Below are 144,179 nucleotides of genomic sequence, written 5' to 3'. Positions count from 1 at the left end.
GGGCTCCTGGAGGCACCGGGGCTTCCTTCATGCGCTAGAAATGTCACAAGTGCAGGGGTGCCGCAGTCATATGCCAGGGCTCCTGGAGGCACCGGGGCTGCCTTCATGCGCTAAAAATGTCACAAGTGCAGGGGTGCCGCAGTCATATGCCAGGGCTCCTGGAGGCACCGGGGCTGCCTTCATGCGCTAGAAATGTCACAAGTGCAGGGGTGCCGCAGTCATATGCCAGGGCTCCTGGAGGCACCAGGGCTGCCTTCATGCGCTAGAAATGTCACAAGTGCAGGGGTGCCGCAGTCATATGCCAGGGCTCCTGGAGACACCGGGGCTTCCTTCAGGCACTAAAAATATCACAAGTGCAGGGGTGCCGCAGTCATATGCCAGGGCTCCTGGAGGCGCCGGGGCTGCCCGCATGCGCTAGAAATGTCACAAGTACAGGGGTGCTGCGGTCATATGCCAGGGCTCCTGGAGTCGCCGGGGCTGCCCGCATGCGTTAGAAATGTCACAAGTGCAGGGGTGCCGCAGTCATATGCCAGGGCTCTGGGAGGCGCCGGGGCTGCCCGCATGTGCTAGAAATGTCACAAGTGCAGGGGTGCCCCAGTCATATGCCAGGGCTCCTGGAGGCACCGGGGCTGCCTTCATGCGCTAGAAATGTCACAAGTGCACCGGTGCCGCAGTCATATGCCAGGGCTCCTGGAGGCTCCGGGGCTGCCTTCATGGTCTAGAAATGCCACAAGTGCAGGGGTGCCGCAGTCATATGCCAGGGCTCCTGGAGGCGCCGTGGCTGCCCACATGCGCTAGAAATGTCACAAGTGCAGGGGTGCCGCAGTCATATGCCAGGGCTCCTGGATGCGCTGTGGCTGCCTTCATGCACTAGAAATGTCACAAGTGCAGGGGTGCTGGAGTCATATGCCAGGGCTCCTGGAGGCACCGGGGCTGCCTTCATGTGCTAGAAATGTCACAAGTGCTGGGGTGCCGCAGTCATATGCCAGGGCTCTGGGAGGCGCCGGGGCTGCCTTCATGCGCTAGAAATGTCATAAGTGCAGGGGTGCCGCAGTCATATGCCAGGGCTCCTGGAGGCACCGGGGCTGCCTTCATGCGCTAGAAATGTCACAAGTGCAGGGGTGCCGCAGTCATATGCCAGGGCTCCTGGAGGCACCGGGGCTGCCTTCATGCGCTAGAAATGTCACAAGTGCAGGGGTGCCGCAGTCATATGCCAGGGCTCCTGGAGGCGCCGGGGCTGCCCGCATGCGCTAGAAATGTCACAAGTACAGGGGTGCTGCGGTCATATGCCAGGGCTCCTGGAGTCGCTGGGGCTGCCCGCATGCGTTAGAAATGTCACAAGTGCAGGGGTGCCGCAGTTATATGCCAGGGCTCTGGGAGGCGCCGGGGCTGCCCGCATGCGCTAGAAATGTCACAAGTGCAGGGGTACCCCCGTCATATGCCAGGGCTCCTGGAGGCACCGGGGCTGCCTTCATGCGCTAGAAATGTCACAAGTGCACGGGTGCCGCAGTCATATGCCAGGGCTCCTGGAGGCTCCGGGGCTGCCTTCATGGTCTAGAAATGCCACAAGTGCAGGGGTGCCGCAGTCATATGCCAGGGCTCCTGGAGGCGCCAGGGCTACCCACATGCGCTAGAAATGTCACAAGTGCAGGAGTGCCGCAGTTATATGCCAGGGCTCCTGGATGCGCCGTGGCTGCCTTCATGCACTAGAAATGTCACAAGTGCAGGGGTGCCGGAGTAATATGCCAGGGCTCCTGGAGGCACCGGTGCTGCCTTCATGCGCTAGAAATGTCACAAGTGCAGGGGTGCCGCAGTCATATGCCAGGGCTCCTGGAGGTGCCGGGGCTGCCCGCCTGTGCTATAAATGTCACAAGTTCAGGGGTGTCGCAGTCATATGCCAGGGCTCCTGGATGCGCCGTGGCTGCCTTCATGCACTAGAAATGTCACAAGTACAGGGGTGCCGCGGTCATATGCCAGGGCTCATGGAGGCACCGGGGCTGCCTCATGCTCTAGAAATGTCAGAAGTGCAGGGGTGCCTCAGTCATATACCAGGGCTCCTGGAGGCGCCCGGGCTGCCCGCATGCGCTAGAAATGTCACAAGTGCAGGGGTGCCGCAGTCATATGCCAGGGCTCCTGGAGGCGACGGGGCTGACTCATGCTCTAGAAATATCACAAGTACAGGGGTGCCGCAGTCATATGCCAGGGCTCCTGGAGGTGCCGGGGCTGCCCGCATGCGCTAGAAATGTCACAAGTGCAGAGGTGCCGCAGTCATATGCCAGGGCACCTGGAGGTGCCGGGGCTGCCCGCATGTGCTAGAAATGTCACAAGTGCAGGAGTGCCGCAGTCATATGCCAGGGCTCCTGGAGGCGCCGGGGCTGCCTTCATGCGCTAGAAATGTCACAAGTGCAGGGGTGCCTTAGTCATATGCCAGGACTCCTGGAGGCGCCGGGGCTGCCTTCATGGTCTAGAAATGCCACAAGTGCAGGGGTGCCGCAGTCATATGCCAGGGCTCCTGGAGGCGCCCGGGCTGCCCACATGCGCTAGAAATGTCACAAGTGCAGGGGTGCCGCAGTCATATGCCAGGGCTCCTGGATGCGCCGTGGCTGCCTTCATGCACTAGAAATGTCACAAGTGCAGGGGTGCTGGAGTCATATGCCAGGGCTCCTGGAGGCACCGGGACTGCCTTCATGCGCTAGAAATGTCACAAGTGCAGGGGTGCCGCAGTCATATGCCAGTGCTCTGGGAGGCGCCGGGGCTGCCCGCATGCACTAACAATATCACTAGTGCAGGGGTGCCGCAGTCATATGCCAGGGCTCCTGGAGGCACCGGGGCTCCCTTCATGCGCTAGAAATGTCACAAGTGCAGGGGTGCCGCAGTCATATGCCAGAGCTCCTGGAGGCACCGGGGCTGCCTTCATGCACTAGAAATGTCACAAGTGCAGGGGTGCCGCAGTCATATGCCAGGGCTCCTGGAGGCACTGGGGCTGCCTTCATGCGCTAGAAATGTCACAAGTGCAGGGGTGCCGCAGTCATATGCCAGGGCTCCTGGAGGCGTCGGGGCTGCCCGCATGCGCTAGAAATGTCACAAGTGCAGGGGTGCCGCAGTCATATGCCAGGGCTCCTGGAGTCGCCGGAGCTGCCCGCATGCGTTAAAAATGTCACAAGTGCAGGGGTGCCGCAGTCATATGCCAGGGCTCTGGGAGGCGCCAGGGCTGCCCGCATGCGCTAGAAATGTCACAAGTGCAGGGGTGCCCCCGTCATATGCCAGGGCTCCTGGATGTGCCGTGGCTGCCTTCATGCACTAGAAATGTCACAAGTGCAGGGGTGCCGGAGTCATATGCCAGGGCTCCTGGAGGCACCGGGGATGCCTTCATGCGCTAGAAATGTCACAAGTGCAGGGGTGCCGCAGTCATATGCCAGGGCTCCTGGAGGTGCCGGGGCTGCCCGCCTGTGCTAGAAATGTCACAAGTGCAGGGGTGTCACAGTCATATGCCAGGGCTCCTGGATGCGCCGTGGCTGCCTTCATGCTCTGGAAATGTCACAAGTACAGGGGTGCCGCGGTCATATGCCAGGGCTCATGGAGGCACCGGGGCTGCCTCATGCTCTAGAAATGTCAAAAGTGCAGGGGTTCCTCAGTCATATGCCAGGGCTCCTGGAGGCGCCGGGGCTGCCCGCATGCGCTAGAAATGTCACAAGAGCAGGGGTGCTGCAGTCATATGCCAGGGCTCCTGGAGGCGACGGGGCTGCCTCATGCTCTAGAAATATCACAAGTACAGGGGTGCCGCAGTCATATGCCAGGGCTCCTGGAGGTGCCAGGGCTGCCCGCATGCGCTAGAAATGTCACAAGTGCAGGGGTGCCGCAGTCATATGCCAGGGCTCCTGGAGGTGCTGGGGCTGCCCGCATGCGATAGAAGTGTCACAAGTGCAGAGGTGCCGCAGTCATATGCCAGGGCTACTGGAGGTGCCGGGGCTGCCCGCATGTGCTAGAAATGTCACAAGTGCAGGAGTGCCGCAGTCACATGCCAGGGCTCCTGGAGGCGCCGGGGCTGCCCGCATGCGCTAGAAATGTCACAAGTGCAGGGGTGCCGCAGTCATATGCCAGGGCTCTGGGAGGCGCCGGGGCTGCCCGCATGCGCTAGAAATGTCACTAGTGCAGAGCTGCCGCAGTCATATGCCAGGGCTCCTGGAGGCACCGGGGCTGCCTTCATGCGCTAGAAATGTCACAAGTGCAGGGGTGCCGCAGTCATATGGCAGGGCTCCTGGAGGCACCGGGGCTGCCTTCATGCGTTAGAAATGTCACAAGTGCAGGGGTGCCGCAGTCATATGCCAGGGCTCCTGGAGGCACCGGGGCTGCCCGCATGCGCTAGAAATGTCACAAGTACAGGGGTGCTGCGGTCATATGCCAGGGCTCCTAGAGTCGCCGGGGCTGCCCGCATGCGTTAGAAATGTCACAAGTGCAGGGGTGCCGCAGTCATATGCCAGGGCTCTGGGAGGCGCCGGGGCTGCCCGCATGCGCTAGAAATGTCACAAGTGCAGGGGTGCCCCAGTCATATGCCAGGGCTCCTGGAGGACCGGGGCTGCCTACATGCGCTAGAAATGTCACAAGTGCACCGGTGCAGCAGTCATATGCCAGGGCTCCTGGAGGCTCCGGGGCTGCCCGCATGCGCTAGAAATTTCACTAGTGCAGAGCTGCCGCAGTCATATGCCAGGGCTCCTGGAGGCACCGGGGCTGCCTTCATGCGCTAGAAATGTCACAAGTGCAGGGGTGCCGCAGTCATATGGCAGGGCTCCTGGAGGCACCGGGGCTGCCTTCATGCGTTAGAAATGTCACAAGTGCAGGGGTGCCGCAGTCATATGCCAGGGCTCCTGGAGGCACCGGGGCTGCCCGCATGCGCTAGAAATGTCACAAGTACAGGGGTGCTGCGGTCATATGCCAGGGCTCCTAGAGTCGCCGGGGCTGCCCGCATGCGTTAGAAATGTCACAAGTGCAGGGGTGCCGCAGTCATATGCCAGGGCTCTGGGAGGCGCCGGGGCTGCCCGCATGCGCTAGAAATGTCACAAGTGCAGGGGTGCCGCAGTCATATGCCAGGGCTCCTGGAGGCACCGGGGCTGCCTTCATGCACTAGAAATGTCACAAGTGCAGGGGTGTAAATGTAAATGTAAATGTAAATGTATTTGAGCTTATATAGCGCACAGCTACCCACAAAGGGTTTCCCGGCGCTTGCTTAGGGAACCCGTCCTGGTATTCCCCTGTGAGATAACCCCGGCAGGGTATCCACAAGGTGAAAGCCAGGCATCCCGCCGCGAGGGGCCATTGTGGAGATTAAGCAAGCTATTGCCCAGAGTCGCAGAGTGTGAACCCGTGAGTTGAGAAGGCACCGGAGCGAGAATTATCGAGTCCGTGGAATTTTTGAGCCCAAGACCCGCCGAGGCGGGGAATTGAACCGTGGTCCAGGGCCGATCTCAGCTTCCGGGTCTGCCGCCTCTAACCCCTGAGCCACACTTCTCCACATACTACTCCACATACTACTCCAGGAGCCCCGGTCATATGCCAGGGCTCCTGGAGTCGCCGGGGCTGCCCGCATGCGTTAAAAATGTCACAAGTGCAGGGGTGCAGCAGTCATATGCCAGGGCTCTGGGAGGCACCGGGGCTGCCCGCATGCGCTAGAAATGTCACAAGTGCCGGGGTGCCGCAGTCAGATGCCAGGGCTCCTGGAGGCGCCGGGGCTGCCCGCATGCACTAGAAATGTCACAAGTACAGGGGTGCTGCGGTCATATGCCAGGGCTCCTGGAGGCGCCGGGGCTGCCCGCATGCGCTAGAAATGTCACAAGTGCAGGGGTGCCGCAGTCATATGCCAGGGCTCCTGGAGGCGCCGGGGCTGCCCGCATGCACTAGAAATGTCATAAGTACAGGGGTGCTGCGGTCATATGCCAGGGCTCCTGGAGTCGCCGGGGCTGCCCGCATGCGTTAAAAATGTCACAAGTGCAGGGGTGCAGCAGTCATATGCCAGGGCTCTGGGAGGCACCGGGGCTGCCCGCATGTGCTAGAAATGTCACAAGTGCAGGGGTGCCCCCGTCATATGCCAGGGCTCCTGGAGGCACCGGGGCTGCCTTCATGCGCTAGAAATGTCACAAGTGCAGGGGTGCCGCAGTCATATGCCAGGGCTCCTGGAGGCTCCGGGGCTACCTTCATGGTCTAGAAATGCCACAAGTGCAGGGGTGCCGCAGTCATATGCCAGGGCTCCTGGAGGCTCTGCGGCTACCCGCATGCGCTAGAAATGTCACAAGTGCAGGAGTGCCGCAGTTATATGCCAGGGCTCCTGGAGGCGCCGGGGCTGCCCACATGCGCTAGAAATGTCACAAGTGCAGGGGTGTCGCAGTCACATGCCAGGGCTCCTGGATGCGCCGTGGCTGCCTTCATGCACTAGAAATGTCACAAGTGCAGGGGTGCCGGAGTCATATGCCAGGGCTCCTGGAGGCACCGGGGCTGCCTTCATGCGCTAGAAATGTCACAAGTGCAGGGGTGCCGCAGTCATATGCCAGGGCTCCTGGAGGTGCCGGGGCTGCCCGCCTGTGCTAGAAATGTCACAAGTGCAGGGGTGTCGCAGTCATATGCCAGGGCTCCTGGATGCGCCGTGGCTACCTTCATGCTCTAGAAATGTCACAAGTACAGGGGTGCCGCGGTCAGATGCCAGGGCTCATGGAGGCAACGGGGCTGCCTAATGCTCTAGAAATGTCAGAAGTGCAGGGGTTCCTCAGTCATATGCCAGGGCTCCTGGAGGCGCTGGGGCTGCCCGCATGCGCTAGAAATGTCACAAGAGCAGGGGTGCCGCAGTCATATGCCAGGGCTCCTGGAGGCGACGGGGCTGCCTCATGCTCTAGAAATATCACAAGTACAGGGGTGCCGCAGTCATATGCCAGGGCTCCTGGAGGTGCCGGGGCTGCCCGCATGCGCTAGAAATGTCACAAGTGCAGGGGTGCCGCAGTCATATGCCAGGGCTCCTGGAGGTGCTGGGGCTGCCCGCATGCGATAGAAGTGTCACTAGTGCAGAGGTGCCTCAGTCATATGCCAGGGCTCCTGGAGGCACCGGGGCTGCCTTCATGCGCTTGAAATGTCACAAGTGCAGGGGTGCCGCAGTCGTATGCCAGGGCTCCTGGAGGCACCGGGGCTGCCTTCATGCGCTAGAAATGTCACAAGTGCAGGGGTGCCGCAGTCATATGCCAGGGCTCCTGGAGGCAACGGGGCTGCCTTCATGCGCTAAAAATGTCACAAGTGCAGGGGTGCCGCAGTCATATGCCAGGGCTCCTGGAGGCGCCGGGGCTGCCCGCATGCGCTAGAAATGTCACAAGTGCAGGGGTGCCGCAGTCATATGCCAGGGCTCCTGGAGGCGCCGGGGCTGCCCTCATGCGTAGAAATGTCACAAGTACAGGGGTGCTGCGGTCATATGCCAGGGCTCCTAGAGTCGCCGGGGCTGCCCGCATGCGTTAGAAATGTCACAAGTGCAGGGGTGCCGCAGTCATATGACAGGGTTCTGGGAGGCGCCGGGGCTGCCCGCATGCGCTAGAAATGTCACAAGTGCAGGGGTGCCCCAGTCATATGCCAGGGCTCCTGGAGGCACCGGGGCTGCCTACATGCGCTAGAAATGTCACAAGTGCACCGGTGCAGCAGTCATATGCCAGGGCTCCTGGAGGCTCCGGGGCTGCCTTCATGGTCTAGAAATGCCACAAGTGCAGGGGTGCCGCAGTCATATGCCAGGGCTCCTGGAGGCGCCGGGGCTGCCCACATGCGCTAGAAATGTCACAAGTGCAGGGGTGCCACAGTCATATGCCAGGGCTCCTGGATGCGCTGTGGCTGCCTTCATGCACTAGAAATGTCACAAGTGCAGGGGTGCTGGAGTCGTATGCCAGGGCTCCTGTAGGCACCGGGGCTGCCTTCATGCGCTAGAAATGTCACAAGTGCAGGGGTGCCGCAGTCATATGCCAGGGCTCTGGGAGGCGCCGGGGCTGCCCGCATGCGCTAGAAATGTCACTAGTGCAGGGGTGCCGCAGTCATATGCCAGGGCTCCTGGAGGCACCGGGGCTCCCTTCATGCGCTAGAAATGTCAAAAGTGCAGGGGTGCCGCAGTCATATGCCAGGGCTCCTGGAGGCACCGGGGCTGCCTTCATGCTCTAGAAATGTCACAAGTGCAGGGGTGCCGCAGTCATATGCCAGGGCTCCTGGAGGCACCGGGGCTGCCTTCATGCGCTAGAAATGTCACAAGTGCAGGGGTGCCGCAGTCATATGCCAGGGCTCCTGGAGGCGCCGGGGCTGCCCGCATGCGCTAGAAATGTCACAAGTAGAGGGGTGCTGAGGTCATATGTCAGGGCTCCTGGAGTCGCCGGGGCTGCCCGCATGCATTAGAAATGTCACAAGTGCAGGGGTGCCGCAGTCATATGCCAGGGCTCTGGGAGGCGCAGGGGCTGCCCGCATGCGCTAGAAATGTCACAAGTGCAGGGGTGCCCCCGTCATATGCCAGGGCTCCTGGAGGCACCGGGGCTGCCTTCATGCGCTAGAAATGTCACAAGTGCACGGGTGCCGCAGTCATATGCCAGGGCTCCTGGAGGCTCCGGGGCTGCCTTCATGGTCTAGAAATGCCACAAGTGCAGGGGTGCCGCAGTCATATGCCAGGGCTCCTGGAGGCGCCAGGGCTACCCGCATGCGCTAGAAATGTCACAAGTGCAGGAGTGCCGCAGTTATATGCCAGGGCTCCTGGATGCGCCGTGGCTGCCTTCATGCACTAGAAATGTCACAAGTGCAGGGGTGCCGGAGTAATATGCCAGGGCTCCTGGAGGCACCGGGCTGCCTTCATGCGCTAGAAATGTCACAAGTGCAGGGGTGCCGCAGTCATATGCCAGGGCTCCTGGAGGTGCCGGGGCTGCCCGCCTGTGCTAGAAATGTCACAAGTGCAGGGGTGTCGCAGTCATATGCCAGGGCTCCTGGATGCGCCGTGGCTGCCTTCATGCACTAGAAATGTCACAAGTACAGGGGTGCCGCGGTCATATGCCAGGGCTCATGGAGGCACCGGGGCTGCCTCATGCTCTAGAAATGTCAGAAGTGCAGGGGTGCCTCAGTCATATGCCAGGGCTCCTGGAGGCGCCCGGGCTGCCCGCATGCGCTAGAAATGTCACAAGTGCAGGGGTGCCGCAGTCATATGCCAGGGCTCCTGGAGGCGACTGGGCTGACTCATGCTCTAGAAATATCACTAGTACAGGGGTGCCGCAGTCATATGCCAGGGCTCCTGGAGGTGCCGGGGCTGCCCTCATGCGCTAGAAATGTCAAAAGTGCAGAGGTGCCGCAGTCAAATGCCAGGGCTCCTGGAGGTGCCGGGGCTGCCCGCATGTGCTAGAAATGTCACAAGTGCAGGAGTGCTGCAGTCATATGCCAGGGCTCCTGGAGGCGCCGGGGCTGCCTTCATGCGCGAGAAATGTCACAAGTGCAGGGGTGCCGTAGTCATATGCCAGGACTCCTGGAGGCGCCGGGGCTGCCTTCATGGTCTAGAAATGCCACAAGTGCAGGGGTGCCGCAGTCATATGCCAGGGCTCCTGGAGGCGCCGCGGCTGCCCACATGCGCTAGAAATGTCACAAGTGCATGGGTGCCGCAGTCATATACCAGGGCTCCTGGATGCGCCGTGGCTGCCTTCATGCACTAGAAATGTCACAAGTGCAGGGGTGCCGGAGTCATATGCCAGGGCTCCTGGAGGCACCGGGGCTGCCTTCATGCGCTAGAAATGTCACCAGTGCAGGGGTGCCACAGTCATATGCCAGGGCTCCTGGATGCGCTGTGGCTGCCTTCATGCACTAGAAATGTCACAAGTGCAGGGGTGCTGGAGTCGTATGCCAGGGCTCCTGTAGGCACTGGGGCTGCCTACATGCGCTAGAAATGTCACAAGTGCAGGGGTGCCGCAGTCATATGCCAGGGCTCTGGGAGGCGCCGGGGCTGCCCGCATGCGCTAGAAATGTCACTAGTGCAGGGGTGCCGCAGTCATATGCCAGGGCTCCTGGAGGCACCGGGGCTCCCTTCATGCGCTAGAAATGTCACAAGTGCAGGGGTGCCGCAGTCATATGCCAGGGCTCCTGGAGGCACCGGGGCTGCCTTCATGCTCTAGAAATGTCACAAGTGCAGGGGTGCCGCAGTCATATGCCAGGGCTCCTGGAGGCACCGGGGCTGCCTTCATGCGCTAGAAATGTCACAAGTGCAGGGGTGCCGCAGTCATATGCCAGGGCTCCTGGAGGCGCCGGGGCTGCCCGCATGCGCTAGAAATGTCACAAGTACAGGGGTGCTGAGGTCATATGTCAGGGCTCCTGGAGTCGCCGGGGCTGCCCGCATGCATTAGAAATGTCACAAGTGCAGGGGTGCCGCAGTCATATGCCAGGGCTCTGGGAGGCGCAGGGGCTGCCCGCATGCGCTAGAAATGTCACAAGTGCAGGGGTGCCCCCGTCATATGCCAGGGCTCCTGGAGGCACCGGGGCTGCCTTCATGCGCTAGAAATGTCACAAGTGCACGGGTGCCGCAGTCATATGCCAGGGCTCCTGGAGGCTCCGGGGCTGCCTTCATGGTCTAGAAATGCCACAAGTGCAGGGGTGCCGCAGTCATATGCCAGGGCTCCTGGAGGCGCCAGGGCTACCCGCATGCGCTAGAAATGTCACAAGTGCAGGAGTGCCGCAGTTATATGCCAGGGCTCCTGGATGCGCCGTGGCTGCCTTCATGCACTAGAAATGTCACAAGTGCAGGGGTGCCGGAGTAATATGCCAGGGCTCCTGGAGGCACCGGGCTGCCTTCATGCGCTAGAAATGTCACAAGTGCAGGGGTGCCGCAGTCATATGCCAGGGCTCCTGGAGGTGCCGGGGCTGCCCGCCTGTGCTAGAAATGTCACAAGTGCAGGGGTGTCGCAGTCATATGCTAGGGCTCCTGGATGCGCCGTGGCTGCCTTCATGCACTAGAAATGTCACAAGTACAGGGGTGCCGCGGTCATATGCCAGGGCTCATGGAGGCACCGGGGCTGCCTCATGCTCTAGAAATGTCAGAAGTGCAGGGGTGCCTCAGTCATATGCCAGGGCTCCTGGAGGCGCCCGGGCTGCCCGCATGCGCTAGAAATGTCACAAGTGCAGGGGTGCCGCAGTCATATGCCAGGGCTCCTGGAGGCGACTGGGCTGACTCATGCTCTAGAAATATCACTAGTACAGGTGTGCCGCAGTCATATGCCAGGGCTCCTGGAGGTGCCGGGGCTGCCCTCATGCGCTAGAAATGTCAAAAGTGCAGAGGTGCCGCAGTCAAATGCCAGGGCTCCTGGAGGTGCCGGGGCTGCCCGCATGTGCTAGAAATGTCACAAGTGCAGGAGTGCTGCAGTCATATGCCAGGGCTCCTGGAGGCGCCGGGGCTGCCTTCATGCGCTAGAAATGTCACAAGTGCAGGGGTGCCGTAGTCATATGCCAGGACTCCTGGAGGCGCCGGGGCTGCCTTCATGGTCTAGAAATGCCACAAGTGCAGGGGTGCCGCAGTCATATGCCAGGGCTCCTGGAGGCGCCGCGGCTGCCCACATGCGCTAGAAATGTCACAAGTGCATGGGTGCCGCAGTCATATACCAGGGCTCCTGGATGCGCCGTGGCTGCCTTCATGCACTAGAAATGTCACAAGTGCAGGGGTGCCGGAGTCATATGCCAGGGCTCCTGGAGGCACCGGGGCTGCCTTCATGCGCTAGAAATGTCACCAGTGCAGGGGTGCCGCAGTCATATGCCAGGGCTCTGGGAGGCGCCGGGGCTGCCCGCATGTGCTAGAAATGTCACTAGTGCAGGGGTGCCGCAGTCATATGCCAGGGCTCCTGGAGGCACCGGGGCTCCCTTCATGCACTATAAATGTCACAAGTGCAGGTGTGCCGCAGTCATATGCCAGGGCTCCTGGAGGCACCGGGGCTGCCTTCATGCTCTAGAAATGTCACAAGTGCAGGGGTGCCGCAGTCATATGCCAGGGCTCCTGGAGGCGCCGGGGCTGCCCGCATGCGCTAGAAATGTCACAAGTGCAGGGGTGCCGCAGTAATATGCCAGGGCTCCTGGAGGCGCCGGGGCTGCCCGCATGCGCTAGAAATGTCACAAGTACAGGGGTGCTGCGGTCATATGCCAGGGCTCCTGGAGTCGCCGGGGCTGCCCGCATGCGTTAAAAATGTCACAAGTGCAGGGGTGCAGCAGTCATATGCCAGGGCTCTGGGATGCGCCGGGGCTGCCCGCATGCGCTAGAAATGTCACAAGTGCAGGGGTGCCCCCGTCATATGCCAGGGCTCCTGGAGGCACCGGGGCTGCCTTCATGCGCTAGAAATGTCACAAGTGCACGGGTGCCGCAGTCATATGCCAGGGCTCCTGGAGGCTCCGGGGCTGCCTTCATGGTCTAGAAATGCCACAAGTGCAGGGGTGCCGCAGTCATATGCCAGGGCTCCTGGAGGCGCCGCGGCTACCCGCATGCGCTAGAAATGTCACAAGTGCAGGAGTGCTGCAGTTATATGCCAGGGCTCCTGGAGGCGCCGGGGCTGCCCACATGCGCTAGAAATGTCACAAGTGCAGGGGTGTCACAGTCATATGCCAGGGCTCCTGGATGCGCCGTGGCTGCCTTCATGCACTAGAAATGTCACAAGTGCAGGGGTGCCGGAGTCATATGCCAGGGCTCCTGGAGGCACCGGGGCTGCCTTCATGCGCTAGAAATGTCACAAGTGCAGGGGTGCCGCAGTCATATGCCAGGGCTCCTGGAGGTGCCGGGGCTGCCCGCCTGTGCTAGAAATGTCACAAGTGCAGGGGTGTCGCAGTCATATGCCAGGGCTCCTTGATGCGCCGTGGCTGCCTTCATGCTCTAGAAATGTCACAAGTACAGGGGTGCCGCGGTCATATGCCAGGGCTCATGGAGGCACCGGGGCTGCCTCATGCTCTAGAAATGTCAGAAGTGCAGGGGTTCCTCAGTCATATGCCAGGGCTCCTGGAGGCGCTGGGGCTGCCCGCATGCGCTAGAAATGTCACAAGAGCAGGGGTGCCGCAGTCATATGCCAGGGCTCCTGGAGGCGACGGGGCTGCCTCATGCTCTAGAAATATCACAAGTACAGGGGTGCCGCAGTCATATGCCAGGGCTCCTGGAGGTGCCGGGGCTACCCGCATGCGCTAGAAATGTCACAAGTGCAGGGGTGCCGCAGTCATATGCCAGGGCTCCTGGAGGTGCTGGGGCTGCCCGCATGCGATAGAAGTGTCACAAGTGCAGAGGTGCCTCAGTCATATGTCAGGGCTCCTGGAGGCACCGGGGCTGCCTTCATGCGCTAGAAATGTCACAAGTGCAGGGGTGCCGCAGTCATATGCCAGGGCTCCTGGAGGCGCCGGGGCTGCCCGCATGCGCTAGAAATGTCACAAGTACAGGGGTGCTGCGGTCATATGTCAGGGCTCCTGGAGTCGCCGGGGCTGCCCGCATGCATTAGAAATGTCACAAGTGCAGGGGTGCCGCAGTCATATGCCAGGGCTCTGGGAGGCGCCGGGGCTGCCCGCATGCGCTAGAAATGTCACAAGTGCAGGGGTGCCCCAATCATATGCCAGGGCTCCTGGAGGCACTGGGGCTGCCTTCATGCGCTAGAAATGTCACAAGTGCACGGGTGCCGCAGTCATATGCCAGGGCTCCTGGAGGCTCCGGGGCTGCCTTCATGGTCTAGAAATGCCACAAGTGCAGGGGTGCCGCAGTCATATGCCAGGGCTCCTTGAGGCGCCAGGGCTACCCGCATGCGCTAGAAATGTCACAAGTGCAGGAGTGCCGCAGTTATATGCCAGGGCTCCTGGAGGCGCCGGGGCTGCCCGCATGCGTTAAAAATGTCACAAGTGCAGGGGTGCAGCAGTCATATGCCAGGGCTCTGGGATGCGCCGGGGCTGCCCGCATGCGCTAGAAATGTCACAAGTGCAGGGGTGCCCCCGTCATATGCCAGGGCTCCTGGAGGCACCGGGGCTGCCTTCATGCGCTAGAAATGTCACAAGTGCACGGGTGCCGCAGTCATATGCCAGGGCTCCTGGAGGCTCCGGGGCTGCCTTCATGGTCTAGAAATGCCACAAGTGCAGGGGTGCCGCAGTCATATGCCAGGGCTCCTGGAGGCGCCGCGGCTACCCGCATGCGCTAGAAATGTCACAAGTGCAGGAGTGCTGCAGTTATATGCCAGGGCTCCTGGAGGCGCCGGGGCTGCCCACATGCGCTAGAAATGTCACAAGTGCAGGGGTGTCACAGTCATATGCCAGGGCTCCTGGATGCGCCGTGGCTGCCTTCATGCACTAGAAATGTCACAAGTGCAGGGGTGCCGGAGTCATATGCCAGGGCTCCTGGAGGCACCGGGGCTGCCTTCATGCGCTAGAAATGTCACAAGTGCAGGGGTGCCGCAGTCATATGCCAGGGCTCCTGGAGGTGCCGGGGCTGCCCGCCTGTGCTAGAAATGTCACAAGTGCAGGGGTGTCGCAGTCATATGCCAGGGCTCCTTGATGCGCCGTGGCTGCCTTCATGCTCTAGAAATGTCACAAGTACAGGGGTGCCGCGGTCATATGCCAGGGCTCATGGAGGCACCGGGGCTGCCTCATGCTCTAGAAATGTCAGAAGTGCAGGGGTTCCTCAGTCATATGCCAGGGCTCCTGGAGGCGCTGGGGCTGCCCGCATGCGCTAGAAATGTCACAAGAGCAGGGGTGCCGCAGTCATATGCCAGGGCTCCTGGAGGCGACGGGGCTGCCTCATGCTCTAGAAATATCACAAGTACAGGGGTGCCGCAGTCATATGCCAGGGCTCCTGGAGGTGCCGGGGCTACCCGCATGCGCTAGAAATGTCACAAGTGCAGGGGTGCCGCAGTCATATGCCAGGGCTCCTGGAGGTGCTGGGGCTGCCCGCATGCGATAGAAGTGTCACAAGTGCAGAGGTGCCTCAGTCATATGTCAGGGCTCCTGGAGGCACCGGGGCTGCCTTCATGCGCTAGAAATGTCACAAGTGCAGGGGTGCCGCAGTCATATGCCAGGGCTCCTGGAGGCGCCGGGGCTGCCCGCATGCGCTAGAAATGTCACAAGTACAGGGGTGCTGCGGTCATATGTCAGGGCTCCTGGAGTCGCCGGGGCTGCCCGCATGCATTAGAAATGTCACAAGTGCAGGGGTGCCGCAGTCATATGCCAGGGCTCTGGGAGGCGCCGGGGCTGCCCGCATGCGCTAGAAATGTCACAAGTGCAGGGGTGCCCCAATCATATGCCAGGGCTCCTGGAGGCACTGGGGCTGCCTTCATGCGCTAGAAATGTCACAAGTGCACGGGTGCCGCAGTCATATGCCAGGGCTCCTGGAGGCTCCGGGGCTGCCTTCATGGTCTAGAAATGCCACAAGTGCAGGGGTGCCGCAGTCATATGCCAGGGCTCCTTGAGGCGCCAGGGCTACCCGCATGCGCTAGAAATGTCACAAGTGCAGGAGTGCCGCAGTTATATGCCAGGGCTCCTGGATGCGCCGTGGCTGCCTTCATGCACTAGAAATGTCTCAAGTGCAGGGGTGCCGGAGTAATATGCCAGGGCTCCTGGAGGCACCGGGCTGCCTTCATGCGCTAGAAATGTCACAAGTGCAGGGGTGCCGCAGTCATATGCCAGGGCTCCTGGAGGTGCCGGGGCTGCCCGCCTGTGCTAGAAATGTCACAAGTGCAGGGGTGTTGCAGTCATATGCCAGGGCTCCTGGATTCGCCGTGGCTGCCTTCATGCACTAGAAATGTCACAAGTACAGGGGTGCCGCGGTCATATGCCAGGGCGCATGGAGGCACCGGGGCTGCCTCATGCTCTAGAAATGTCAGAAGTGCAGGGGTGCCTCAGTCATATGCCAGGGCTCCTGGAGGCGCCCGGGCTGCCCGCATGCGCTAGAAATGTCACAAGTGCAGGGGTGCCGCAGTCATATGCCAGGGCTCCTGGAGTCGCCGGGGCTGCCCGCATGCGCTAGAAATGTCACAAGTGCAGGGGTGCCCCAGTCATATGCCAGGGCTCCTGGAGGCACCGGGGCTGCCTTCATGCGCTAGAAATGTCACAAGTGCAGGGGTGCCGCAGTCATATGCCAGGGCTCCTGGAGGCACCGGGGCTGCCTTCGTGTGCTAGAAATACCACAAGTGCAGGGGTACCGCAGTCATATGCCAGGGATCCTGAAGGCGCTGGGGCTGCCTTCGTGCGCTAGAAATATCACAAGTACAGCGGTGCCGCAGTCATATGCCAGGGCTCCTGGAGGCGCCGGGGCTGCCCACATCGCTAGAAATGGCACAAGTGCAGAGGTGCTGCAGTCATATGCCAGGGCTCCTGGAGTCGCCGGGGCTGCCCGCATGCACTAGAAATGTCACAAGTGCAGGGGTGCCGGAGTCATATGCCAGGGCTCCTGGAGGCACCGGGGCTGCCTTCATGCGCTAGAAATGTCACAAGTGCAGGGGTGCCGCAGTCATATGCCAGGGCTCCTGGAGGTGCCGGGGCTGCCCGCCTGTGCTAGAAATGTCACAAGTGCAGGGGTGTCGCAGTCATATGCCAGGGCTCCTGGATGCGCCGTGGCTGCCTTCATGCTCTAGAAATGTCACAAGTACAGGGGTGCCGCGGTCAGATGCCAGGGCTCATGGAGGCAACGGGGCTGCCTAATGCTCTAGAAATGTCAGAAGTGCAGGGGTTCCTCAGTCATATGCCAGGGCTCCTGGAGGCGCTGGGGCTGCCCGCATGCGCTAGAAATGTCACAAGAGCAGGGGTGCCGCAGTCATATGCCAGGGCTCCTGGAGGCGACGGGGCTGCCTCATGCTCTAGAAATATCACAAGTACAGGGGTGCCGCAGTCATATGCCAGGGCTCCTGGAGGTGCCGGGGCTGCCCGCATGCGCTAGAAATGTCACAAGTGCAGGGGTGCCGCAGTCATATGCCAGGGCTCCCGGAGGTGCTGGGGCTGCCCGCATGCGATAGAAGTGTCACTAGTGCAGAGGTGCCTCAGTCATATGCCAGGGCTCCTGGAGGCACCGGGGCTGCCTTCATGCGCTTGAAATGTCACAAGTGCAGGGGTGCCGCAGTCGTATGCCAGGGCTCCTGGAGGCACCGGGGCTGCCTTCATGCGCTAGAAATGTCACAAGTGCAGGGGTGCCGCAGTCATATGTCAGGGCTCCTGGAGGCACCGGGGCTGCCTTCATGCGCTAAAAATGTCACAAGTGCAGGGGTGCCGCAGCCATATGCCAGGGCTCCTGGAGGCGCCGGGGCTGCCCGCATGCGCTAGAAATGTCACAAGTGCAGGGGTGCCGCAGTCATATGCCAGGGCTCCTGGAGGCGCCGGGGCTGCCCTCATGCGCTAGAAATGTCACAAGTACAGGGGTGCTGCGGTCATATGCCAGGGCTCCTAGAGTCGCCGGGGCTGCCCGCATGCGTTAGAAATGTCACAAGTGCAGGGGTGCCGCAGTCATATGACAGGGCTCTGGGAGGCGCCGGGGCTGCCCGCATGCGCTAGAAATGTCACAAGTGCAGGGGTGCCCCAGTCATATGCCAGGGCTCCTGGAGGCACCGGGGCTGCCTACATGCGCTAGAAATGTCACAAGTGCACCGGTGCAGCAGTCATATGCCAGGGCTCCTGGAGGCTCCGGGGCTGCCTTCATGGTCTAGAAATGCCACAAGTGCAGGGGTGCCGCAGTCATATGCCAGGGCTCCTGGAGGCGCTGGGGCTGCCCGCATGCGCTAGAAATGTCACAAGAGCAGGGGTGCCGCAGTCATATGCCAGGGCTCCTGGAGGCGACGGGGCTGCCTCATGCTCTAGAAATATCACAAGTACAGGGGTGCCGCAGTCATATGCCAGGGCTCCTGGAGGTGCCGGGGCTGCCCGCATGCGCTAGAAATGTCACAAGTGCAGGGGTGCCGCAGTCATATGCCAGGGCTCCTGGAGGTGCTGGGGCTGCCCGCATGCGATAGAAGTGTCACTAGTGCAGAGGTGCCTCAGTCATATGCCAGGGCTCCTGGAGGCACCGGGGCTGCCTTCATGCGCTTGAAATGTCACAAGTGCAGGGGTGCCGCAGTCGTATGCCAGGGCTCCTGGAGGCACCGGGGCTGCCTTCATGCGCTAGAAATGTCACAAGTGCAGGGGTGCCGCAGTCATATGCCAGGGCTCCTGGAGGCACCGGGGCTGCCTTCATGCGCTAAAAATGTCACAAGTGCAGGGGTGCCGCAGTCATATGCCAGGGCTCCTGGAGGCGCCGGGGCTGCCCGCATGCGCTAGAAATGTCACAAGTGCAGGGGTGCCGCAGTCATATGCCAGGGCTCCTGGAGGCGCCGGGGCTGCCCTCATGCGCTAGAAATGTCACAAGTACAGGGGTGCTGCGGTCATATGCCAGGGCTCCTAGAGTCGCCGGGGCTGCCCGCATGCGTTAGAAATGTCACAAGTGCAGAGGTGCCGCAGTCATATGACAGGGCTCTGGGAGGCGCCGGGGCTGCCCGCATGCGCTAGAAATGTCACAAGTGCAGGGGTGCCCCAGTCATATGCCAGGGCTCCTGGAGGCACCGGGGCTGCCTACATGCGCTAGAAATGTCACAAGTGCACCGGTGCAGTAGTCATATGCCAGGGCTCCTGGAGGCTCCGGGGCTGCCTTCATGGTCTAGAAATGCCACAAGTGCAGGGGTGCCGCAGTCATATGCCAGGGCTCCTGGAGGCGCCGGGGCTGCCCCCATGCGCTAGAAATGTCACAAGTGCAGGGGTGCCACAGTCATATGCCAGGGCTCCTGGATGCGCTGTGGCTGCCTTCATGCACTAGAAATGTCACTAGTGCAGGGGTGCCGCAGTCATATGCCAGGGCTCCTGGAGGCACCGGGGCTCCCTTCATGCGCTAGAAATGTCACAAGTGCAGGGGTGCCGCAGTCATATGCCAGGGCTCCTGGAGGCACCGGGGCTGCCTTCATGCTCTAGAAATGTCACAAGTGCAGGGGTGCCGCAGTCATATGCCAGGGCTCCTGGAGGCACCGGGGCTGCCTTCATGCGCTAGAAATGTCACAAGTGCAGGGGTGCCGCAGTCATATGCCAGGGCTCCTGGAGGCGCCGGGGCTGCCCGCATGCGCTAGAAATGTCACAAGTACAGGGGTGCTGAGGTCATATGTCAGGGCTCCTGGAGTCGCCGGGGCTGCCCGCATGCATTAGAAATGTCACAAGTGCAGGGGTGCCGCAGTCATATGCCAGGGCTCTGGGAGGCGCAGGGGCTGCCCGCATGCGCTAGAAATGTCACAAGTGCAGGGGTGCCCCCGTCATATGCCAGGGCTCCTGGAGGCACCGGGGCTGCCTTCATGCGCTAGAAATGTCACAAGTGCACGGGTGCCGCAGTCATATGCCAGGGCTCCTGGAGGCTCCGGGGCTGCCTTCATGGTCTAGAAATGCCACAAGTGCAGGGGTGCCACAGTCATATGCCAGGGCTCCTGGAGGCGCCAGGGCTACCCGCATGCGCTAGAAATGTCACAAGTGCAGGAGTGCCGCAGTTATATGCCAGGGCTCCTGGATGCGCCGTGGCTGCCTTCATTCACTAGAAATGTCACAAGTGCAGGGGTGCCGGAGTAATATGCCAGGGCTCCTGGAGGCACCGGGCTGCCTTCATGCGCTAGAAATGTCACAAGTGCAGGGGTGCCGCAGTCATATGCCAGGGCTCCTGGAGGTGCCGGGGCTGCCCGCCTGTGCTAGAAATGTCACAAGTGCAGGGGTGTCGCAGTCATATGCCAGGGCTCCTGGATGCGCCGTGGCTGCCTTCATGCACTAGAAATGTCACAAGTACAGGGGTGCCGCGGTCATATGCCAGGGCTCATGGAGGCACCGGGGCTGCCTCATGCTCTAGAAATGTCAGAAGTGCAGGGGTGCCTCAGTCATATGCCAGGGCTCCTGGAGGCGCCCGGGCTGCCTGCATGCGCTAGAAATGTCACAAGTGCAGGGGTGCCGCAGTCATATGCCAGGGCTCCTGGAGGCGACTGGGCTGACTCATGCTCTAGAAATATCACTAGTACAGGGGTGCCGCAGTCATATGCCAGGGCTCCTGGAGGTGCCGGGGCTGCCCTCATGCGCTAGAAATGTCAAAAGTGCAGAGGTGCCGCAGTCAAATGCCAGGGCTCCTGGAGGTGCCGGGGCTGCCCGCATGTGCTAGAAATGTCACAAGTGCAGGAGTGCTGCAGTCATATGCCAGGGCTCCTGGAGGCGCCGGGGCTGCCTTCATGCGCTAGAAATGTCACAAGTGCAGGGGTGCCGTAGTCATATGCCAGGACTCCTGGAGGCGCCGGGGCTGCCTTCATGGTCTAGAAATGCCACAAGTGCAGGGGTGCCGCAGTCATATGCCAGGGCTCCTGGAGGCGCCGCGGCTGCCCACATGCGCTAGAAATGTCACAAGTGCAGGGGTGCCGCAGTCATATACCAGGGCTCCTGGATGCGCCATGGCTGCCTTCATGCACTAGAAATGTCACAAGTGCAGGGGTGCCGGAGTAATATGCCAGGGCTCCTGGAGGCACCGGGCTGCCTTCATGCGCTAGAAATGTCACAAGTGCAGGGGTGCCGCAGTCATATGCCAGGGCTCCTGGAGGTGCCGGGGCTGCCCGCCTGTGCTAGAAATGTCACAAGTGCAGGGGTGTCGCAGTCATATGCCAGGGCTCCTGGATGCGCCGTGGCTGCCTTCATGCACTAGAAATGTCACAAGTACAGGGGTGCCGCGGTCATATGCCAGGGCTCATGGAGGCACCGGGGCTGCCTCATGCTCTAGAAATGTCAGAAGTGCAGGGGTGCCTCAGTCATATGCCAGGGCTCCTGGAGGCGCCCGGGCTGCCTGCATGCGCTAGAAATGTCACAAGTGCAGGGGTGCCGCAGTCATATGCCAGGGCTCCTGGAGGCGACTGGGCTGACTCATGCTCTAGAAATATCACTAGTACAGGGGTGCCGCAGTCATATGCCAGGGCTCCTGAAGGTGCCGGGGCTGCCCTCATGCGCTAGCAATGTCAAAAGTGCAGAGGTGCCGCAGTCAAATGCCAGGGCTCCTGGAGGTGCCGGGGCTGCCCGCATGTGCTAGAAATGTCACAAGTGCAGGAGTGCTGCAGTCATATGCCAGGGCTCCTGGAGGCGCCGGGGCTGCCTTCATGCGCTAGAAATGTCACAAGTGCAGGGGTGCCGTAGTCATATGCCAGGACTCCTGGAGGCGCCGGGGCTGCCTTCATGGTCTAGAAATGCCACAAGTGCAGGGGTGCCGCAGTCATATGCCAGGGCTCCTGGAGGCGCCGCGGCTGCCCACATGCGCTAGAAATGTCACAAGTGCAGGGGTGCCGCAGTCATATACCAGGGCTCCTGGAGGCTCCGGGGCTGCCTTCATGGTCTAGAAATGCCACAAGTGCAGGGGTGCCGCAGTCATATGCCAGGGCTCCTGGAGGCGCCGCGGCTACCCGCATGCGCTAGAAATGTCACAAGTGCAGGAGTGCTGCAGTTATATGCCAGGGCTCCTGGAGGCGCCGGGGCTGCCCACATGCGCTAGAAATGTCACAAGTGCAGGGGTGTCGCAGTCATATGCCAGGGCTCCTGGAGGCACCGGGGCTGCCTTCATGCGCTAGAAATGTCACAAGTGCAGGGGTGCCGCAGTCATATGCCAGGGCTCCTGGAGGTGCCGGGGCTGCCCGCCTGTGCTAGAAATGTCACAAGTGCAGGGGTGTCGCAGTCATATGCCAGGGCTCCTTGATGCGCCGTGGCTGCCTTCATGCTCTAGAAATGTCACAAGTACAGGGGTGCCGCGGTCATATGCCAGGGCTCATGGAGGCACCGGGGCTGCCTCATGCTCTAGAAATGTCAGAAGTGCAGGGGTTCCTCAGTCATATGCCAGGGCTCCTGGAGGCGCTGGGGCTGCCCGCATGCGCTAGAAATGTCACAAGAGCAGGGGTGCCGCAGTCATATGCCAGGGCTCCTGGAGGTGCCGGGGCTACCCGCATGCGCTAGAAATGTCACAAGTGCAGGGGTGCCGCAGTCATATGCCAGGGCTCCTGGAGGTGCTGGGGCTGCCCGCATGCGATAGAAGTGTCACAAGTGCAGAGGTGCCTCAGTCATATGCCAGGGCTCCTGGAGGCACCGGGGCTGCCTTCATGCGCTAGAAATGTCACAAGTGCAGGGGTGCCGCAGTCATATGCCAGGGCTCCTGGAGGCGCCGGGGCTGCCTGCATGCGCTAGAAATGTCACAAGTACAGGGGTGCTGCGGTCATATGTCAGGGCTCCTGGAGTTGCCGGGGCTGCCCGCATGCATTAGAAATGTCACAAGTGCAGGGGTGCCGCAGTCATATGCCAGGGCTCTGGGAGGCGCCGGGGCTGCCCGCATGCGCTAGAAATGTCACAAGTGCAGGGGTGCCCCAATCATATGCCAGGGCTCCTGGAGGCACTGGGGCTGCCTTCATGCGCTAGAAATGTCACAAGTGCACGGGTGCCGCAGTCACATGCCAGGGCTCCTGGAGGCTCCGGGGCTGCCTTCATGGTCTAGAAATGCCACAAGTGCACGGGTGCCGCAGTCATATGCCAGGGCTCCTGGAGGCGCCAGGGCTACCCGCATGCGCTAGAAATGTCACAAGTGCAGGAGTGCCGCAGTTATATGCCAGGGCTCCTGGATGCGCCGTGGCTGCCTTCATGCACTAGAAATGTCTCAAGTGCAGGGGTGCCGGAGTAATATGCCAGGGCTCCTGGAGGCACCGGGCTGCCTTCATGCGCTAGAAATGTCACAAGTGCAGGGGTGCCGCAGTCATATGCCAGGGCTCCTGGAGGTGCCGGGGCTGCCCGCCTGTGCTAGAAAAGTCACAAGTGCAGGGGTGTTGCAGTCATATGCCAGGGCTCCTGGATTCGCCGTGGCTGCCTTCATGCACTAGAAATGTCACAAGTACAGGGGTGCCGCGGTCATATGCCAGGGCGCATGGAGGCACCGGGGCTGCCTCATGCTCTAGAAATGTCAGAAGTGCAGGGGTGCCTCAGTCATATGCCAGGGCTCCTGGAGGCGCCCGGGCTGCCCGCATGCGCTAGAAATGTCACAAGTGCAGGGGTGCCGCAGTCATATGCCAGGGCTCCTGGAGTCGCCGGGGCTGCCCGCATGCGCTAGAAATGTCACAAGTGCAGGGGTGCCCCAGTCATATGCCAGGGCTCCTGGAGGCACCGGGGCTGCCTTCATGCGCTAGAAATGTCACAAGTGCAGGGGTGCCGCAGTCATATGCCAGGGCTCCTGGAGGCACCGGGGCTGCCTTCATGTGCTAGAAATACCACAAGTGCAGGGGTACCGCAGTCATATGCCAGGGATCCTGAAGGCGCTGGGGCTGCCTTTGTGCGCTAGAAATATCACAAGTACAGCGGTGCCGCAGTCATATGCCAGGGCTCCTGGAGGCGCCGGGGCTGCCCACATGCGCTAGAAATGGCACAAGTGCAGAGGTGCTGCAGTCAAATGCCAGGGCTCCTGGAGTCGCCGGGGCTGCCCGCATGCACTAGAAATGTCACAAGTGCAGGGGTGCCGGAGTCATATGCCAGGGCTCCTGGAGGCACCGGGGCTGCCTTCATGCGCTAGAAATGTCACAAGTGCAGGGGTGCCGCAGTCATATGCCAGGGCTCCTGGAGGTGCCGGGGCTGCCCGCCTGTGCTAGAAATGTCACAAGTGCAGGGGTGTCGCAGTCATATGCCAGGGCTCCTGGATGCGCCGTGGCTGCCTTCATGCTCTAGAAATGTCACAAGTACAGGGGTGCCGCGGTCAGATGCCAGGGCTCATGGAGGCAACGGGGCTGCCTAATGCTCTAGAAATGTCATAAGTGCAGGGGTTCCTCAGTCATATGCCAGGGCTCCTGGAGGCGCTGGGGCTGCCCGCATGCGCTAGAAATGTCACAAGAGCAGGGGTGCCGCAGTCATATGCCAGGGCTCCTGGAGGCGACGGGGCTGCCTCATGCTCTAGAAATATCACAAGTACAGGGGTGCCGCAGTCATATGCCAGGGCTCCTGGAGGTGCCGGGGCTGCCCGTATGCGCTAGAAATGTCACAAGTGCAGGGGTGCCGCAGTCATATGCCAGGGCTCCTGGAGGTGCTGGGGCTGCCCGCATGCGATAGAAGTGTCACTAGTGCAGAGGTGCCTCAGTCATATGCCAGGGCTCCTGGAGGCACCGGGGCTGCCTTCATGCGCTTGAAATGTCACAAGTGCAGAGGTGCCGCAGTCGTATGCCAGGGCTCCTGGAGGCACCGGGGCCTGCCTTCATGCGCTAGAAATGTCACAAGTGCAGGGGTGCCGCAGTCATATGCCAGGGCTCCTGGAGGCACCGGGGCTGCCTTCATGCGCTAAAAATGTCACAAGTGCAGGGGTGCCGCAGTCATATGCCAGGGCTCCTGGAGGCGCCGGGGCTGCCCGCATGCGCTAGAAATGTCACAAGTGCAGGGGTGCCGCAGTCATATGCCAGGGCTCCTGGAGGCGCCGGGGCTGCCCTCATGCGCTAGAAATGTCACAAGTACAGGGGTGCTGCGGTCATATGCCAGGGCTCCTAGAGTCGCCGGGGCTGCCCGCATGCGTTAGAAATGTCACAAGTGCAGGGGTGCCGCAGTCATATGACAGGGCTCTGGGAGGCGCCGGGGCTGCCCGCATGTGCTAGAAATGTCACAAGTGCAGGGGTGCCCCAGTCATATGCCAGGGCTCCTGGAGGCACCGGGGCTGCCTACATGCGCTAGAAATGTCACAAGTGCACCGGTGCAGCAGTCATATGCCAGGGCTCCTGGAGGCTCCGGGGCTGCCTTCATGGTCTAGAAATGCCACAAGTGCAGGGGTGCCGCAGTCATATGCCAGGGCTCCTGGAGGCGCCGGGGCTGCCCACATGCGCTAGAAATGTCAGAAGTGCAGGGGTGCCACAGTCATATGCCAGGGCTCCTGGATGCGCTGTGGCTGCCTTCATGCACTAGAAATGTCACTAGTGCAGGGGTGCCGCAGTCATATGCCAGGGCTCCTGGAGGCACCGGGGCTCCCTTCATGCGCTAGAAATGTCACAAGTGCAGGGGTGCCGCAGTCATATGCCAGGGCTCCTGGAGGCACCGGGGCTGCCTTCATGCTCTAGAAATGTCACAAGTGCAGGGGTGCCGCAGTCATATGCCAGGGCTCCTGGAGGCACCGGGGCTGCCTTCATGCGCTAGAAATGTCACAAGTGCAGGGGTGCCGCAGTCATATGCCAGGGCTCCTGGAGGCGCCGGGGCTGCCCGCATGCGCTAGAAATGTCACAAGTACAGGGGTGCTGAGGTCATATGTCAGGGCTCCTGGAGTCGCCGGGGCTGCCCGCATGCATTAGAAATGTCACAAGTGCAGGGGTGCCGCAGTCATATGCCAGGGCTCTGGGAGGCGCAGGGGCTGCCCGCATGCACTAGAAATGTCACAAGTGCAGGGGTGCCCCCGTCATATGCCAGGGCTCCTGGAGGCACCGGGGCTGCCTTCATGCGCTAGAAATGTCACAAGTGCACGGGTGCCGCAGTCATATGCCAGGGCTCCTGGAGGCTCCGGGGCTGCCTTCATGGTCTAGAAATGCCACAAGTGCAGGGGTGCCGCAGTCATATGCCAGGGCTCCTGGAGGCGCCAGGGCTACCCGCATGCGCTAGAAATGTCACAAGTGCAGGAGTGCCGCAGTTATATGCCAGGGCTCCTGGATGCGCCGTGGCTGCCTTCATGCACTAGAAATGTCACAAGTGCAGGGGTGCCGGAGTAATATGCCAGGGCTCCTGGAGGCACCGGGCTGCCTTCATGCGCTAGAAATGTCACAAGTGCAGGGGTGCCGCAGTCATATGCCAGGGCTCCTGGAGGTGCCGGGGCTGCCCGCCTGTGCTAGAAATGTCACAAGTGCAGGGGTGTCGCAGTCATATGCCAGGGCTCCTGGATGCGCCGTGGCTGCCTTCATGCACTAGAAATGTCACAAGTACAGGGGTGCCGCGGTCATATGCCAGGGCTCATGGAGGCACCGGGGCTGCCTCATGCTCTAGAAATGTCAGAAGTGCAGGGGTGCCTCAGTCATATGCCAGGGCTCCTGGAGGCGCCCGGGCTGCCCGCATGCGCTAGAAATGTCACAAGTGCAGGGGTGCCGCAGTCATATGCCAGGGCTCCTGGAGGCGACTGGGCTGACTCATGCTCTAGAAATATCACTAGTACAGGGGTGCCGCAGTCATATGCCAGGGCTCCTGGAGGTGCCGGGGCTGCCCTCATGCGCTAGAAATGTCAAAAGTGCAGAGGTGCCGCAGTCAAATGCCAGGGCTCCTGGAGGTGCCGGGGCTGCCCGCATGTGCTAGAAATGTCACAAGTGCAGGAGTGCTGCAGTCATATGCCAGGGCTCCTGGAGGCGCCGGGGCTGCCTTCATGCGCTAGAAATGTCACAAGTGCAGGGGTGCCGTAGTCATATGCCAGGACTCCTGGAGGCGCCGGGGCTGCCTTCATGGTCTAGAAATGCCACAAGTGCAGGGGTGCCGCAGTCATATGCCAGGGCTCCTGGAGGCGCCGCGGCTGCCCACATGCGCTAGAAATGCCACAAGTGCAGGGGTGCCGCAGTCATATGCCAGGGCTCCTGGAGGCGCCAGGGCTACCCGCATGCGCTAGAAATGTCACAAGTGCAGGAGTGCCGCAGTTATATGCCAGGGCTCCTGGATGCGCCGTGGCTGCCTTCATGCACTAGAAATGTCACAAGTGCAGGGGTGCCGGAGTAATATGCCAGGGCTCCTGGAGGCACCGGGCTGCCTTCATGCGCTAGAAATGTCACAAGTGCAGGGGTGCCGCAGTCATATGCCAGGGCTCCTGGAGGTGCCGGGGCTGCCCGCCTGTGCTAGAAATGTCACAAGTGCAGGGGTGTCGCAGTCATATGCCAGGGCTCCTGGATGCGCCGTGGCTGCCTTCATGCACTAGAAATGTCACAAGTACAGGGGTGCCGCGGTCATATGCCAGGGCTCATGGAGGCACCGGGGCTGCCTCATGCTCTAGAAATGTCAGAAGTGCAGGGGTGCCTCAGTCATATGCCAGGGCTCCTGGAGGCGCCCGGGCTGCCCGCATGCGCTAGAAATGTCACAAGTGCAGGGGTGCCGCAGTCATATGCCAGGGCTCCTGGAGGCGACTGGGCTGACTCATGCTCTAGAAATATCACTAGTACAGGGGTGCCGCAGTCATATGCCAGGGCTCCTGGAGGTGCCGGGGCTGCCCTCATGCGCTAGAAATGTCAAAAGTGCAGAGGTGCCGCAGTCAAATGCCAGGGCTCCTGGAGGTGCCGGGGCTGCCCGCATGTGCTAGAAATGTCACAAGTGCAGGAGTGCTGCAGTCATATGCCAGGGCTCCTGGAGGCGCCGGGGCTGCCTTCATGCGCTAGAAATGTCACAAGTGCAGGGGTGCCGTAGTCATATGCCAGGACTCCTGGAGGCGCCGGGGCTGCCTTCATGGTCTAGAAATGCCACAAGTGCAGGGGTGCCGCAGTCATATGCCAGGGCTCATGGAGGCGCCGCGGCTGCCCACATGCGCTAGAAATGTCACAAGTGCAGGGGTGCCGCAGTCATATACCAGGGCTCCTGGATGCGCCGTGGCTGCCTTCATGCACTAGAAATGTCACAAGTGCAGGGGTGCCGGAGTCATATGCCAGGGCTCCTGGAGGCACCGGGGCTGCCTTCATGCGCTAGAAATGTCACAAGTGCAGGGGTGCCGCAGTCATATGCCAGGGCTCTGGGAGGCGCCGGGGCTGCCCGCATGTGCTAGAAATGTCACTAGTGCAGGGGTGCCGCAGTCATATGCCAGGGCTCCTGGAGGCACCGGGGCTCCCTTCATGCACTATAAATGTCACAAGTGCAGGGGTGCCGCAGTCATATGCCAGGGCTCCTGGAGGCACCGGGGCTGCCTTCATGCGCTAGAAATGTCACAAGTGCAGGGGTGCCGCAGTCATATGCCAGGGCTCCTGGAGGCGCCGGGGCTGCCCGCATGCGCTAGAAATGTCACAAGTGCAGAGGTGCCGCAGTCATATGCCAGGGCTCCTGGAGGCGCCGGGGCTGCCCGCATGCGCTAGAAATGTCACGAGTACAGGGGTGCTGCGGTCATATGCCAGGGCTCCTGGAGTCGCCGGGGCTGCCCGCATGCGTTAAAAATGTCACAAGTGCAGGGGTGCAGCAGTCATATGCCAGGGCTCTGGGAGGCGCCGGGGCTGCCCGCATGCGCTAGAAATGTCACAAGTGCAGGGGTGCCCCCGTCATATGCCAGGGCTCCTGGAGGCACCGGGGCTGCCTTCATGCGCTAGAAATGTCACAAGTGCACGGGTGCCGCAGTCATATGCCAGGGCTCCTGGAGGCTCCGGGGCTGCCTTCATGGTCTAGAAATGCCACAAGTGCAGGGGTGCCGCAGCCATATGCCAGGGCTCCTGGAGGCGCCGCGGCTACCCGCATGCGCTAGAAATGTCACAAGTGCAGGAGTGCTGCAGTTATATGCCAGGGCTCCTGGAGGCGCCGGGGCTGCCCACATGCGCTAGAAATGTCACAAGTGCAGGGGTGTCGCAGTCATATGCCAGGGCTCCTGGATGCGCCGTGGCTGCCTTCATGCACTAAAAATGTCACAAGTGCAGGGGTGCCGGAGTCATATGCCAGGGCTCCTGGAGGCACCGGGGCTGCCTTCATGCGCTAGAAATGTCACAAGTGCAGGGGTGCCGCAGTCATATGCCAGGGCTCCTGGAGGTGCCGGGGCTGCCCGCCTGTGCTAGAAATGTCACAAGTGCAGGGGTGTCGCAGTCATATGCCAGGGCTCCTTGATGCGCCGTGGCTGCCTTCATGCTCTAGAAATGTCACAAGTACAGGGGTGCCGCTGTCATATGCCAGGGCTCATGGAGGCACCGGGGCTGCCTCATGCTCTAGAAAGGTCAGAAGTGCAGGGGTTCCTCAGTCATATGCCAGGGCTCCTGGAGGCGCTGGGGCTGCCCGCATGCACTAGAAATGTCACAAGAGCAGGGGTGCCGCAGTCATATGCCAGGGCTCCTGGAGGCGACGGGGCTGCCTCATGCTCTAGAAATATCACAAGTACAGGGGTGCCGCAGTCATATGCCAGGGCTCCTGGAGGTGCTGGGGCTACCCGCATGCGCTAGAAATGTCACAAGTGCAGGGGTGCCGCAGTCATATGCCAGGGCTCCTGGAGGTGCTGGGGCTGCCCGCATGCGATAGAAGTGTCACAAGTGCAGAGGTGCCTCAGTCATATGCCAGGGCTCCTGGAGGCACCGGGGCTGCCTTCATGCGCTAGAAATGTCACAAGTGCAGGGGTGCCGCAGTCATATGCCAGGGCTCCTGGAGGCGCCGGGGCTGCCCGCATGCGCTAGAAATGTCACAAGTACAGGGGTGCTGCGGTCATATGTCAGGGCTCCTGGAGTCGCCGGGGCTGCCCGCATGCATTAGAAATGTCACAAGTGCAGGGGTGCCGCAGTCATATGCCAGGGCTCTGGGAGGCGCCGGGGCTGCCCGCATGCGCTAGAAATGTCACAAGTGCAGGGGTGCCCCAATCATATGCCAGGGCTCCTGGAGGCACTGGGGCTACCTTCATGCGCTAGAAATGTCACAAGTGCACGGGTGCCGCAGTCATATGCCAGGGCTCCTGGAGGCTCCGGGGCTGCCTTCATGGTCTAGAAATGCCACAAGTGCAGGGGTGCCGCAGTCATATGCCAGGGCTCCTTGAGGCGCCAGGGCTACCCGCATGCGCTAGAAATGTCACAAGTGCAGGAGTGCCGCAGTTATATGCCAGGGCTCCTGGATGCGCCGTGGCTGCCTTCATGCACTAGAAATGTCTCAAGTGCAGGGGTGCCGGAGTAATATGCCAGGGCTCCTGGAGGCACCGGGCTGCCTTCATGCGCTAGAAATGTCACAAGTGCAGGGGTGCCGCAGTCATATGCCAGGGCTCCTGGAGGTGCCGGGGCTGCCCGCCTGTGCTAGAAATGTCACAAGTGCAGGGGTGTTGCAGTCATATGCCAGGGCTCCTGGATTCGCCGTGGCTGCCTTCATGCACTAGAAATGTCACAAGTACAGGGGTGCCGCAGTCATATGCCAGGGCGCAGGGAGGCACCGGGGCTGCCTCATGCTCTAGAAATGTCAGAAGTGCAGGGGTGCCTCAGTCATATGCCAGGGCTCCTGGAGGCGCCCGGGCTGCCTGCATGCGCTAGAAATGTCACAAGTGCAGGGGTGCCGCAGTCATATGCCAGGGCTCCTGGAGGCGACTGGGCTGACTCATGCTCTAGAAATATCACAAGTACAGGGGTGCCGCAGTCATATGCCAGGGCTCCTGGAGGTGCCGGGGCTGCCCGCATGCGCTAGAAATGTCACAAGTGCAGAGGTGCCGCAGTCAAATGCCAGGGCTCCTGGAGGTGCCGGGGCTGCCCGCATGTGCTAGAAATGTCACAAGTGCAGGAGTGCCGCAGTCATATGCCAGGGCTCCTGGAGGCGCCGGGGCTGCCTTCATGCGCTAGAAATGTCACAAGTGCAGGGGTGCCGTAGTCATATGCCAGGACTCCTGGAGGCGCCGGGGCTGCCTTCATGGTCTAGAAATGCCACAAGTGCAGGGGTGCCGCAGTCATATGCCAGGGCTCCTGGAGGCGCCCCGGCTGCCCACATGCGCTAGAAATGTCCCAAGTGCAGGGGTGCCGCAGTCATATGCCAGGGCTCCTGGATGCGCCGTGGCTGCCTTCATGCACTAGAAATGTCACAAGTGCAGGGGTGCCGGAGTCATATCCCAGGGCTCCTGGAGGCACCGGGGCTGCCTTCATGCGCTAAAAATGTCACAAGTGCAGGGGTGCCGCAGTCATATGCCAGGGCTCTGGGAGGCGCCGGGGCTGCCCGCATGCGCTAGAAATGTCACTAGTGCAGGGGTGCCGCAGTCATATGCCAGGGCTCCTGGAGGCACCGGGGCTCCCTTCATGCACTATAAATGTCACAAGTGCAGGGGTGCCGCAGTCATATGCCAGGGCTCCTGGAGGCACCGGGGCTGCCTTCATGCGCTAGAAATGTCACAAGTGCAGGGGTGCCGCAGTCATATGCCAGGGCTCCTGGAGGCACCGGGGCTGCCTTCATGCACTAGAAATGTCACAAGTGCAGGGGTGCCGCAGTCATATGCCAGGGCTCCTGGAGGCACCGGGGCTGCCCGCATGCGCTAGAAATGTCACAAGTGCAGGGGTGCCGCAGTCATATGCCAGGGCTCCTGGAGGCGCCGGGGCTGCCCGCATGCACTAGAAATGTCACAAGTACAGTGGTGCTGCGGTCATATGCCAGGGCTCCTGGAGTCGCCGGGGCTGCCCGCATGCGTTAAAAATGTCACAAGTGCAGGGGTGCAGCAGTCATATGCCAGGGCTCTGGGAGGCGCCGGGGCTGCCCGCATGCGCTAGAAATGTCACAAGTGCAGGGGTGCCCCCGTCATATGCCATGGCTCCTGGAGGCACCGGGGCTGCCTTCATGCACTAGAAATGTCACAAGTGCACGGGTGCCGCAGTCATATGCCAGGGCTCCTGGAGGCTCTGGGGCTGCCTTCATGGTCTAGAAATGCCACAAGTGCAGGGGTGCCGCAGTCATATGCCAGGGCTCCTGGAGGCGCCGCGGCTACCCGCATGCGCTAGAAATGTCACAAGTGCAGGAGTGCTGCAGTTATATGCCAGGGCACCTGGAGGCGCCAGGGCTGCCCACATGCGCTAGAAATGTCACAAGTGCAGGGGTGTCGCAGTCATATGCCAGGGCTCCTGGATGCGCCGTGGCTGCCTTCATGCACTAGAAATGTTACAAGTGCAGGGGTGCCGGAGTCATATGCCAGGGCTCCTGGAGGCACCGGGGCTGCCTTCATGCGCTAGAAATGTCACAAGTGCAGGGGTGCCTCAGTCATATGCCAGGGCTCCTGGAGGTGCCGGGGCTGCCCGCCTGTGCTAGAAATGTCACAAGTGCAGGGGTGTCGCAGTCATATGCCAGGGCTCCTGGATGCGCCGTGGCTGCCTTCATGCTCTAGAAATGTCACAAGTACAGGGGTGCCGCGGTCATTTGCCAGGGCTCATGGAGGCACCGGGGCTGCCTCATGCTCTAGAAATGTCAGAAGTGCATGGGTTCCTCAGTCATATGCCAGGGCTCCTGGAGGCGCTGGGGCTGCCCGCATGCGCTAGAAATGTCACAAGAGCAGGGGTGCCGAAGTCATATGCCAGGGCTCCTGGAGGCGACGGGGCTGCCCTCATGCTCTAGAAATATCACAAGTACAGGGGTGCCGCAGTCATATGCCAGGGCTCCTGGAGGTGCTGGGGCTGCCCGCATGCGATAGAAGTGTCACAAGTGCAGAGGTGCCGCAGTCATATGCCAGGGCTCCTGGAGGTGCCGGGGCTGCCCGCATGTGCTAGAAATGTCACAAGTGCAGGCGTGCCGTAGTCATATGCCAGGACTCCTGGAGGCGCCGGGGCTGCCTTCATGGTCTAGAAATGCCACAAGTGCAGTGGTGCCGCAGTCATATGCCAGGGCTCCTGGAGGCGCTGGGGCTGCCTTCATGCGCTAGAAATGTCACAAGTACAGGGGTGCTGCGGTCATATGCCAAGGCTCATGGAGGCACCGGGGCTGCCTCATGCTCTAGAAATGTCAGAAGTGCAGGGGTGCCGCAGTCACATGCCAGGGCTCATGGAGGCACCAGGGCTGCCTCATGCTCTAGAAATGTCACAAGTACAGGGGTGCCGCGGTCATATGCCAGGGCTCCTGGATGCTCCGTGGCTGCCTTCATGGTCTAGAAATGCCACAAGTGCAGTGGTGCCGCAGTCATATGCCAGGGCTCCTAGAGGCACCGGGGCTGCCTCATGCTCTAGAAATGTCACAAGTACAGGGGTGCTGCGGTCATATGCCAGGGCTCATGGAGGCACCGGGGCTGCCTCATGCTCTAGAAATGTCAGAAGTACAGGGGTGCCGCAGTCATATGCCAGGGCTCATGGAGGCACCGGGGCTGCCTCATGCTCTAGAAATGTCAGAAGTACAGGGGTGCCGCAGTCACATGCCAGGGCTCATGGAGGCACCAGGGCTGCCTCATGCTCTAGAAATGTCACAAGTGCAGGGGTGCAGCAGTCATATGCCAGGGCTCATGGAGGCACCGGGGCTGCCTCATGCTCTAGAAATGTCATAAGTACAGGGGTGCCGCAGTCACATGCCAGGGCTCATGGAGGCACCAGGGCTGCCTCATGCTCTAGAAATGTCACAAGTACAGGGGTGCCGCAGTCATATGCCAGGGCTCCTGGAGGCATCGGGGCTGCCTCATGCTCTAGAAATGTCACAAGTACAGGGGTGCCGCAGTCATATGCCAGGGCTCCTGGAGGCATCGGGGCTGCCCGCATGCGCTAGAAATGTCACAAGATTTATGGGTGTACAGGGTTGGAAGTTATTTAATTGTAATTGTGTGTTAATTATTATGGGTTATTTAATTAAGTTAATTGTATTAGTAATTTTGTTTTATTTTTGGTATGGGTTGTGGGCTGTTGGTTACAGGGGTGACTCGAGTGGGAATAGTACATTTTAACCCTTTGCAATGTAACACTTTTATTACCTTTGCACTGACTGGAGTGCAAATAGTACATTTTACCCTTCCGCAATCCAGCACTTTCCCTACTGTTCACTGACTGGAGTGGGAATAGTAAATCTTACCCCTCCGTAATCCAACACTATCCTTACTGTTACACTGAGTGGAGTGGGAATATAAATTCTTTATAAATTATATTTTTTATTGTTGTGTTAATTAAAGTGGGAATAGTAAATTGAATTAGACAATGTTTTCATGTAAATGTGTAAGTGATTCATTTCATGAAAATATGTTGTGCTTTTATGGATATTGTATATCCAAATAAAGATTACTGAAACAAAATAATATCAATATTTATAATTGTAAATATTTTTTGTTTGTATAATATTTTTTATTAAATTGTAAAACAATTGTGGTGTTTGATTTTTCTTTTAAATTCAATTGTTTTTCTTTTTTAGGTCGCTGACCGAAGGCTGCGCTTGGGCAGTCTCAGGGAGGAGATTACGGGGCAGCCGTTGCGTCACTTTTGTAACTCAGCGGCGGCGCAAAAGATGTGCCATGGTGCGGGGTATTTACAACTTGACGCATCTGGGAGATGCGTCACGTTGTAAAGCTCTGAGCCAGAAGGAGGCGTTCCTACGCAGGGGGGGGCGTTCCAACGCAAGAACGCCTCCTGAAAGTGGCTGAGTGAAATTAACAAGATTTCACTCAGTCATTTTGGGGCCCATGCTGCGTCAAATCCCTGCGCCTGCTTGAAGCAGATGTAAGGATTGACGCAGCATAGGAAGAATAGGGCGTCCCGAGCATTGCTGGAGCTGCGTCGTGCTTGCGACGCAACTCCAGCAATGCAACACTTACGGCACAGATGCGTGACACACCTGTGCGGTTTTTGCCCCATGGTGCACCGCATTGTAATTGCAGCGCAAACATGTTGGTGCAGGCATGGTGCACAATAAGTGGTACATCCCTGCTGATATGCAGGGATGCGCCACTTTAAATATGCCTCTTAATGTTTTGGAGTATGGGGGCTTGAACCTGCCTCTCTCCTCCATTGGCTTGCTTCCTAAACGGAGGCCAGCCATTGGAGGAGACTGGCGTCACTCCTTTAAAGCCCCGTCTCTTTCGGATTCGGTGGCGTGTTTTTTTGCGTTCTTTCGTCTGCGATGTCACCAGTCACTCAGAACGCCAAAAGACGCCCCGATTCCGACATTTTCAGAGCTTTGTGGCCATTTTGCTGCTCGTGTTGTTTGTAAGTTATTGCATTTTCTAAATTTGCAAAGAAAACAATTGGATTCCAGAACACTTAAGGTAATTGGGGAAGTCCTAGCAACACATGGGGCCGTGGGAAGTTCCCTGCAATGTAATTATAGCTTTCTGTGCTCAGGACTGCTGAAACAGGCTTTGTGTTAGAAATAAAAGGGCTCTTGGAATCCCTGCGCTTGACAGCAACCATCCCAGTGTTGTTAGTGTTCCATGTACGGTGCTGCAGCCAGTAGTGGGTCCTCGGTGCCAATCAAACCAATTGATGATGGACCGAAATAGAATGTTCTCGAATGCTGGAGCAGATGCCGAGTTGTTTGTTTATTCTGCCCTTTCAGTGCATGTCCTGGGCACACGGCTCCCGGGGGCTGCAGCTCTGCCCTTCCTATATCCGGCGACGCGTACGTACCCAGGGCCTCTGCATTCACTGGCTGTTTTTGTTTCCACCTACCCCCCACACCCTCACCCGCGGGCCTGCTCCGTGCATTCACTCCTCTTCCAGCGGTGCACATGTGTGAATGTTCCTACACCCGCAGACCTCGCCCTCTTTGTGTGCATGGCGCCTCGAGGCGCTTCATATTTACAGCCTGTGAGTCGTGGAAAGCGTTCGAGGGAGCAGGTAAACATTCTTAAACAAAGGGTAGGAATACACTGCATTTGGAAAGGAAGCGATGCTGTGGAAACAGGGGGCAGGAAGGCGTGAGAGGTGTGCTCAAAAATAACTTGTGAGTGTAAATTATGCATTTGGATGCTCCAGCAGAACAGACGCTAGTAGGCAGGGGTCCACATAATAAGATGGCAGAGGTCTGGGTATGAGACAGGCAGGGGTCTGTGTCTGAGGCTGGCAGGGGTCCGCATAATGAGATGGCAGGGGTCTGGGTATGAGGCTGGCAGGGGTCTGGATATGAGGCTGGCAGGGGTCTGGATATGAGGCTGGCAGGGGTCTGGGTATGAGGCTGGCAGGGGTCTGGGTATGAGGCTGGCAGGGGTCTGCATAAGGGGCTGGCAGGGGTCTGTCTGGGTATGAGGCTGGCAGGGGTCAGGATATGAGGACGACAGGGGTCTGCATAGTGAGATGGCAGGGGTCTGGATATGAGGCTGGCAGGGGTCTGGATATGATGCTGGCAGGGGTCTGGGTATATCGCTGGTAGGGGTCTGGATATGAGGCTGGCAGGGGTCTGGGAATGAGGCTGCCATGGGTCTGGATACGAGGCTGGCAGGGGTCTGGATACGAGGCTGGCAGGGGTCTGGGTATGTTGCTGGCAAGGGTCTGGGTATGAGGCTCGCAGGGCTCTGGGTATTAGGCTGGCAGGGGTCTGGATACGAGGCTGTCAGGGGTCTGTATACGAGGCTGGCAGGGGTCTGGGTATGAGGCTGGCAGGGGTTTGTGTGTGTTGGGGGCTCTGTGTGTGTGGGGGGGCTGTGTGTGTGTGGGGGGCTCTGTGTGTGTGGGGCTCTGTGTGTGGGGGGCTCTGTGTGGGGAGACTCTGTGTGTGTGGGGCTCTGTGTGTGTGTGAGGGGCTCTGTGTGTGTGGGAGGGGCTCTGTGTGTGTGTGTGGCTCTGTGTGTGTGTCTGTGGCTCTGTGTGGGTGCCTCTGTATGTGTGTGTGGGTGGCTTTGTGTGTGTGGCTCTGTGTGGGTGTAAATGCAATAGGTCATGCATTTGCGAGCTATTAAGCTATTGGGATTGTAAATGACAATGCCCTTTATATAACGATTAAGCTATTGGCAATGTAAATGACAATGCCATTTATTTATGATTTTTTTTAAAAATGTCATGAGCAATGCCAATAGCTCTACCTTTAATAATGCGGAGACCATTACATTGTAAATGCTTGTTACTATTTAGGGGCCGATTCCGATTCGGTAAAATCCCTTACGAATAGCCGTATGGAGCATATTTCCCGTACGAATCGTACCCTTAAAGGTCCCCATACGTACGATAAAGTACGATTCGGACCCAAAGCAGATCTCCATACGAATCATACGAAAGACAATACGACTTAAAAATCCGTACGAATCGCATTCAGAACACGCAGTATGCGACGTCCATACGGATCGAAGCAGCATTTTCTGACCCAGCAAGTACGATTTGTCTCGTCAACACTCCGTAAGACTCTTTTTCTATGGGAGCTCAAAACGTCTGGAAAAGCAGATTTAGACAAGAACCTCGTACGAAACGGACTCCCCGGGTATGGTGCGTACACCCCATGAATGCAGGGATACGGTGCGTACACCCGATGATTGCAGGTGTACGGTGCGTACACCCCATGATTGCAGGGGTAGGGTGCGTATGTAATTGTGTGGCTCTCCGTATGAATCGCTCATACGTGACGTTTTCCGTACGAATCGCATTCTCATTCCCCGGTCCGGATCGTAATTGGCGGGTCGTACAGCATGTTTATGATTCGTACGGTTTACTGTGAGGGTCCGTGTCGTACGGATTTTCCCTTGCTTTTCGTACAGTTCGCAACGATTCGGTCGTATATTTTTCAAACGAATCTTACTACGTGAGTCGGACGGAATTGTACGAGTCGTACGGAAAGGGCTATGGATTTGATTCAGTCGTACGATTGGTTTACTGAATCGGAATCGCCCCCTTAATGTTTTTGGTATATTTAAATATATATTCATATATTTTTGATAATATATGTTTTTCAATTTTCAAAATATTACTTTTTTTTGTATTTATATACATGTATGTGAATATATGTATATGTGTGTGTTTGTGTATTTACATTTCTTTTTTTTTAAATGTATTTTTATTGCAAAATCAAATAGCATCATCATCAACGTACACATATATGCCTACAACCATGAGGCCAGCTTGTAGTATGGATAAAATGTAAACAGTGCGGAGGTTTCGGAACCTCGTCCGGTTGTAGAGGTAGTATCAGTTATCAAAATGATCAAATATGTGGAGCGAATGAGTTCACAGTAAAAATACAATTTGCTTTTTTGTGTTTTTTTCTGTTTTCATATTGAACGTAAACTAAAAGAAACTGCACACATGAGTCAGCACAACAGTAGGTTAGTCTTAGCGTGTTATCTAGCATCATAGTTGTCATATGAGGGACCAGTTGTGCAAATCTCCCAGGACCCCGTCCCGCCCGCATCTCCCCCCGTCAGTTCCCTCCGCTACATGACCAGCCCCGTTCCCTCCATGCAAATAGCCCACCATTGGCCTCGGCCCCTATTCAGTGTTCTTCTTCATCATCAGTACCTTCAAGATCCTCTTCCGTCAACGGCTCACAGATATCCCCCCTATAGGAATTCCACGGTTGCCAGACCCCATTCCATTTGCGCGGGTTATCTCCTAATTTGTAGACTGCTCTTTCTGTCAACATAAGCATGTCCATGTTTCTGATCCACTGTGCCAGTGTGGGGAGGTCTGCCGGCCCGATCCCCATTTCTGTGTGATATCTCGTTTGGCCGTGACAAGCCCTATCGTGGTCCACACCCTTTCATAGAGGGTAAGATCTGTAGGCCCCCACACATTCAATAAACATACCCGCGGGTCCAGTGTGAGTGAGGTGTGGAGTGTCTGTGCAATGGTACGTAGAACCCGCTGCCAGTAACTAACAATACATGGGCACTCCCACAGCGTGTGTATAAACGTGCCCTCTGCCCCGCAGCCCCTAAGACAATAGGGGTGGTCCGCTCTTTGCAGTTTGTGTAGTGTCGTTCGGGTGTAATAAATCCTATGTAGAATTTTTAACTGCACCAAACGGAATTTGGACGAAATACCTGCCTCACATGGAGACGCCATGGCTGCGTTCCAGTCGGACTCGTCTAGATCTCCGACATCAGTCATCCACTTGTCTTTTAGCTTCTCTAGTGGGTCAGGTAAATTATTGATTAATTTGCGGTATGTGAGTGAGGTTGCACCTTCCTGTATGAAATCTGTGAGCAGACGGTCCTCCAGTGGGGAGGATTCCGGTGGTGACCTGTCTGGTGGGATTGCTGCCTGTAGGGCATGTCTGATCTGTATGTATCTGTACAGCTCGTTATCCCCCAATTCATACTGTTCCTGAAGTGTTGCGAACGAAACCACTCCCTCTCTAGTCCACATGTCTCCCACAGTTGATATTCCAATATTGTCCCATTGGGTAAAGCCCTTAGTGCGTCGTAGATGACCCAGTGCCTTGGTGTCCCACAAAGGTGTAAGTTTTGTGATGGTCCCATCCCAATGTAACTTCGCTTGTGCTTTGTACCACAGTTGAACGGTATGTTTAGTGGGCCCTATGAGTTTTGCCGCAGTGCCTCGATGATATAGTGGTGCCAGCAAACTATTCGTACCCAGTTGTGTCCTGTCTGCTTTGAATGCTGGATCGTCCTGCGGGGCGTGCACCCACTGATTAGGAATCTTGAGTTGGGCCGCCCAATAATACAGTTGATAATTGGGTAGTGCAATGCCTCCATCGTACCAGCTCCTATTGAGCTTTGTGTGCGAAATCCGAGCTGGCCGGTTTCCCCAGAGCAGACTCGTGATCTGTGCCGTTATTCTTTGTAGGAAGCTGTCCGGTATCAAGCATGGGGCGTTTCTTAAGAACGTATAAAAAGCGCGGCAGGGCCATCATTTTAAATAATGCTGCCCTGCCCAACAATGTCAGTGGGAGTTCTTTCCAGTGTTGCACATCGTTACGGAGTCGGAGCAGGGGAGGCTGCAAATTAAGCCGCGCGAACTCCGCCTCATCACGGGTGATATGGATTCCCAGATATTTAAAGGAAGAAGGAGCTATCTCCAGCGGACAGGAATCTGGCAGTGGCGGGAGTGGTCCCCTAAGCTCAAAAAGTATCGATTTCGCCCAATTGATGGTATAACCTGATACTCGCCCGTGGGAATTACAAAGTGCTAGGGGGTTGGGAAGGCTGTTTTCTAGGTCAGTAAGGTATATTAACATATCGTCCGCGTAGAGGGACACTCTGTCTTCCCATTGTGGGTCCCATTGGATCCCTTTCAGGAGCTGCGTAGTACGGATAGTGACTGCTAGTGGTTCCAAAACCAGAGCAAAGTGGAAGGGCGAGAGTGGGCACCCCTGTCGTGTGCCACGTCCTAAACGTATGGCTTGAGAAATGTGGCCATTAGCTACTACCCTGGCCATGGGATCTTTATAAAGCATCCGTATCCAGGAAATAAATACTAGACCAAAGCCCATACGTGTGAGCACCGCGAAGAGGTAGTTCCACTCCACTAAGTCGAACGCCATCTTGGCGTCTAACGATAGGATCGCTGCCGGTTCCTGCAACACTGAGAGTCTCGCCACAACTCCGTGTACCCTGCGAAGGTTTAGGGCCGTGCTTCGATGCGGCATAAAACCGGATTGATCCTGGTGAATCAGTTGATTTAAGCACGGCATAAGTCTGTTTGCCAGCACTTTAGCTATTATTTTGGCCTCCGGGTTCAGGAGGGAAATAGGCCTATACGATTTACAGTCGCTGGGCGGTTTACCCGGTTTCGGGATAGCAACGATAGTCGCCATCCGTTGATCCGGTGGCAATGTTCCCTTCAACCTACTCTCCTCATACATCTGAAGAAGGGGCGTACTTAGCGATTCAGACATAATTTTAAACCACTCAATGGGCACCCCATTGGGGCCCAGAGCCTTACCCGAATGAAGGGAGTTAATGGCCAATTGAATCTCATCGATAGTCAAGGGGGCATCGATATCCTTCGCTGCCTCGTCCGTCAGTTTTGGCAGAGGCACACATTCGCGGGCGTTCCAGGCCTCATCTTCTGTCACCACTATCGTTGGAGTGTATACGTCATGAAAGTGATCAGCCAGGACTTCTACTATGTCACCCGGTTGGGTGTGGACAGTGCCACATGAGTCTGTAATTTGTAATATGTTCCTACCCCCCCCCCCTTGTTTCCTATCCAGCCACGCCAAGAGTTTGCTAGCTTTGTCCCCTATATCATAGACCCTGTGTTTAGTCGCGGCGATATCCGCCAACGTCACACGTCTCAAATGGTCGTTGAGGCGGCGCTGATGTATCTGTAGGTCATGAAGCGTGGCCTCCGATGGGTCTGCCATATGGGCAGTGTTGGCCCTCTCAAGGCCCAACTCCAATTCCAATGATTCCTTCCTGTGTGCTTTCTTGTGGTTCGTTATTGATGCGATAGCCTGACCCTTGAACACAGTTTTGTAGGCTTCCCACAGTATGGAAGGGGAGTCCACCGAGGACTGGTTCTCCTCAAAGTAAAGCCGGGTCACTTTCTTCAGATCTTTACCTATCTGTGGGGCTTTAAGATACCCTGGAAAAATCGAATATACCCTCTTGCGTTTGGTACCTGCGCTAGTGACGGTCAGGGTGACCGGTGAGTGGTCCGAGACGCCTCTCGGCTGTATCTTTGCCTCGCCGATGTTAAGGAGACCGTTACCCAGTGTGAAAAAGTAATCTATCCTTGAAAGACTATTGTGGGTTGCTGAGTAATAGGAGTATTGTTGCTGATCTGGGTGCAGTGTACGCCATACATCCACTAAACCCTGTGCGTCCAAAAAGGTCTGCAACCTGCTGGGGCCATCAGTATGTGTTTGTGCGGGGAATCGGTCGAGGGTGTCTGTGAGTGTCATATTGAAGTCCCCACCTATAAGCAAATCCCCTTCAGGGAGATCCAGCATGAATTTGCCGAGGTCCGGCAAAGCTACTGTTTGTAATGCCGGCGGAATATATACGGAGACCACATTTTACAGTTTACCCTCCCACTGTCCATGCACTGCCGCGAAGCGGCCTTGATCATCAACTATTGTGGATTTCACTATGAATTGGGAGGATTTTCTTAGCAAAATACCTGTGCCACGTGACCCTGAAGTAAACTCAGCGTGTGCTATCATATGGTATCCCTTTCTATCCAGAGCCCGTGTGGCCGCCCCCAACAAGTGTGTCTCCTGCAGAAGAACTAGGGCGGGTCCCTGTCTCTTAATGCCCTGCAATACCAGGCCCCTCTTGATCTTGTCTCCTAGGCCCCTAACGTTCCACGACATGACGTGCAACGGGGCCGGTGTGGTATGGTTTTCTATCCTAGCCATAGGTACGACTGGTGGGCAGTCGTGAGGCCTTCTAGCCATGAGTGAGACGGTGTACGGAGACGAGTGCAGGGCAGATGTGACTCCTTCCAGCCGCTCGTCAACTGACTGTCCCCACGACATATGATGCTTCCAAAAAACTGAAACATACTAAGAAACATGTGTGCGTACAAAACAAAAACTCGTAGGACCAAGTGGTCCTGAATTGTAAACAGTCCCGAACCCCTACCCACCCCCCTCCATGCCCCCCTGCTACACGGACTCCAAACTGCCCGCCCCCCCAACTGAGCAGAGTGCATATACCATCCCCAAAACAGTGTACTTGCGCGTTGGGGTGAGGGACTCTCCGCTGCCGGCAGTCTCTCATTCACACCCTCGGAGGTCCATCACCCAGTGTCCAATGGCGGGAAGTGCATGTACAGCACTATATGTCTAATAAAGCACACAAGTCTGGAGATTACTGGTCCTCATTGTCCTCTTGGCCGCCATCTGCTCCCAAGGATTCGCTGTTCTCTGGGCCCCCTCCCGAAGCCTGGGAGTCCGGATGTTGTCCCGTATTTCGGCCCTTCTTGGGTCGGTTGGTTCGCCGCGGGTGTTGTCCCGGTCTCCATCCCTCCAGCCAGTCCTGCACTGCCTCTGGGTTGTCGAAGAACCAAGTTTTGTTTTCCGCTACTACCCTAAGCCTCGCAAGGAAGAGCATGGAGTACGGTAGTTCTCGTGTCCTCAGCTCCTTTTTAACCTCGAAGAAGGTTCTTCGCCTACGTGCGACATCCGCCGTATAATCGGGGAAGAAAGCAATGGTGGAGTTCTGAAGTTTAATAAGAGGAGATGTCCTGGCCGCCTGCAAGATGGCGTCCCGGTCGCGGAAATTGAACAAGCGGGCTACTATGGGCCGCGGAGTCGCGCCTGGTTTCGGCTGGCCTCCCGGCACGCGGTGGGCTCTTTCCACGGAGAAAAAGGTGGACAGTCCCTTTGGTTTAAGTTCATCCGTGATTAGGCTCTCCACAAACAAGTCCATAGCTCTTATTCCTTCCGACTCCGGCACCCCAATAATACGGATGTTGTTCCGCCTAGAACGCCCTTCTTGCTCATCAAGCTTCTCACGTAGCATTTTATTGTCCTGCGCCATCTTCCCCATTGCCTGTTGAAGTTCGGAGACATCCTCCACTAGGGATTTTGTAACCACCTCCATGTCTTTTACCTTCTCCGACATTTTGTGGAGATCTGCTCTAAGTAAGGTGACATCCGTGGAGATCGAACCCACTGCCGTTTGTAGTTGAGCCAACGCATGCATCACATCATCCAACGTCGTCTTCTTTCCTCCCGGGGTATCTGCAGTTTTGCCCCCCGTATCTTTCCCCATCACTGGGGAGGCAGTAGGTTTGTCGGAGGTATATCGTTCAATGCGGGTCTGTGTGGCGCCGCCCTTGGGACCTTTCCCCGCCATACTTTTAGGTTTCGTGCTTTTCGTGCCTCTCCGCTCCAGGTTGTCCTGAGTGGCGTACTCACTCTCCCGAACCAGATGAATTTGTGTGCTGTGTTCAGGCCCTGGTAGGGTGTTCCGTAGGGCGAGCAGTGCCAGCAGTCACTAAGTGCGCAGTGGCTTCTTCGGCTTGGAAAATGGCGGCTGCCCTCCACCTTCTTAGGATCCCCCACACTTATGGCCGCTGATCCGACTTCAAGTAGGGCTGGGGCACCGGCGATAGTGCTATAGTCTGTCACACTTCTTTGATCCGTAGGCAGCGCCCAATCTGGCTACGCGAAGGTCGCGTGTTCGGCCGTCCTGTGCGGCTTGCGGGCACTTCCGGTCCTGATCCCCCGGGTCTACCGCACTTCCTGCCGGGCCACTCGCCCAGGGAAAGACCCCGGCTCAGGAGGTCGAAGTAGGCCAGATCGCAGCCGCGACGTAACTCGGTCTCCAGACGTCGGATTTGAACGCCGCTTCTCGCTGCTTACACCGCCCGGTCCTGGGCTCCGGTACCCTCCTGTAGAGCTTGAAAATTGTGACGGATTATGTGTCGGATAGACAAAGAGGCCGCTTCAGCTGCGGAGCTCGTCCCTTATGCTGCCGCCATGATCGGCTGCTAGCCACGCCCCCCGTATTTACATTTTTTAAAGTAAGATAATTTGTTATATCTGTTAAAATAGAAATTTAAATATATTTTCTTTTTTATAAACTAATGTTAGTATTTAATATATGTTAATTTTAATATTTTAATTTACATATATTTAAAAATTAACATTTAATACAACTATACTATTGTAAACAATATTTGTTTTCAATATTTTTGTACTTAACTTTTTAGGCATAGGCAGTCGATATTTTGGTATTTATATTTTTGCCTCTATATTTTTTTCTAATATATTTTTGTGATAGGTATTCTGTCAGTGAACCCTTCTGAACTCCAGGAGGATCTGGTTAGAATAAAGAAGCTTGCAGTAATGTGATCTGGTCTATGGTATCGGATACTAACCAAACAGGGGCATTATGGGTTACCTTTAAAGGAACCACATGGATTCTGTGAATTCTTCCCATCAGGGTATTCCTGTAGTTGTGCCTGAAAAGCACTGAGGATTGCACCACTCTTTTGAAAACTTCTGCTGGGATCAGTGATTTGATTCCTCGATGATTCTTATCTGGTACTGTGGTTGGCTACAGCATTAATGTGGATGTGACCATTCAGGAACTTGTTCACATAGGGCCTCCCGACTTGTGGCAGAGGCCCCACAGACATAGGGGAGTCTCTGCACTCAGGATGATATCTCTGCAATGAGAATTGAGGTTCCGTGACGATTTGAACCCGTGTTTTCAACATTGTCGTAAATACATAATTTTGGTATCAGCGAACCACAAATGGTCCATTTAGTATATCCTGGTGTTTTCGCTATGCTACGAGCAAGAGTACTCCTGTTACAAACACATTTCTGATCTACCCATGGCATCCATTTTAGATTATGGCAGCCATCTTGTGTTTCTTGCCCTCACATAGACAATGAACACGCAGCGACCTCTGATCACTTCATTTCGATTAAAGACACGTAGGCTTGGCCGGCGATTCACCTCTCTAGTGACACGTGCACCTTGGAACAGAACACGCCATGGCTGCATGACTCGACAGAAATTGCCTCCTCTGCCCGAGGCCAGTCCTGCTATACTGGTTCTCGTGTTCGTTGGCCTGATCATGATTAGGCGGCCGAAGCTGGTAGCCTTGCCCATTTACGACCCACAAACATCTCTTATCCTGCTTTTCTATCTTCTGCACCTGGCTCTGTTCTTTTCCTTCTGGGCCTTTATTAGGGGGAGGTAACGAAATTTACGATGAGGCGGTCCGGGTCTTGAATGAAAAGTTGACATGGGATTATGATGGAACAGTGGGAACCCCTCGTTCGTAATGTTTTGACATCAGATATTGCCGACGATTCCTGTGCAACGCCAAATATTTATTTTTTAGGACACAAAGGTTTGGGAATGTACTAACATGTAAAGAATTTGCCCTAAGCTCAATTTTTAGTATATAAGGAGCAACCCTCTTTGTACAAATCGAACAGGCTCCTAGATACTGCCCGTGTGTAGTTTCTGTGACTTCTGTGTCCCTGCAGTAATAAACCTTTGGTCTTTGACGCCACCATCGAGAAGCCTGTGTTTCTGTTTGATTGTGCACCGAGACAGGTGGAACTCCGGGGTCTTCGGGTGTTATCCCTGACACCTCTGGACGGAACCAAAAAGTCCAGAACTCCAATTGGCGCCCCACGTGGGGCGACGTCATTCGGTACCGGTCCAAAAGCCTGAAGAGTTCGAGAAGCTTCGTGTGAAGATTCCAGAGGGAGGCGCCCCACTTCATCGATCCCGGCATATCGCAAAAGTGGCCCGACGTTCTCTTCCACGAGGGTTCCCGTTCGGACGGCTGCAGTGGTCCGTTGCCTTGACCGTCGCCCTGTCTTGGACCCGAGGTGCAGTCCTTAGTACGGCGAGACAAGACGGGTTTCTCCTTGGTGACGTCTTCAGTACCTCAGTTAAGTATTAAGTGGTTGCTAGTTGGTTCCGTAAGGGTTGCTCCTGTTTGGATAATCCTTTTAGTTCTTGGTTTGGTTTGGTTTCGTAAGATTATCACTGGTTGCTCTAGTTACGATAATCTATTGGTTTTAGTTTGGGTATCGATACATTGGTTTGTTTTGGTAGGCCTAAGTTCTTGGTTCGAGTGCACATTTCTGTTTGTGTTTTTGTCTGTTCTGTGTTCCGGATTATAAAATGGTAAGTCGGAAAAATTGTATGTTGTCGTGTTTTGGTTGCAACAGTGATTCCCGGTTGGAGGACTCATGTCTGGTTCCTCCGATCGGAACTCCTCTTTATGATTTATATTGTAAGTTTGGTGTGGGTCCGATATCTTATAATGAGGTATGGATCCGTTATACCGAAAAAGACGGTGTCCTTAGTTGGCCACTGCATGGTAGTTTTGAACCCGAAGTCCTTGATAATTTGGAAGTGAAATTATTTAAGAAGAAAGCCCGGCCGGCAATGTTTGATTCTTTCCGTTATTGGCGAAAAGAATCTAAACAGAGAGAAACTAAAAGATTGAAGAAAGAACAGAAAGAGCAAGAGTTGACTTTAGAACAGGCGGCTAAGCAGCTGCAACTCAATGAGTCTGAAAAAGCAATAGAGGTGGCTACTAGAGAGCATAATTTAGCGATGGACAAGTGCTACCCTGCCTTGCCATCGAGTACAACTAAGGCGGTAGAGGACTCCGAGAATGATCCTCTGCTGTCTTATCTGTTAAGGTCACCCCCACCGTATGCACAGGGTGCTACGGCTCCACCTGTACCGAATGTTCAATTGCCGGTTGCTGGACAACCTGGTATTCCTGCTCCTGCCCCTCTGAATCAAGCTCCTGTACCTCCTGTGGTGAATGTAAATGTTCCTTCGGCACCCCCTCTTCCAGGGTTGCCGACTTTTTCCCCTATACCTGCATCACTTACACCTGTTGTCTCACAAGCTACTTTGCCCGATACTCCTACTGCTCCTGTTCTATCTGTTCCAACTGCTACTGTATTTTCTACTTCTGCTAGTATTATGACTCCACTTTCTGTTCGTCGGAGAATCACTGATTCCGTCTCCAACATTCTGTCTCCCTTCTATAAAACTTTAATTAAGACTCCTGCCTCTGACTCTGTACAAAGACGTAGTCAGCTTCCCAGTACTGAAGAACGGGGAATATTAGATTCCACCGCTCTTAGATGGATTTCGAAAAGTAGAAGATATAGTACTAGAGATGTATTAGATACATTTATGCAATGGAAAGAACCGACACAACGATATGTGTTCGACGAGATGTGCTCCCTTTTGCGTGACGAATTAGAAGAAGATGATTCTGAATCAAATCTAGAAGAATTAATTAATGTTCAGAAAGAATTTGCTGCGGGTATGATAGTTGGTGAGGATATAAAGGAAGCGATGGAACTAATTTTAAGCTATAGGAATGATCCATCTCTTCGCTCACCGAGAGAGTTAGAGAAACATAGTACGAAGCAGAATCGCCAATATCCAATGAGGGAGGTTCCTCCAATTTGGCGCGAAGCCGTTCCAGCTGATGTGAACCGTGGTATTGCAGCCGCTCCGGCGCAATTCCAGAGAGTGTGGATACACATTCCGTGGAAGCGAGCCGAAGTGTTAGCAGTGAAACAGGCCTTACCAGATCCGCGTAAGAATCCCGCCGGATACTATAAAGAGTTAGCACAGACAGTTGAGGCTTGTGTGATGAATTTAGCGGACATTGACATGTTATTTGGGAATGTAGTTCCGCAACCAATATGGGCTAAAATCCGTAAGGAGAATCATCCCGTTGCCCTAGGTGGTGATTGGGCAGCTATTATTGCGGCAGATGGTCAGCAAATAGGTGGTTCCAAACCCGAACCTCTAATTGCTAATCTTCCAGGTAGAATAATTGAATTAATGAAGACTCTGATGCCAGCATTGCGCGTTAACTGGGACAAGTTGTCCGCATGCAGGCAGAAGAAAGACGAGAGTGTCTCCGACTTTTTCACAAGGTTCGAAGAGACTTTTGTAGATCACAGTGGCCAGGATATGAGTACAGAAGGAGGACAGAGACTGTTTGTCGATAAATTTGTACACAATCTACTGTCAGAGCTCAGTAATAAATTGAAAGATTCCGAGAGTGCGTGGGCCGTCTCTACTACTGCGCATATACTTGCAACTGCACAGTATTATGAAAATAGGGATAAAGAGGAGAAAGAGAAATCAGATAAGAAAACGAAAGATTTAAAAACTAAAGTTCTTTTACAGCAGGCATATCCGCCTCGTATGAATCAGACTAATACACAGCAAGGGTCATACCAAAGGACAGATTATAGTTCACCGAGGCCGCAATATCAGTGGAACCAGTGTGCGTACTGTAAGAAAGAGGGTCATTATAAGAATGAGTGTCCAGTCTTAGCGCAAAATAATGCTGCAGCAGCTCAGAGAGGTCGTGGTGGTTGTATGCAAAATTCTAGAGGTCGAGGACGAGGTGCTATGCCTCCACAAACGAATGATCGCCCTTCTAATCATTTTGATCAGCGGAATGGACAGTCTGCCCAACAAAATAGATCTCAACAGTATCATGTTGAAGACTATTGTGAGGTTGATGAGGGATTTCAGCAAACTGAGTACTAGGACAGCCATGGACAGAGAGAGGGAGTAGTATCAGTTCCAGTGGATCAGAGTGGGCCTTATGTCGCAGTAGCAACATCAGGTGTAGTCGAACCGTTTCTGTTGGATACTGGTGCCGCAAAAAGTTCTATCATTCATGCGAAACTGCCTGGCGCACCTTTGTCTGGCTTAACAAATGTTTCTGTAGGTTTTTCAGGCGCCCCTGTTTACAACCCTGTATCTGGTCCTTTGCCTATCTCTGTTGGACCGTGTCAATTGAAAGCACCCTTGATTTTGACGACAGGTTGTAATGAAAATCTGCTTGGTTTAGACTTGTTAAAACGCCTATATGCGACATTGTACTGTTCTCCATCAGGAGTACAGCTTACATTGGGTAAAAGAATCACCTCTCCGATGTACTTGTCAATGGATGCGCTCCCACCAGAGCTGCGTTCTCTCCCTGATACTCTTTGGGCGACTGGTCCTAACGATGTAGGCCTTTTGGAAATTCCACCATATGTAGTCACTTTGAAAGCAAATGTCAAATTTCCACGAATTCCTCAATACAAGATTTCTAGTGAAAGTGAACGTGCACTTTTATTGATTGTGCAAGTTTGATTAAGAAAGGTGTGGTTGAGGAAACTAGAGGAAATGTCTGTAACAGTCCTGTATTGCCAATTTTGAAACGTACTGATCCTTCAAAGCCTCCAGTGTATAGATTTGTTATCGATCTCAGAGAGGTTAATAAAATTGTGGTTCCGCAGTTTCCTGTGGTTCCAGACATTACTGCATTGTTAACGTTGATTCCTGCTACAGCTACATGGTTTTCAGTCATCGACTTGAAGAATGCCTTTTTCAGCATTCCGATAGCCGAGGAAAGCAGAGATATTTTCGGCTTCTCTCTAGGAGGTCGAAGCTTCAGGTTTAAACGTGCTCCACAAGGCTATTATGAGAGTCCATCCATTTACAGTCAGGCATTAAAAAGTCAGTTAGATTCCTTTGTACTTCCTCCTGGTTTTGCCTTAGTACAGTATGTAGACGATCTTCTAGTGGCTGCCGATGACAAGGAAACTTGCAAAACAGCTACAATTTCCTTATTGCATCATTTGTCTAGTTTGAACCATAAGGTGTCACCTTCGAAAATGCAATACTGCTGCCAAGAAGTGACCTACCTAGGTCATCTCTTGTCAAAGGAGGGAAGGAAGTTGACCCCAGAGAGAATAAAAGCAATTACGCAGATGAGTGTTCCCCGCACACAGAGAGAAGTACGTGCCTTTTTAGGTATTACCTCATACTGTAGGCAGTGGATCCCAAATTTTTCTCTTTTGGCAAAACCATTAGTAGCTTTGACTGGGAAAAATGTTCCGAGTCCAGTGCCATGGTCTGCTGAATGTCAGGAGAGTTTTTCTGAGTTACGTAATGCACTATGTTCAGCTCCTGTGTTGGGTACACCCAATTACAGTAAACCATTCACGCTCTATGTTCACGAAAGAGAAGGTTGCGCATTGAGTGTTCTGACACAGAGATTTGGTGATAAACAACGCCCTTGCGCGTATTTTTCATCAACATTAGATCCGGTAGCTAGAGCGTTGCCTAGTTGTTTGAGAGCTACAGCGGCAGCTGCAGCTTCCATTCGACAATCTGCTGGTTTGGTGATGAATAACATGCTAGTAGTCATGGTTCCTCATGCTGTGGATACACCCATGAACCGAACCAAGACGCAGCATTTTACCAGTGCTAGATTATCAGGATACGAGTTGACACTGTTAGCGAGTCATATTCAGATCAAAAGATGCAATGTATTGAATCCAGCAACATTGTTGCCGACTAATCAGGAGTCGAGTGATTCTGAACCCCATGATTGTTGTTTCAGAACCGAGGAGGAGACAAAAGGACAAATTGATCTTAAAGACACTCCGTTGTCAGATCCAGATGGCACGTTGTATGTTGATGGGTCGTGCTTTTAACTGGAAAATGGTGATGTCACTGCTGCTTTCGCAGTAACGACTTTGAGTACGATTGTGGAGACTGCGAGAGTGAGTCAGAATTCTGCCCAAGCTGCAGAATTGATAGCACTAACGAGAGCGTGTGTTTTAGCTAAGGGAAAGAGAGTGAATGTGTTCACAGATAGTCAGTATGCGTTTGGCGTGGCCCATAGTTTTGGCCGTTTGTGGAAAGAAAGAGGTTTCATTACGTCCCATGGGACTAAGAGTCAACATGGTCAGCGAGTTAACGACTTGTTGGAATCTCTAACCTTGCCGACTGAAGTTGCAATTGTGAAATGCAGTGCTCATAAAGCAATCACGGACGATGTTGGTCGTGGGAATGCTTTTGCTGATGAAACCGCTAAACAGACAGCTAGAAATATGATGAGTAGAATGTATGTTGCAACATCTGCAAGATGGATTTCGGAGTCTGGAATGTGTGAGGACACAGTGGAAAGTGTGAAAGAAATTCAGAAAGAGGCGACTGAGGAGGAAAAGCTTGCATGGAAAGAGAGTACGGGTAAATTGGACTCGAGTGGATGTTGGATTGATCTGACGGAACAACAGCGTTGGATGTTGCCTGATGCGTACGTGCTTGCAGTAGTAACGATGGCGCATGGAGCAGTGCACATCAGCTCTAAAGGGATTTGCAAGACGTTGGCTCCAGTCTGGAAGAATGATGGGATTAGTAAGTGTGCAGAGAGAGTGGAGAAAAATTGTATGGTATGCCTGATGCATGATCCTGGCAAGGGAGTCCCCACACCTGCTGGTCACTTCGCTCCTCCTTCCTGCCCCTTTGAAGTGATTCAGTTAGACTTCATTCACATGGATCGTTGCAACAATCTAAAATACGTCCTAGTGGTAGTTTGTGCTTTCTCCAGATGGATCGAAGCATATCCACTGAAGGACAACACTGCCCTATCAACTGCAAAAATTCTTCTCAAAGAATACTTCCCTAGGTATGGTATGCCACGGATTGTATGGTCAGATAACGGAAGTGAGTTTGTAGGGAAAGTTATGCAGAGTGTGTGTGCCGGTTTAGGGATCAAGCAGAAATTTCACAGTGTAAACCATCCACAGTCTGCTGGTTTAGTTGAGGGTTACAATGGCACCCTCAAGCTGAAACTCGCTAAAATACAGGCATCCACGGGTTTACCCTGGCCAGATGCACTGCCTTTGGCTCTGTTATCCACAAGAGCGACTGTACATTCTCGAGTAGGGCTTAACCCTTATGAGATTATATTCGGTCGTCCTGCCAATATTTGGGGGGTACCTAGGCCAAAAGAGTTTAAACAGCTGGAATATCCAATGTTGATTGATTACCTTTAGGACTTGACTGCTAAATTGAGTCTTATTCACCAACAGGTTTTCGACGCATTGCCAAAGCCACCGGAGAGTCCAGGTCATCAGCTGAAACCTGGCGACCAGGTTGTCGTGCGCAATTTTGCAAGGACGAAAAATCTTCAACCCAGATTCGTCGGCCCCTACCAAGTACTGCTAACAACGAGAACTGCTATTCGTGTGGCTGGCCGCAAGAACTGGATCCACACGACACACGTCAAACGTGTGCCCCTGCCACTTCCTTACGATAACTGGGTGAAGAAGGGAATTGGTGCCTCTGAGTTTGAACGAACACCCAGGTTTATCCCTTTCAGTGATGCCGAACTAATCACTGACACATCGAACTCTGGCTCTTCTCCTGAAACTGCTCCTTTGAACTCTGAACATTTGTCTTCCACATCAGAAGAACATTTGCCAACTGCGAACCTGAACATTGCAACACCTGCTGATAATACACTGTTTCCAGATCAAACAGTTCCTGCAAAACTGAGATACAATTTACGATCTCGCAATATGGACAAATAAAGCAGGAAACTGCCTATTTTACACATTTGAATTTTGACACTTTTGCCTCCAGCCAGGAAGTTTGCTATTGTTTTGTTGTTTTAAAAATTGCCTTGTCGTCTGGGCAGCCGTAGGGTCGTGGCTGTGTGCCTAGTTGAATCTGCAGGGGTCCGACACAAGGTCGACCTTTCTGTTAGTTCTGGGAACTCCCAGAGCTGATAGAGGCATTTTCATCTACGTACACATCATCAGTGGTCGCGAGCGGATTGTAGAAGATGAAGCTTCCTGAGCTGCAACGAGAAAATGTAATTTATGTTCGCAGAAATAGACTTTACAGAATTCTTCACAGCAAATGTTTTCTAATACAATGTGCCATTACATTTTTGATTGTTTTGATAACATTGGTGGGTGGAATCGTCTTTGGTGTGAATTTAATTTTTATGCCAGTAACAACAGTACCTCCCCTTGATCCTGCTACTTCTACTATTTCTCCTATGCATTCTTTTCACTCATTTCCTGAACATGAGCAAGCTCGACGCTCAGAATTCATTAATAACACATTTGTACAGCTCTTGCATCAACACCAACTGGTAGTTAACACAACAGACTGCTGGGTGTGTGGCTTGATACCCCACACCATGGATAAAGGCATTCCCTATCTAGTTTTGCCTTTTAGCTATAATGGATCATTTCAGGCCTTCCAGACCATTTTTGCCTATGCCCTTGAGACCTATCCTCCGCGTCCACCACGTTCCACTAAATACAACTCTGTCAACAAAGCTTTAGTCCAAGGAATTATTGACATGATTAGAGACGTCAATAATACTCCATCTTACCCTTGAGATGAATTACGGGTGTATTTGAGTTGGAACTCTACAGAGTATCGCCTTAGCTTGGGAGAAAGCAAGCGTAAAAGCTCAACTCCAGTCTGGGTCGTACCTCACCGGGGTCAAGTCTGTTTGCAAGGAAATGGGAGGAATCCGAGAGCTCAGCTAGGGAGGAGTGAGTGCGTTGAGACCTACGTGTTTCCGTCTAACTCTTCTCCTGCCTTTCTTACTGCTAGGGGTACCTACTTCATCTGTCAGGACAGAGCGTATACATGGTTGCCTGCTGACTTTTCAGGATCATGTTATATTGCTCGATTGTTGCCTCCAACATACCTACTTCTTCTGATTATCACAAAACCAGAGTAGCAAGAGGTGTCTTCAGCAAGGAAGATACCGCTGGTCAGGAAGCTGGAGACTTCTTCAAAGGTTTCCTTCCGTTCTGGGGGCCTATGGCCAATAGTAGAAACATACGTCAGCTAACACGGGTAGTTGAATCTACTATTACCGAAACTGCTGGTGCCCTTAGCAACTTGACAGCTGAGCTTCAGGCGGATCGTCTCATGACGTTGCAGAACCGTATGGTTCTAGACGTGATACTTGCAGATCGAGGTGGGGTATGCAGAATGATCCAATCGAGCTGCTGTGTCTTTATTCCCAATAATGCTCCAACTGTTTATGAGGCGATCTCTAAGCTACACAAGATTTCCAACTCTATACATGTAGACAAGGGAAACTGGTCCTTCATGGAGTGGTTTTGGACTCTGATATCAGCGTGGGGATGGAAGGTTCTGATGGTCATTGGTGTCATCTTAGTATTCCTATTCTCATGTTGTCTGATTATCCAGTGTGGTCCAGCTTTGTGTAGTCTCTGTGCTGCAACCTGTTTCAGAAAACCACCTGCGTTTGGAGAAAAGGCGCGAGAAAGGATGATGATACAGCAACATGTCACTGACCTGATGAGCATAGAATTAGACTCTGACATAGACTGAGTAATTGCCTATGTAAGGGCAAAAGGAGGGTCTGAGGTTCCGTGACGATTTGAACCCGTGTTTTCAACATTGTCGTAAATACATAATTTTGGTATCAGCGTACCGCAAATGGTCCATTTAGTATATCCTGGTGTTTTCGCTATGCTACGAGCAAGAGTACTCCTGTTACAAACACATTTCTGATCTACCCATGGCATCCATTTTAGATTATGGCAGCCATCTTCTGTTTCTTGCCCTCACATAGACAATGAACACGCAGCGACCTCTGATCACTTCATTTCGATTAAAGACACGTAGGCTTGGCCGGCGATTCACCTCTCTAGTGACACGTGCACCTTGGAACAGAACACGCCATGGCTGCATGACTCAACAGAAATTGCCTCCTCTGCCCGAGGCCAGTCCTGCTATACTGGTTCTCGTGTTCGTTGGCCTGATCATGATTAGGCGGCCGAAGCTGGTAGCCTTGCCCATTTACGACCCACAAACATCTCTTATCCTGCTTTTCTATCTTCTGCACCTGGCTCTGTTCTTTTCCTTCTGGGCCTTTATTAGGGGGAGGTAACGAAATTTACGATGAGGCGGTCCGGGTCTTGAATGAAAAGTTGACATGGGATTATGATGGAACAGTGGGAACCCCTCGTTCGTAATGTTTTTACATCAGATATTGCCGACGATTCCTGTGCAACGCCAAATATTTATTGTTTAGGACACAAAGGTTTGGGAATGTACTAACATGTAAAGAATTTGCCCTAAGCTCAATTTTTAGTATATAAGGAGCAACCCTCTTTGTACAAATCGAACAGGCTCCTAGATACTGCCCGTGTGTAGTTTCTGTGACTTCTGTGTCCCTGCAGTAATAAACCTTTGGTCTTTGACGCCACCATCGAGAAGCCTGTGTTTCTGTTTGATTGTGCACCGAGACAGGTGGAACTCCGGGGTCTTCGGGTGTTATCCCTGACACCTCTGGACGGAACCAAAAAGTCCAGAACTCCAGAATTCTCATTGCGGAGATATCGCCCAGAGTGCGGAGATTCTCCCTCAACTGCGGGATCTCTGCCATGAGTGTGGAGGCTCTTTATGAATTGGACCTTCTGTGTTTTTTGTTGAGGATAAATCTCAGGGCTTAGCACATTTAGCAGTGAATGCTCTGCATTCGAGTACATTTGTGACCTCCAGCCAGACCTGTACTGGTGTGGTCCTGTGTCTAGGGAATATCAAAAGGAAATCCGGTTTTTGGGAGTTTAGTTTGAGATATTGTCATGAAATCAGGGCCTTAAGTTCCCCTCTTATTATCCTTGTCTTTAGCCAAGGAGACTTATGCATATGGATGTGTGAAATCACAGTGTAAATGAAAAGAGATATTAGATTGTCTCAATCAATCAAGCGTCTGTTATGCACGACTACTCACCCGTAAGGGTCACAAGGCGCTGGGGGGGGGGTGGTGGGTGAGGGGGTTAGCAGGCTCCAGTCCATCAAGGGGGGTCGGTCTGTCGAAGAGCCAGGTTTTGAGACTTCTTGCGACGATAGGGAGCAGTGTTGTCTGTCTGAGGTGGAGCATAAGGGCGTTCCAGGCTCGGGCCGCGAGGAAGAATGAGCGGCCTCCCGATCTGGTCTTTCTGATGGGGGAACCACCGAGAAGGAGAGCTGGGCTGTTTGTAGGGTCCTTTGGGGTACGTGGAATTTGAGTCAGTCGGAATTTGAGTCAGGTGTATGCTGGTCCGGTGTCGTGGAGGGCCTTGTGGACGTGGATTAGCATCTTGAAGGTGACTCTAGCTTCAGTGGAGAGCCAGTGGAGTGTGGGCAGGTGCTGGGAGATGTGGCAGTGTCTTGCCAGGTCGAGGGTCAGTCTTGCGGGGGCGTACTCAATGTTCTGTAGCTTGCGGGTGAGGTTTTTGTTTATTCCGGCGTAGAGTGCATTGCCGTAGTCGAATCTGCTGGTGACCAGGGTGTGAGTGACAGTCTTTCTGTGTTCAAGGGGGATCCATTTGAAGGTATTTCATAGCAGGCGGAGGGTGTGGAAGCAGGAGGACGAGACGGAGTTGATCTGGCAGTCCATTTTGAGCTCATAGTCCAGGATGATTCCCAGATTGCGTGCGTGGTCAGTGGGGGTGGGCGGGTTTCAAAGGGCAGGGGGCCACCAGGTGTAGTTCCAGGCATTGGGGTATAGGCCCATGATGAGTACTTCTGTTTTGTTGGTGTTTAGTTGTAGACAGCTGTGTTTCATTCATTTGGCGACGGCTTCCATACATTCTCAAAAATTGTGTCTGGCGGTATTGGGTTCGTTGGGTAGGGAGAGAATGAATTAGGTGTTGTCTGCGTATGACACAATGTTGAGTCTGTAGGTTCTGACGATGGGGTGAGCAGAGCCATGTAGACATTGAAGAGTGTAGGGCTGTGGGAGGACCCCTGGGGAACACCGCAGGTGGTAGCTGTAGGGTTCGAGAGGAAAGGGGGGAGTCTGACCCGCTGCATTCTGCCGGAGAGGAAGGAGCAGATCCAGTTGAGGGCTTTGTCTTGGAGTCTGGGTATTAGGGTCCAGTGAGAGACTGTATCGAATGGCACTGATAGGTCGAGGAGGATGAGGGCTGCTGTTTCTCATTTGTCCAGTAGGGTGCGGATGTCGTCTATTGCAGCAAGGAGGGTGGTTTCCGTACTGTGGTTTTTTCTGAAGCTGGATTGGGAGAAGTCGTGGATGTTGTGCTCTTCGATGAATGTGGCGAGTTGGCTGTTAATGGCTTTCTCCATGACTTTCGCTGGGAACAGGATCAGAGAGATGGGTCAGTAGATTTTGAGGTCGGTGGGGTCTGCCGAGGGTTTCTTTAGGAGGGGGTTGACTTCGGCATGTTTCCAGTCATCGGGGAACATGGCGGTTGCCAGGGAGCGGTTGATGGAGTGGCAGAGCATATGTACAATGATGTCGACGGCTCTGTTGAAAATGTGGTGGGGGCAGGGGTCTGTGGGGGCCCCAGAGTGGATTGACTTCATCGTCTTTAGTGTGTCTTCAGTGGTGAGGGCTGTCCAGTTGTCGATCGCTGGCTTCAGGGTGTCGGGGTGGTTGGTGAGGGTTCAGTGTGTTGGTTGTCTCGGTCGAAGTTGTCGTAGATGCTCTTGATTTTGTGGTGGAAAAGGGTGCTGAGTTTGTCGCAAAGGTCTTGTGAGGGAGGGATGTCGATGGACTCGCAGGTGGGTTGTACGAACTCCTTGATGATGTTGAAGAGTTCTTTGCTGTTGTGTGTGTGAGAGGAGATTCTGTCTTCAATTTCTTTTTTCTTTGTTTTTCTGATGAGTTGGTGGCGGCTCTGAAGTGATTGTGGGCTTCTGTGGATTTGATGTTCTCCAGGCCTTTTTGAGGCGGTGGCAAGTACGTGTGGACTCTCGAAGTTTGGTGGTAAACTAACTGTCTTTCTTGGCATGAATGTTGTTATTTATCTTGAGGGGGCTATGGTGTTAGCGCTGTCGGAGATCCATCTGTGCAGGGTTCTGGCTGCGGGGTTGGGGTTGTCGTTTTCCACAATGGTTGGGGTGGAGTTGCTGAGTGATGAGGTTAGCTGGTCGTTGGTGATTCTGGTCCAGTTTCTTCGTGGGAGCAGGTGCAGGTGTCTGTGGATGGTGGGTGTTCTGAAGGTGAAGTAGACGCATCGATGGTCAGTCGTTGGGAGTTTTGGTGGTGTGGCTGAAGGTGATGGAGTTACCTGTTGTGAAGAGGGGTTTGAGACTGTGTCCTGCTGAGTGCGTGGATTCGGTCACGATCTGGCGGAGTCCAATGTTGTGGAGGTTGTCCAGGAGGGATATGGTGCTGGGTTCCAGTAGGTTGTCTAGGTGGAAGTTGAGGTCTTTCAGTAGGGTGTAGTTGGTGGACGCGATGACATGCAGGGAGATGATGTCCGTGATGGAGTTAGCAAAAAGTCCGCGGGTGCCAGGGGTTGGTGGATGAGGGATCCTCAGAGGCTTGTGGTAGGGCTCGCCAATATATTGAAGTGAAGGTGTTCCATCAGGTCTGTGGGCTCGTCAGAAAGTGTGCTCAGGCAGAGGGTGGATTTGTGGACGATGGCGATTACTCCCGGGTGGGTGGGGCAGTCCTTCCTGGAGATCTTGCATCCTTGGGAAATGGCGATGGTGATGTCCGGTCCCGAGCTGGTGTTGGTCTATGTTTCGGTGAAAAGCGCTACATCCAGGGTGGTGCTGTCAAAGAGGCCCCAGATTTCTGTGGCGTGTTTGTGGAGTGATCCGATGTTGATGAGAATTCATTGCAGGGTCTTTGGTTGGGTTGTGGCCATGGCGGTGCTGCAGGTGGGCTGGCAACGGTGGGAGCTGAAGGGTCCCTGGGTGTCGGCTGGTGGACCACCAGGGATGAGGCTCAGGTAAAACCTGTGGGTGGAGGAGGGCCTCGAACACCAGCACTCAAGAGTGCAGGGGCTCGGGGGAAGGCCTCACTTGATGGTTGAGCTGCGAGGGGGGGAGAGCAATTTCACTGACAATGAGTCAGTGGTCTTGCTCACCTCACCCCGCAGCGGCTGCCGTTCAGTAGGGGTCGGGTAGGACTGGACAGCTGGGAGGCTGAGAGGGGAGCTGGAGAACAGAGGGATTCCAGGAAAAGGCTGAAAACAGGCTGGAGAAGAGAATATACCTTCAAGCAACTCAGTCATGGGGCAAAGAGCTGCAATGGGCGTTAGACGGGTTTACCTTTGGGGAGCAAGAGACAAGATGAGGTTAAACCATATCAGGATTATGTCCCACCCCCAAGATTTTGAGAAAAGCAGCACACCTTGTGCTGTACTATTCTGTGTGTATTAGGGAAACTCGTACTACTATTTTTTGTGAGAGAAACTTTGCACTGCCTTCTACTCTACCCGTTCTTTGTTGAGAAATATTGCACTGCTACTGATTATACTGCGCCTGTGCAGTGTAAGTGAAGCTGACGCTACAGGGGTCATACTACACTGATTGCCCCAGGAGCGCAACAGCATGTGCGGCCACTTTCTGCACCTCTGGAGCACTTCGGTATTATAAAAGGGTTTGCAGGCGCTTGCTCTGATACTGCTATACTACAGATCCAGCCAGCGGTATACAACGCTGGTTTGACCTCAAGAGGGTTTTCTCTCATATGCATGGCATCACGTAAGTGAAGAAAGTCTTTGCCCCTGTGCCCGTGCCATATAATAGAAAGGGGTACAGAGATAGAGGAGTTGTTAGGGGTCACACTGCCTGTGCACCACGAGGAGGTGGTGCACAGTCAGTGCGATCCCTCATGATGACAATCCTTCAATCCCCCACTGCATTCGTCTTCAAGGGGATCCCTGCCCCTGTTAAAAAGCAGACCACATTTCCATCAGCAAAGGGAAAGACAGACTAGCTTCAAACAGTCTGCCAATCTTCCACTAATGGTCTGCCCCCAGGCCAGACACATATACAGAGATACCATGGAGGCAGCACACTAAGGGCCTAATTACGATGACGGGCGGACACAGTTGTGGAATCGGAACTGACGGACCTCCATCGGCAGTCCCGACAGCAGCATTACAATGCGACCGCACATGATGCAGTCGCATACTCCCACATCTCTTTATGGGAGCTTGTGCTGCGGCTATAAACCGGCCATAGCACAAGCTCCCATAGAGAAATGGGAGAATCTGTTCATCCCTGCACTGCATGGCAGGCACCTCAGGGTGCTTACCATACGGTGCATGGATTAAACAGGGGCACCATAGGTGCCCTGGCGGCCCCCAACTGTAGGCTGCAAGGTGAATGGGGCCATGCTAGGGGCCCATAATGTCACTTTCCGACTGGCTTTCCATGTTGGAAAGCCCGACATGGACAGCCTGTCGGAAACCGATACCATAATTCCTACGGCAGAAGCACCATCCATAGGGATTACGGGCAGGCCTCCGAATGGCTTACGAGCTCCTTGAGCCTGTCGAAATCCAGCCGGAATGACCAGCCGGTTTCACTTTCGACCGTCTGTGGACAGAGGTCTTCCGAGTCTTATCGTAATTAGACTCTCAATGTAACCAGGTCCAAGCCCAGCTCACCCATTTAAAGGTACGCCATGCTGCAAACCAGGGCAGCTCGTCTTATATATAATCTCATCTCAAAGATGCTCACCTTTTTTTACATTTAAGGCGTTAAGTTTATGCATACATACACAATTTCTTCAAATTAAATCATGAAATGCAGACAGCACAAATTGGAAACAGTGAGCAAGGATTGCCTATCTCAGTTTCCTACTTGTGCTGTCTAAAGTTCATGCATTTTTTGTATTAACGTTAGAAGCCTCAGATGCAAAAAACGACTTCTCAGCTCTGCTCTGGTTGGAACAGCTCATCATGCTAAGCCTCATGATGTCTGTACTGTACCCAAGGCTGAAATTAGAAGATAAGAAAAGCAAGGCCCAAATGTTTGTTGCGAAGCCTCAGAGGGCTATATTGAAGGTAGTAGTGCCAAACACCAAGGCTACATACACTTCCTTCCACCTCATGGCTACAGTGCTCATTTTGTTAATGAATGAGTGTGTGTCCAGAGCGCTACTCAGAAGCCAGCAGTCACTGCAATTAAATGTTTGGACACCAGATATCAAAGTGCATATACGTTAGTTAAAGCTTTATTTCGATACACATATGATATCATAAAAGCACATACACAAGATAAAAACAAGGAACCATAATTCATAGGTTACTGCGATTTACAAAGTTAATGACAATAGAAAAACATCCATGATACAATAAATAGATTAAGAAGCGTATTAAATAGTGAAAGCTTTGTAAGAATAAAAGTTAAAAATTTTAAGTTAAAAAGTGATACATCACAATGTTTTTGCTCTTATTACCCAGGCCCAGCTCAGGAATTTAGCAACCCCACAGACTAGGCGTGTGCTGGTGTCCGTTTTAAGAATTCTCAGGGCTACGGAATGGCTCCTGGTGCCGAGCAATAGACATGTGGGTTTTCGCCATCTCTGCCTAGGCTTTGCATATGTCGGGCACACAAAAAAGACATGGGCAATGGTTTCGTTAACACCTTTACAGGTAGGGCACTCAGATGGGGTTTGATACGGGGGCTTCCATTTGCAGGTGTAATCATGCAGAGGTAAGTTTCCCAACCTGAACTGGATGAACAGAGATCTATCCCTTGGTTTTGCAATAAAATCCAGGTAGGGCTCCCAACGAGGCTCAATTTTATGCTGTTTAAACTCCTCAGTCAGCCTACCCTGGTTAGGGTCCCTTAGATCTTGCTCATCCACCCAGTTCCAATAGACTCGCTTAAGTTCAGACTTGGGTACAGAGATCCCACGCTCCCATCCAGTTGGGAAGCCAACCTCACTCAGAAGCTTTTTAATATTATGAATCCAACTAACTTTATGTGAACCACTGAGGTTCAAGACCTCTAGCAGACCATCAAGATATTTGGAGAGCTCAGGTGTCCGCCATAACCTGGCCCAATATAAAAGAGGCCGAAGCCTGGCTATATCCCGGATAGGGCGATGGCCCAAATCACTCAATAGTGGTTTGATAGGGGTACCCATCGGGAGGGATGCTAGCTCTCTAAAAAACTTGTTTTCAGAGGTAGTAAGTGCGCTAGTACTCTCGAAGCCCCACAGCTCGGCACCATAAAGGGCGCTGCCCACAGCCTTTGCAACATAAATATCTAGGGCCGGAGCGATAGGCTTAGAGGTGGACATGCGGTGTTCCCGCCCCAGGACACCGGTCACCCTTTTGTGGTTCAAAAGCATTTTATCAATGTGGGCCTGCCACTTAAGATTATGAGTGATTCTGATTCCCAAATAATCAAATTCTTTTATGCGCTCCAAAGGTTCTCCATCAAGGTATAGGGTGGACCTGGAGGACTTACTTGGGTTAAAATAGAGTAGCTTAGTTTTGGTGGTGTTAATGACTAGGCCTCTATGTTTACAGAACAAGTTAAAGCGATTCAACAATTTTTGCAGGCCCACAGGAGTTTTTGAAACCAACAAGGTGTCGTCTGCGAAAAGTAAGGTGGGCACTTTATCACCCGCTAGGACCGGGGCATCTGCATCGATTTCAAGTAGAAAAGAGACAACACCATTTACAAACAAAGAAAAGAGTTTTGGGGCCAACACACACCCCTGTCTAACCCCTCGCCTAACAGGGATCCTATCGGTTTTTTGCCCTTGAGAACCCCATCTAATGCGGGCATAGGTACCTTCATGCATGCGTATCAAAAGGTTTAATATTGGAAGCGGGATCCCCATCTCCTCCAGTATAGTCCACAATCGGTCTCGTGGAACCAGGTCAAAGGCGGTCTTCAAGTCAATAAATGCCAAATAAAGACCGCCTTTGCCGATAGTGACCACCTTCCAGTGAAGTAGGAGCAATCTAAAGGCTTGATCAATTGTACTAGTGCATGCCCTGAAGCCAGCCTGGTAGGGGGAAATGATTTTATTTTCCTCTGCCCACGAGAGGATCCTTTCAAGGAGAACCCTGCCAACCAACTTCTGTCCAGCGTCAATCAGACTAATTGGACGGTAGTTGGCAGGGTTCTCCCTGGGGCCCTTCTTATAAATGGGAATCACCTCAGCCGCCTTCCAGGAACATGGGACTGGGGAGCCTGCCATCAATGCATTTATAAGGAGGGTGAAATACGTTGCCCATCCTTCGGGATTGGCTTTAAATAGATCACCAGGCACTCCATCCTGTCCTGGTGCTTTAGCAGAAACTATTTTGGCTATAGCAGCGAGAACCTCTTTCCTATTGACTACGGTTGACATGAGCTGACCGGAACCATCAGCCGAGACACCGCTCAAATGCCCGGAGGCTCCGGGCAGGTCAATCTCTCCATATAGCCCAAGGAAGTGTTCAAACCATTCACTATCAGTGATATGGTTTGGGATTTGATTAGGGCTGCACCCAGATGATTTTCTAACTAGAGACCAAAACACTTCAGAATCCCTATTTTTACTTGCGTCTCGGAGATTTTCCCAGTAGGACTCTTCCCAAGCTCTTTTAGCGGCTATAATTGCCTTTCTGTAGTGTAGTCTTGCCGAACGCACAGATACTGCGTCCGAGGATTTAATAGCAGAGATTAAATCAATTTTCCTCCTCCTGCAGTTACTGTCAAACCAGCTCTGTGGGGGCTTGGTACATGCCGGGGTCTTTCTAGGAGGGACCATAAACAACTTTCCAATGTGTTCCATTGTGGCAGTATAAATGTTTTCTATCTCTACCGACCCCGCCTCCTTGTCGCAGGCTACAGATAACCTTAATGACTGCTCTGCAAGGATTCCGTCCAACTGGCGCAATTTAAAATCGTCCAGGCAGAACTTTGGCCATTTGTGCATATACTCAAATCCTCCTCATGCTCTTAAATCCACTACCAGACAATCCCTGCCTCTTTATCTCACTGTTGAAAGTCCCTGCTTTCCCAAATTCTGATAGCTTTTCCATCTTTCTTTTCCTCAATTATTTCCCCTTTGTTTTTTCCTCTCCCCCTCTCGGTAAATGTCTGAAGTGAAAATATAAATGTAAGTGCCAGTGCCCTGAATGGCAAACACCAGCTCAAATAAAGCAATGCATGCTTCTTGAATCCACCTCCAGATACTACCCGACTCTTTATCTCACGCATTCATGTTCCTTTTCATCCATGCTTTATTCCATTGTCACTATTTTAGCATCTTTCTTTTCCTTTTCTACTTTTGTGCTTTTCTGTTGCCCAAATGTGTCATGTACTTACATATAGGCCCAGGCAGGAACACCGCCATTTTACATGCTCACATTTAAACTTTGACAGGAAAGTAGGAAACCCAACATACCCTTGGAGGCTTGGTCAGATAAACTAATAATAGGTAAAAGTGCTTTCAAGGGATTTTATTAGCTACTCTTAGTCGAATGTTGTCCCTATTTTAGAGTTAAGCCCGAATTGGTAGCTAACCATTGAACAATCAATGAGGTTTTTCAGAACATAAATATTCAACAACATAATTTACAAACACAGGTATATCTTCTTTTCAAAGGTACACAATTTGTAATGTAAACAGAATTAAAAAAGGTACATTTGAATACAACAAAGCACCATGGCTGTTGTTGAATATTCATGTTCTGAATAACCTCATTGATTTATTGATTGTTCAATGGTTAGCAACCAATTGGGGCTTAACACACAAGTGATTATTTTGGTACAACATTCGACTAAGAGTAGCTAATAAAATACCTTGAAGGCACTTTTACCGATTTTTACACATTTAAACTTGACATCTTTTCTCGAACATAGACATTTGATTCACTTTTGCTTGTGTGCTTTTAGGGATATTGTTCCAAGAAATAGCTTTGCTTACATTTGCACATCTTTGTAGGCACATAATAAGCAGCGTTGAACATTCTGACAATCCGCCAAGACATGGACCAACCTCCCCATCCGCCTACGACAGACCCAAGACCTACTGACCTTCAGAAGACTCCTCAAGACCTGGCTCTTCGAACAGTAGCAGCATTCCCCCTCCCGCCCCCCCTCCTTAGCGCTTTAAAACCCTCACGGGTGTGCTGTGAGCTTTACAAATGCTTTGATTGATTGATTGATTCTGTATGAAAGCTAAAGTTCACTGCACAAAATGTTGTTTTTTATTGTTCACTCGGCAACAGCTTAGTCAGGGTAGAACCAATAATAGCAGCCTGACTGGGCCTTAGGCATGGCAACATGGGTGATATTTATTATATAAATGACAGCACTCCTTTGTTTACTTAGAGGAGCATTCGCTGGTACTGTTAGATCAACCTAGTAAGGAGTCATTTGCATCATCAACGCGCTATACTCTCTGTTCTGTGTTGCAGTAGGCGCACAGCGCTTTTGCATTTTACAATTACTGTTTTTTGTATCTCTGTTGAATTCATTTCTTTAGCCCCTGCTTTTAATACTGCCGCCGCGCCCACACACTTGCACCATAATTGGGCCCCCCACCGCTCGTAGAGCGGAGTTCTTTGTATTGTGATTGTTCACTCGTGGCGCCTGGCTGCCATATTGGGGGTGCTGTTCTTACAGCGCGCCACCTGATCCAGCGCTCTAGTGCTCCGTTTGGAGACCAGGTGAGGCTGCATTTAAGGCGAGCATTCAGAGCAGCTCGTCCTCTAGTAAGGAGTCATTTGCATCATCAACGCCATATACTCTCTGTTCTGTGTTGCAGTAGGCGCGCAGCGCTTTTGCATTTTAAAATTACCGTTTTTTGTATCTCTGTTGAATTCATTTCTTTAGCCCCTGCTTTTAATACTGCCGCCGCGCCCACACACTTGCACCATAATTGGGCCCCCCACCGCTCGTAGAGCGGAGTGCTTTGTATTGTGATTGTTCACTCGTGGCACCTGGCCGCCATATGGGGGGTGCTGTTCTTCCAGCGCGCCACCTGATCCAGCGCTCTAATGCTCCGTTTGGAGACCAGGTGAGGCTGCATTTAAAGCTCACTTCCCTTCGCGCAGCGGAGACGCGCAGCTGTGGCGCCTGACTCGCGCTGGAGTCAAGCCAGAGTCCTGCCCGTCTGCGCCCGTCAGCGTCCCGTAGGCGTCCGGGGTGGCGGGCTGGGCTCTGCTTCCAGGCATGTGTTTTCCTGGGTCACCCATGCTGCGATATACTCCTGAGGAGCTCCGCTCTCTCCATAATCTAGCCAGTGGCTGCTGCACTGTTTTTCCTGGCCGCCACAGAGGTAAGTCCAGCTGCCCTGGCTGTGGCTGGCGCCCCAACCGCGCTCTGTCATCATCTCCCAACAATAACATCGCCAGTGTTGGATATCTCTGCATGCTATTAAACACTAGATCGGCGTGTAGACATGCACAAGACATTTTTGAGCTCCTTGATACGGTAAAGCCACTTTGTCTTATGCTTACTGAGACGTGGTGGGGAGAACTCTCTAATCCGGACGTCGCTATGGCAATTCCGCCTGTTTATAATATCTTCAGGAAGGATAGAGCTAAGGGAAGGGGTGGTGGAGTGGCACTGGTGGTGAAGAAAGGCACGTCTTGTGCTATCTTGCCAGTGGATGACATCCGTGGTTCTGAGACCCTCGCTTTTTCTATCACTCTGGCTCCGCATCAATCAGTTAAGGGATTACTGGTATACAGACCACCTGGCCCACCTGGAACTTTTTTTGAAGACCTCGATTCCGTTTTGCTGGGACTGGCCCTGAAAGCGGAACATTGTATTGTGGCCGGGGATTTCAACTTCCGGATGGATGATCCGTCGGACCCAGCCGCTATCAAACTTTCAGAGGCTATGGCCCCGCTGGGCCTGATCCCTTATCTTCAGGGGCCTACGCATGACAAGGGGCATACTCTTGACCAGGTTTTCTCGTCATCCCCTCTTGAGGTGATAGAGATCATCCCGGTGCTATGGTCAGACCATCGTCTTGCTAAATTTTCGATCAAAGGCACAGTTAAATCGGCTATTGCTCTGCCACAGCAGCAGGGTCGAGCCCGTAGGGCTTACCATCGAGTGACCCCTGCGATGCTGGCCCAGGCCGCCCTGGATCACCCCTGCCCCCTCTCAGGCGACCTGGAGAAGGATCTGGAGTCCTTGCAAGCATGGCTTTTAGACAGGCTAAACGATCTCGCCCCGGTGTTGGCCCCCCGCTTGACTCCGAAACGGGTCTCCGCTCCCTGGTTCACCGCAGCACTGTCGGCTACGCGGCAGCAGTGTAAGGTGGCCGAAAGAGCTTGGCGGGCACAATACGATACTGTTGCCAAGCTGACCTATAAGACGGCGGTTAAGGCCTATCACCGGGACATTCGCCTTGGTAAAAAAGCCTACCTGGCAGGGAGGATAGAAGCCGCCTCCAACTCTTGTAAGGAGATTTTCACTATAGTGAGAGAATTTATATCTCCACGGTCCAATACCTCTGATGAGAGGCCATCTGATTCCTGGGCTTCGGACCTTGCTAACTTTTTTACTAGCAAGATCAAACTTATACAGGACTCTTTTCCATCGGTGGCATCTGCGGGGCTGATTAACCCTGAGGCTGACCTGCCCCCTCTGGCCTCGCCAGGTTTGACGTTTGCTGTGTTTCCACCTATCTCTGCCCCTGCCTCCTTAGCGCTCATGGGCAATCTCAAATCGGGGTCGCCTCTGGACCCGTGCCCGGCTAAATTTCTGGCGAAAATTGCGGAGGTGATTAATCCGCTGGCGGACCCGCTCCTGAATCTCTCGTTGAGCCAAGGAGTGGTTCCGCAGGCCTGGAAGCAGGCAATGGTCATCCCTCTGCTTAAGAAGCCTGGTCTGGATCCGAAGGCCCCAGTCAACTATAGGCCTATCTCTCTGCTGCCGGCTCTCACGAAAATTTTGGAAAAGCATGTTCAGACGGTGCTCTCCAATTTTCTAGAGATAAATGAGATTCTGCACGCCACCCAGTCTGGCTTTCGTCCAAATCTTAGCACAGAGACTGCGCTCCTAGAGGTTTCAGAAACCATTAAAGGGGTTCTGGACACTGGGGGCAAAGCCATGCTGGTGATGCTGGATTTGTCGGCGGCTTTCGACACCGTCCCCCATGATGGCCTTCTCGCAAGACTCTATGAGATAGGACTGCGGGGGACGGTGCTCAGCTGGTTTTCCTCCTTTCTAGCTGGCCGCCGGCAAATGGTCTGGGCCTCGCCAGATTCCGCCGTGATGCCGCCTCTGGGAGTTGGGGTCCCACAGTGCTCTATTTTGAGCCCGACCCTCTTTAACATCTTCATGACCCCTTTGGCGGCGCTGGCGGACTCGTTTGGGGCCCAGATCGTATCCTACGCAGACGACACCCAGCTCCTCTTCTCGTGTAAGAGAGGAGGAGACTTTGATGGGGAGAGTATCCGGGATTGCCTTGGGGCTGTTTTTCAATGGTTCCAACCGAACAGCCTCAAGTGCAATTCCGATAAGTCCGAGGTACTCTTCTTTGGGTGCGATACGGAGCCAGACTGGCAGGCCTGGTGGCCCATCAATATGTTCCCTCCGTCTTGTTCATCCCAAACTGCTAAGAACTTGGGGGTCAAGATGGACAAGGGGCTAACGTTGAAATCCCAGATCCTTGATGTGTCGGGCACCTGCTTCGGCCTCCTTAGGATGCTGCGGAGGTTTCTTCCCCTTTTGTCTGAGGAGCACAGGAAATTGACTGTGCAGGCCCTGATCGGCTCCAGGTTAGATTACTCGAACGTTCTTTACCTGGGCCTGCCAGAGTATCTGCTACAGCGGCTTCAAGTCGTGCAGAATGCTGCCGCGAGGGCTATTTTTGGTTTGAACAGACGTGCCAGTGCTGTGGGCTTGCTGCAGAAGTTGCATTGGCTTCCAATCCGCAAACGGATCGCCTTTAAGGCGTTGACTTTGGTTTATAAAGCTCTCCATGCGGTGGGAGCAAAGTACCTCCAAAAGAGACTTGCCTTTTACCATCCGGCTCGTTCTCTGAGGTCAGAATCCCTGTTCTTGGCGGTTGTCCCGCGAGTGAAGAGAGCCCGCCTAGGTGGCCGCTCTTTTGGACTACTGGCGTCACAGCTGTGGAACTCTCTGCCGCTCACACTCCGGGGAGCCACCAGCCTACTTGCTTTTAGAAAAGGTCTCAAAACCTGGCTGTTTACCCAGTAGGCCGCTTTGTTGTTTGCCCTTTCTGTTTTTTGTCTTTTTTAACTGTGTTATGTTATTGCGCTGTAGCTCTCCTTACTCAAAGCACCGGGACACTCTTTTTGAGTAGCAGTGCGCTATACAAAAGTAAATATAACATAACATAACATAACAACCCATGACGTAATTCCAGTCCAGTTGATTCCTGTTTACCATCTGAGAGGGATGAAGCCTTGCTCTCCGCCAAGACGGGCTTCCTGATGCCACTTACCCTCATGTAAGGGGGGGAGTTAGATCACCCTACAGTGATTCTGGCAGATTCACCCACCCTAGACACACTAGGAATGGTGGCGCTAGGTAGGAGCAAAATATCACATTGCTAATATGTGAGCATTTACTCTCTGTAAACAGCACAATGGTTGCATTATTCATCTTCTTCACCATTCTTGTATTGCTGATCACGCTATTCTGTTTCCTTCTGTTGATTATTGCAGCACACGTATTATACGCTAGCATCACCATGCTTCAATAAATGTTGAAACGCATGGTGTGTATTTCTTGTGTATTTCTTTGGGTATGCATGAGTTACCAAACGAAAAGTTTATAGATCTGTAACCACAATTTCCTTGGGGAGTCAGGGTTGTCATGTTGTGAGGTTGCACAATCCACCTGTTAACTTACCTGGTTAGGGGTATGGCGTGTTCACTGTGAGTTAGCAGGGCTGAGGCCAACATATCCAGTCTTGCACATTACTGACGTTTATGATGTCCATCAAACGCACAGTTTTTACAAAGAAAGTATAAGTCAATCGACAAATGTAAGTAGCGGTCCTCAAGAATGAGCGCCCGGACACCCCAGGGTAACACTGCGCTCTATAAGTATAATTAACATACATCACATAATGAGTGCTGGCGGGCCCATCAGCAACCAACAGCTCAAATTAAGTACTGTACCTGTCCTCTTGCAGGAAGCTGTGCTTTTCTGGGTTGATTTACCTGCTTCGTCTACGGTATGGGAGGCCTCGGCACCGCTGCTGCCCACGAAGTACTTTTCGATAAATAAAAGACTTTAAGATTTTCCTGTAAATTACTCACTGTACAGTCAGAATGTTAATATATTATTTCCTTCTCTTCCCAGAACCCCACGGGACCAGCTAATAAGAGCTACACACACACACACTTCATCTCAACATCTGTTGTAGATTTGAATTAAATTACCCCTGACAAATTCACCGGATTTATTATCTCTTAGGAAACCTTACAGGGGAGATGTATCTTCAGAAGTGGAAGTGAGCTCTCCAGCCCCCTGTCGGGCCCAGCCCACACTCAAGGGTCTTCCCAAGGGTGGGAGAAGGTCAGATGAAACCACCTACGTCTGGGAACCGTCCAGAGGGGGCAGTATGGGCTGAGTAGAGGCGTGCGGGTACCACAGTGACCCCTGCACCATGTCTGTCTCGCTTAAAAGCCTCTCCAAACTGGAAGCTGTTGCTGGTGTCTATTTTTGTAATTTGTCGCCTTCTGTTTGTTTTTTAAAGAATATTTATTTATACTTTGTACAAAAATATGTACAAAATATAAATTTATATATATATATATATACACATATATATATATATATATATATATAAAAACATCCACATTTATACACATAAATATGTATACATGTACACATCTCAATGCAAATGTATGCACCCACATATATTAACACAAATTCGTTTAAATATATTCGTATACAATTTCCATACATAGACATTTATAAATACGACCTTGTCTACAGATTTAGACATACCTGCACGTAAACATATGTTTAATAATATATACATCCACGCATTCCCCTGGGGGCTCTCACCTCGTCAGGACCCGCACAAATGAAAGGCTGTTGAGATGAGTTTCTTTCCCAGGAGTTTAGGAGGGGGAGGGGGGAAGGGGGCGAGTGCAGAATGTCTGCGTGTGGTGTCTCTGAGTCACACATTACATCTTTTTAGTATGTGCAATAAAAGACGTTACCATCATTAAGAAGCAGCAGTCAGGAGCTGGGGTCACGGGGTCAAGAGACACATTTGGGAGCTTCCCGATACAGGTCCAGGCAGGGCCCTGGCACCGTGTGATCTTGGGCGAGTCAATTGTTTCCTTGGGGGCAATCTGCGTGAACGATAATTTGGCGAGCGATTAGAAACGGTGGTTGTCTCCGGACTGGGCACAGTATCAGTAGCGTGGTAATGGATTGGACACCCTGTGATCAGACCTGGGGGAGCGGGAGGTCACGGCCTGGAAATGCAGGCCTGGCTGCGTGATGCTCCATCCGTGCTCCTCCTGGGGAGGTGGGAGGGGGGGTCCCACTGCAGTGTCACTGACAGCTGCATCACTGACTCCCTTTTCTATTGCCTGCCCTTAATTACTTCTTGATTCTGGAATGTGCTTCTCGAGTTTTTTCTCTGTCGTCTCCCTAGGTTCCCCATTGACCTGAGTTTTTTAATTATAGGCCTAGATTCTCGAAGTGTGGCTCAATGGTTAGAGTGGCAGACCCTGATGCAGAGGTCTTGGCACGGGACCAGGATTCAATTCCGCGCCTCAGCGGGGAATTGAACCTTGGGCTCAAATTTCCACGGACCTGGTAATTCTCGCCTCAGTGCCTATTCCAATCATGGAGTCCCACTCTGCAACTCTGGGCAATAGCTTGCTTAATCTCCACAACGGCTCCGACAACGCTAAGGATGCCTGGCCTGCACCATGGGGGTGCCCAGGAGTGGACGCCTCACAGGGAAAGCCAGGACGGGTTCCACAGCGGTATTCGTGCAAGCGCCTTGAGACCCTTGCAGGTGAGTAGTGCGCTATACAAGTACCAATTTACATTTTTTTACATTTTACCTGTGTGGAATGTGGTTCCAAGTTCACACTCTATTGTCTCTCCTTAGTTCTTCTCTGTCACACTTGTGTGTGCGGAATGTCTCTTCTTTTGTGCACTTTTATTGTTAGCCTACAGTTTCTCCTCTGTGTGTGGCATTTGGTTCACTGAGTTTACTTTCCATGCCCACCGTTAGGGCCTCAAATATGAAAAGTGACGCCCCGAAGGTGCAAAAGTGGTGCAAGGGCTCATGAATAAGCCTCTTAGTTTCTCATCTGTGTGTGGAATGTGCTTCCATGATTCCACTTTCACTTGTCTGCCTTTTATTCCCTTTTTGTGGTTCACTTTCTGTTCTGTGCCTTTAGTTTTCTTTTTGTGTATGGAATATGGTACCTTGAGTTCCCATGTTCTTGTCTGCCTTCAGTAACCTATTTCTGTATGGAACGTGCCTCCCTGATTTCACTTTCTATTTTCTGTCTTTAGTTCATTCTCTGTTCCTTCTCCATGCCTAGAATGTACCCCCTCGAGTTCTCTTTCAGATATTTACATATAGGTCCTATTCTGTGAGTGGAATGTCCTTCTGTGAGATTATCTCTACTGTGTCTCTGTGGTTTTGTTTCTCTTCTGTGCTTTTATGAATTAATTCTCAATGATATTCCTCTAGTTGCCCCTCTGTACTTCCTCTTGGTGTGGAATGTGCTTCCTTGGGTTTTCTGTCAGTACTCCACCTTTATCTACCTTTAGTTCATCTTCATTGTATGGAATGTCTTTTCCTGAATTTCCTCTGTAATGTCTACCTTCAGTTCCTTTTCTGTGTTTTGAGCGTGTTTCCCTGAGTCTACTTTCTTTTTTCTGTCTTTAGTTCATTCTCTGTTCCTTCACCATGTGTAGAATGTACTCTCCACGACTTCTCTTTCAGCTGTTGACATTTAGTTCATCTTCATTGTGTGGAATTTATTTCCCTGAATTTCCTCTATAAGGTCCACCTTTAGTTCCTTTTCTGTATCTGGAACGTGCTTTCTTGAGTTCACTCTCTCCTGTCGTCCTTCAGCTCCTCGTCTGTTCTTTCCTGTGCGTGTTCCATGGGGCAAGCAGGAGTTACAGGACCTCCACCGTGATGGTTGGGGCCTTTTACTGCAGGTGCCCTGGTTCTCTCTAAAATCGACTGCGGGAACGCCATCCTTACAGGGACTCCAAAAGCTCACCTAGCCCCTCCAAGGGCACTGCTGAACATGGCCGCTCGATTTGTATCTGGAGTAAAAAGATTTGATCACATCACTCCAGCTCTCAGCTCCCTCAAATGGCTTCCCATGGAAGGGAGATGTATTTACAAGCTGGCCTGCATCACACACAAAACCCTCCACTCTCCGGCCCCCAACTACCTGAACAACAAACTGGTAGGAGCAGGTCCAGTCAGAACACCGAGAAGCTCCAACTCACTCCTTCTCATTCCGCCAAAAAGAAAAAAGAAAACCACCCAATACCGATCGTTTTCTGGCAACGCTCCCAGGATATGGAACGCTCTCCCGGAAGTCCTCAGATGCAACCCCTTCTTCTCTTGTTTCAAAAGAGACCTCAAACTCCATCTCCTTAATAAATACTTTCCTGAACAACGTCAACTAACCTAGACCTTGACTCCCATTCAAGGATTGTTTCAAACGGACTAGGCTAATCACCTTGTTTTTCTTTTTTTTTTTTCTCTCCCCCCCCCCGTTGCACAGTTATATATTGTTCATACTGTATTTTTTATCCGTGGTTTGCTTACGTACTGTCAGCCTTCTAGGTAATGTAAGGCCCTTCGGCTTTGCACAATATGTATGTGAAGCGCTCTGATACCTACGGGTCTAGCTAGCGCTATACAAAACTTTAAAAATAAAAAATAAAATAAATAGTCCTCCAAACTCAGGCAAGTACACCCTTACCATGCTTGATTCTCAGGGTAGCAAGGGTGAAATGAGCAAGGTGTCTCGGGGAGGTACTGTGGGTGTTTGAGACGAGGACTCAACCCATCAGACAGCAGGCACTCCACACAAATGTACAACCCAGTGCTTTTCTTTTAAGAATACGAAAGTACTTTAATGGCGCTAAAATGCAATATGTAGTCCTGCTTTCATTGTTACTTTTTTGTGAATTTCAGTGATGTTTCCTGAATGTTTTTCAAGCCTTCCTCAATCAATGTTTATTCAGCTGTCTACTCCCCTAAAATGATAAAAACGGTGTATTTCCAGTATTTATAAAACATGTTGAATATTGCAGTGATTGTTCTGCTCTCTTTTAGCTCCAGCACGAGTCTGGCTGCTTAGTGTCGATGCAGGCACCCTTGTGCTGCAACACAAGAGGGCCTGCGTTGTGTTTAGAATTGTGCAAGAAGGGATACCTTCCTGCACAAAAACTATCCTTAGAGGCTTTTTACTCTGTGCATGTGTGCTGCATGCATCACACATGCAAAGAGGAAATAACGAGGAGAAATAAAGATATTTCTGATTGTTATATCAACCTCTGGTAGGCACAACATTCTGGCACAAACCCATGTTTACTTACTGTGGTACATATGGGTTTGAGTCAAAAAGAGCGCCCATGTAATGCCTATCTGATGCACGATATGTAACACAAGACAGCACAGATAGAGTTTTGCATGGGTTAGTAAATATCAAATAGATTTTTTTTGTTGGGGCTGCGTCAAAAAATTGATGCAACTCAGCGCAAAATCTTGGTAAATCTGGGTCTAATTTAAAGGCAATTTAATGTAGGATATCTGATGTCTTCCCATTGGCAGTACGGCCAATGGACTTATGCTAGAAAGTTTTAAGCATAGAAATTTTGCCTATTGCACTCTCACATCTCATTACCCTCTCTCACAACTTACCACCTCTCACACTCACTGTCTGGTTTACAGCGCAACTAATGGAGCGACAAATAGGAGTGCTGTATTTCAATGTTTTAATAAACAAATTCCTCAAAATACTTGGAGGTCGTTCACCTACTCCTTACTGAATATTATGGCAATGTATGGGTGGATAACCCTGTTAACAGCATATTGCCTTTGGGAATATTTACTATTTTGAATCACAAAAGATTCGTTTATACTCCTGCATTCTAAGGCACATACAATGTGTTGCTTTCAGCCTGCTCTCCACTGCTTATCTGCACTCTTTAAGGTGGCGCTGGTATTGTATGTACATTCATAGTTGGCAAATGTCTCATTATAAGTCATTCTTGACCTTTTGCATTCATCATATTGTATTCTGGAACTTGAAAATGTACTATCAAATTTGTAACTTAACTATAGTCTCAAATATGTAGGAGTAAAGTGTATTTGGGTAAAAGGTCAGGATTAGGTGATGGTATTACACATAACCTTGGGGCACCTTGCAGCTATAAAGTTTGCTGCTATGTGGAAAGCCTTATGTTATGTTTTCACTGATATCTCATGTGCATGGTGGAGCACACTTCACAGGTCATTACACCTTGATTGGATCTTTAATGTTTGGCAGTTTACCTACTATCAATACTGATCTATTAGAAAAGAGGGCTGATGTTTTACATATTCTGTGTCTGTGGGTAAATGTGATGGTGCATAGTGGCTAAGATTCTAATGAGACAGCCATTTCATCAGTGAAAGAATGAAACACTGCCAAAATATCAAATATGATATTATTATTCCTAGATTCTCTAGTGTATACAATAATTAGATCTGACCTAAAACATGCTTATAAACCCTGCACCTTTAATACACGCACACAAAACTGGAAGAAGCAAAAGGAAGAAACAATATTTTAGTGCTATCCCTAATGCAACAAAACACAATCAGAAAAATATTCTTTCTTGCTGCTACCTTATATAATAAAGTTAAATTGTGTTGGCCCCTTCAGGAAGAAATAAAAATGATTCATTCTCTTTCCTTTCTTTGAATAGCATTGTAGTGTGTTTGTTGTGCCAGTGTTCATCAGTGTTTATATGTTCACACTGATAAGGGCTGTTTCTCAACCAGTGAGGATTTATCAGTTATTAAATGTTTAAACCAAACAATAAGGTGCATAAATAAGAAATATCACTACTTTCATGTATACTCTGGAGCCTACAGACTTCAAGACACAGATAAACAGAAAGTCTGAGACTTAAGTGCAGCTGCAGTCTCAATGTGGAAAGTTGAGCAGATTTTCTGTTATCTGTGACCTTGAGTTCTGATTGTGACCCTTGACCAGGCAGTCTTGCAGGCAGAATATAGGCCATCAAAATCTATTTAGGCAATTTAGAGTGAATAGCTCCCAAGTAGTGATCCTTAACCAGATCATGGCATGCTGCTGTCCCCATGGGGTGAACAATCACTCCTGTGGTCACCGAGCAGATGCTGGTGACCCCACCTTCTTCTCTCTGCATTAGCCAGTGAAGACTGCAGTGCCTTGGTGTAGGTACATTGGACCGCAGTTCCATCCCTTGCTGTGATAAAATTCTTTCTTCTGGTTCATTGCTCTGGAGCAATAGCAAAGATAGTCAGCGCTGGTCCGCTCTTCCTCTGTGGTGGTTGCTGGAGCACTTGTTCTGGTGGATTGCTGTGCGCAACTTGGTTTCTTGATTAAGTAGGAGGGTGAGGAGAGCCTTAGTTTCATGTAAGTCAGCTCCTAAACACACTCCCTTGGAAGTCTGCTTATTCTTTCATGCTGCTCTCACCAAACACAAAAATAACAGTTGATGGACAGAATGCAGAACAATGTCATGCATTCACCCCAATACAGAGATCTGGGTCTAAATCCATCGTTTTTTTGCACTCCACACCACCCCAGTTCAGACATGGCTATATTCAAATCAGCCATGACCCTGTGCCTCATGGGAACAGTCCAGCCCGAACTGCCAAGCCATGTCTTTCCTGGACCGGAATCAAGCATCCTAGGACCGGTTTCTGGCTATCAGTCGTCTTCAGCCAGGATAGCTTGACTCCAGTGGTGTGGAGAGCATGGGACTCACGTCTGAGCCAAACACCACATCTAGTTTTCTCCTTCTCGGGCAGACACCTCCTGCTGGAGAAGGCACTCTCATTTCTCCTCTAAGCAGGCAGATAAGCTCCAGGTTGACAAACAGCCCCCAAAACTTCTTTAGTAGGATGTTCATATTTCAGGTGATTTCTGTCCACCTTTAAGAGACTAGCTATTAGAGATATAATCTTTGAATCACAGCAGCTCTTCCAGAACTCAGCAGAGTATTTTCTGCTTAAAAGCTCACATGGAATTTCTGAAGGCAGACCGAGAGGAAATGCAGTTTATTATATGGTGTGGTTGTGCAACTTCATCATGTAATAAACTCACAACCCTATCTGGGGTCCAGTCTGGCATGTTTGTAAAACCTTAACCCAAACCTGGGTAGCTGTGGTTTCGAGTATTTAGGCTCTATCAAACAAACAAGTGTAAAGCATTCAGAAGTACCACAAAAAGAAGTCTGACATTCATTTATTAAAATAGATCCCATTTTTATAAATGTTAAGACTCCAAAATAAACAATATCCACCAGAGTGTTTCGGAGATAGTTTTTTAAACAAATCATAAACAACTGCTTTTTACTCAAAATGTAAATAAGCATTTGCAACTACTTTGGTTAGGGATTACTTCAGAAACTTTTGACAACTTTTAAAAGAGTTTTGTTCAAGTGCTCTAGCAAACTTTGGGTGACCAACTCAAGCAGAGAGCAAGTCAAGGGAGCCAGTAAGGCTTAGCCGGACAGTTGCCTAGCTGTCAAAGCAGTCTCCAGTCCAGTTCCACACTCTATGGGCCAACTTCCGTAAAATTCAGTTGAGTGGTCCTGATGCAAGGGATACTGGATGCTGAAGGTGCTGGAGAGGATGGAGTCCCCAGTCAATGAGGTCATCCTGGGGCCACCCCTTGGTCCAAGAACACAGCAGAGTGACTTAGCCACGGAGGTAAATGTCCCACAAAGTCCTGGTGAAGTCCAGCCAAAAAATAGTTCCCAGTTGTCTACTAGTCTCCGGTACCACTGAAACCAGCTGAAAACCAGCAGCGGCTAGTGTACATTTTGGGCAACCAAACTGCACTTTGATGACTCTTCTGGGTCTAGCAGACACAGTTTCAAGTTATAAGCATCAGGGTTCGGACTCCTGGTCCATACTTCTGCGAGTATTTGCAAACAACCAGTTGTAGTTACCAACTCTGCCAAGGTGGAGTCTTCAGCTTTTGTGGCGCAGTTGCTGGAACTGGATGCCAGCCAACTGACTCTTGGCTTTCACCTCTTCTATCTGGGGTTAAGGGATTACTTTTCCTTGAGCCAGGCCCCACAGACACAGCCCATAATTTACTATCCCAGAAGCAGCAGATGCAGTCCAGTCTTTGGTGCAGCCTCTCTTTGCCTGGTTCCGGGAACAGCAGGTTAGTCCTTTCTCAGTCCTCTCTCCAGTACAGGCATGATCTGAGGTCTGAGTGCTAGTTATGCAACTGTTATACCCTCACTTGCCCCAGGATATATGGTGACTACTAACCAATGGGCTACTCAGACACCTCCCGCATGATGATGACTTTCTGCATTGCGTGGCATCTAGCTTTTCATGACTGCATCATTCTGCCCACTCCCAAGAAAGCAGAACCCCTCTCTGGGTGTGTGGAGCATGGTAGCCCACCGTAGAAGTGTGGCTACTTGGTAGCTGTACATCCACAGGAAAACTGGTTTAGCAACTTGTGTGTGTCCATCATTTACCCTTCAAAGGTGGCTTCCCCTTTGAAGCTCGCTTTTTGAGCTCACACTGTGTGTGGCTTCCTAAATGGAGAAGTAAAACTTATTCCAAATCCAGACGTCTATTGCTTCCTTTTCTGGGAGTCATTCACACTTCTCCCCAAGAGGAAAGACTGTCTTGAGCCCAGCATCTGCAAATTGCCACTGGAAAAGGTGGGCAACAGAGTGGCAACTTTCTAAAGTTGCCTTTTACTCAAATGTTACATTAAAATGCAACTTGAGCATCCAGTTGGGTTTACTCTAACAATTCTTTTGATACATTGTTGTACTAACTTTTGTAGTCCCTTTCAGGGGTTACCAGAGCTTAGTTGTCAGTGTGGAACCCTGTACTTGCCAAAGGGGCTACTAGCCTTGTACACAGTATAAAGGACAATTTGGGGGTTTAACTGTTAAAACATATAAAATTACATACTGTTCTTTTTAATATACATCGCCCTGCCTGTAGGGCTTGAAAGGCCTACCTTAGAGGTGACCTATGTGTAATAAAAAGGGAGGTCTGGACTCTGTCATCAGTTCAAATGGCAAAGTCAAGTTAGCAGTTTTAAACTGATCAACCAGTCTGTACTGGTATGCTGGGAGATATGCTTCACTTTGTCACACACATGGTGGCACAATACGTGCTGAAGCCAGGAGGGACAATTTAACTTAGAAGCCCTTGGTATTCCTACTCCTATGTACTAGGGACGTATAAGTATGTCAACTTATTCCAATGGGGTATAACCAATCAAACATACACCTTTACGGGTCAGAGCATCTGGCTAGCAGGTGCCAGTGTACTCTCAGAGTCAATGAATCAACGGCATCAGTCCAAAACTTTGAGGATGATCCAGCAGAAAGAGGATTTTACTTAAATGCACCATCCTGCTCAGAAATATAGGCAATTGGCTTCTACAGTCTGTGAAAGCTGCATCACTACGTAACACTTGTGCCATGTCAAAAGGGCATCCTAACTGGATCCCACCATCTACAGCATAGACAAGCTCACAATCACATTGTAGTACGGCAAGCAGGCACTGTCAACACAATAGACATGCAACACACACAGGGTAGTCAGCTCAGGGTCTGGGTAGGGCGCACAAGTGAAACTTTACATGATCAGGCCAGTAGGCATGGCACTCCTTCTTGGAACAGGAAATAAAGTGTGTCCAAGTACTACTAATTCAAAGTTGCTTCTCCCACCACTTTCTGTGCATGTGCAAGACACACAGACTGTAGTTTGGTGTCAGTTAAAGGGTGCCTTTTGGTGTTCTGCACTTGACCTAAGAGTAGGCTCTGGGTCTCATGGTCAATTTCATACCTAGGCCTCAGCACTCGTGAACGAGTTCATAGGTGCTGAGCCATAAGAGAGTCAGGACAGCCGATTCACCCGCAGTTGGGTGACTCAGCAAGGGTGCACATCCATCTACCATGCAGGGGAGATTCCCATCACAACAGATCCTGTTCTGGATGTGGAATGCCACTTTCTAAGTTGCTGCTTTACTTTCTGCCTCCAGTTTCTTCACTGTGTGTGGAATGTGCTTCCATGAGTTTGTCTCTATTGTCTACCCTTAGTTTCTCATATCTATGTGTATAGATGTTTCTCTGTTGTCAATATTCAGTTCCTCCTTTGTTCATATTTGGGTTTTGAATGAGTTTCCCTCAGATCTAGCACCACTGTTTACCCCCAGTTCCTCTTTTGTTAATTTACAGTATGTACAATGTGCTTGCTGGAGTTCAGATTCAATTGCCTTAGCTCATTTCATCTTATTGTTGGGTTTGCAGGTTGTGTGGTTCTAAGTTTCCACTCTGCTGTCTAGCCTTAGTTCCTCATTTATGTTTGACATGGGATTCCTTGAGTTCCTTGTGTATTGTCAATATACCATGAATGAAACGTGCTTTTTAGTTTATTTTTTAGACATCAAAGAACTACTATCTGTTACATAAATAACGCAGGATTTCGGTCAGCCCCTTGCTCATGTTTGAATGTTTATTTTGTGTATCTCGAGTCCCTTCTCCTTACTTAATGGCATTGTGGCCAATTCTTGTGTTTGACCTGCCCCTAGAACATTTCATATTTACACTGTTTCTGAATCAATGGTTGGAATCCTTCAACTGCAGGTGTGAGAAGACTATTTCGTATTTCTCTTTTAACCGTTAATGGAAGTGCATCTCTTTCCTCACTCTTTTCCGCTATTGTACTTTTTAAATAATTTTTTCCAAATTTATTTTCACTTTTAGCATTCCATAGGAGTGTACCACTTTCCATGCTCTTTTCTCCCATCTCCCTTTTTATTATTTATTCAATTTCAATTTCAATCAATCTTTATTTTGTTGCTTTTGCAACATAAAAGATATGCAATAAAATACAAAGTATAACATCAGGAATCAATAATCAATACTACATTTCATCATATTAGGACACACTATTATCAATTCTACATTTCATCATATTAGGACACACTATTATAGTTGGAATTTATCACAGGAATTGAATAAATATATATAAAAAGTTAAAAATTCAGATTAAAAATTCATTAAATGGAATTTATAACAGCCAAGGCAAGAGAAGGTTTAAATTCGCACAACTTAACAAAGCATAATACGTGGTTTAAGCAAGTCCATAGGATATGCAATTTAAAAAGGAAGAGACACTTTCAGTCTAGTAAAGTTTACAGCCAATAAAAATTTACTGATTCCGAACACAATTACTTGGCTGGTATCCGTACTTAAGATTCTGCCGGCTTCCTTATGGGAGATAGAACCAATGTTGTGACACAGAGGCACTATCCATTTTTTCCTTGCATTACCATAACTAGGACAAAAAAACAGTATGTGTAGAACGTCCTCCCTTTGGTTATTTGTACACAAGGTGCAGTAATCGCTGTTTGTCTTCCCCCAGCTTTTCTCAGTGGTCTTTGTCCTCAGAGTTACGTATCTATATTTTAAGTACAGTGTTTTGGCCAATGGTGGCTGGATCTCATCGAGAAATGGTTCAAAATAAGCCACATTTTTGGCCATTAAAATTTTTTCTGTTAGAGGGCCATGGGTTCTTATGTACACAGACTCATGGCTCACATAGGACCAAAAAGACAGTTTAACGATTTTCTTAGAAGCCGTAGTTAGGGACTCCGGCTCATTCCACAAATGGGTTAATCCTACCTTGGTTAACCAGCTTTTACGTGTTTAAACCAAAAGATTTTACTGCCACTATCTAGGTCCAAACCTTCTTTCAGGCCATTTTTATAATCAATCAGTTCGGGGGTTGTCCATAGTCTAACCCATAGTAATAATGGTCTCAGCATTACATGGTGGTCAGTATGTTTAATATTTAGATCTAGGAATAAAGGTATCAGTGGAATGTAGTTAGGTACTTTTAATAGTCCCCTGATAAACTTATTCTCCTGTATTTCAAAGGTCTTCCTACATACTGGACCCTATAGTTCTGCCCCATACAAGTCGGCTGATTGAACCTTGTACCTAAAAATCTCTATTGCTGGGGTAACTGCCTTGTTCACACTTTTATTGTGTCTTTGTAATATTGGAAGACAATTTTGTTTAAACACCAATTTTGATTTTTCTAGCTGTGGACTCCATCCCATTGACGAATCTAGTAGAACCCCCAAATAGGTAAAGCTATGTTCTTAATCAAGTTTTTGGCCGTTTAACATTAAATTTCTTTTACAACTTTTGTGCGGGTTTAGTGCCATATATTTTATTTTTTATGTTGATTTCTAACCCTTTTAAAATGCAATATTGCTGGAACCTGTCTAGTAAGGTCTGGAGGCCCGAGGTGTTTGTGAAATGAGGATCGTATCGTCCGCAAAGAGGAGGGACGCTACTCGTTCCCCCCCCCAATCGAGGCGAGTCATTATCACAATTCTCCATGTAGGCTGCAATATCATTAACATAAAGGGAGAAAAGGGTGGGAGCCAGTACGCATCCCTGGCGTACTCCCCTTTTTATGGGGATTGGATCTGTAAGTTCCCCATTTGGACCCCACCTAACCTTGGCATAGTTCTCCTGATGCAGGCCCATCACCAATTTTAACAAATCTCCAGGAAGCCCCTGCCTTTCCAGAGTTTTCCAAAGTAGGTCACGAGGAATTAGGTCAAATGCTGCTCGCAAGTCTACAAAGGTCACATACAAGTGACCTTTGCGAATGATGACATATTTCCAGTACAAGCAGCATAGCCTTAATACCTGATCAATAGTCCCGGTTTTTTCGCTAAACCCCGGCTGATATTTTGAAAAAAATGATTCTTCCTCCAACCACGTGTTTATTCGGTTTAAAATATGCCTGGCGTATATCTTTTGTGTTATATCTAAAAGACTAATGGGGCGATAATTGGCTGGATCGCCACGATCCCCCTTTTTAAAAATAGTAATAATTTCTGCGCCATTCCATGTGTCCGGGATTTGGTCACCTGCCGCAATAATATTAAATAAGTGATTTAAGTAGGGTGCCCAAACATCAACATTATACAAATAGAGATCACCTGGAATTTTATCGAGTCCGGGCGCCTTCCCTTGTTTTACTGAGGCAATTGCTGACTCCGTTTCCTGTATGTCAAAAAATACCAAAGGGTGAGGTTTCTCTGGCTGAATAAAAGTGGGTTCTTCTATAGAAACTTCCTCAGGAGTTTTAGCTGCATACAACATTGTGAAATGTTTAACCCACGTGTCCTCGTCCAGGAAAACCTCTCTAGAACCTTTTTCACGTTTGTTCCCCTTGGCCACTAGTTCCCAGAATTGCCTCTGGTCCTTGGTTTTGGCTGCTAATAGCATACTAGACCATAGTTCCTCGTCCCAAGAAGATTTTGCTTTTATTATTATTTTATTATATGACTTCCTTTTATCTCTAATTTCTATAGGACCTTTTCTTTTGAGTGCGTCAATCAGAGCGGTTTTGGCAACACGACATTCCTTGTTGTACCAAGGTTTGCCTACCGGTTTTGCATTTACCGTACCGGTCCCTTTTTTTGTTTTTTTTGTGAGAAATTCTAGTAATTTGCTAAAAAGGGATTTATGTAGTTTGATAAATTCTCCAGAATCACATCTATGTGGGCAATATGATTCAAATATATTTACAAAGGTACAGTAAATGTTAGCCAGTAAGTCCTCTCTTCCCAATATATATGCCCATTTGACAGCCCTTCGATTGTTACTGAGGATGATAATATCTGTTATAGGTAGAGGTACTAGGCTATGGCCTCCCTCAGTATCTCCCGGCCCCTTTAATAAGCTTTGAAGAAAGCCATTTTCTAAGGGATAGTGGTCACTGTCAAATCTCTCCTTAACCTTTAAGTCATTTGTGTATGGCCAAAGATCAAAAGAAACAATGACATAATCTAGTTTGCTTTCGTAATCTCGCCTCTTACACTTGCGTCTGGTTTTAAAGTGTCCATAAAAATCTCCAGCTTTTCGATGAATGGTGACTCCTTGTAGGATGGATGAGGACTGTTATACACGTTAAGGAGGTAAATCACCCTTTTGTCCACTGTGATCATTTCCAGACCAAGTATATCTGAAGAATCAATATTTAGGATTTTTATACTAATATTGATGGATACACTGATCCATATTAAAAGACCTCCCGAAGCACATCCTCTTGATGAAGGCACAGCCTCCAATTGGTAAGTTTTATAACCAAATCTATGCATCTGATCCGTGGCCCAGGTTTCCTGCAGCACACAAATATCAAAAGTATTCATGTAATTGTTCCAATCAGGGTCACATAATTTAGCACGCACCCCCGCTACATTCCATGAAACGAGTGAGAACAAGGAAGGCCCCTCGTTTGTTCCGCGGGACCCTAAGGGTATAGATAAGGACGGACTACTGTTAGCCTCATTACCAGTTACAGTAATAGGGTTCCCTGCCTTTGGGAGTCTAGTCCCTTCTTCCTCATTGGTTCCCTCAATACAAAAGGTGTTTACGTCCCCACTGTCATCCTCCCTGATCTTTAATCTTCGATCACACTCCTCCAGACCACTGAATACATCAAACCTATTTGATAACTCTAAAGGTGTGAATGGCATTAGATGAGCCATTTTTCTGTATTCACCAGTATTATGACTGGGGGGTATTGTGTTCCACCCGAATGTCGCGGGGGTTGGAGCTGGTTGGTGCATGTAGACAGGGTTCCTAGCAGGCTCCATATTAGAAAAATGATTGACAAAGGGGACATTACTAATTGCCGATTGGAGAGGAAATACTATAGATCTTGGATAAAAGTATGTCAGAGGGCGCAGTATAATACAGTTATTTACATTGCCATATGGCCAATTCAGTATGTATTGTACAGCTTTTTTATCCCTAAAGTTTACAACAACAACATCTCCCCCTATGTCCTTGGGTCTTCCACCCAGCCATGGCAAGCGTCGAACATGGACTATTTCGCCATTTATATTGCTGGCTATTGGTCTATGTAGAGACAACCAGTGCATTATTTTGTTTTTTAATTGGAAGAAACCTTCCCGTTTATTACCTGACAGTTCCGGAACCCCAGTGAGTACCACCACGTATGGTACGGCTTCCGGCGGGAGTTCAGTGGGTGGTCTCCTACCTTGGCCCCCTCTCATATGACTAGTTTCATTCTCCTCCGATCTTGAGGGTCCATTTGAAGGGATACTCGTTTCCCTTACTAGAGTGTTAGCTGAGATGTCAGGGATGCGATTCGATGTTATAGTTGTTGTTGCCGTTGTTGTTTTTGGCTGGTTTATGTTAAGATTGGGGGGATGTTTGCGTACAGATGATGCACTTGTAAGCAAGTGATTGGTAGTAACTAAAGTAGCTGGTTTTGGATTGTTATGTAAGGTAGTGATAGAGGGAGTTGCTACAGCTACATCTGTTGAGGGAATGTGTACCGAAGTGGAGGCTTTGGAAGGGATTGATGCTATTGTTGGCCCTTTGTGTACTGAAGACCTAATAGGATTTCCATATGTTGCCAAATCCGCCTCTATTTTCCCCAACCTTAGCCCCACTCCTTTTAGTCTTTCGGCTATAGCTAATGTATAGCTTCTCACTATGAGTTCTATACTATCCAGAAGGTTGTTGGGAGGGGCTTATTGGGACCCTTCAACGTGATCGATATTAGACTCAGTAACTGGATAGGAAGATGATAGTACAAGTGTTGGAGGATCTAAGGCTGTTTCTGCTGTTTCTTTAACAGCTGTTGCTCCCGTAGCCTCATTAGTAATGGGGTTGGAATTCTTCCCAAACTCGGTGTGGCTCAACTTTGGCTTGGTTGGGTCCATCCTCTTCCGTCTCTTTTTAGTTGGCGGAGGGCCATAGATTTTATGTGGCAAAGGCCTCGTACTTTTTCCTCTTACGACCTTCCCAGGCGTAGGTGTTGGTGAAATCATGGCCTTTGATGGATTGGATGTGCTAGGGGAGTCGAGAGGAACGGTATAAATTTCTGTTTGAGTTTGTGTTAGGCCAATGGCAGGTGCTAAACATTCCCTAAGTAGTAAGGGCACGCTGGCAGCAGGTGATGTAGCATCCATGATGGTGGCACTATGCTCATTGTCCGGATTAACAACAGGAATAGGCTCAGATAGGGTCCTATTCTTGATGCGTTCAATAGAACGACGGCGGTCTGCCCGCCGCTCTGCTAGGGATAGGTCTTTAGATCCTTCAGAAACAGCTTTGGTAAAGTAATTATCCAAGGTTCGGTTTATCGCGCCCCCTACTTTATCTGAACCAGCGGTGGCCGGACTGTTCGCAATAGTGGCCATTGGAGTACAGTGACAATATGGCACCCATAATGTCAAATATGCACTACTTACTCAGACGAAAGCCAACTACCAGGGGGTCTGGCCCAGCCCAGTCTCCTCAGGCCTCTGAGGGCCTAAGAGGGCCCGCCCTTTGCCCGGGCTTTGCCCGGCGTCCCGCTCGCGTTCCGCGAGACGGCGGTAGCGTCTTATTTATGCGCCTCCTGGCGCTTACGAGTGATGCGGACCCCAGTAGGGCTTCTGGGACTTGTGGTCCCGCCCCTCGCCTTCTCCTCTCGGCGGCTCCCGCTCTTGTTGGTAAGAGAGCGAGGGAGCAGCGGGAGACTGGCGGGCGGGTCCGCAGCAAACAGCACTGAACTTTCTGGTTGAGGGATCAGCTGGTAAACGAATGCGGCAGCAAAACGGGCTTGCAGGGACTCCCACACTCGATGGCGGTAGCGTCTTATTTATGCGCCTCCTGGCGCTTACGAGTGATGCGGACCCCAGTAGGGCTTCTGGGACTTGTGGTCCCGCCCCTCGCCTTCTCCTCTCGGCGGCTCCTGCTCTTGTTGATAAGAGAGCGAGGGAGCAGCGGGAGACTGGCAGGCGGGTCCGCAGCAAACAGCCCTGAACTTTCTGGTTGAGGGATCAGCTGGTAAACGAATGCGGCAGCAAAACAGGCTTGCAGGGACTCCCCTTATTCATTTGAATGATTGTTGTGAAACATGGCGGTACACTTCTGGCCATTTACTTCTGAGACGTCCTCATCTATTACCCTACATTGTGATTTAAAAAAAAATCTTTTTGCGAGGGCTTGGCAAATGTAAATTGCTACTGGCATCCTGCTCATAATTTATTTCTTCATGAACCATTCAAAAATGGTCATTGGCCATCTTGGAACTGTAAATTAGGACTAAAGCATAATAACAAATTGTTTACAAGATAGCTATTGTGTGAGCATGCCTGGCCCTCTTAAGATGATTTTGGTTATAGCATGGCGAAAAATGTTCCAAGATGGCCACCTGTGTTTGCTTAATTTTGTGAATGCGGGTGGATGCACACGTGTCCACCTAGAAATGGTAATTGTTATACTATAATAAAGTTAATTGTCAGATAGTGACTGATGCATGTATGTGGATGCTCATGCATGGCTTCCATCATGCCAAAAGATTTTTATACATTGACTAAACAAATTCTGAGATGTCACCCACTATTCTGCATACATGCACACAGTGCCATCTACGAATGCTTCTGATCATATGTGGATTGGTCATATGTGATAATGGGGAAAAAGGAGGCAAAGTGAAAAGTTTACCTAAGATCACACAATTTGGTCAAGCTGGGAAGCCAAAATCGATTGTAGGTTTTCTGGTTTCACATTGAGCAATGTAGCCACAAGATGGGCATCTCCTTACCTTTCTTGTTTTATGTCTATATTGAATGCTTTGTCTTTAAATGTTGGTGCATGAGGTTAGCAGCCACCATTGCCACCATGGATGGCAGAAAGAAGTGGCTGAGGATCCAATAGAACCTCAAGCTGAGCTGGAGTGAGGCCCTTAGCTTGAGCCTTTAGTGGCTCACCCACCTCTATCACATAATGGCAATTATGAGTACAAAACTTAGGAGGGACATTATTTCACTATTATCAAACATTTTGGTGTAGGAGGAATACCAATACCACAGTGCAGGGCTCCTTGTTTCAAGAGCCACAACTTTCTCACTACACCATATTTTAAAGAGTGGACTATGAGACAGGATGTTCTCTCCGCCATGGGTAAAATAAAATGATTATTGGATTTCTTATCACATACTTACTACCTGTGTACTCAGGGACTACTCTCCCCAAAGATAGGCCACTATGCTTTGGAACCTGCAGAGACTTTAAATACAGATTTCACAACCAGCTTTTTTGGTAAAATATTAAAACCAGGATTTAATGTTGTCTCACAGTGACATAGATAAACATTTCCCACTGGCCCATGTCTAATGGTGGAGGTTGGGTATCTGTGTCTGCCCACCTCAGTGAATTGCACAGCTTGTTTGTGGGGTCTTTGCCATGGATTTTTATAACACGTACTACCTTAAGAGAGCTGGTTTCTAGGCACTCCTAATGTTTACAGATAATAGACTAGAGGTATAAGGCATTTGTCAGGCATTAGATTCTATTTCATTCCAATTCAGTGATCTTCCTTTCTTTACGTGACTTGCAAAAGGTAGCGATAACAAGCAGAGAAGACACAACCCAGGTTGTGGTACAGGGATAGAAGCTCAGATACAGCATAACACTATATTGCCAGGTCTATCACTCTTCCAGAGATTAGTGGCTTACTATGCACATGCTTGTACATGCACATGCATGTACATGGTTCGCTTCCCCTATGCCCACCTTCCACCCTCCCGGCCCCTTGCAAGCACCCTGCGGGAATCAATGCAGCCCTCTGTTACACTACAGACAATATTTTGGGGCCCCTGGGAAAATGTTTGTGATCATCTCTTCACAGTTCGTCCTGCGCTGGACCACTTTTCTGGTCAGTTTAAAGACATTTATACACTTGGACAAAACATCACTGCGGATGAGCCCTTGGTGTCATTCAAGGGTTGACTGCAGTTTAAGCAGTACACCAAGAGCAAGAGAGCTCGGTATGGGATCAAGTTGCACCCACTATGTGAAATCTCTACTGACTATACATACAGCCTAGGAGTATAAACAGGGAAGGACTCCAGCATTTCACCACCTGTGTGCTCTTAGTATTTAACTACCAAGTGGGAAAATTATATGGGATCTTGTGTATCCTCTTTTGAGCAAGGAACATTGGAATCAAGCTTCACCTGAATAAGGACGTCCAACTAGTCCGAAACTGCCATGGGTTGCTTGTGTTCTTGTTCAGAGAGGGCCTGGCTTGCCAGTTGTGGCTGGACTGTTGCCATTATAGTTTGACCCAAACTGATTTGCATATGGCTGGGTCTAATCAGAGGTGGCATGATGGGCCAAAAGAGATGGATTTGGAAACTGCCCCAAGTAATTACCAATGACCTAAATTAATTCTAGCATTCCATTCATAACTTTTTTTGTATTTTTCATTATAATGCCACAAGTGTGATGGGTATGCCCAGATTAGGGTTCCACAGTCGCTGTGCTACTGGAACAAAGCAGCACCTGATTAAAGAGTTCCAACAAGGCTCTAACTATTGTTTTGGTGCATGTGTTCCATTTCAGAGAGGACCCGGCTTGGTAGCTTGGGCCGGAATTTCCCACTGGAGAATGACCAAGCCTAATTTTCATATGGCTGTGTCTATTCTGAGGTGACATGGTTGGCAAAAAGTAATGGGTTGGGATACGGCCATTAGTAATTGTGGGTGAGATTAATTCAAGCATTTGATCCGCCCATTTTTTAAATTTATTTCCCTATTGAACAAGGGTAACCCCTTGCAACTAGATAATTTCTACACTGCAATTCCACTTTTCAGGAAGGTGTTTTCCATGGCCACACCTACTTGTTATACATTTAAGAGCAAAAGAACACTGTTTTCCTTGGAGTTTGTTAGTAAGAAGCTTGCAAAAAGGCAGTGCATGCTTTGCCCAGTGAAGAATTGCTAGCCATGAAATTTCAAGATTGCAGGCAACTGTATGTTTTGACGACCATGTGAAATGAGACAACATTCCCAGTTTCCATGCATGGTCCGATGGCCAAAGTCCAGACGCCTAACTGCATTTTGAACGATAAGAAATACATGGGTGGGTTGAAATGCATGACCAGGTGCTTCAGATGTACAATGCTGCATGTAAGACCAGAATCTCATATAAGAAGCTAGCTGTGTACTTTATTGCAAATGGCAACCTACAATGCATATCTTGTGTATTATCATTCAGTTTGTGGATGAAAGATGTGCTTTCTTGGCTTTGAAAAAGCAGTCAATAGCCACCAGGTTCCAGTTGAAGCTGGATATGTTGGCACTGAGATGGATTCTCCTTCAAGTTTGGATGGGTGACACATTTCAGAACTTCTTCATGGAGCAGAGAAGAAATGCCAACCATACCAGAGTTTTCAAGTATGCAGCAGAAAATAAGTCAGGGGAGAAACCAGGTATTATTGTCCCAAGTGTCCCTCAAATCCTGCTTCGCACCACCCTGAATGTTTTAAATTGTATTACATAATGTAGATGTTTGGAAGAGTATTCCAGAGAGAAAGGTTTGTGGAGGACATTTCAGGGACTATATGTTTATTGATTTAGTAAATAGGCACACATTGGTACAGCTCGTGACCTGCTTGCTATCCGTATTCACAGTTGAAATGTGGAAGATGTTCTATCCATCATATTTCAAGTGTTCTATAATCGATGAATTGCACAAAACAGTGGGCAGGACTTCTGGCACTGAGTGCTTTGTCCACCAAGCCCTAAGGTTCTTAGATTCTAATTTAGAGTTTTGGGGCTGGGATACTTCATACAAAATGCAGTGCAGATCCTGTCTGGTGTATTACAAAATAGCATAGGCTATAATTCACTTATAATACAGTAGATAGGCTAACTCTCTAGTTTTTGATTTACCCAAGTCTAAATCAGACTCTTGGGGCCGGTTCCAATGTTACTCAGAAGGTTTCCGAATCAGATTTGCCTTTCCCAGATCTGACATGTAGCCCTTGTTTACGACCAAATCGTACACAGGTCCGGACGATCAAGTACGATGTGAAGATCATGTACGTGCCAACCGAATCGTTTCTGGGACCCGAATCTATCTGCACAACTCATTTGTAGGTGAATCGTGCCTTGCTATGGAGCCGATTTCCGAAAGAGCGAGTAAGATGCACGATTCGACAGCAGCTTTGCCTCAGGGAGATGAAACAGCTGTCGGAAGCGTACTTTAGGGGGCCATAGCAGGCACCTCTTCATCCGGGGACCTCCGAATCTGTCACAGGGTGTGCCCTTGAGTCGCCCCGATACAGACATGCTCAGTGTCCACTTTTCCCCACCCACCCCTTTAATGCTATGGGAGCCTGTGTACGCGTCTGTACATGGGCTTCCATAGAGTTCAATGGGAGTCCAAGCTAACCCAGTCCGTAAGCATATAGCAGCATCGTACTCACTTGGTCAAAATTCCGGAGCATGTCTTCCTCGGAAAGACCTCCAGATCCGAAACGTATAGAGGGCTTATCTAGCAAGATTGGAATCGGGCCCTTAATCTTTCTGGAAGTGCTCTTTAGGAAATTTAAGGGAGTCTGTCCTAGCATGTTTTACCACTGTTAAAAAAAATGCTCATACTGTCCGAGGAATAGGCCACAAGTGCATCCTCAGATAGCCTCAACTTACTTACACTTACTGGCAGGTGTTTGATTTAGCACAATGACTGTGTTTAAAAAGCATTCAGGATATGTCTTCTTCAGCAGGCTGTCCTTTGGAGGTGTTAGTAAAGGTTCACTTTGCACCCACACATTCTAAGCCAGGACATTTGATAAGACAGAGACTTGAACAGATAGTCAAAGTTTAGCCTAGGCTCATGTTCATAGGAACCTCTTTTAGGGAGAAGGCCGATAGTCAGGTAGGAGTGATCAGGTAGGAGTATTACAAGGATGACATCACCAACCATTTCTGTAATAGGCTGGCGGTATGTGTGTGTTGCAGTATGCATAGCTGTTGGCTGGTGATGTGTTTGGCTATTGCCTGACCATATGTGTGGCTGCTGGTTGGCAGTATATGTTACTGATATGTGTAGTGGTTTTCTGCAGATATGTTTGAATGCAGGTTGGCTGATGATTGGGTGAGGGATAGAGTGATTGATGTTTCAGGCCTGTGGGTTTATGAATGGATGAGTCTTTGAATGGCGGAGGTTTGTTGATGTGAGAGTTGTGAGTTGTTATAGTGCAGCCAGGCACTAGGCCCACTCACACAAGCAGGGTACTATTTTTTTATCAGGACAATTGTGAGAACGCAGTATGGTAAGCATTTAGTGGATCTCAACACATTCCAGAACTTTCTGTAACAAAAAGTTGAGAAAAGTGCATGATTTTAGACAAAGTTTGAGTATTGCGGGATGTAGGAATGATCATCTTTTGTGTGGTGTGCCGTCAGATTTTTGTCTTACCTGTTTTTGCTGACTGTAGAACTCTGCACACTTTACCCCTGGTAAATAGGGGTAAAAAGCCTGTGTTCCCCCTTTCAACATGACAAAATTGGTATCCTCTGAATATGTATACTAAGCTTACATATAAACCTCTAGTATATGGTACAAAATGAACACAGGGCTGGTAAGTTAAATGGCACCAGTAGACTAAAGCATCTATGGTGAAGGGCTATTGCATGACCTCAGACCTACCATTGTATACTGACTGTGGGTATTTATGCAAAGCATTAAACCTGTGATAATAATCCATAATCCTTTTGATAAGTCAAAGCCTACATATTAAATATTAATAAGTCATCCCTTGTAGTTCATAAGGCTGGATGCCTGTTATTTGGAAGCAGGATATGTACAAATTGAATGTTTACATGTTCCTACCATAACTAGTTTTGTGGCGTAAATGTGTTAGGCTTCATAAATTATTTTGGTTGATCCAATTTATTTTATCTCCGAATAACCTCAGCTACCACACTAATCCCACTAGGTTCTCCGATGGAGCTTGTTCTGTGCTGAAAGGGACCAGAATACTTCGGGGATGAACAATTATCATATGAGGACCTGAAATACGATAATTGTTAGTATTTAAAAAAGGTTAAAGTAAGCTCCCAAGTAATTTCCATCACCCAATTAGTTGATCATAGATCCGTTTAATTTAGCCCTAGCAAATAATGAAGCAGAATCTGCAAAATATGTGATCTCAATTTGTTGTTTTTATCTCATTTTAAATGGTTAGCCTTGTTCTGACCGACTTTTTTGGCCCTTCCTTGAGGGAAGGTGATTGGAGGTGACTTCAGTCTACTATCATTCTAGTGGAAGGATTAGAACTGTAAATGGAGCCTATTCACAAGGCGTGTCGATATAATTCCATACCCTTTTCCTTAGATCAGGGCTTATAAACTTATGTTAGGGGATGGATTCATTAGTATTAGTGATAATCTGTCCTTTTGTAAGAGTGTTAGTATACCTTCGATGGAGTTATGCTTATTTCGGGCCTTGTAGGCCTCAAACGGGAGACACTTCATCTTTCTTTCTGACCCGGCAGCTTGAGATGCTTCTAGGTCAAATGTAATGTTTTAGTTACGAGGTGTTGTTCGCTTGGAGAGAACCGGCTCAGGCTGGCCCTTATCGAAAGACTGTATTTTTCTCCATTCCGAAGACACAACATCAGGCCGGCCGGCTGGGAACGTGTCCTTGGTACAGGGAGGTACAAGAATTTGGTGGGCGGCAGGTTACTGGCCGTAACTTTCCATGAAGGAACAAGCTTCCATATTAGTGAAAGCATGAGGCAGTGAATGAGTCAGTCTGTAGGCGGCAGCTAGCCGTTAGCATCAATGCCATTAATTATTTCAGGGCAGACAGTCACCATTTTAAAGTCCGAGACAGATCAAGAAGCTGATACTCTCTTAGAAAGATTGAAGTTATTTTAGCTGGAGCAGCTGGCGAGCTTTGACCTTTAAGATCAGAGCATTCAGAGTGAAGCAGTTAGTTAAGCGAACGAATACCAGAGTGGCTGAAACTGAGTTATAAGATTGAAGACGAGAAGTGAAGATGGTCCGCGATTGAGAGGAGAGAGGAGTAGTGCAGAACAGCCAGAGAGAAAGCAGCTGATGAGAGGAAGGTTCCAGTGACTTGGAGGGAGGCGAAGGAGACAGAGCATAGTGGTGCAGACGTGTATCCGTGACTGCAGAGGTGTGACCTTAAAGACGAGCCAAGGCACAGACAAGAAGGGAACCCAGATGACTGCTGAGTCCAGACTTCATATTAATAAGGTGACGTCGACCCTTTCTTAGTAGCGTGCACATTCTAACCTTTCATTTTCATTTGCAGGCTATATGTTATAGTATAGTGTTATATTGATATTGTTGTTATGATAAATAAAGTACCCCAGTTCTTAGTGAACCGGCATGTGCTTCTTATTCTTATATGAAAAGGTAACCTGTTCTTCTAGTCAGTTACTATTACGCGAACGGACGCAACTCCCTATCAGGTAAGCAGTGACCGAATAACGAGGGAGAGAGGAGCCCTTGAAGTAGAGGATAAGGTGCATATCATCTAATTCGGTTATCGTTGTGACTCATAATATCGTAGTATTCTACCCTTAGTAAATAGCAAGAGATTCCCCAATATGGAGAGCTAATGGTATTCATAGGAAAGTGATCGTCGTTGGGATGCGGCGTTATACCCACAGGATTGTGGCTTGTTAAGTGAGCACCAGGGGGGACACTGGTGTCTATACCCACAGGATTGTGGCTTGTTAGATAAAAGAGAGTACCAGGGAGGATACTGGTGCGTATACCCACAGGATTGTGGCTTGAGTGAGCACTGGTTGTGGCCAAAGTGTAATGGTATATAATCAGAACTGCCCCAGGGTCGAACGGTCTGGGCCTGAGTTGCCGCGAGACTAACTGGTATGAGTGTGATATTGTAGAAAACTTGGGCATGTACATTGCTAATTCCCCATCCGTGGGTAGGAGACATAGATACCTGTTGTAAATAGGTCCTAAGGAGGGAGGTGATTACGTTCCGGCTGGGTTGGTAGTGATCTGATGAGCTGATTCTATCTGATCCGAGAATCCGGTCGTTACAAGCATACAGTCTAGTTAAAATTAAACAGATATAATCATGCATTTAGCAAGCTGTGAAATCAATTTTAAGGAAGCTTTCTTTCTCAGCCGAGGGAGTTTTTGTCCTAAGAAAGTAAATATTATTTGAAAATCAGTTGTCTCTCAATACAAACCGTATCACTGAAAGTTCAGTAAACTTCCGAACGACCAGTTCCAGTTCATGGACAGGAAAGTCAGTTCCTGACCGCACTGCAGCGCCAATGCCACATCAGTTTCACGGAAACCTTCCAATCGAAATATTCCACTACGTATGCATACCAGCCTGCAGCAAACGCTGTATTTTGTCATAGTTCGCATTGCATCTGGAAGTCCAAATCATCAGTCTCTGTACCACAAAATGGGCTGAGGGGAGATGAAAGAGATAGAAACTGCCTCTGTTCAGAGTTTAGGCAATTATACTCCATTGATTTCTGGTTTACACCCCTTGACATCACCAAATGTGTTGCACCACTCAGTCCCATTGGTCAGTTTCAGTAGGATGAGGTGATGTAGAAGGTAAATGTATACAAATCCGTGGAATTAAGTAATCCATTACTTTGCATTTTTCTTAGGACCACTGTACTTTAGTCATATGATTGGTTGTGACATTTAGGAAATAGGCAAGTTCATGTTCTCATCCTTTGTCAGTCCTCTCCTATGCATGTGCTCTAGGAAGTAACAATTTTGTTGCCAGTCTGGTCAAGTAAGCTACAAACATGAAAAGAATCATTGAGTCTTAGCGCACAAGCAGAAACTTTATGAAAGGTTCCCATAGGCTTCAGAATATTCAGTTCATAAGTTCATAATGTGAATTGTGAAAGAGGTGTGACGCAGCGGCCAGGGTGCCTGACTCCGGGCCATGTGGTAGCAGGTTAGCCCAGCACCATGTGACTCTGGGTAATAGCTTGCTTAATCTTCCCGACTGTCCCCAGCGCCGGGACACCTCTCTGGAGGTAACTGTGCGCTTTACAAATGCTGGTATTTCATTTATTTCATTTCATAATAGGAAGAAAAGCGAGTTTTGAGGCCCTCATGAAACACAGCTTGTGCACAATACATTTGTGCTAAAATACTAATTTTACAATATTCAAACAGTGCATTAGTTCTTCAATTAGACATATTCATGATTTGTAATTACATCTTGTAAGTAAAAGGTACCCCTAAAAACAAATAATATAAAAAATTAACCCCATTACTATTTTGTATATAGTTTGCACGTTTCTTTGCACGTTAAAGGTTAATACATCATTCGCGATTTGAAAAGCACATTTTAAATAGACCTTTACATAGAGCAAACTATAACATCTCTTGTATAGCTATCTTGTGTTATTAACCGTTTTTCTAACACATAAACAGTTTTATTCTTTTTTTGTAAATCTTTTTATTAACAAATTGTCAAAGAAAAGAAAAACATATGGTGAGTTTACAGTTTTGACTTAGGTCAAAAATACAATGTTACTCGTACAGAATTGTAAAGACAATATGTGAGTTATGAATCACGGGGACTCTTGCGCTACCACCTCTACTGGTCGCGCCAAGGGCGCACAAATCTCTCCGCTGTAACTATTCCAGGCCCCCCAGACCCTTCCCCATTTCTCGGGACAACCCCTGGCCACATATACTGACTTCTCCCTGAACATACACCAATCCAGGTCCTCTACCCATTTGGAAACCTGAGGTGGCTGGCTGCCTCCCTATAGCTGAGCAATGTTTCGTTTCGCTTCCATAAACGCCAGTGTCACCCATTGTTTCTGTCAGGCGCTGACTAATGCCTGCCATGACTGTCACGTGTGCCCTGGACTACATCTCCCAGAATGCCTGGTGGGGGAGGAGCACTGTCTATAATACCCAGTAAGGTGTGGGCCGTGGTGCGTGTAATCTGCCGTTTGCAATTGGAATCCTCAGCATCGAGTCTCAAGCTGGTTGCATGGAGGTTCTCTCTCTGTTCCTGTTTCTCAGCGGAGCTGTGTGCCCTTTCACCGGTCTTTCCTCGTGTGCTGTGGAAGCGCTGCTTACCGCCTCTGGAGGTGGTTCTTTTCGGACGCTACTGGAAGAGTTATTTGCTGGACTACTGCACCCGGAAAGGAAGGGGTGTTTCTGTTTCTTTCCTGCCGGGGTTGAATATCCCAGTTGGTGTTGAATTCTTCACGCGGAAGGAAGCGCTCTTCAACACTGTATTTGTGCCTTCAGCCTGGAAACTCCGGTAGGAAACTTTATCGGACTGTCATTGGGATTTACGTTTGTTTACTGATCCTCGTGCTGATGGAAGCGCTTCGGTTCCTGGAGACTTCCCTTCTCCTTCAGTAAGCCAAACATTTCTTTTGTACTCATTGGGGAAAAGACTGTGATACTGTTTGCTCGAGTGGGAGCTGGAATTCTTCCTTTATATTGCGCTGAAGGAAGCGCTTGCTGTTTGATCTGTTTCCAGCACTCGAGGAGTATTCCTCTCCTCCCTATGGACCCTGAGTTTATTGTTTTATACTGTACTTCAACCTCATACTCCGAACTGGCGGAGTATCTTTCTTTGGGCTCGTTCAGATCTCATTCCTGGATGGGAAGAAAGCCCTATACTGGGAGCTGTGATTATTTTTTAATTGGATGAGTGATTTATGGGTATGTATGTTCACATATGTTCCATCTTTGAGTAAGAGCATGCAAGTGGTGTGGAGCATTAATCATTGTGGTTTATTGTTGTAGGAAGGCTTTAAGTCAGAAGCTGGAGTCCCTACCTCTTAGAAGTACTACTGCAGGAGTTTTCGGCCAGTGGAAAGGTACTAGTGAGTTCTAGTGAGACATTATGAGAGTAGTAGTTGACAGGATCTGTATTAAATCTGTATTCTTTTGTTGCAGGTCTCCCGCTTGCCACTGGTCCTTTCCTCATCCATATTTTCCCTCGCCTGACTACCTCACTACTCTGAGTTGCTTCTTTCCAGAGTTGGGGAAGTCTGGAGGTGGACCCCTTTTTGCATCACACGAAACCAGAGGAGTGGCTTGACGCTGACAGTTTCCCGTACGTATTCAAGTCTGTGGATTCCCACACATTCAGTATACACCTCCGGGCCTCCGGTCGTATCTCCACCCCCAAGGCGGCTCGTATCTCGTCATGAACCTTTGTCCAATATTCCTGTACTTCCGTGCAGTGCCACAGAATATGCATAAAAGTGCTGAGTTCTCCACACCCCCTTCGACACCCTCCACTCTCCATTTGGCCCATTCGTACCAGATGAGGCCCCGTAATGTATGACCTATGTTAGGTCTTTAGTTATTCCAGTCTAAGTCTCATCTGGAGCGCAACCACCCTCGGGGAGGAAATCGCCTCTGTCCAGTTTTCATCATCTAGCTCCATCCTGTCTGCACTCCACTATGTTCTAATAAGTCCCAACGGGTTCTCCATATTATTAAGCTTTTTGTATATTAAAGAGATAGTCTTCTCGGGGAGGTGTCCGTCCAACACTCGATCCTCGAGAGGAGAGTCCTCTGGAAGCGTGGTGTTTCTAGGTATGTGCGTGAGGAGAGCATGTCTAATCTGGAGGTAACAATAATACTCACTGTCATGTATGCTGTATTGCTGTTTGAGAGAGTCGAATGTATGTATTGTGTCCCCTCACCACATGTCTTTGATCTGTGTGATCCCGATGAAATCCCACTTGTCAAATCCTTTAGATTTCCACAAGCTCCCAAGTCTCTCTGAATTCCATAAGGGGGTGGCCAAGGTTAGTTCCCCTCCCAGGAAAGATATCTATTGGCTGCGTTCATGCGTGCACTGCTTGTGCCTTTGGACCCGCCAGGGAAAACCTCCAAGGCCTGGCATACAGCGCCCTGGTGAAATGCCCACCTGGTGCCTGCCCATGGTCTGGCAGTCCAATCCCTCCACCGTACCAAGGGAGAGTAAGTTTAGAGAATGCTATACGGGGATTACCGTCCCAGAGAAGTTTCCTCTGGAGGGCCACTATTTCTTTTTTTTTAAACATCTTTTTATTAACGCGTTCCACAAAAAAAAAGATAAAACAAAGAAAGGCATCAGGTGACAGTCATGACTTTCACATTAATCAGATATACATGGTCATACATCAGAATCAGTAATTGGATATAAATTTTAGGGATCACTGAGGCTCCAATGCCAGTACCTCCTCTCTTGCCACAGGTGGTGTGCATATATCCCCTCTGTATCTGTTCCACGCCCCCCACACCTTCCCCCACTTCCCGTGGCAACCCCTGGAAATATATAAAGGCCGTTCCCTGAACCAGCACCAATCTAGATCTTCCATCCATTTTCCAATTTGGGGTTCCTGACTAGCACCCCATAACTTTCCCAGAAATAGTCAGGTCCGTGGGCTTCCAAACATTTAGGACACATCTACGGGTTTCCAGCACCAACTCTACTCCCATAACTTCTCGGATCTTCTCGTTAACTTGACCCCAGTAGTCTTGTATTAAAGGGCAGTTCCATAAAATGTGCATAAACGTACCGACCTCCCTACACCCTCACCGACATTCTTCACTACTTGCCAGACCCATCCGTAGCAGCCGGGGCCCCATGGTGTAGGAGCGGTGTAGGATCTTTAACTAGACCAACCTAAGTCTCATGGGTACTGCCACTACCTTTGAGGAGGAAACTGCTTCCTTCCAGTCCTCATCATCTAACACTAGTCCGTCTGCATCCCACTGCTCTCTAAGAGTCGCTAATGGATCCTCCATATGATTTATTAATTTTTTATATATTAATGAAATAGATTTCTCTGGAAGATGACTATCCAGTATCCGGTCCTCCAAAGGGGAGGCCTCCGGAAGCACTGTTCCTCTGGGGATATTTGCTAATAAGGCATGGCGGACCTGAATGTATCGAAACTGCTCACTCTCCTGTAGATTATATTTTTCCCGTAGGGCGTCAAATGTGAGGATACCATCCTTCCCGCAGAAATCCCTGATCTGCGAGATCCCGATGAGGTCCCACTTGTCAAAGCCCTTCAATTTCCACAGGCTACCCAGTCTCTCTGAATTCCACAACGGGATAGCCAGGGTTAATTTCTCTTCCCACTGGAGGTGCAGACTGGCAGCATACCAAACTTGTACCGCGTGTGCCGGAGGTCCAGTAAGGGGAAAACGACTGTTTCTGGCGTACAGGGCTCTCGTGATATCTCCCCCCGGTATCTGACTGTGGTCCATCGCAAATCCAGGGTCTAGAGGGGGCCATACACTGCGTGGTTAATCGCCGCAAGCTGAGAAGCCCAATAGTACTTCCGTAGGTCCGGTAGACCAATTCCCCCATCATACCATGGAAGTGCAAGCTTGGAGAAGTCAATATGAGGCCTGCCCTCCCAAAGAAGCTGTCTTTGGAGGAACTCTATGTCTTTCAAATATAAGGGGGATACCGGGTCCATCGAGTTCTGTAGCACATATGAGAAGCGAGGAAGGGCCATCATTTTGAATAATACTGCTCTACCTACTAGGGAGAGCGGCAACCGTTTCCATCTCTCCACGTCTATATGGAATCTGGCCACTGGGGGCCCCAAGTTATTATCATATCCATGGTGATATATATGTCCAAGTAGCGAAATCCTACTGCTTCAATCTGTAATGGGCAGGACTCCGGGACCACAGGGGGGTCTCCGCTGATGACGAAGAGCACTGACTTCGTCCAATTAATGGCGAATCCAGAGTATCAATAATAACAAACAAAATGAGTGATACCAGGACAGGACGTCCTATCATGAAGAGCATGGATAGCGAGAAAAAGAAGATTTTTCTTTTTTAATAAACCCCTCACTCACCGACCTGGTCGGTGACAAGCTTCATCATCGGGGTCCACCTGAGTGACCGAATGCCACTCAGGTGTGCTACGACACCTGCAACTGCAGCGGAGCTGTTTTTTTTGTGTGAAAAGTGTGAAGTGGTGACGATTAAAAAGTGTTATACGTGTCCTCTCTACAAACTATATTGTGGAGTCAGTATATCACTAGTAAAAACAAGTGGGATACTACTAATGGTATAATTTGACCAAAGAGTATCAAATTCTGAGTGAATAAATGGTCAACATGTTTCAACCGTGTTTGAATTGTTTGTTTTTGTCAGGACCAAGTGATATAAGCCGGGGGGTCTACACGCGCTAAGGTGCATCCGTCCCTGACTCACCAGTGTGCTATACCGTGTACTTATGGTTTTGCTTTTTTACGAGCTTCCTTGTAAGCGTAATCTGAAACAATAAAACAGAGCATAATAATGGTGCACACGTTTATTTGTTGTGGTGCAGTATTCTACTTCATGCTATGTGCTTCATGTCTCCGTGATTTATCAATTTTTCATGCAATACTGAATGCATGCTGTGTCACACCAATTCATGTGGCACGTGTGACCCAACTGGGTGTTTTGTCGGAGAGAAATTTTCTTGTGAATGCCCCACTATGTGATCACATTAGGTTTGGTGTGTGTCTAGCGTACCACGTGGTGAATTATATGGACGCTACTTGACTATATTCAGTCAATGTGCGCATAACGTCGACAGACATACGTGCACATAATCATGCAAAAATAGGGGGAGGTAGCCAAGGTCTCATTCACTAATGTGATTGTAGGTACGATTGAGCACACTCAACAACGGACTTACTGATTTTTAATAGAGAAAGTGCCCCATGGATGTCAGTCAGGGGCCTAAGAGCGTTCTGTAAACAAAAAGGCAAATTATCGAGCGTTTATCAAGAGAGCTCGAGCATTGTTTTTAGGCAGAAGGCAGCGATAGTTTGAAGTCTCGGAGTAATGAGGTGTCTACCCAGTTCTTTAAGTCCCCCCGCAGCACTCACTTGTCAGTAGGCAGTAGCCAGGAGGATGCCTATCCAAACCGTACGACATCCCGAGGATAGTGCGAGTCGCACTTCCGTGTATTTGTAAAGGGAGTCGTGTGATTTGTTTAGCGTTGACCTATCAGTGCGTGTTGTTTTTGGTCAGGTGACAGCGATCAGGTATTCTCAAGAGAACGGGGCACAATGAACTGATTTCGTTTTTCAGTGAGGGAGTGGAAGGAAAAAATCTGATTATTGACAAGTGTTAAACTTTATTGATCTTTCTTTTTGTGACACAGTCTTGTTCTTATGCGATAGCCTTCATGAGTGTTGCATATATATATGAGGATCATGTGTTTATCCAGTCACAGCACAAAAGGATGTTTTTGCGGATATTCAAAATACGATTAGTCTCACTGTAGGGTTTTTTTTGGACGTGTGTGTTACTAGTGACCTATACATTATACTAGACCCAGAATTGTGTAAGCCCAAAAAAACCCTCACTCTCTCTTTGTTTTTTACGAATCCAGAGTATCTCCCAAATATTGCAAGAATGACTAAAAAATTGATCAAGAACACCCTTGGTGCATTGAGGTATAACAAAATATCATCAGCGTATAGCGATATCTTATCCTCCCACTCTGGGGTCCAACGCAACCCTCTAATCGACCGATCCCATCGGACCCAGGCCGCCAATGGCTCAAGGGCCAGTGTGAATAGCAGTGGGGACAGTGGGCACCCCTGTCTCGTGCCTCTGTGCAGAGCAAAGTTAGCTGATCTGTGGTTATTCACCACTACTCTGGCTAGGGGACTCGTATACAAAAGACGGACCCATCCTATAAATTCCTGGCCGATGCCAAACTTCCCCAACACAGCGAATAAATAGGGCCATTCAACTCTGTCAAATGCCATGCCATGGTCACATCCAGAGACAACAGTGCCGCTGGTTCGTGTATCTTGATGCCCCTCCTAGGATCCCATGCAACCGTCGTAGGGTGAGGGCCGTATTTCGGCGCGGCATAAAGCCTGACTGATCTGGGTGTATCAGATTTGAAATAACCTTAACAAGCCTGGTCGCCAGCAACTTTGCCAACTCCTTGGGCTCAGCATTTAATAAATAGATCGGCCGATAGGAAGAGCATTGCGTCTTAGGCTTACCGACCTTATGTATGGCTACGATGTTTGCCACCCGTTGATCGTAGGGGAGTTGGCAGTCCCACTACGAAATCCAGGGAAATGTTTTCCCATGGCCTTGAGGGCGTTGGAAGGGGTTGCAGCATTCCTTGGGGTTTTCTGTGATCGGATTTCATGGAGGCGCACACCTCGCATGACGCTACCCATACCGCCACGTCCGGGCGCAGACTAGGCCACCAGAAGTTTCTCAGGATGTACTCTCCAGTTTTCTCTGACCCTAGATGACCTGCGCTTGGCGATTCGTGGCACCATCGGAAGGCTTGTTTCCTCAGTTGTGGGGTTGGAAGCAGCATGCGACTCCCGTTCATAGGGATACCGTCTTTTGTCTGCCATTCCGGGTGGTGTTGTAGCCATTTCGTCCACTCGTGCTTACCTGCTCCCTCCTGTACCCTTCTTAAGAAGTTGACAGGTTGTATCGCCCCGATTACCTTGTCGGGTTGAATGATGGAGATTACCGATGCAGGGAGCGTTGAAGGTTCCGATGACAGGCGGGAAAGAGCATCAGCCTTGCGGTTCTTCAATCCGGGTCTATAGGTGATGGTGAAATTGAACCCCGAGAAGAAGAGCATCCACCGCATCTGCCTAGGAGAGAGGTGTCTGGCCGCGGTCATGAATTGGAGGTTTCTGTGATCCGTGAAAACAGTAACAACATGTTTAGCCCCCATTAGAAGATGTCTCCACTCCGAGAAGGCGTCCTTGATAGCTAGTAGTTCCTTCTCGGCTATGTGGTAATTGCGCTCGGCCTCATTTAGTTTCCGGGACATGAAGGCTACAGGGTGGAGCTCTACGGTATTCGAGTGTCGTTGAGACAGAATTGCTCCCAGGGCCACGTCTGATGCATCTGCCTCCACTATGAACGGTAAGTCAGTATTTGGGTGAGCCAACACTGGTGCTGATCCAAACGCCTTCTTTAGGGCAGAAAAGGCCATCTCCGCCTCAGGGGTCCATAGAAAGGCATGCGATTTCCTCAATAAGTGTGTGATAGGGGCTACTAGTCCTGAAAATCCATCAATGAATCGTCTGTAAAAGTTGGCAAAGCCAATGAAGCTCTGCACCTCCTTGACGTTCCGAGGCGACGGCCATTCGTTTATGGCCTTTACTTTTCGGTCAGCCATCGTCTGGCCTTCAGGGTTCAACATCACTCATGGAAGTCACACGTGCTGAGTTTGCAGAACATCAGGTGTTCTCGTAGGATCTGCAGAACCCTAGACACAGGCTGTACGTGTTCTGTTTCGTTGTTGGAGTACACCAAGATATCGCCGATGTATACCACGACGTTAACGTCCAGCAGTTCCCGTAGAACATCGTTCAGAAAGAACAGAAACGCCGCAGGGGCGTTACAAAGGCCGAACGGCATCACTAGGTATTCGTACAGCCGAACCGTGTCTTCAACGCCGTCTTCCTTTCGTCCCCTGTTCTCATACGCACCAGATGGTAGGCCCCTTTCAAGTCGAGTTTGGTGTACACCTTGGCCGTTTTCACACAGGCGCGGAGTTTCCCATTGGCTTTGGGGATGAAGAACAGGGGAGAAGCGGTCGGGGATTTTGATGGACGTATGAATCCGAGGCGTAGCATGTTGTCTATGTAAGCACGCAGATGTGCATTCTCTGGTTCAGACAACGCGTATAGCCTTCCACTCAGTATGCTTGCCCCAGGGACCAAGTCTATCTGGCATTCGTAGATCCGATGCGGTGGTAGCTCTTCGGCTTGCGTGTCATCGAACACATTGGCGTACGCTCGATAGACTTCGGGAAGTTCAACGCATTTTTCCCCTGCTGTGGCAACGGCATGCGATATCGTACACTCCTCCTCCGGTGTGGAAACGATCACCCCGCAATGGCGGGCACAGTAACCAGACGTCATGCTTACGGCGTGAGAGGCCCAATCGATCGAGGGGTTATGTTTCTGGAGCCATGGCAACTCTAATATCACTCCGTATTGGGGAGCTTGGATGATGTTGAAGTTGATGACCTCCGTATGTTCTTTCCTGTATCTTATTCGGACGCTCCCGGTGTGTTGACTGATGGGCCCTGACGCCTTCCATCCACTGCAAAGACATCCTCTGCCACGTCCTTGGATGTAAGCCCCTTGGATAGGTCTGTGGCCTTCTCTACATACATGAAGAGGCCCGTGGCACCCAAGTCTACCATGGCTTCTACCGGCAACCACTCCCCCTTGACATGAAGGTGGATGGTTATAAACAAGTGTCTTTGGTTTGTCAATGTTTTTAGCTGTACGGAAGGGATCAAACAACGACTCCCGGAATCCCTTCTCTCTTCCTGGAGCCCATCAGTTTTCCGCAGGGTTGTCTACAGATGCGGTTGTCATCCTGGAGCCCTTAAAGCGGCTGGTCTTTGGTTTGACCGGACACTCCCTCAAAAAGTGGCCTTTCTTGCCGCAATACAAGCACAGGCCTTGTTTGCGTCGTGATTCCCTTTCCGTCGACGTTAAGCTAGCTCGTATGGCCCCTACATCCATGGGCTCGGATCGTGCTGTAGGGGATGTTTTGGTGGGCCCAGAAGTCCCGTGGACTGGTAGGGTTTTATCCTTTTTCTTATGATCCCCTCGTCGTTCCCCCAGTCTGTGGTCAAGGCGAAGGACCAGACTGATGAGATCCTCACACGTGGCTGGTTGGGGGTCAATTTGGGCTATCACATCCTTTAGTTCTTCGCTTAAGCCTTGATGGAACAGCGCATCCCTCTTTGCCTCAGGCCACTTGGTTTCCGACACCAGCCTTCAGAACTAGTTCATGTACTGCACTAGTCCGTTGTTGCCTTGGCGTAATTCTAGCAGCTCTCTATCTGCCATATACGAATCGGCTCTCCTATCAAACACTTTTATGAATTCCTCCTGGAAATTGTCCCAATCATGGATGAGAGGGTCGTCGCTGCTCACTAGTGGTACTGCCCACTGAGCTGCGTTTCCGGCCAGATAAGAAATCAGAAATGCGACTCTCGCCTGGTTCGTGGGAAATGACCGTGGCTTGCATGAGAAATGTAATGCCACTTGTGTTAGGAAAACTTGCACCGTGCTTGGATCACCGCTATATCGTTCGGGTGTAGCAAGCGGTATAGACACCGGCAACTCCACGACCACCGCAGCTGGCTGGGCCACCACTGGCGCACCAACATCAAACGGGTTCCTTTGGAGGTGTTCCATTCTGGCCCGTATGTCTGCGGTTTCCAACCTGGATGCCGCTAGCTCGTTCTGTACTGCTTGGAGGGCGGCCAACACATCGGCCATGTCGGTCATGTTTAATAACCCAACCGGGAGGCTGATTAAGATGATAATGTCGAATATTTTGTAATCCCTGAGTACCCTCGGAATTGGGTGTGAACCTACTCGAAGACTGTGACGCACATACACGGGAATAAAGCAACCGCACTTCAAGGGTGGTGTAATAGGATTTTATGAGTAAAGCATAGAATTCCAGGTTGGTTCTTTACACTCGCGTAAGGACAACAAGGGTTAACGCCACCCTCTGTGTTCCTTTGACCCTCAGACCGTCCTCCCCATGAGTGCCCGTCCAGACACTCTCCAACGGAGGGCACAGTGCTAAGTAGTGGCCGACAATGCCACTCGAACGGTGTATTACACTCAAGCAGCACCATCCCCCACAAGAATGCAGGTCCCGACACTCGCCAACGAGGGGTACAGTACGCCTCGGTGATTATACCAGAGACCCGAAGAACTAAGGGCTTCTGGTTTTGGGAAGTTTTTCAACCAAGGGTATCGTTCTGGTAACAAGTGCAACCTATACTGGGTGAGCAGTTATCCTCACTGGCTCCACTGTAACTTATGTCTACTTCTTTAGGGCAAACAGTATGTCCAGACCGCCCTAATTGTCTGCTGTGGACGGGGTATGCCACGGGAGCATCCGCTCTCGTGCTTCAATGTTCCTCCTCTGAACCCGGGAGGACCTCTGTACACAAACGAGTCCGCTGACAGCGAGCGAGCACCGAAATGCCTATTGGAGCGGCCGTATGTTTACAGCTCCGTAAATATCCCCTGGGGTCCAAGAAAGCAAGCGTATGAGGACCGACGTCCCTTACCTTGCGGTGTTTTCCCCAGCTCGACGGTGCGGCAGCAATATCCGACAGGGTCCGCGGGCGCCGCCATCACTTAAGTACTGCCCCTTGGAGTGCGCATGAGCCGCGCAGTGCCTCACGGGAACTGTAGTTCCTTCCGGGTTCGCGAACCCGGAAATGTAGTTCATCGCGATGTCGTGTCCTCTCTCCCGTCTCTGTTTCAGCGTCCCGGGATACATGACAAATTCAAGAAGTAATATCTAATACGGAAATTGTATCTGTATGGCCGATGCTGATGTTCCTGTAATGCTATTTTAGAAATTACTCATAAACAATTACAACACACAAAAAAAGTCCTTAAGTGAGGATCTAAGGCATTTTTGGGAGGAACGTCAAGAATTATCTTTAGTGGGAGATAATGTTTTACGTGGTGAAAAGGTTATTCCTCCTAAAGGAGTGAGAATTAAGTTGATTAACTTGTGCCATGAGGGTCACCTGGGTATTGTCAAAAGCAAGAGGAGGGTGAAAGAGGTGTATTGGTGGCCTGGTTTGGATGTTGAGGTGGAGAGGTGGAGAGAACCTTGAGACAGTGTTACGCATGTTTTAATTCCGACAAGACTCAGAGGTTAGTTAATCCTCCTTTATCACCTATTCCTTGTCTTAAGATGGCTTGGGAAACCTTGAATCTTGATTTAATGGGCGCAATAGTCGATCAACAGCAAAGTTGGTTAGTTCTGGACGCAACTCAAGCAGGGAGTCCCACAAGGCTCCAGTCTCAGCCCCACTCTATTTAATTTGTATGTGGCCCCAGTGGGAGTGATCACGGACAAATTTGGGGTTGAGACAGTGTCGTATGCAGACGACACGCAACTAATTGTGACGCTGACTCAACCGGAAGAGCAATGTGCAGCAAATTTCATGAGCTGCATGCAGGAACTGGCCAAGTGGATGGCGGACAACTGCCTCCGTCTTAACGAAATAAGACAGAGGTACTGATCGTAGGCAAATCTCCATCAGTGTGGACCTCAGCGTGGTTGCCGGACGAGCTGGGTGAACTGCCCACACCCAGCAATCTAGTGAAAAACCTAGGAGTTTGGTTGGATAAAAACGTATCCTTCGACCACCAGACTAAACAAGTGGCAGGCACCTGTTTTGGTACACTACGGGTCCTTAGGAAAACACTGGACCTTATGCCTATGCCGGTACGCCAGACCCTGGTCCATGCCGTGATAACATCCAGGCTGTACTGCGGAAATGTACTATATCTAGGGGCCAGCGAAAAATGCGTCTCCAGACTGCAACGTATACAAAATACGGCGGCCCGCCTGATCCTTCAACTACCCAGAATGGCATCATCACAAAAAGCTCTGAGAACTCTTCACTGGCTCCCTATTAGGGAACGGGTGACGTTTAAGGCCCTCTGTATAGGACATCGGATCCTCCATGGGAGAGGCCCTAGGTACCTGCATAACTATCTTAAGCGGTACGAGCCCATCCGTCAATTAGGATCCTGTGGCACGGGGCAGGTGCAGGTCCCAAAGATAAAAAGAGCAAGAATGGGTGGAAAATCCTTCAGAGCCTTGACGGCGAGGTTATGGAACAAGCTGCCAGAAAGGCTGCGCTTGGAAAACTTGGAGCTTATATTCCGTAGAGAGCTTAAAACAATCCTGTTCCCCAAACCTCAGTGTTCGAAGTAGGTCCTCTCTCACAATCAGAACCAAACGCTAATAGAAGCAACGGCAGCAACCAGCGCGGGGACACACCTGCTGGTGTAACCAAGCGCTTTATAAAATATATAATAATAATAATTGACTACTTTTCCAAATGGCCAGAAGTCCAATTCGTGAAACGTGCTGACTCTGAGAGTGTGATACGGTTCTTGGATGAGATGTTCCAAAGAGAGGGTTTGCCTAAGCGAGTGATCACAGACAATGGCACTCAGTTCAAGAGTTTTCGTGTGGAGCAGTTCTTTAAACGTAATGGGATCGAACATAGAGCTACTTCAATCTATCATCCCAGTGGGAGCAGTGAAGTTGAATGCTTTAACAGTGTTATTAAATACTTACTACAACTGGCCAAACATAAAAATCTAACTTGTGTAGTTTCTGTAAACAAACTGCATTGGATGAATCGTACGACGCCCACCGTTACTGGTTACAAATATTTTATCATAATGAGTGGAAGGATACATTCACCAAAGTCAATCAGTGTTGGTTGAGGCATTCTAGAGTGAATGAGTGGTCTCCAAGTAGAGTTAAAACAAACATCAGGTGGTACCAAGAAGTATTGTGATGTTAAGCGTAATGCCAAAGAAACTTTCCAAATGAAAGGAGATGTTGTGCTTTTGAAATTAACTTTTAAGGTGAAGAAGGTTGAGAGTACATTTTCAAAACTATTGGAAGCTCTAGATGTGTTTACTAATTCAGTAAAATTGTGTGATGGAATACAGTGTGGCATATGAGTAGGTTAGTGAAGTATGTTAAAGGGTTGAAAGATTGGGTAAATCTTCAGGTAGGAGGAGAATTTCATTGGCTGGACTCGCTACGAGATGAGTCTCATACTCTACGCGATGGTCATTCTCGTCAGGGTCCTTCCTCAAGGGAAAGCATGACACAAGAGAATGTTCAACACGTCACAGTTTCCATGATGGTGAACCCTGTCAGAGTTGTGATCCAGATAAGAGTATGACACGAGAAATTGCTAGTCAGTCTGAACTTGTTCCAGAGGTTCATTCCCTTAACAAATTTGGGAGACAGCTTAGACCTCCTGAATACCTCAGGGATTATGTTACTTACTGTTAGCTCTTAATTTGGCTTTTCTGTACTATGCTTTGTTCTCTTTTCTTACCCCTCTCTTTCAGTACTTTACTTCCTCCACATTTATATTGCTGCATATCTTGTGTTACTTATTGTTTGCCCTTAGCCCTTTCGTGCATGGTTACTATGGGCCTGATTCACATTTCTTCTGAAGACCAAAGCTTAAGTTTAACTGGGACAAAATCCTAACTTTACGACTTTCGGTACTCACAAAGAGCATTTACGAGTACTAAAGTTAGGATTCCAAACTTTACTACTCCTTAATGCATTTGTGAATACTGAAAGTCGTAAAATTAGGATTTTGTCTCAGATTACTTTTGTGAATCGGGCTCTCCGTTTTTATTCTCCTTCCACCTATTTTATCTTACACTCCTTCTTTTGTTATTTTTTATGCTTATCACTTTGTAATGTTCTAGTTATTTATTCCATTGAAGCAGATGTGTTGTATTGTGCAAGAGAAGAATGTATTTATTTATTCATAAAGTTGTATATAGCGCGAAAGTGACCCACAAGGGTATCAGAGTGCTTTACAGTATACAGTATAAACATAAAAGGATGAGGTAGTATTCAAGCATTTGAAATGTGTCATTATGTACAAAAGAGGTATATAGTATATACATAACATAGGTGACCGTAACCAGCTGGACATTGCACAATATACAGTTATTGAGCATTAGGTGGTTGTAATAATAAACATACATATAATATTCTCCTTTGATCCACCATGGGTATGATGTATATGGATAATATAGGAGACCCTTGGCTAACTGAGCTTTCCACTAAATACAATTATTGAGCATTAAATTGATACTTGTATGGCGCACTACTCACCTGCAAGGGTCTCAAGGCGCTTTTACGAATACCGCTGTGGAACCCATCCTGGCTTTCCCTGTGAGGCGTCCACTCCTGGGTACCCCCAAGGTGGAGGCCAGGCATCCTTAGCATTGTGGGGTCCGTTGTGGAGATTAAGCAAGCTATTGCCCAGAGTTGCAGAGTGGGACCCATGATTAGAGTAGGCACCGAGGTGAGAATTATCAGGTCCGTGGAATTTCTAGCCCAAGACCCACCGAGGCGGGGAATTGAACCCTGGTCCTGGGCTAGACCTCTGCATCAGGGTCTGCCGCTCTAACCATTGAGCCACACTTCTCCACTCATTCAGCATTAAGTGGCTGTGGTAATAAACATACATATAATAATCTCATTCATTCAATCGGAGGTAGGCAATGATATATGGAACGTATAGGTGACTTGGTGTCAGCATAGAATTAAGACTTAGGACATGAATTTGTTCGTTAGTAGTATTTTACTTCATTTTTTAATGATGTAAAAGAAGAGATTCCACGTACCACTAGAGGTAAGGAGTTAAATCTTTGGTGCAATCTCTGAGAAAGCTCTGCAACCAGCTCTCTTCTTATGGAAGGATTGTGGTTTCAGAAGTAAAGTACTCGCACTTCATAGTTGCCTGCAACGTCCCAACCTTTCTAGCGTTAGAGCTAAGTAACTGGGTGTATTGTTATGTAGTGCTTTATGGGTCATGTAGGCAACCTTTAGGTGTATTATTGCCTTGTAGGGCAGCGAGTTCAGGGCTTTCAGGGTCAAAGAGATGTGGCTATTTCTTTTAGTTCCTGATACCAATCTTACCGCAGCATTAACTGATGCCCTCAGCGGAGACAGCTTGTATTTGGGGACACAGCAAAGAGTGGTGCTTCCATAGTCCTATCTTGGTAGCACTAGGGCTAGCACTGCCATTTTTAGGTCAGCCTGCGGGAGGAACGGTTTGAGTTTCCTTAGTATGCTCAACGTGTGATTAGCTCCATTGGTGGCATTAGTGATGTGCGTCTGCATATTCAGGTGTTTGTCTATGGTGATTCCTAGGGATTTTACAGAGTCAATGATGAGGGGAGCACAGTCAAAGGAGGTTAGGTGTTTCAACCATAGGTCTATCTTAGGTGTGTGATTCGGTGGAGAGATGAGAATAAATTCAGTTTTTTTGGTATTTAGCATGCGGTGGTTGTTAGTGAGCCAGATTTGCATGTTCTGTAGAATAGCGTTGAGGGTAATGAAGTCTTCGGAGTGGAGATTTTCAAATACAGTTAGGTGTCGTCCGCATACAGGTGATATAGAATATTCACTGATTTCAATGCGTTCGGCAGAGGTTCCATTAATAGGTTGAAAAGAATGGGTGATAAGGCTGATCCCTGTGCAACGCCCCGGGTGACCACAGAGGGTTGAGAGAGTGAATTCTTCATCTTGATTCTTTGTGTTCTGTTATTTAGGAAGGAGGAGGTTGTAATTCTCAATGTGGTTGCATAATTGAATATGTACACATTTCTCCAGCCGTTTCGCCAAAGTGGGGATGTTGGATATAGGGCGGTAGTTGTTGAGATCAGATGGGGTGGCGTCAGCTTTCTTTAGTATAGGTGTGACCTGCCCTATTTTAAGACAATCTGGTATGGAGCCTTGTCTCAGAAAGGGGGTGAGAAGTGATTGGAGTGGTTGACTGCTTGAAGAGTGTTATAGATTATTTGTTCAGAGATTGGCATGAAGGTTTGCCATGAGGCATTGTTTTTTGTGACTACCCTGGAGTATTAAAATGGATTTTGAGTTGTGCGCCACATTTAGTATCTTGGGCCACAGATTGCGGGAGGGCCTTCTTAGATAGGATGTCGTGCTCAATTGGACTTAGTCTTTTCACAGAAGAAATTGGAAAGCACATCACAGGTAGGTGTAGCCAGGTCATTTAGTTCCCTAGAGTTAGTCGAGTTGCATGCTTGTTGCTTGACGATTTCAAAGAGTTTTTTTGGACGGTTGATTGCTTGGTGTCCTGAAGCCACCTGATATCAACATACCACTGCAGGAGCAAATATATACCCAGTCCCGTTTCTCTGCCACCTACGTACACACAGTGAATAGCCACCGGGAATAAAGGGAGAGGGTGTGGAAAAAGAAAAGACAACTCCAAGGATAAATGCCAGCACACCTCACTCTTCTTCTGGGACTGCTATCACTGAGAAGAAGCCTCCTTTCCCTGGTAGAAAACAAACAACAAATAAATGAGAAAAACCCATCCCACATAGAAATCCCCTGAGCATGCATGAACCAGTGCTGCAATGCGTAGAAAATTACTTCCCCTTACCGAGGTCAGGAACTCCTGTAGATTAGCAGTGTTTTCCAACATAATATTTCCAAGACAGCACAATGGAGAGCAAGTGCTGGCTTACGTGAAGATAGGCAAGGGGAAAAAATACTTATGCTGTATAAAAAAAACCTCAGTTGATGTGGCTCGAGGATGGAAAAATGAACAACCAAGCTAACTAACAAAGGGCCAGATGCATCAAGCATCCATTTTGCGATTCCTAAATAGCAATTTTTTGCGAATCGCTATTTAGAAAGCGCAAAATGGTATTTATGTACAAAATCGCTATTTTTTAGCGAGTCCTTATTATTCTTTATTTGCGAATTCGCATTTTGCGAATTAGCAAATAAAGAATAATTTGCAATGCATTCCTATGGGCCAGGAGGCCCATAGGAATGATAGTGCAATAATTCTCAAATTGCGATTTCGCAATTAGCTAATCGCAATTTGAGAATTATTTCAAGGGTGCAGGGGTGTCTCAAAGACACCCTGCTTCACCCCTGAAATTGACATGTGTGTGCATGTGGCACACATACATGCCCTATGGGCATGTATGTGTGTCACATGCCACGCTCACAAATGCCACATAGGGCATTTTTAAAAGAAATCGCAAATTACCACCAACTACAAGTTGGTGGTAATTTGCGATTTCTTAACACAAATTCGCAATTCCAAATAGTTACATACATATCATTTAAGGAATCGCCAAAATTGTGATTGCTTAAATGCTATGGCAAAATAAGGAATCGCATTTTTTTGCGATTCCTTAAATTGTGATTATTTGATACATAGCAAATCATGCTAAAAGGCCGTTTGCGAGTCGCAAAGGCCGAAATTCTGCGAATTTCGGCCATTGCGAGTCGCAAAAACCTTGATGCATCTGGCCCTAAATAACTAAATGAAACTCATGCCCATAGAAAAACACCCTTTCGTTCTACAGAGTCCAAACAACGATGTGAAGAGAATACAAAAATGTCCCAGGAAGTACAGGCATCCAATTCACACAGGGACGCAGCCGCGTACCTGTGTGTCCAAGCGACACTGGAAAAAATGCCAAGTCCAGCGCTGAAACCCCAAAGCAGGAAGGATCCAGGTAAGGGCTGGAAAAGCGCAATATTCATGAAGAACACAAAGCGCCTGCAAGCCTGCAGGCACTAACTCCGTAGTCCAAGGACGATCCGCGGATGGAGAGAATCCAGGTAATCCCACGAAGACAGGAAACCGGAACCAAAGGCCAAGCGTTTCCGGTTAACAAGACCGGGAAGAGACACCAAGCATCTAGGAATGTTACACAGCCCATTTTATACCACCAGGAACGCGCGAAAACAACGCGCATGTGCAGCCCTGATCATCACGCTCCTAAAGGAAGGAAAAAACTGAAGTAATCCCCTCAGTTCCTAACACTTCAGCTGGATCCTGAAAAAGTCTACCTTTGCCTTAAGAATCTTCCTGTTGTATGAGTTCTTTAACCTTCTAAGGTGATCTGGTGATCAGTGGTGGGTGCTGATTTCCATAGTCGCTTCGCAACTCTTAGCTTACATCGCTCTGAGTTCAGGGTCTCATTGAACCAAGGTTTGGACATTTTGGAGGAGACTTTTTTTTTGGGGGGGGGGGCGCTGTAGAGTCCAGGGTATTAAGCAAAGTGGAATTCTAGAAGGCTGTGAGGTCATGTACATCAGTCATGTCCGTCATGGGGGTCAGGGCGGAGTTGCATCGGTTTACCACAGTGATAGGGTTAATATTTTGTAAGTTCCTTTTCCATTGCTTTGTTTTTGAGGGTTGGCCCCTTTTTGAGTTACCTTGTTATTGATGGAGAAGAGGATATAGTGATGATCAGTCCAGTCGCATGGGGTGATGGATTCTAATAAGACGAAGTTCGTTTTTGCTATGATGAGGTCCAGTGTCTCTCCCTTATTGTGAGTTGGGCTGTCACAGAATTGAGATAGCTCCTGGTGTGACAGAAACTCTTTAAGACAGCATACACTATGATTGTTTGCGTTGGTCCAGTGGAGATTGAAGTCACCCAAGAAAATTTGAGGTACTTGTGAGTTGCATGGATGCAATGACTTCCATTAGCTTGTCGATGAAAGTCAAGTTATCACCCAGGGGGTGGTAGAATATGTGAAGCTTGCTGGGGATGCACTTATAATCAGCGATCTTAATACAGAGATAATCACAGGAGGATAGTCTGATGGAGTCTGCTTGCTTGACTGAGATTGAGTTATGATAAATGCAGCCTACCCCTCCACCGGGTTTCACGTTTCTGTCTAGGTGGATTAGGTTGTGAGTAAGAGGAACCAGTAAGTCAAGGATGTAAGAGGATGAATTATTTAGCCATGTTTCGGTGAGGACAATAATGTCTACATCAAACTCTAGAATGAGGTTGGATATGTCAGAAGCATGTTTGCTAGCAGATCTGCAATTAAAGAGCGCACACTTCATCTTGTTAATAGAGTGGGTTAGGGTATTCTGCTCTATGTTGATATTTGTGAGGTTATCTCTATTTACGGATCCGTTGTTGTGAGTCCGTTCTCTGAGGGGGTTGAGTACAATGAATTGGATAGTGCCACAGTGCGACTTACTGGTATTTGTTGCCCGGGCATAAGATATGAGGAGGTTGTCTATGTGTCTGTCAGGTAGTTCATCACTTGCCCTCCTAGGCCAAGATGGGGCAGGTAAATTACCCTGATTAGTGTTCTCGGGTGTAAGAACTTGGGTATCTGTCTACTAGGTTGGAAACTGATATGCACACGTCATTGATGACACCTGGAATGTTTGTGTCATCAATGACCAGTCGGAGAATTGCTGTGGTCGGGGCGGTTGTGCTGACCTCTTTTAAACATACTTAACTTAATAAAGCTTTCTTTACAACTTTGAAATGGTTCCTGGTTCCAGATTACACAACATTTCCACCCTGACAAGACTGCTGGAGTTAAAATAAAATAATGGGATTAGAGTAGGAATAAGTGGTATACAGTGTATTCATTTATTTTTGTATTTTAACATGTCCTTCTTTTACTTTATTATTAGCTCGTATTTGGGCCTGAAGGGTGACTGGATTCTCCATCTTGTCTGAACCCTACACATGCGCACTTGAATTCATGAAACTCAACAGTCCCTCCCTGACAAGACTGCTGGAGTGAGAGAGATAGAAAATCCCAAAACACCTACCTCCGACGGTCCTCAAAGATGAGGCACAATAAAGGTATACAGACTTAAAATCAACTCTCCATTATCGAGCTATTGTGAAATCATGAAAGTTCCCAGAGTTTCACTCATCAGAGGAACACAGAGAGCTGCGAATCACCTGGCCTTTGTACAAGACCAGTCATTGTTATAATGGGCAGAATAATCAGTCATTCGTCGAGGAGGGAAATTGGCAGTTAGCCTCTAGCCAATTGACATGCATTATTCACTAATGTCGCAGATGAAATCACTCTCTAGCCGCTGACCATAGTCAAGTGCTGTGCTCAAGTGTATATGCAAGTGATCCCTAGAGAGCTATAGGCACCTAACCAGACCACTACACACAAACACATACACAGTTCCAGTCCATTTGATGTTGGCATGAAAGTGCCAACATCAAATTCCAATGCAAATGTGCAATAATGAGTTTTTCAAAACAAGGTTGTATATCAATTTATCTACAATCAGAACATTCTCTGGAATTGGGAAGGTTTGAAACTGCGTACACGTGTGTGTGTGTATGTGTGTGTGTGTGTAAATGTCCATGCATCTGTGTGTGAATGCGTGTATTCACATGTGCGAAAATCCACACGTCTGTGTGTTTATTTGAGTGAATACATGCAACTGTGTGTGGATGTGCATGCATACGAGTTGTGTAAGTTTGCGTGAGGGTATATGCATGCATGTGTATGTGCATGCCTCTTTGTGCATTTATTGGACAGAAATCTGAAAGAGGGGCACAAGTCCAATTGTATACTTGAATGTAATGCTGTATGGTGCATTTAAAGTTAAATGTTATGGGAGAAATGCTTACAGTTTGTCTAACCACTGGCAATTGCTCGGGAAGCATTGCAACCCATAGTTCTTTGCTCACCATGCCACCTCAATTTGGACCCAGCCATATGCATTGCAAACCAGCCTTGACCCTGCTTCTCGTGGGAATAGTCCACCCTGAACTAGCAATGGACTAGGTATGGACACACAGCCGCAGCCCGTAGAGGTAAAGCGGTGGGGCTGGGTGCTGGGATTTCGACGGATGATGACCAGGGCAAAATAATTATTTATTTAATTTTCCATGGTCATCGTCTGTCGAAATCCCCCTCCCCCACCCGGCCCCACCGCCCGACCGTTCTTACCTGCACGGGCTGCAGCTGTGGCCACAACTGTTCCAGATGGGCGCTGATAGGGAACTTATTGTGCAAGTTTCTGCTGCTCTCAGGGACTCTGGGTGCAAACTACTCAAAGTGGCTCACAGTTTTATGTCATCCTAACAGGAATAGTTCTAAATAGATGCTGCTTAATAAATTACACTTACCCAAAACATAGAGGGTCTGCACCTTATGGAGCTAAACATGATATACAGTGGGTGGGCACAAACTCGGGGTGAGTTTAGGACTCAGTGATTTATTTTAGTTTTCAGGTGTGGGTTTTTTAATGCACTGAATGTGTGTGTAAACTGCAGAGGTGCTCGAGATGGAAGAGAAACTGTTTGATGTGTCTGTGACGCTTACCGTAGAGTAATGCACAGTAAGGTACAGAGGGGCATATTACCAAGCAATAGCGATAATTATCGCTATTGCTTAGTTAGCGTGAAAAAATTATCGCCGAGCTGCGGCGATTCTTATCGCAGATAAACCTTGGTATTACCAAGGTTTATCGCAAATGTGATAAAAATCGGCCGCAATGCATGAATATCGCTGAAAAGTCAGCGATATTCATGCATTAGCGAGCTAATGCTCTTAGCCATGTTATCCACCTCCCATTGGATAACATGGCTAAGAACTGCTCAGGGCAGGTGTTAGCTTTTGGAGATATTCGCCCTTAGCGCGAATATCTCCAAAAGTTGGTAATAGGAGATAGCGATGTTAGCGACTGTTTCCAGTCGCTAACATCTTGGCACGCCCACTTTGCATGTCATTAGTGATAAATATCACTGACATGCAAAGTGGGGCCCAAGATGGTCGCTATCTCCTACTAGATGTCGCTAACTGGTGTTAGCGACAGCTAGGTAATAGGGAGCTAATTTTATCTCCGCTTTCTTAGCTTTTAAAGCCAAAAAAGCAGAGATAAACCCCCTTGATACTATGCCCCAATGTCTTTTCCAGCCCTGCAGCATTCTGATGAAATATGCCACACGGGAGCTGCGGTGAACCTTACTTTATTCTTCAGCCTCCCCTCACACACTGAACATTACATCATATGTGTCCCACCTCTTACGCACTTCCTGTTCAGAGTCAGCCGCAGAGCCACGAGGGTACAGGTGCATATAGTCTCAGAATGCTCATTAAGGCACCGGAATGTGCTTTTTAACTGCCCTGGACGGATTATCACAAATAACCCCTACAGAGATAACATGGGGGAAGGTGAAAGCTTCCCTTAAGTGGGCAAGGGTGAGCTGATGGAGAACAGTACTAACTGAAAAAAATTATGCACACAGCTAAAAATCATCTCCAAAAATGTTCGTCTGTGGTCGAGGTGTGGTGAGACCTACCACCAATTTGAAGTAAAGACACCAAAAACCGTGTAGAGCTGAAGTACGTTATTGTGCGGAAAGAAAAGATTTAGTTCAAAAAAACATAACCGGCAATAGGAGGCAAATAGAGAAGGCAAATACAGCAATTAAACGTGCAAAAGTGGTGGTCTTTATTGGAGCATCCATACAGAGTCAAAGCCAGATCCAGCTGACACAGAATCCCCCGGGCGAACTTAGGGGGTCCTTAGGATGGCGGAAGGGCCGCCACTGCCAGCTGTGCAGTGGCGGGCCCTCTGCCATCTGATTGCCAATTTCCCCCAGCCACATTACAATGGCGGGGGAAATCATTCGCAAGTGTGGCGGGCATAAAGACCGCCCGCCACGCTTCCACCACAGGCAATCTTTAGGATTGCCGGGCGGAGCAGACAGGACTGGGAAAATGGTGCGGCGCCTAGCAGGCACCGCCCGCCATATTACAATGCTGGGGTAAGCCAGCCTTTCCATGGCAGTAAAACCACCATGGAAAGGCTGGCGGGGATTGGGTTTGGGGGCCCGTTGCAGGCCCCCCTTTTATTTGAGGGGAGGTGTTGGTGCACTGAGGGGGTACCCATGGTACCCACTGTTGCGTGCTTATCTAGGTTCCTGATCGATACTGTGACCTTATGCCCCTATTCGGCTATAAATCCATTTATTCCCTATATTGGCATAACCGTTCAAGTGCGATTTTCTGAAAAGTCATCTCTGGCCTCACACGAACAGAGCCACATTCCAGCATGACTCTCTGCTACTTCCTTTGCGACCAATTAGTGCAATGATAGAGCAGCAGTCACTATCTGATATTCCTAGATAACACTCCGAGTTCTTCAACAAGATAAAAACTTAGCAAACCTGGAAATCCCCGCTTGCTATGTTTTGATTAGTAATGGAACTCTAATGAGCAACTGATAACTGTCACTTCCTAGTGACATCTTTAATTGACGTCTTATGTCCAGCAAACTTGCGTCAAACCCGGCACCTGTCAGGTATAAATATTACCAACGTTGCCTTAAGCAATGAGAGAGATACGAGCTGTGAGTTCGTTGCCTGTTGCTGATGCTGGCTGCCTGCACGACCCTGTGTTGGTAAAAACTAGCACTCTGTCGCTGCAGCCTGCTATCCTGTGGTGGTGAAGCTGCTGATTACCATTATCGCCGCTACAGCGCGACCTATGGTGCAGTACGCTTGAGGAGCCGAGCAGTCCTCCTCTGCGAAGACATCCAGCAGATTCCAGCTGCCCGCGGACGCTGTCCCCCGCCTCCTTCCTCGACGCGCTGAAGAGAAGCCGCTGCCTTTCTCGTGCAGAGAAATCCAGTCCCGGCGCTTCCGGTTTACCCTCGCGGGTGACTGGGATATCGAGAGAGACCCCTGAAGGAGATACCAATCCTCCATCATTCTATTCAGAGGTATGGTGTTGACTAAACCCTTAGACGAGAATTCTTGAAACAAACCTTGGCAAAACCAACTTAACTTAAGCTACTTACTTACTCCCCTTTTCACGTGTTAGGCTTAGGTCAGGCACACTGGGGTAGGCTTAGTTAGAAGCACCAGTTGAGTATGTTAGCCTAATGTATATATGACTGTATATATGTTTTATTACTTTAAACCATTGTATGGCTAAGAAACCATATCAATGCTTTTACAGTTCTATTTCGCAATCCTTATCTTACTGTACGTACTTTTTATAATAACAGTTATTGCAATTGTGGCAATACATTTCTCTTGTACGAGAAGAAAGACTGTTCAATAAATGTTAACCTTTATTGATACACGCCCGTCTCTCTATTCTCTACATCTCGTGAAAGTAAACTGCACTAGACTGACTGAGTGAAATCTATGTCTATTGTTTCACACGACCCTAGAGATTGACTCTTGATCTGAGGAGCAAAGTTGTCATGTTGCACGGTTGTTGGAAAACTGAATCCCTTCTTGTCTGTGCCAGGGAAGCTGATCACTTCCTATGCAGAGAAGAAAGTTTCCAGTGACCTCTGAGCTAGTTGGTAACACAACCCAATTAAGTTTAGCATAGTCAGTGGAGGCCTGGAATATAAGGAGTTCCACGTCGATACTACTGTTTATGTTATTCCAATGCGCAGGGCCTAGTGGGAAACTAGGAACTACACTACATGGCGCCCAACGTTTGGTAAGGCGATAAACGAACGCAAGACTTGTAGAGTAACTCAGTCGTGCATATTTCACAGACCCCTTTCTCCCGTAAAAACTCCAATAGACGTCTGGAGTGGGTGAAAGGTTAAAATCCGCCCGACCTTAGTAGGAAGAGATTCCTATGTAAAGCTCTGGTTTATTCAACGTTGAAGGATACAGTGTTCCAAAATATTGTGCACCTAATCTTTGTCTCCTTGGAGACCTACTCTGCAAAGCCTGCATTTTTTTTAAAATGTCAGTAGAAAACGGAACCTCTGGGGCCGCAGTAGATGCGACTCAGCAAGGTCCCGAACAAGCAGACCCGGATGCTATTATCATCCCGGTCCACTTAAGAAAATCTATAACTTTAAAACTTATAGAAAACGGACTGACACCTCAGGGTGGTACAGTAATTTTCGTGATAGAGGCTCACGAGTATCGGCAGACAGAGGTATTCTATTCATGGATAAACTTTCCAGCGGCAAACGCTAGAACACAAGAGTTTCACTATTACAAAATAGAGAAACCTCCGGAAGAGTACGCTCCTTTCGAGGAGATTGAAATTCCACTTAAATTTCAAGAGCACCTGCTCTGGTTTAATGGCGCCCTAAAACACAATAATCACATAACTAGGCTCGGTCCTCTAGGTAGACCAGGAGCCACGTGGCCGGTTCTAGCCAGCTACACACCACATCCTGACATTGCAAAAATGTCTAAGGAAGAGCTGTTAGCACAGCTAAACACACTAATAAAAATACATAGGCAATTAGTCCAATATGTAATGCGGACTGCAACAGTCCAGCCAGCTGTTAATTCACACCAGCTGACCCCTCACCAGGGGAACACAAATAAAATTACACCACAGAACATACAGTCATGTCTTGGTAAAACACCCGTAAAACGGGAACAAATTCCTTTCTGGTTAGCCCAGAAAATCACTCAAATAGAGGCAGTATTTCCTGATACTACCCCTATTGAGAAACACAGAATCTTGACCATCTGCCTTCCTATGGGAATCGCACCACACGTGGAGGACTGTGACACTTGGGGTACAGTCTTTGCTTCCATTTACACAAAAACACACGGTGTTCCGTCTATGGCGGTAATACCAGAAGTGCTAAAACAGATTCAAAATGAATTCGGTCCAGAGCCCGCTTTAAATCTGGGTATGAAATTACTGAAAGACTTCAAGCAGGTCACGGCTATATTATTAGCCAACGTAAAGGGAGAAGCAGCATCTGTGGCGATTCGCCAGAAGTTGAGGGAAACAGATATAAAAGATCCTGTTGAGCTTGCAAAAATCATAGAAAAATGCTATGAAGAATTAGGTAGAGACAGCTTGGGTGGGAAACCGGTAAAGCCCCAACTGCTCGAAAATCCTGAAAAATTATTTATTAGAAATAATTTAAACACTCCTAAAAAGAGCTGGGATGGAAATAAACAATCCACTCCCAAGGAAAAAGTTTTCCAGACCAGAGGAAGGTCTCCTCGACCGAGGGAAAGAACTCCGACTCGAGAACGCCAGTCTCCCCAACGGGAGCCCTCTGAGAAAAGATATAACCTTAGAAATAGGGATAATATAAAAAAACCTGATAGATATCAAAGTATTGATACACGTCCCTCTCGATCTCTTCCACAGAATTCGGAAAGAAGAGGACGGTCAGACCCAGGAGAGCACACCAAGTCCAAAGACAAGGAACCTGCTCAGAGTAAAAAATCTCAATTTCCTAAAAAGAAGGTAGCCAGTATTAGAGTAATCAACCATGCCGAGAATACTGAGGACACAGTTGAAAAACGGGGAGTGGGCATTGACAATGTTGGACAGTGCAGCAGAAATCAGTATAGCGCGCAAGATCTTGATGAGTCATCTGGAGACAGTGGACACGAATGAATACATTCAGGTTGAAGCTGCCGACGCCAGACTTAGCGAGCCCCATAAAATATACGAAATAACATTGCGTATGGAGGGTGATAAGACTAGGAAAATTAAGGGTCTATTTTGGGATAAGCTCTCAAAAGGCTATGATATTCTGTTAGCTGAAAAAGATTGGCCCCCGGAGTTTGTCAGGGAGTGCCCTCGTGGCGAAGAAGTGATTATGCCTGCCTTCTCGAATCACATACCGATTCACAAAAAATATACATATGCAAGGAAATGGGCAGTGGCCCAGGCACCTGCATTGTATAAAAATCATGTAGGATGGGATGAGGATTCTCCTCCTCACAAAATCCAACTAAAAAGTGAACCAACTGCCCAACGGCAGTATCCCATAAAGCAAGAAGCTAAAAAACAGGTCAGGGAGATCTTAGATCAACTTGAATACCAGGGGGTGATTGAAACATGCACCTCTCAAATGAACAATCCTTTGTTTCCTGTCTCCAAGCCAGACAATTCATATCGTCTAGTTTTGGACTACAGACATCTTAATACATGTTGCAAAACCTTTGCAGTACAAAACTGGCATAGTGCAGCCCTAATGAATAACATAATTAGGAAAAAATATAAAACGACATTAGACATATCTAATGGTTTCTTTTGTCAAAACATTGCACCAGAAAGCAGATATTTGACCGCTTTCTCCGCATTTGGGTCACAGAAAAAATTCTGTCGACTCCCACAGGGGTTCAAGAACAGCCCAGGACTATTCTCAGCTAGGGTAACAGAGTTACTACAAATCTATGATGATGAAGCATTATCTTACGTAGAAGATATTTATCTCACAGACGACGACTTGGATACTCACTTGAAAAGAGTGAACACCATTATACTTGGGTTCGCAGCAGAGGGTTACAAATTCAACTTTAAAAAGTCCCGAATTGCCAATCTGACAGTACTATTTTTAGGGTACGAATTATCAAGTGAAGGGAAAAGCCTAGCGGACAACTTCTTAGAGAAGTGCGCTGTACTCCAAGCTCCAAAAACGCTGAAGAATTTACAATCAATACTAGGTTTTCTGAATTTCGGAAGAACTTACATCCTAAATTACGCAGAGAGGGTTAAACCTCTCTACGAACTAATTAAACCTGATTTTAAACAAATCAATTGGACTCAAAAACACAGAAATTTTGAGATCACTTCAAACAGACATGTTAGCAAAAACAAAATTAGATACACGTGACAACACGATCGATCTTGTAATCCGAGTCATCCCAGGAAGATGCGGATTCACATACCTAACCTCTAATGAGGGAGAAAAGGTACCAATTTCAATTAAATCTCACTTGTACACACAAGCAGAAAAAACATTCAGTCACACAGAAAGAACTGTGAACGCAGTGCAAATCGCACTAGCAAATGAACGAGAACTAGCACACGGCAAAAGGATTAACATCCTCACAGCGGAATCCGCCTTCGAGGCACTATTCAGCCCAGTAAACCTGCCTACAGTGTCACTGGATCCAAAATGGATACAGTGCATAGATTTTCTAAGAGCGGAAGACGTAAAATACTATTTCGCCCCGCAATACGAAGAACTGAATGATTTAGAGTATGAAGAAGAATATCCTCTGCCAATCGAAATTCTGCCTCTCCCATTATATGCCTGTATAATCTATACAGATAGCTCTGTACAGCATTTCAACGTAGAGAGAAAATCCTACGATGCAGCATGTGCGATCATTAAATGTCGTTGGCTGTGCGGTAAAATCAAACCGAAAATAACAAAAACTGAATCAGTGAAGTACTGTTCGGCTCCAAGAACTGAAATCAGATGTTTAAAGATGGCGCTCGAAAATGCAGAACGCGAATTCCCCACACTTATAGTGTGCGATTCTCATTTTTGCGTCAATTCTTACAATAACAAACTGCAGAGTTGGATCGAAAACGACTACAAAGATGACACAGGTGCCACAATAAAGCATAAAAAGCTCTGGAACGAGGTAGCTCTTTTACACAAAGAACTACAAAAGACTCACGTGATTCACGCACAGAGTCTTCAACGTGATGGCGTTCACGTTGCAGGGAATTCATTGGCTAATACAGCCAACGCGGAAGCAACTAAACCGGCTTCCGTAGCCACAAAATAGCGTACAGATAAATACATAGACGGGTAAACCATGCTGGCAGTAAAAACGACCGTAAAAGGCGACTGTGCAGCACTACCCGTAAACTATCCACTCAATTATGCATACATAATAGATGCAAACTCCGTTCCTTTTGCTCGAATCCCTGGAGTGGGGGATAGAGTAATTCCAAACACGAACAGGAGAATATTTTTAATAGCAGATGCACATATGGGTTTGGGTCTGAGACACCAAACAATTAAGGTTTCTCTGACTGAATTGCAATCAGTATACTGGTGGCCAGGAATGAGTGTAGAACACCAAATATATGCAAACAACTGTGAAAACTGCAATAGGGATCGCAGTAGCGAACCTTGCTACCGGCTACCAGTCAGAAAGAGCGTAACGCTGCCCGCACCCCAACCTGCGTCCTATTAATTAGTTAAGACGAAAAGCACTTTTTAAAAATGAGTCCCCCATCGCTCGGCTGACGCTAGAACGGTTATAAAAGATTTGCGAGTCTTTATCGGCACATACGCAATTACCACGTTCCATTCTGACCAGGGTCCTGCTTTCAGCTCTCGAGCCTATAAGGAGGCCATGGCCAGCATGGGAATTGGGTTGCGGTATTCTTGTCCGTCGCATCCCGAAGGGAATAGTGTGGTAGAAAGAAAAAACCGTGACATAAAGCAATCTATAACAGCGAAGGTATTAGGTTCAGGCGCTGGGTGGGTCAAACATTTAATAAGTGTCCAGACTAGTCTTAACAACATGCCAAGAAATTCTCTAAAAGGTTTCAGCCCATACGAACTATTGTTCGGAATTAGAATGCGCGTTCAGGACCTCGATAGTCAGATGTCAGTGGTACAAGAAGAAACAAAGCACTTTGATGTAAAGGATCGTTTGGCTGTTTTACACGAACTGAATGAAACAAGAAAATCATTAAGCAACATAAAGTTAAAGCAACAGCCAAGTACCACTGACGAGGCACCACCCGCAACAGCCCCAGCAAGGCCTGTCTGGATTCCAAAGATTGGGGATCTAGTCAGAGAAAAGATCGCGGTTAAGAAGGAATTTGGGCCTTCTTACAGAAAAGCAGTACCTGTCTTAGCAGTCACCGGAACAAGATCAGTTGTGCTACCGCCCCTTGCTGGTAAAAAGGAGAACAGAGTCGTGTCTATCGATCTGGTAAAACCACAAGCATGTGGCCTATAATCAACAGTAGGCCCAGTGGACTCCCAAGAAACAACAGAATACCCAAACTTGCAACAATCCAAGAGGTTCAAACTGAAAGACTAATCACATTCGATCAGCCTGCAGTGCACAGTGAAGGACTATGCAATAATGCCATGGAACTCGTGCCTCTTGAAACACAGATTGAAACAGTTCGTCAAGAAACAACACCAGTCTACAATGATGTGGCATCAGAAAGTGCTACCGAGAGACAGATTGAAAGAACAATCCCCTCAATTGACAGAACTGCCTCTGGTTACTTCATCAACTTCGACAACTTCTCTGAAGATCAAAACGACCCCGAAGTGATGCCAGAAACAAAAAAGTATTCTAAAGAAAATACAACAGGACTCCTTCAACAAATCAAAGAATTATATCTGGATTCACCGTTGATTGAGCATTGGATTATCTCAGGGGTATTCATACTCCTACTATGCCTAATTTTAGTTTTAATTTTAGGGAAGTTCATTACAATTGAATGGACACAGCAAGTCAGAACATCAACCTATTCCTGAAACCACACAGATCATCCCACGTGAAGAAAAGAGAACTGTCAACAGTAAATGTCACAGCAATTCCAATACCTGGTGGGGTAGTATGGGAGAAAACAGACTATGAGATCTATGGTCCGGTCGAAATCCTGAAGTATCCTCATCAACTAAAGGTTTCCTTAAGTGACTTTGTGACACCAAGTACATTCTCTGATGATTGGGACTTTAACAGTATTAATGACATGATGTCTGATTTAGTAATGTCAGCTAGATTCACAGATCATGATTATTTACAAGGTTCATCTAGTTATGAGCAATTATTCTGTTACACCCACTATGGGGATCATGACTTGCATAAATCTGCACAGCCTAGAAATGTTTTTATGTATAACCAATGGGAACATTGTTCTACACCACCTAAAAGCAGTTCTAAAGCATTCTTTGAGAGATTCAAATACTTCTCAGGGTTTAACACCAGTGATGCAGAAACGTTTTATTACAAACTGTTAGATAAAACAGGAATGAAAACAATGCTGACAAATTCTAAATTGATATATTCAGAAGCATTTTATGACAAAATGATGACATTTGGTTTTGATTATTGGAAAAATAACATTGAAACGAAAACAATTTGGGGTACAAAAGATTGGCAGGTGCAAGGCATAGAAGCACTATTTAGAACCTGCATGATACCAGAACAAATGTTGTTTTTAAATGACACCATACACCAAACATCTTGTCTTGGCCTAGCTAAGATCAAAGAACTTAAAACACCGTCTATACCAAAGCCAATAGCTGAGAATGCAACCACAGATATTGAATTAGACGTGTCACAAATTTTACATTTCAACAGAACACATCCTGATTGGAAAAAGTGGTTAATCTGGCCTACAGACACAAATAGCTGTCAAGATAGATTCCTGAATAAAACACAGGGTTTAAAAATGACCAGATTAGACCCTAGATACTCCCAGAGACAACATCCAGGGATTATAACAACATACAGTGTAGGGAAACTCTGCCTAGAATGGCTAGCTACATCCACACTGGCTGAAATTAAGCAACACTTGTCTTTATTAAAAGATGGTGCTGATTTGCGCGATTTCATTCTTGGACCACGCAAACAGCGTCAAAAGCGTTTCATAGCGACCAGCATCTATGCTGCTTACAACGAGGCTTGGAAAGTAAAGCAAATTGAAACTGCTGAAAAGATACGAGAAATTGATCGTATTAATTTGGAGAAATCACTTTCTGTGGTAGACAATGGGTTAACGACTCTGTCTTCCAGAATATATTCTTTGGACAATATTGTATCCTCTGCCTTTGATGTGATAGACAGAGATTTGCTAATGTTACAACATGGCCAGTCTCAATTACGCTCTATTATAGAACTAGGCTGGACGCTGCAAAATCTTCGTTCAGGCTATGTGCCTTGGCGTTTAATCAACACAACGTCATTATTTTCCAGTTTTAACCTTACTGATAAACAGATCAGTTTGGCACAGAAAGGAGCAGACTATACAATCCTGAGAATCGAAAGACTCGAGAGATTACCATTGACAATGTCAGAGAGTCCTGTCATTGAATGGATAATACACGGAATTATTACAATTTTCCGATTTAAAACGTGCCTTGAGTACATACCTGCTGGCCAGTATGAACAATTGGGTAAAGGATATGTAAAATCCGAATGGAAATTACCATACACTCATTCTTGCTATAGTGACAGCGACAAAAATGTATTTCTTAGTGGTGAAAATTGTAAACACTCATTAAGCGGTATACTTTTGTGTCAGGGTATTAATTTACACGGAGCATGTGATGGAAATTCAAACAACCTTTCATGCCACCAGCTAGTCACACCTGCAACTCAGATAGAGCCCTTCTTTATGCAACTTTCGAACGGGAGTTACATTCTTAGAACGGATCACAGGTGTTGTGGCCTCGCGCCAGGGACAAGTTATCTAGTACAAGTTACGTCCATGGTCAAATGCTGTATGCAAGCATTGTTCCCGAGCGGGCCTCCAGACATAGTGACTCCCCTCTGGCCTCGTCTGAATCTCTATTCTATACGAATTGATACATTAAGCAAAATGAAATCTGTGCTTTTACAGACAACAGTGCCTATAACGTCATCTAAAGAGACGTATGATCTTCTAGTCGCAAGGACGGCTACTGAAGTCCATGACCTTTTATCAACAAATTGCCCCGTGCATTTCGTAGAAATGTGCAGCCAACTCCTTAACATGTCTAGTGCAACAAGCATCCCAGGCATATTTAAGACAGTCTTTACGGGACTGCTAACACCCTTCCAGGCAATTTTGGGAATCTTTCCTAATTTTGTGCACTCCATTTTTGGCGGCATACCACTATTTTTGGGACTCGTTGCAGGGATTCTATTTTGACCATCCTGCTACGTTATGGCAAGCCTCGGCTCAGACATAGCTCCCATGGGAATGGAAGAGACAATCCTAGCAATGCGCTACAGGGACAGGATAACTGACGTCCTCGGATTGGCCAGGCTGAGAGATCTAAACATGACCTGGTTCCTTTCATTCAGACCGATATGGCAAAATTGCATTTTACCTGTGCTACGGTGTATGCTTTGCGGCGAGGAATGCGTGTTGGACATCTGTCTTTCACTTCCATCAGCAGTACCAATGGACGTCGATACTTTGCTCAGTCCAATAACGGCTCACGCATTGTGTTGTCCCCAGCGGCTACCAATCCTGATGACGGCATTCGTGGAGACTCCTGTACTACAGCCAAGTGGTAACAGTGGAGCGAGTGACAAAAGCAACATCACCCAGGTACAACGTTCTGTGAGCATTGCTGGTCCTGCCTTCGATGACAGCAATCATTCTCACACCTGCCAAGTTACAGCGCTATCTAATTTGGTTGAACTATCACCTGATTTTGTAGACCAATTCTTTGCGAGCCTGTCTGATACGATGTTCTCACCCATAGAGAAACAATAACTTTTGAGAAGCTTTCCGACACACAGCGTTCCCATGAACTCTGAATTCGGCCTTCAGTTTTGATCAACAAAAACTGCCAGGAGCTTTGGAAATCTATTTTCTTTAAATTGGACAATTTTTCTAATATTGACCCTTTTTTTGGCACGAACAATTCTTTGCTTAACGTAAAAACTATTCTTAGAGAACAGAAGCTTCACACTTCTATTTCTAAACACATCTAGAGACATAACAACATAACACCAGCCTCTAGCACACATGTTATTACAATGCATTTTTATGTGATGATTTATCTCGCATTTCTTCTGTCAGAGATACTTCATGTGTAATCCTTTTGCATAATCGTTCATTGATTTCATATGCAATAATTTTTGAATGATTACTATGCTTTAAAAAACGTACAGTACCTAAATTCCATGTATTACAAGTACGCCTATTTCGAATGCATTTATGTATTTTGGGGTGGGCAATGTTACACATGCATCTAATTGCTTAGTTTTAGTAATTTTGATGGACATTACCCGTGGAGTGGGTGTTGCGTGCTTATCTAGGTTCCTGATCGATACTGTGACCTTATGCCCCTATTCGGCTATAAATCCATTTATTCCCTATATTGGCATAACCGTTCAAGTGCGATTTTCTGAAAAGTCATCTCTGGCCTCACACGAACAGAGCCACATTCCAGCATGACTCTCTGCTACTTCCTTTGCGACCAATTAGTGCAATGACAGAGCAGCAGTCACTATCTGATATTCCTAGATAACACTCCGAGTTCTTCAACAAGATAAAAACTTAGCAAACCTGGAAATCCCCGCTTGCTATGTTTTGATTAGTAATGGAACTCTAATGAGCAACTGATAACTGTCACTTCCTAGTGACATCTTTAATTGACGTCTTATGTCCAGCAAACTTGCGTCAAACCCGGCACCTGTCAGGTATAAATATTACCAACGTTGCCTTAAGCAATGAGAGAGATACGAGCTGTGAGTTCGTTGCCTGTTGCTGATGCTGGCTGCCTGCATGACCCTGTGTTGGTAAAAACTAGCACTCTGTCGCAGCAGCCTGCTATCCTGTGGTGGTGAAGCTGCTGATTACCATTATCGCCGCTACAGCGCGACCTATGGTGCAGTACGCTTGAGGAGCCGAGCAGCCGTCCTCTGCGAAGACATCCAGCAGATTCCAGCTGCCCGCGGACGCTGTCCCCCGCCTCCTTCCTCGACGCGCTGAAGAGAAGCCGCTGCCTTTCTCGTGCAGAGAAATCCAGTCCCGGCGCTTCCGGTTTACCCTCGCGGGTGACTGGGATATCGAGAGAGACCCCTGAAGGAGATACCAATCCTCCATCATTCTATTCAGAGGTATGGTGTTGACTAAACCCTTAGACGAGAACTCTTGAAACAAACCTTGGCAAAACCAACTTAACTTAAGCTACTTACTTACTCCCCTTTTCACGTGTTAGGCTTAGGTCAGGCACACTGGGGTAGGCTTAGTTAGAAGCACCAGTTGAGTATGTTAGCCTAATGTATATATGACTGTATATATGTTTTATTACTTTAAACCATTGTATGGCTAAGAAACCATATCAATGCTTTTACAGTTCTATTTCGCAATCCTTATCTTACTGTACGTACTTTTTATAATAACAGTTATTGCAATTGTGGCAATACATTTCTCTTGTAGGAGAAGAAAGACTGTTCAATAAATGTTAACCTTTATTGATACACGCCCGTCTCTCTATTCTCTACATCTCGTGAAAGTAAACTGCACTAGACTGACTGAGTGAAATCTATGTCTATTGTTTCACACGACCCTAGAGATTGACTCTTGATCTGAGGAGCAAAGTTGTCATGTTGCACGGTTGTTGGAAAACTGAATCCCTTCTTGTCTGTGCCAGGGAAGCTGATCACTTCCTATGCAGAGAAGAAAGTTTCCAGTGACCTCTGAGCTAGTTGGTAACACAACCCAATTAAGTTTAGCATAGTCAGTGGAGGCCTGGAATATAAGCAGTTCCACGTCGATACTACTGTTTATGTTATTCCAATGCGCAGGGCCTAGTGGGAAACTAGGAACTACACTACACCACCTGCATTTCCCTGCACTGCATGGCAAGCATCGCATGCAGTGCAGGGAAACGCACAGCATTACATTTGACATTGCATACGGTGCTGCAGCCAGCAGCACTGTCCGCAATGTTAAATACCCTAGATTTGCCCACCATAGTGGCGGGCACATCATTATTGCAGTGGTGTGACCACCGCAAGACTGGCGGGGGGTCCCAAAACGATGGCGGGCGGACTCATGTCCGCCACCATCGTAATGAGCCCCTTAAATATTGGGACTGACAGTGCCTGACCGATGAATATGAAGGTAAATACCACTCATGTTGGAAAGAACATAGAACCCGTAGAATATGGAACACATAATACATAGCCTACCTCAGCATCTACTGTAGTTGTCACTTTTCTATACGTAACGGAACAAACGTTTCATTTTATAGATTCATTTTCAGTTTGATTAGAAAACTAATCTGAATGTGATGTTAACAATAAAGTAAAGACACTGAAACATTTCATGTTTTGTAATTTAATATAAAAACAACCTTGTAGCAGGAAAAGAGAAATGCGACTATCTCTTTTCAAAATCGTTCTACAAAAGTGAACGGCAAATGCAATGGAGCGCGTGCAGCGAAATTCGTTTTATTTATTTGTTTGTGTACTTACCTTTGTGTGGCCGTATTCCGCAATTTACTCGCCCCCACCATGCCCCTCCCCTGCCGCACGTCAGCGCCCTGCAGCACTCCCACCACGGGCCGCTACTGTTCGCGGTGCTAAATAGCTGAATATATGCAGGAATATGAATAAGGTAGTAACCTAGCGTACTCCTACTATGTGTACTCTACTCTGAGTGTACCTAGAGTGTGTATGTGCAGAGCCAAGAATCCCCCCAAGGGACGGTCCAACCCGATTACCTGATGGGATAGAGAGAGGGACGCCATCTAGGTCACAAACTGGACACCCCTCACGAGATATCAGGTTGCTGCATGCTGATTTCTCAGCATGCAAAGACCCTCGGTGTCAATGGAATTACCTTTTCTGCTAATTTATCGGGATGCTCATCTTTTATAATAGAAAGCAGCCTTGCGATGTACCCACTAATTAGTGATGTTATGGATATGTAGCTAGTCCTGTTGCCCAGTGGATGAAGATAGTGATGACATTTCTACGTAGTAAGGAACGAGACCTTGTACATGATGTTCAGGGCATTGCGATAATCTTGTGTGAAGCTAAATGTAAAACAAGTTTTGTGTCAGAGAAACAAATCCAACATTGTTGTTTCATGCAAATGTATGCAAAAGGTCACAGCTTGAAAATGCTATTTGTGAGGACAATGTAAGAAATAAGCTACTTCGCTACATTGGCCTAACCTGGAACTATAACACTACCACGCAACTCGTCGTGCTGTTAGTAATGCAGTTTTCTGAGGACCAGAATATGCAGGGTGGACCCGCAAACCTACAGCTCTTGTTTCTATTTGCCTCGAAGTTTGCTTTCCTCCTTGGTCTCTATCTTAATGTTGTCTTCGTTGGAGGAGCCTATATTTATAAATGTATGTTTTATTTAACAGTTTAATATAGCACTCCAGCAATACGAAAGTATTAGAATGCCTTTATTTGAACATACATACATGAACAACCACAAATAGCTAGGATAAGGATGGAGGATTTGGGGTGAGGTGAGAATAACCGGAAATACGTTCTGATTTCTAGTTAATCTGGGAAAGACGAGCTTTTAGGTTTCTGAGCAACATAAAAGAAAGTTTCATCTTTAGATCTCCTGGAAGAGGGTTCCAGAAATTAGCTGCTGCGCCGGAAAATAATTGTTGTGAAGCTTGAGTCGTTCTGAATTATGGTGCCTTATTTTAAACCTCTTTGTCGCGCTGTGATGCAGGGAAGAGTGGCCAAGTTATGAAAGATGCTATTTAGGCAAGTGTCTGATTGTATATGTAACCCTCGCCTTCATTGGTTGTCGATTGATTGTAAATGTAACCTTCACCTTCATTGGCTGTCGATTGATTGTAAATGTAACACTCAATCAATCAATCAATCAAGGCATTTATAGAGCGCACTACTTACCCGGAGGGTCTCAAGGTGCTTGGGGGGGGGGGGGTGCTGCTACTGCTCGAACAGCCAGGTCTTGAGTTTCTTCCTGAAGGAGAGGTGGTCTTGGGTCAGGCGAAGGTCGGGAGGGAGGGTGTTCCAGGTCTTGGCGGCCAGGTAGGAGAAGGACCTTCCTCCTGTTGTCTCTCTTCGGATGCGGGGGACGGCGGCGAGGGCGTGGTTGGTCGATCGGAGGTGGCGTTTGGGAGCGTAGAAGTTGAGGCGGTTGTTGAGGTAGCTCGGGCCTTGGTCGTGTAGGGCTTTGTGTGCGTGGGTGAGGAGACGGAAGGTGATTCTCTTGTTGACGGGGAGCCAGTGCAGGTCTCTCAGATGTCCGGAGATGTGGCTGCTCCGGGGGATGTCGAGGATGAGTCTGGCTGAGGCGTTCTGGATCCGCTGGAGTCTCTTCTGGAGCTTGGCGGTGGTTCCGGCGTAGAGGGCGTTGCCGTAGTCCAGTCGGCTGGTGACGAGGGCCTGGGTGACCGTCTTCCTGGTCTCAGTGGGGATCCACCGGAAGGTCTTCCGTAACATGCGCAGGATGTTAAAACAGGACGCGGAGACGGCGTTGACTTGTCTGGTCATGGAGAGGGAGGAGTCCAGGGTGAAGCCCAGGTTGCGTGCGTGGTCTGTCGGTTTGGGTGCGGTGCCCAGGGCGGGGGGCCACCAGAAGTCGTCCCAGGCGGAGGGCGAGGAGCCCAGGATGAGGACTTCCGTTTTGTCTGAGTTCAGTTTCAGGCGGCTGGTCGTCATCCACTCGGATACGTCTTTCATCCCTTCGTGGAGGTTGGTTCTGGCGGCGGCGGGGTCGTTGGTCAGGGAGAGGATCAGCTGGGTGTCGTCGGCGTAGGAGATGATGTTGAGGTTATGTTGGCGTGCGATGGCCGCAAGGGGGCTCATGTAGACGTTGAAGAGGGTGGGACTGAGCGAGGAGCCCTGTGGAACGCCGCAGATGACTTCCGTGGCTGCAGATCTGAACGGTGGTAGGCGGACTCTCTGTGTCCTTCCAGTGAGGAAGGAGATGATCCACTCCAGTGCCTTCTCCTGGATTCCGGTGTTGCTGAGGCGCTGCACTAGGGTGCGGTGGCAGACAGTGTCGAACGCCGCGGAGAGGTCTAGGACGATGAGGGCCGCTGTTTCACCGTTGTCCAGCAGGGCTCGGATGTCATCGGTGGCAGCGATGAAGGCGGTCTCGGTGCTGTGGTTGGCTCGGAAGCCAGACTGTGAGGGGTCGAGGGATCCATTCGTCTCGAGGAAGGCGGCCAGCTGCTTGTTGACGGTCTTCTCGATGACTTTGGCTGGGACGGGAGGAGCGAGATGGGGCGGTAATTCTTGAGTTCGGTGGGGTCTGCTGTTGGTTTCTTTAGTAGAGCGCTGAGTTCGGCGTGGTTCCAGCTCTCAGGGAAGGTGGCGGTGTCGAAGGAGGAGTCGATGATGTCCCGCAGGTGGGGTGCGATGACAGCGTCGGCCTTGTTGAAGACGTGGTGGGGGCACGGGTCGGTCGGGGATCCGGAGTGGATAGAGTTCATCGTGCGGATGGTGTCTTCTGTGTTGATCTGGGTCCAGGCGCTGAGGGTGGTGGTGGGGGGCGTTGGTGCGGTCGTTGGGAGCGTTGTTTGTGGGCTGAAGCTGTTGTGTATGTCCGCGATCTTGTTGTGGAAGTAGGAGGCGAGGGAGTTGCAGAGGTCTTGCGACGGGGTGATGTCGTTGTTTCCGGCGTTGGGGTTGGAGAGCTCTTTCACGATGTTGAAAAGTTCCTTGCAGTTGTGTGCGTTGTTGTCCAGCCGGTCCTTGAATGCTGTTTTCTTGGTGGCGCGGATCAGTTGATGGTGCTTCCGGGTGGCGAGCTTGAGGGTGGTCATGTTGTCCGGTGTTGGCTCCCTTCTCCAGGCTTTCTCGAGGGCTCGGCAGTTCTTCTTGGAGCTCTTGAGTTCGTCGGTGAACCATGGGGCCTTCTTGCTGCCGGGTCTGCTAGGCGGGGTCCTCAGTGGGGCGAGGTCGTCTGCGCAGTTGCTGATCCACTTTGTGAGGTTGTCGGCGGCCTGGCTGGGGTTTGCTAAGCTGGCGGGAGGGTGCTGGCTCAGGGAAGCGGCGAGCTGGTCTGCTGTGATCTTGTTCCAGTTTCTTCGAGCAACCTGTTGCTGTTGGTGGTGGATCGTGGATCTTCTGAAAGTGAAGTGGACGCAGCTGTGGTCCGTCCAGTGGAGTCCGGTGGCGTGGCTGAAGACGATGTACTTGCTGGATGAGAAGACAGCGTCGAGTATGTGTCCGGCGAGGTGGGTGGGGGTGGTCACCAGCTGCTTGAGTCCGAGGTTGGTGAGGTTGTCAAGCAGGGTGGTGGTGTTGCGATCGTTGTTGTTCTCCAGGTGGAAGTTGATGTCCCCCAGGAGGATGTAGTCAGCGGATGGGAGGGCGTGCGGGCTGATGAAGTCGGCAATGTCTTCGCTGAATTGTGTGCGTGGTCCCGGGGGTCGGTAGATGAGGGTGCCTCTGAGGGTGGTTCTGGGGTCCGTGTGGATCTGGAAGTGCAGGTGTTCTGCGGTTGTCAGGGTGTCGTCGGTGTTGGTCGTGATGCGGATGGTGTCCCTGTAGATGATGGCGATGCCTCCTCCCGTCTGGTTGCCTCGGTCTCTTCGGGTGATCTTGTAGCCCTCTGGTATGGCGATGGCGATGTCGGGCGCTGAGGAGTCGTTCATCCAGGTTTCCGTGAGGAAGGCGACGTCAGGATCTGTGGTGTCGAGGAGGTTCCAGAGTTCGATGATGTGTCTGTGGACGGAGCGGGTGTTGAGTAGGATGCACTTGAGGTGGTTGCTGCTGGTGATTGGCTTGGCGGGTGCTGGTGCGGGGTAGGTCCGGATGCAGGAGAACTTGCAGGCGTGACAGCTGAAGGGTCCGTGGGTTCGTCTCAGGGTGGCTCGGTAGCATCCCGGGATTCGGCCGGTGTTGAGTGCGCTGAGGGTGGGGGCGTCGTACGTCCGGCGCGTGGGCTGGGGTCCTCGGGGGCCAGGGGTCCTGGCACTGGGCGCGGTCCAGGCACGGACGGGCGCAGACGGGCTTACCTTTGGCGCACCTTCGGCGCTCAGTCGGCGCTCCCGCTGCGCGCGTCCGCTGCGCGGTCGCTCAGGGGGCGTCATAAGAAGGGGGACGGGAGGGCGGGTCTGCTGGGCTGGGCGAGCGGTTGGGCCAATGGGCCGGTGGTGGGCGGGGCCGCAGGGGGCCAGCGGCGGGAAAAAGTGGCGAGCGGCCAGCTCAGCTGTGGCTGGGCCGCTCGGGGGTGCTGGGGGGCGACGGAGTCGGTGGCGGCAGGCAGGAACAGCAGGCGAGGCGGCAGGCAGGATCAGCAGGCGAGGCGGCAGGCAGGATCAGCAGGCGAGCAGGTGAGGGGGCAAGGGGGTGACCCGGCCTTGAGAGGCACAGTGGTCACTCCCGCGGCTACCAGGCTCTCCCCTTAAGAAGGGGGACGGGAGGGCGGGTCTGCTGGGCTGGGCGAGCGGTTGGGCCAATGGGCCGGTGGTGGGCGGGCCGCAGGGGGCCAGCGGCGGGAAAAAGTGGCGAGCAGCCAGCTCAGCTGTGGCTGGGCCGCTCGGGGGTGCTGGGGGGCGACGGAGTCGGTGGCGGCAGGCAGAAACAGCAGGCGAGGCGGCAGGCAGGATCAGCAGGCGAGGCGGCAGGCAGGATCAGCAGGCGAGCAGGTGAGGGGGCAAGGGGGTGACCCGGCCTCGAGAGGCACAGTGGTCACTCCCGCGGCTACCAGGCTCTCCCCTTAAGAAGGGGGACGGGAGGGCGGGTCTGCTGGGCTGGGCGAGCGGTTGGGCCAATGGGCCGGTGGTGGGCGGGGCCGCAGGGGGCCAGCGGCGGGAAAAAGTGGCGAGCGGCCGGCTCAGCTGTGGCTGGGCCGCTCAGGGGTGCTGGGGGGCGACGGAGTCAGTGGCGGCAGGCAGGAACAGCAGGCGAGGCGGCAGGCAGGATCAGCAGGCGAGGCGGCAGGCAGGATCAGCAGTCGAGCAGGTGAGGGGGCAAGGGGGTGACCCGGCCTCGAGAGGCACAGTGGTCACTCCAGCGGCTACCAGGCTCTCCCCTTAAGAAGGGGGACGGGAGGGCGGGTCTGCTGGGCTGTGTGGTAAATATTTGATTTACCGTCCTAATTTCTATGCAGGTAAGTACTTAATCAATAATAACTCAATCGGAAAGAAAAAGGCAGAGTCCGTGGTGTTAGAGTTCTTAGGGGTTTTATTCCTTAAAAAGGAATGGTCATGACCGGATATCTTGTTCCTGCCACCACTGGGGTGCAGGAAGGGATAGAGCAATATTTTATTGACAATACATAGCTTATATACTTGAGTTACATTATAGAAACCAATACAGTAGGCGTAACAGCTGAGAGAAACAAGATAAAACACACACGTGGTAATGATACGTAATTAGAAGGCGTGAACTAGGCGTGAACATAGAGGTGTGTGCTAGAAACGTCATAAGTAGGTGTCAACAAAAAGCAGAATCTTGCAATGTCAGCAGAAATCTGAGGCCTGGATGCGCGCGCAGCTACATGACGTGTGATTGACGTGAAACTGGAGGGTGCAGGGGACTTGACATTTACAATGGCAGAAAGAGACAGAAGTCTGGCATGTCAGATCAACTCGTACCTCTATCATATCTGATATCTGATGTTTGGGAACCATACTATCTGGGCGGAAAGGTCTCTGGGGCAGAAGCTATTCTATACTGACTGTGAGTACGTGTATAAGCGTCTAAGTGTCTGCATGAGATGCGAGGGCATGGGCCTGCCATGGTAACAGAGGCTATGAATTACTTGCACGGAGACAGTAAGGCCGGGCCCTTTGCTCGGCAGCTGGGGGGATGTTTACTTAAAGTAGTAGGCAGGAATGCATTTTCGGAGAGCGGAACAGATAATTCGAAGGTTGAATTCAGTCTTGGCAGGCAGCAGGCTGAGCTAAACGCGGTGAGCCGCGCAGGGAGTAAGGCAGAGGTCACGGGTACAGAGACAGCCTGGGCTGAGGCTCTCAGAGTCAGAAAGCAGAAAAAGGCTCGATGGCAGATTTCAGGGCCTGCTTCGCCAGAGCTGAAAAACGTGTAAAGTACACCACAAAAAGACGTTGGCATGGCATACTTAGGAACGGACTATTCAACCCATTCTGGGTGGGTCTGAAAGAGGACATGTTAACGTTGGACGCAAATGTATTTGCGTCTTCATAGCTGCCACAGGAGGGAAGTTACATGCACTTTAAGCTCGTACATGGAGACGGTGGGGTACACGATAGGGAACATAACTTGACCAAAAATTTATATTTCCTCATTCCCTCCTTGTTCCCTACGGACCCTTAATGATATCTCGATCCTCATGAATCGATCAGTCTGTTCTTGTAACATCATTTGCTCGTCTTTCTTCCTTTGTCGGTTTGAGAGAAATCTGGAATGTTCAATGCACGATGTGGCGCACAGTCCACAAATCGCTGGCCCACACTGTAGGCACAGGCAACAACTGAATACTATGACAAGGGCAATGCCTAGGAAGGATAGGATCTTCCATCCCCAAGCGGTTAACGTTGTCCAGAACCAACCGGACCAAGTCCAGGTGCCTGGATTCTGATGTATCGAACTTGCAATCTTATGAAGACGTGTAATAGCTTTGTAGACAGTTGGCGCGTTTTCTGGAATGAAAACACAGCAACTTGACCCGATGACCTTACAGGCTCCACCTCTATCTGCCAAGATGACGTCAATAACAAGACGATTCTGAAGAACAACAATCCGCATAGCAGACTGTTCCTCTGTTAAGTTACCTAGAGCGGAGGCAGTTTCATTTACTACTGCTTCGAGTGTTCTGGTTAATCTACGTATTAATTTACTGTTTTGGACGGGGCCTGTGAAGAAAAAGAATCCCTTATTGAAATCTGTGTATTGCTCCCATGCCGTTTCGGTATAGTCGACAATCGGGAGATCTCTTCTGAGTCTACTCTTTACTAGATTTGTATTTCTGTGATAATCAGGAGGGGCTAGGAAAACAGGTGGCAGAAGGAAGGCAATGTAACAGGTACCATCCCAATCTGGAGGTAAGCGTATGTATGCGGTATGGCCACAAACAAAGTAGGAATGACGAGTAGCTTTAAAGGAGGACTTGCCATGTACACTGAATTCGACCACGGTAGTACATTTACTATGACCTAAGTGTACTGAACCCTTCTTTCTGACACATAAGTCACCTGTGACTGGTAGTACTGACATAGCAGGGAGAACTGGTGCGGCTTCGGATTCAACAGTGAGAATCATAAGGTTAATTGTATAATTACCTAATCCATATACTTCATTTTCTAGATCAGTTCCTACTCTAGTGGGGAGTCCCTTCTTGTCAGGGTAACAGGCATTAAGCAGAACTAAGTTCAAGTTTCCCCAAACCCAGCTCCCTTTAAAAACAGCAACATCAGGATCTAAGGAATTGATTATTCTAAACCATGCACCACAGTAGCCATTATGAGTGAACGGGTACGGAAAGAGGGGCAGAACTCCCTTGTATTTCTGGTAGGGAGGGAGTCGGCCACATATCCAACAGTTTGTAGCATTGTTAGTCTGATGGGAATGGTGTAACATACTAATGAATGTATTGTTGCGCAGCGCGAGTCTGTAAGAAAGTTCGTGGGGAGGTAATTCGCTAAAAGAATGTTCAGCAGAAACATTGAAAGCAGATTGTTCACGTTTGAAGATAGGGTAGTATATGGGAAGCAATATGCTAGCAACAATAATCAGGAGACTTAAAAAGAACATAATCAATAAAGTCACTATACAGTGACTACGGAGTGATTTACAATATGCACGTTTCTTGAATTGTCTCTCTCTCTCTCTATCTCGATCTAGGGGATACATGTCAGAAACTATTTAACCGATTCACCTAGGGGAGGACTTAAACAATTAAACTGTCTGACTTGCTAGATCAAAGTTTCAGTCTGAACTCCTCTTGGGGAGTTTTCTCTCGTTCGGGAACCTTAAAGTCACTAGGTTCGATACAGTCTTTGGAGGGGGTGGACGAGTCTGGGTCTGGTTTCAGTTTGTTGCACTTTTTAATATGACTCGTATGGATCCACCCCTTTCTGCCTTCCACCTTGATCGCGGTCTTCGTAGTAAGAAGGACGGTCTTCGGTTCTTTCCAGCGGGGCTCCAGCGGACTTTTCCTGTCGAAGTTCCTAATCAGGACAATGTCTCCTGGTCGGACATCGTGTGGCTTTACATCAGTGTTGTCAGGGAAGGCTGCAGCAACCTGTGAACGACATGATTGGAGTGCAGACATCAAGGAGGCAAGGTAATCTGTCAGCATATTACAATCGACATCAGTAATTTTCTTAGGCATGGGCGTCCCCCACATATTCGGTGGTCTACCAAAAACCACTTCGTACGGGGATAGTCCTGATCTCGAATGGGCAACCATTCTCATGTAGAATAATGCAACTGGCAGGGCGACTATCCAGTCGACCCCTTTCTCTTTACAAACTTTGGCAAGGCGGGTCTTTAGTGTCTGATTATGCCTTTCTACAAGGCCTGCGGCTTCGGGATGTCGGACACAATGGAATCTCCACTGATATCCTAACAGAAGGGAAACATGCCTCATAAGTTCGGATGAGAACGGCTGTCCGTTATCTGAGTACACGACACGAGGCAAGCCGTATCGTGGGAAGAATTCTCGAACCAGCTGCTTGGCAGTGGTCGGGGCAGTGTAATCTGGGACTGGATATGCTTCGGTCCAACGGGAAAGTGCACAAACAACTACGAGGACATATTTGAATCCTCGACAACGGTCCATCTGGATATAATCCATCTGGAGGACTTCAAAAGGGTGATCGGGAGGATGGAATCCACCTTGCTCTACAGGAACGCTTTTACCGGGGTTGAACTGACAACAGATCATGCAAGTACGCACTTTTTGTTTTGCTGCTGCTCGTAAGTGTTTGTTGTACCAGAGATTCTGTAAACTGTCTAACATAGCTTTCTCTCCTAGATGTGCCGGACTATGTGCTGTATTTATCATGATTTGAACCATTGAGTCAGGGAGAAACCATGTAGATTTTCCCTTCGTGACCCATCCTTGATCTGTCTGGATCCCTCCTAGTTCAGTCCATTTCTTTATTTCATCTGAAGTAGCATGTGTCTGGATATCGATTACATCTAGGGTGGGATCCCTGACTGACATACACTGTGTTGGTACTATTGTCTTTGTCACATCGGTAGTCTGGGTGTGAGTCAATGCTGTATGTTTTGCTGTCTGGTCTGCCAGGTCATTACCCTGGGAAACAGAATCCGTAACTTTAGTATGTGCTTTACATTTCATGACGGATATGCCTGAGGGCAGATGTATTGCTTCTAACAGTGCTTGAATGAGGGGACCGTGTTGTATCTTGGCACCATGAGAGGTCAAAAAACCTCGTTCTTGCCATAACATTCCGAAGTCGTGTACGACTCCGAACGCATAACGGGAATCAGTGTATATGTTAACATTTCTGTTCTTGGCTAGTATACAAGCTCGGGTCAGAGCGATGAGCTCCGCCGCTTGAGCAGACAGTGTGTCAATACGATGTGTTTCTTTAACTTCAGTTTCAGTGGTCACTGCATACGCGGCCACTAATTCTCCTGTACTTGTTCTCATGCATGAACCGTCCACGTAAAGTGTCAGGTCTGGATTTGTCAGTGGGACATCTGTTAAGTCTCGTCGAGGCTTTGTTACTGCATTAATGATCTCTATACAATCATGCGGGGCTGGATCTGTCATAATTGTAGGTAACAATGTTGCAGGATTCAGAATGCTGCAGCGTCTGATTTCTATGTGTGGCTGGAATAGTGTAAATTCATAACCTGTCAGTCGTGCTATAGTCAAGTGCTGAGTCTGAGTTCTGTTTAAAAGAACCTCTACAGAATGTGGAACTTGTACCGTTAATTGATGTCCTAAAACAATTGAGTCGCTCTGTCTAATTGCTAGTGCTGTTGCTGCTACTGACTTCAAGCACGCAGGGAGTGCCTGGGCTACTGAATCCAATGTACTTGAAAAATAAGCGCAAGGCTTATGTGAACCTGCTTGGTCTTGAGTGAGGACAGACAGTGCTGTGCCATCACGTTCTGTAACAAAAAGTGTGAACGGTTTGCTGTAACATGGTGTCGCTAGAACTGGTGCTTGACATAAAGCTTTCTTTAATTCCTCAAAAGCCTGGGTATGTTCCTGAGTCCAAGGGAGGGCAGTCGAAGTCGCTGCCTCCTGTGTTGTTAACTGAATCAGTGGTTTAGCTAGAAATGCATACTGGGGAATCCATTGTCTGCAGTACGAGGTGAGGCCTATAAAGGCCCGCACTTCCTTTTGTGTCTGGGGTTGTGGCATATTTACAATTAACTGAATGAGATCGGGAGTGAGCTGTCTCCCCACTTTGGACAGCAAGTGACCCAAGTACACAACTTGCTGAACACAGAATTGTAGCTTCGAAGGAGACACCTTGTGTCCCTTGTCGGCCAGAAAATGTAAAACTGTCAGTGATGCTTGTTCACATTCGGGCTCACTTCGTGCGGTGATCAGCAGATCATCGACGTATTGCAGTAAGGCAGTGTTAACTGGCATTATGATACAATCAAGTTGTCTTTTCAGTGCTTGGCTATAGATGCTGGGGCTTTCTGTGAATCCTTGAGGTGCGCGTGAAAGTTTGAAACTTCGTCCATTTAAACTGAATCCGAAGAGATATTGGCTCTCCGGGTCAATAGGTACACTGAAGAAGGCGTTCTTGAGGTCAATTACAGTAAAGAACGTTGCTTCTGAATCAATAGCAGTCAATAGGGAAGAGATGTCGGGAACCACAGGGTACTGTGGAACAATACAGTTATTCAGTTCTCTTAAATCAATCACCAGCCGATATACTGGCGGTGCATTGGGATCAGTACGTTTAAGAATCGGAATGATAGGGGAATTACAGATATTGGAGTCGGTCTCTACGACCACTCCTTGGGCAATGAGCTATTCAATGATTTCCAGTAAAGCCACTACAGCATCGGGTGGTAACTTGTATTGTCTGATTCTGGGTAGAACAACACCTGGTTTGAGCGTAACACGGTATGGTGTAATGTGCATACAACCTACGTCAGTTGGGCCTTTTGCCCATAAGTGATCCGGTACGTTTTTTAATCTGACATCAAACTCTCGTAATACATAATGACCCTTAAAGTCTCTCAAGAAAAGTCTAACTCCTTCCGGAGAACAGATCACAGCTCCTAGAGCTTTCAATGTTTTTATTCCTAACAGATTTTCTGGACAAGATTTCGTAAGTAACAAGTCTGTAACACGTGATAATGGACCCACAGCCAGGGGGACTGGTTTCGATACCTCATTTACAATAGGCTGTCCTGAAAAACCAAGGGAAACATTCTGTGAGCCTGAGAGGGGTGCCCCTGGGACTTCATCATGGCTGATTGTGGTGCGACTTGCCCCTGTGTCAATTAAAAACTTTCTGTCTTTTCCCAATACTTGACTGTGTACATAAGGACCCTCTTGATCTACAGGAATTTCAATAAGAGGCAAGCCACCCTCCCTCTCTAGGCTGTTTCATGTGTAACGTGGATAATCGGGGTAATCAGATTGGGCATACTGGTACATCTGCTGCGAGACTTGCTGAGTCGCGGCAATGGGCTGTGGCTGTGACTGTGACTGTGGTACCGCTACTGTCTGTGCTGCATGTGGTGGAACATGCATAGGCTGTGTATTCTGCATGGGCTGTATATTCTGTGAAGTCTGTTGCTGAGTCTGATTTTGTCTAGGTGGGTGCGGTCTTTTTTTAGTTTTACCTGTGGATATATTATGTTTCAGAACTGGGCATTCATGTACGTAGTGACCTGGCTGCTTGCAATAATTGCATGTCCCTTTAACGGGAGCTGC

The sequence above is a fragment of the Lissotriton vulgaris genome, chromosome 2_1 (genome assembly GCF_964263255.1).
Source record: "Lissotriton vulgaris chromosome 2_1, aLisVul1.2, whole genome shotgun sequence".
Classification (NCBI taxonomy): domain Eukaryota; kingdom Metazoa; phylum Chordata; class Amphibia; order Caudata; family Salamandridae; genus Lissotriton; species Lissotriton vulgaris.
The sequence above is the reverse complement of the archived record's forward strand: the minus strand, read 5'-3'. Positions refer to the sequence as shown.